This window comes from Lontra canadensis, unplaced genomic scaffold, assembly GCF_010015895.1.
Source record: "Lontra canadensis isolate GAN:19392208 unplaced genomic scaffold, GSC_riverotter_1.0 scaffold5, whole genome shotgun sequence".
Classification (NCBI taxonomy): domain Eukaryota; kingdom Metazoa; phylum Chordata; class Mammalia; order Carnivora; family Mustelidae; genus Lontra; species Lontra canadensis.
This window is the reverse complement of record NW_022630999.1, coordinates 35382676-35521330: the sequence shown is the minus strand read 5'-3', so window position 1 is coordinate 35521330 and position 138655 is coordinate 35382676. Positions and strand designations below refer to the sequence as shown.

The 138655-nt window shown below is 42.8% G+C and overlaps 3 protein-coding genes and 1 non-coding gene across 6 annotated transcripts in view; 2 read left to right on the top strand and 2 right to left on the bottom strand.

The window, feature by feature from the left end:
* The first annotated feature begins 19522 nt into the window (after positions 1–19522).
* Positions 19523–78602, top strand: UBTD2 (ubiquitin domain containing 2). 3 transcript variants are annotated; one of them, XM_032851815.1, is made up of 4 exons: positions 19526–19979; positions 29491–29664; positions 62615–62851; positions 78007–78602. In XM_032851815.1, the coding sequence occupies exons 3-4, from the start codon at positions 62677–62679 to the stop codon at positions 78402–78404; spliced, it is 573 nt and encodes a 190-aa protein (XP_032707706.1). In that variant the 5' UTR covers positions 19526–19979; positions 29491–29664; positions 62615–62676; the 3' UTR covers positions 78405–78602. The 3 variants fall into 3 exon arrangements, with proteins under 3 accessions (XP_032707704.1, XP_032707706.1, XP_032707705.1); XM_032851813.1 differs by lacking the exon at positions 29491–29664 and having other exon boundaries at positions 19523–19979; XM_032851814.1 differs by lacking the exons at positions 19526–19979; positions 29491–29664 and adding an exon at positions 37758–37854.
* Positions 56874–56977, bottom strand: LOC116864458. The gene has a single exon (XR_004382016.1). It is a non-coding gene; the product is annotated as a U6 spliceosomal RNA (small nuclear RNA).
* A 6291-nt stretch (positions 78603–84893) lies between the features above and the next one.
* Positions 84894–90797, bottom strand: EFCAB9 (EF-hand calcium binding domain 9). Its single transcript, XM_032851261.1, has 4 exons — positions 90621–90797; positions 87390–87538; positions 86192–86368; positions 84894–85345 (listed from the first exon to the last, which is right to left on the bottom strand). The coding sequence occupies exons 1-4, from the start codon at positions 90766–90768 to the stop codon at positions 85166–85168; spliced, it is 654 nt and encodes a 217-aa protein (XP_032707152.1). The 5' UTR covers positions 90769–90797; the 3' UTR covers positions 84894–85165.
* Positions 90798–98991: 8194 nt separating this feature from the next.
* STK10 (serine/threonine kinase 10) overlaps positions 98992–138655 on the top strand; it is a 116621-nt gene continuing 76957 nt past the window's right edge. Inside the window, exons 1-2 of the mRNA XM_032851803.1 lie at positions 98992–99242; positions 121760–121924. Of these exons, the coding sequence (XP_032707694.1) occupies positions 99087–99242; positions 121760–121924 (321 nt within the window). The 5' untranslated portion in view covers positions 98992–99086. The remainder of the gene's footprint in view (positions 99243–121759; positions 121925–138655) is intronic.

The window sequence follows — 138655 nt, the reverse complement described above, 5'->3', positions numbered from 1 at the left end:
AATAATATTCCATTGTATTTATATGCCACATTTTCTCTATCCATTCTATTTTTTAAAAAAGATTTTATTTATTTATTTGAGAGGAAAAGCAAGAGACAGCACATGTGGAGGGAGAGGGGCAGAGGAGGAGGGAGAAGCAGACTCCCCACTGATCAGAGAGGCCGATCCTGGGCTTAATCCCAGGATCCTGGGATCATGACCTGAGCTGAAGGCAGACGTTTAACTGACTGAGCCACCCAGATGCCCCTATTAAGTCAAACTTGGTTCTCTTCTCTTGGTTCTTAGCCCATGGAATTGGAAGTACTAACCTGGGACCCCAATTTACTTGCTAACAGAACTCAGTTGTTGAGGCCAACATTCAGATAATCTAGACTATGCTTCTCCATCGTTTAAAAAAATCATCAAAGTGAAAATGAAAAATTTAAGCATTCTCTTGGAGAAGTTTTATACCTGAGTGAAGAAACCTGGTTTTCCTACTTAATGCTAACCTGTCCCTAACCGTGCCAGCCCCTAGGGATGAGCACACAGTTGGACAGTCTTTGTGCCACCAACCTTTCCACTCCTCATGAACACCCTCCGCATGGAGAAGGGTATACAGAAGCTGTGTGTGTGTTCTGGAGATTATGTGGAAAGTGCTGGGACTTCCTTTCACAACTGGGGCTGACTCCCCAAAAGCACACCACAACACTGTATTCAAAGATAACCGAAGCTGCTTCTGGAATTTCATTTTTACCCAAAAATTGGTGATAGGAAAAAAAAAAAGTTGGGATTAGAGATTTAAGCACCTTAATCAGTCAGTTATTTTACATATTTTCATATTAAAACAAACAAGGATACGTTATGCAGTAGAATATAAAAACTGCCTGCATTTTTAAGATAAAATTGCAGACTTCAAAGAAACACAGGCTTCAGTGGGCTGCTTTGGGCCAGGCCCCGGGCCGCAATCCCCTTGCGGGAACTTAAGTAAGTAAAGTTTGAGAAACCAAATGATTCATCGCTCCTGCCACTGGCAAGTAGGGCAAAGCCAATTAGGAGACTCCTTCCAGGTATACTCTTCTCACTGGGTTCATTATCAATCAAAACCAGACACCCCATGGAGGATGAGCCATAGAGATTCTCAGAAATACACCTGTGATAGTGCTCTGGAGTGTGGGCAGAAAGGGCTTATTTGTCAAAGCAAATACTTCTGAGAACCTCTGCTTTTAAAAACTCTTCACTGGGGTGCCTGGGTGGCTCAGTGAGTTAAAGCCTTTGCCTTCGGCTCAGGTCATGATCCCAGGATCCTGGGATCGAGCCCCGCATCGGGCTCTCTGCTCCACGGGGAGCCTGCTTCCTCCCGTCTCTCTCTCTGTTTGCCTCGCTGCCTACCTGTGATCTGTCTGTTAAATAAATAAATAAAATCTTTAAAAAGATAAATAAATAAATAAAAAATAAAAAAATAAAAACTCTTCATTCTTCTGGTCACATGGTAGGGAGCACTACTCAGTTCTCTCTGTACTTCATTACCTTAAGAAAATACTGGGTAAGTTTTCAGCTAAGGGGTACAAGTTTGGGGTGGGGATGGGGTGGGAAGAGAACTCCTGAGTTCCCGAATATTCAGAATCAGGACTAGGGACTCATACAAGACCAAGGTTGGATGTTCATGTCCTACATCCCCACCCCCTGTCCCTTCCTACCCACAAACATACATAAATGCAATGAACAGGACAAGGGCTCGCCCCCTCTGCACTTAGCACTCATCATTGAAAGCTGGATGTTCTAACATCAACCAAAGTGTCCCTTCTATGTGGCCTGAAAAGACAGGGGCCCAGGTGTTGGCTAACAAGTGGCTCTGGCAACAGGGAGAAGAGAAACCAAGCCACCCCTTGCAAATGCTTGCTTTCAGCCTATGGCAGCCATGTGTCCCCTTCAGAATCAGAGTCTGCCCCTTGCCTCCAACGGCAGGTCAATAACATTAGCCAAGAACACACCATGGGTTGTGTGGTTCCCTTGCCATCCACATCAATGGAGAGCCCAGTGTGCCCATGGTGAAATTCCTTCACACGCCTCCTCTCTGCCTCTAACAGAGAACTTCAAGGAGCAGAAATGCTTTGGCTTGAGGTAGCTGAGCCTAGGTGCTGTACAAGACTGTCCTGAAAGCTCCATTTTCATGCATAAAAGCACAGGAGCAAGCAACCTAATCCTGGGCCTTCCATGGGCCAGACCTGGTGCTGGGAGCTGGGCACAGAGAAATGAACAAGCAGATTCTAGCCGGAAAGACTGACCTATAGACAACTGCAGGGAACTCTGGAGAGAACTATAAGAGAGCTTCTGGACAATATGTCTGAGGGGCACAGAATGGGAAAGGAAACCCGCCTGGGGGTAAAAAAAATTACGAAAAGCTATCTGAAAAGCCAAAAATAGGGGACTCAATAGGTGAGGGCCGTGTTTCCAAAACGTGAGCTGAATACACACTCACAAATGGTACTATGTCCACATCCCACCTCTACCAGCATTTACTTAATTTTACTTTAAATTGATCAACTCAAAGTTAAATATGTTTCTTTGAAGGGACGCTTTACACTGGGACATAAACAGAAGGTAACTCTAAAAGTAAACACAACGAAAGCCAAACAGTGTCACTGAATCCCAACTAGGTCTAGTTAGTTACCTATTCACAGTTCTGACACTGAGGCCTGCGTGCTCTCTCTTTTGCTCTCACTCTCTGCTAACAGGACATCAGCACATATTAAGGAGGTGTTAGAGACAAGCTAACACCAAAGTGAGATTATATACTTAATTGAAACAAAAGAATGGCATGAGTACTGAAAGTGGTAACTTGCAGACAGTAATTCCCATCATTTCATGCATAGTAAAGTACCACTCCAAATTGCCTTTCTCACACTTTAAAATATACTGGATTAATTTTAATGTTTTCATTAGGTTAGGTCTAGGGGCCACAGGACAATTTAACCAGAACACAGACTTGAGGAGATGGGGGAAATGTGAAAGGGTAGACCTAGCACGGTGGAAGCTGGCAGCGGGAACAGTGTGTACATTTTCATAATTGCTAAGTGTAATTTGAACAGGACCACCCTCATCTGATCTTCCTTTTCTGGATCTAATTACACTCAATGAGGTCCATGGTAGAAATCATTTTTATTTTAATTGGAAGTCTTTGATCCTCTCTTCATAACACTACTGAAGCATAATAAGATTTTTTAAAACTCCCTTTATGTGGAAGGAAACAAAAGAGAGAATTCTTTGTAGGGAATGTTGCTGTAACACTTACCATATTGCACGGTAATCCCGTGTTTATGCGTCTGTCTCCCCGGCCAGACTGGGATCCTTCCGGGCAGGGATGTCCTGTTACTTTTCTCTGTCTCCGGAGTATTTGGGGGGAAGACTTGGACATTCTAGCCCTCAGTGTCTGCTGAGTGAATTGGCCCCACAGGTAGAATGGTGGGGCGGGAAGAAAAGACCCAAATACTCCAGTATGCTTCTGACCAATGTTTTCTTAATGAGAAGCAATGTAGCGTGGTAATTAATTCGTTTAGACCTGAATTCTTGCCCGTTAAAGATATTAGCAGGGTTGGTGTAAGTATTAAATGAGCTAATAGATGTAATTAAAGTAGTTCTGGTACACAGTAAACAACTGATGGTAGCTATCGTTGTTACTGTTGTAATTCATATAATTACACACGCATGCACACACACACACACACACACACACCAACCGTCAAGTGCTTTTACAGAGCAGACATTGGGACTCTTAGCTGCCCACAATCTACTTTGATTTCTTCAAGTAGTACCACCCTAATCTTCCGCCCGGGAACCAATTTTCCCCCTACTCTCCATCCACGTGATTTGGGTGCGGCGGGTCTGAGGCCAAGAATGAGCACGTGACCCAGATCTGGTCAATCCGGAGAGACCAATCTCCTGGCTACAACTGGCTCAGTTATGGGCACATGACCCAGGCCAAGCCAATGAGACTCGATCTTTGCGGAGATTTTGAGAAGAGGAACTCGTATATACTGGGTTTACTAAACTGGCAGAATTTAGCCTCCAGATGCTGGCGACCGCGCTTTGCAGCTTCACGTGCAGAGCTTACCTGAGAATGAAGCCGGAAGCGAAGAAAAGCAGAGAGCCGAAAGGGGTAGAGAAAGAGACTGACTGGGTTTTTGGTTTTGTTTTTTTGTTTTGCTTAGGTTGGTTTGAGTTTCTGTCCGTGGTCTCAGAAGAGTCTGCATATACATAACTTATCAGGGAGAATGTGTGTATCTTCAATCACTTTTTTGCTTCAGGCTTATTAAGAGATTGAATTTCACCAATTTGGTTCACCAAACGGGCACTGTGAGGGGTGTGGGAGAGCAGGGAACATAAACATTAATAAGACTCCCTGCTTTCAAGGTTCACGTCTACAAGGGAATACAAACTTTACAGTCCTACCATTAATACATGTTGTAACTGAGAGGCTACGAGAGTGTCCTAGAAGAACGGGAAACAGAGGAAGACAAGTTCTGCCATAGGACTTTCTGGAAGAGAAGGGAGTATGGGCACTTTACCATAAAACAATTGGAAGACATTTAACAGTGTTCTCTTGCCTGGGTTCTGGTAGCCATTCACAGGATGCCTATTTCAATTAGCTTTTAATCACCCATAGCTAGCATATTCCTTTAACGAGGGCCTCATGTTACCTTCAGGAATGAAGTGCTTTATGCCTGCTCTGAATGTGGACCCACCTGCCTTGTGATACCTAGAAGCCTCCTTCTGAGAGCAGTCCAGGTACAGCGAGGGGGAGGTGTTTGATGAGGAATTACTGAACAGTAACCCTAACCCTCACATGCTTATTTATGGACAGAGCATGTAACTCAGTTAGGGCTCTGTCCTCTTGTGGTCAGGGGGTGTGTGATTTCAGCTAGGGGGTTATGAGGTAGTGGTACTGTGTTCCCTACTGCTTGCTTTTGAATGTAGAAAAAACACCAAGCTCTGCTACCCCCAGCTCCCCCGACCAAAGCTCAGATACACAAAATGCCTCTTGTAGCTCTGCTGCTTCTCTTACTCCTCACCTGCCCAGGACAGTCTAAGCCCTTTAAGTTGGCATGCAAGGAAGGTTCTTCCCAAGTGTGCCAGGGATTGCTTGAGGAGCTTGGGAGACAAAAACAAATCATACCTGTTCCTCCTCTTGAGCAAGAGAAACCCCACTCAAACAGATTTACAGGGAACGAAATGTACAGGGGAATAAAATTAAAATGTATTGGCTAACAGAACTGAAAGTTCTAGGGAGTAAATTTAGGCATCACTGGATCCAGGTCAGATGATTTTCAGGATTCAGTTTTTTCTTCTCTTCTCCGCTGTATTTCCCTCTATGTTGGCTTCCTTCTTGGATAGACTCTCCCCTATTGGGAAGTGGTCCCAATTTTTCTCTTAATGGGGACTCCAAGCAGTTCCAAGTTGACTTCATCCTACAGGCATGTTCAGAAAAAAAAAAAGGAGATTCTTTCTTCTATGAAACAGTTGTTGAAAAAAAAGCCCTGGATCTATGACTATTCTAGACTATGGTTGTCTCCCAAAGTGAATCATATAAATCATATTTATAAATCAATCATGGGTTTGGAATACACTGATTGGCTCAAGTCTGTGTGTCAGGACCACCCCGGAGTAGGGGATGGAATGAACTCCATGAGAACCATATGGATTGAGTCATGAGTGGGGGAAATTGGGTCTTCAAAGGGAATTCCGTGCACTGGGGGAAGGATGAATGAATACTGAGCAAGCACAAAGTCCACAAACTAAAATCTAACCCTCCTTCAGCTGTCGCAATAAGTCTGTTGTCTCTATAATACAGTATTCTGTATGGGGGTCCAAAAAACTATTGGAGGGCAAGACTTTGTGGAGTCTCTTCAACATAGAACACTGCGGTTTTCAGGATTAGTAGAGTTATCCAGAGAAAAGAACATCTGCTTATTTGCAGGCTTGAGAAAGAGAAGCCATAAAGTAAGAGAAACATTCCTTAGGAAAACCCAGCTCCATCTGCTTGAATTATTTGCTTAACCAGCAACTTTCTGAACTGGGTCTCTTGAAAGGTCCCACCTGCAACCCTAGGAGACTCTGGCACAAATAAGCAATAGTTGTCTTTCCAGACATAGATGAATGTGTGGCGTTCCACTGTAGGCATCTATTCCTTGTCATGTCCCTATGCTTTCTTCCTTGATGAAAAGACAAAAGTCAGGTACTTAAACTAGGGAAGCCTCCACAAGTAGTGATGATGTGTCATTAAAGCAGGCCGAAGCAATCAGCCTCTCTCTTTGCTACTTGTTAGCTGCCACGTTGCCCTTTTCAGAGGTGAAATCATAGGAAAAAGCAATATTTTCATCCCTACTAATTAGCATCCTGGCTTGCTATACTTTAACAAGTATTTTTCTAACTAGTGACCATGTATTCATGTTGGCCACCTGTGAAAGTTTAAATTATTTTTGGCCCCAAGTGTCCACCCCTCCCTGTACCTACTCCTTTCGCCTGGGGTTTTTCGCTTTCTCTCACTAGGGACAGAGTGGACTTCTCCACCCCTAGACTCTAGGCTTGGCCATGTAACTTGCCTTGGCCAATGGGATGTTGGCAGATGTGCCACAAGCCGAGACCTCAACCTGTGTTTGGGCAGTTGGCTGTGCCTTCCTGCACCACTGCCTTAGCCATGAGAAGAACATACCCTGTTTAATGCATGGCTCCAAGGGCAATGACCCACGTCTGAGGCTGGTCTTGACTCAACCCTCCACCTGGAACAAAGTCCAGTTGACCCTGACTGATATTAGCCAGCCTCTACGGAACTGAAGACCTATGGGAATGCACAACTTACTTGGAAATAATTTCAAACATATCAAAAAATTGCAAGAATAGTCCAAAGAACATCTTTATCTGGATATGCTAGTCATTAACATGTTGTCCCATCTGCTTTGTCATTTGCTTTCCTTCTATATAATTTTTTTCTGAAATATTTGTATCATACATATATTCTGATACATCTGTATCATACCTTTTTATCCCTAAATCCATCAGTGTGATTTCCTTAAGAATAAGAACATTCTCTTTCATAGCCACAGAGCAATCGTAAACTGTAGGAAATTTCACATTGCTACAATATTTCTACCTACTCTACCATTCATATTCCAATTTTATCAATTGAGTCAATAATGTCCTCTATATAGAATCATGTGTCTTTAGTTTTCTATAACCTGCAACAGTTTTTTACCTGTTCTTGGACTGTAATAACGTTGACATTTTAAAAAATACAATCTCTCGGGGCGCCTGGGTGGCTCAGTGGGTTAAAGCCTCTGCCTTCGGCTCAGGTCATGGTCTCAGGGTCCTGGGATCGAGCCCCACATTGGGCTCTCTGCTCAGCAGGGAGCCTGCTTCCTCCTCTCTCTCTGCCTGCCTCTCTGCCTACTTGTAATCTCTGTCAAATAAATAAAATCTTAAAAAAAAAATAAAAATACAATCTCTCCCTTCTTTTTATTATAGAATGTCTTTCTTTTGTGTTTAGTACTTTCTCGTAATTCCGTTCAGGCTCTACGTCTCCAGTTAGAGTACCATAGAAGTGATCTTGTCATTCTCAGACAATCCCATGTGGAGGCACATGATGTCCATTTAATCAGTTGGTCGAAGTATTGTGTGATTTTTTTTTTTTACTTCTGTATCATTACTGTTTCTCCACTTGCAATGAGTAAGCAATCGGGGTGATATTTTTAAGACAGTGCAAATGTCCAGCTCTTTATCAAATTTTTCTGCACATATTTAGAATCCATTGATGATTTTTACCTGAACCAATCTTTGCTGTTGTCTTAGCTCAGGCTGCTATAACAAATACCAGATACATTTCTTTCTCATGGTTCTGGAGGCTGGATGTCTGAGATTGGGCGCAGGCATGGTCAGGTTCCAGTGAAGATGCACTTCCTGGTTTGCAGATGGCTATCTTCTCTTTGTATCCTCAGCTTACAGAGACGGAGAGAGGGCTACCTCTCTTCCTCTTCTAATAAGGACACTAGCCCCGTCATGGGGACTTCACTTGCATGATCTAGTTACTTCCCAACAGTCCTACTTCAAAAGACCATTACCTTGGAGCTCTGACATATGAATTTGGGGGGTACACAAACACTCATCCATTGCTACCATTGCACTTGAACCCTCATGACTTCCCAGCTCCAACACTTCCTTCATATTCACCAGTCAGTACTCCGCATTCTATTATAAGCAAGAGCCCACTCTGTGTCTCATCTCTTTATCTATTTCTTGTGTGTATATATTAATGGATTTCTGTTATCTTCAAGGATTTATAATTCATTATTGTCTTGAATTATTTTGGTGCTCCAATTGTCCTAGACTTGGCCAATGACAGCCCCTTCAGGCTGACTGTTGTGTTCTTGTGACATGTCTCCGTCATTCCTTTTTTGGCACTTTTTAATCTTGTGGCAAAACAAAATGTTTTGAGCTCACTTTGTACTTTTCCTCCTTCAGCCCTGGAACACCCCATTTCTGCAAGGAGTCCTGCTTCCTGGTAGTGTGGAATGGTATTAGAGCCAAAGATCTGTGTATGAGACATGCTAATAACTATTTTGCTTCTAGCCACATACACATACATAATCACATGCACACAAACTTATAAAACATCTTATATGCATACACATATAAACATACATATGTAAACATATGTGATGGTTAACTTTATGTGTCAGTTTGACTGGTCACAGGATGACCAAATTAAACATTCTTTCTTTTTTTGTTAAGATTTTATTTATTTATTTGACAGAGACACAGCAAGAGAGAGAACACAAGCAGGGGGAGTGCAAGCAGGAGTGGGAGAAGCAGGGTTCCCGCCAAGCAGGGGCCCGATGTGGGGCTCAATCCTAGGACGCTGGGATCAGGACCTGAGTTGAAGGCAGACGCTTAATGACTGAGCCATCCAGGCACCCCAGTTTCTGGGGGTGTCTGTGAAGGGTGTATCTGGATGTGATTAACATTTAAATCAGTGGACTCAGTGATGGAGATGACCGTCTCCAGTGTGGGCAGACACCATAAAATCCACTGACAGCCTCAATAGCACAAAAGGCAGTGGAAGGAGGAATTTGCCCCTTTTGTCGCCTCACTGGGACAGCTCGTCTCACTTCTCTGGCCTTCAGGCTGGGATTTACACCATCAGTGCTTCTGTGTTCCAGGCTTTTGAACTTGAACTGAGTTATACCACCAGCTTTCCTGAGTCTCCATCTTACCATAGATCAAGGGACTTCTCAGCCTCCATAATCACATGAGCCAATTCTTTATAATGATTATATGTAGATATAGGCAGATAATCACATATCAAATGGTTTTTTTTTTTTCCTGGAGAACCATGAATAGTACAAAATACATGTATACAGATTCTTTTTTTAAGATTTTATTTATTATTTATTTGGGAGAGAGTGAACAAGAGAGAGCACACAAGCTGGGGGTGGCAGTATGGGGGCGGGGCTGAGGGAAAGGGAGAAGCAGACTCCCCATTGAGCAGAGAGCTCGAATCAGAGCTCAATCCCAGGACCCCAAGATGCTTAACCAACTGAGCCACCCAGGCACCCCTACACATTCTTCTTCTTTTTTTTTTTTTTTTAAGATTTTATTTCTTTATTTGACAGAGATTACAAGTAGGCAGAGAAGCAGTCAGTGAACGACAGGAGGAAGCAGGCTCCCCGCTGAGCAGAGAGCCTGATGCGGGGCTCCATCCCAGGATCCTGGGCCACCCAGGCGCCCCCAACACACATTCTTATACCTATTTTAGAAATCGTGATCTTGTACCGACACTTTCAATTCTATTCTGTTCCCCCCATCCTGATTTTATCTCTCTTTATCCACAATGAGAACAATGGCTCCAACAATATCAAAATATCTACTCATTTGCTCAATAATATAAGACAGTTTCTGGGGCACCTGGGTGGCTCAGTGGGTTAAAGCCTCTGCCTTCGGCTCAGGTCATGATCCCAGGGTCCTGGGATCAAGCCCCACATCGGGCTCCCTGCTCTGCGGGGAGTCTGCTTCCTCCTCTCTCTCTGCCTGCCTCTCTGCCTACTTGTGATCTCTGTCAAATAAATAAATAAAATATTTTTAAAAAATAATATAAGACCGTTTCTGAATTATTTTGCTCATATCAGTATTCAAATCAAATCTAATAAAAAAAGAACTCAGGATTTGTTTGCAATTTCTTCCACAACCCCAACCTTGACCAAAACTGAGGACAAATACACAAATGGTGTATACATGTCACCTGAATCAGTTCTTCTCTTCCTTTTTGTGTGATTTTATTATTCATTGGAAATGCTACTGAGTTCATTTGTTTTGGTTTGCTTTCAGTTTTAGGTGTTTGTGGCCTCCTCATTCTTGTTGACTTAATGTCATTCTTTGAGTATATAAAACATTAATTTGCTTCCCAAAGAAAAACCACACAAAAAGAATAAAGAAAGTCACTCTTTCCATATTCCTGCTACTTCATTCCCCATGCCCAGTATATTCTAAAGATTTTATTTATTTATTTATTTTGTGAGAGAGAAAGCACAAGTAGGCAGACAGGCGGTAGAGGCAGAGAGAGAAGCAGGCTCCCCGCTGAGCAAGGACCTCCATGTAGTGCTCCATCCCGGGACCCTGGGATCACAACCTGAGCTGAAGGCAGCCACTTAACCGACTGAGCCACCCAGGCATCCCAGCCCAGTGTATTCTAGAGAGCGAACTTCCCTCCTTTCTGTTGTGTTGTCTCTGTGGGGTTTTTTTTGTTTTGTTTTGTTTTAGTAAAGATAACCAGATATATGTCCTTTTTCTTATGTATCCTCTTTCTATATATGCATTTTGCTTTTCCCACTGAACAGTGTTGTTTGGAAAGCACTCCATATCAGTACACAAGATTGTTCTCATTCTTTTTTGCAGCCGCTGGGAACCCACTGTATGTTTCATAGTTTATTCTACTTATCTCCTATGTGTAGACATTTAGATCATTTTACGTATTTTGCGGTTACTAATAATGTGGCAATGGTAAACTTTCCGTGCACGTATTTCACCATTTTTTCTCTTGCTTATTTTATTGTAAGAATACAGTAGGCATTACATAAAAAATATTTGTTAATAGACTGCTTATGTTATCAGTAAGTCTTGTTGTCAACAGTAGGCTATTAGTAGTTAAGTTTGGGGGAAGTCAAAAGTTATAAGTGGATTTTTGACAACATAGGGATCAGCGCCTTTAACTCCCATGCTGTTCAAGGGTCGACTGTATATCATAATATTCACCCATGTAAAAGAACTCAACATTTAATAGTAGCTTTAAAGAGTTGTGTAATCATCATCATAATCTGACTTTCGGATGCTTTCATCACCCCCAAAAAGAAAACTCATGTCCGTTAGAAGTCACGTCTCCCCTCCCCCAAGCCTTAGGCAACCACTAATCTACTATCTGTCTCTAGAGATTTACCTATTCTATACATTTCAAATAAAGGAATCCTACAATGGGTGGTCTTTTTGACTGGCTTTTTTCACTTAGGGTATCTTCAAGGTTCATTCATGTTGTAGTATACAGCATATGTTTCTTTTATATGGCTGTATAATCTACTGATATATGGCTATATCATGTCTTATTTATTCCTTCATCAATTCATGGACATTTAAGTTCTTTCTACTGTGGGTTATTATGAATAAAGTTGCTGTGAACATTCATGTAGAAGTTTTCATGTGGATGCGTCTTTTCAGTTGTCTTGAGTATATACCTAGGAGAGGAATTGTTGGGTCATATGATAATAATATGTTCAACTTTTTGAGGAACTACCAGAATTTTCCAAAGAACCTGCACCATTTTGCATTGCTACAACAATGTATGAGGGTTCAGTTTCTCCAGATCCTTACCAATACTTGTTACTCTCTGTCTTTTTCATTTTAGCCAGTCTAGTAGATGTGAAATGGTATCTCATTGTGGTTTTGATTTGTATTTCTCTAACAACTAATGACATTCGGTCATTTTTCCTGTGCTGTTGGCCCCCCATATGTCGTCTTTGGAGAAATTTCTATTCAAGTTAAATCTATTCAAGTGTGAAATCTTTAACATCTTTATTGTGTTTTTGTTACTGAGTTGTAGTATTTATATATTGTGGATATTAAACCTTTATCACATATATATTTGCACATATTTTCTCCCATCTGTGTATTGTCCTTTCACTTTCTTGATGATGTTGTTTTCAGCACAAAGTTTCAGTTTCAACCCAAAAAAAGCCGCTTTCTTGCCATTAGACAAGATGTCATGCAGTCTGTGACAGTTTCTAACTAAGTGGTTGTAGGGGACTTGCACTTACAGGTACACCTCTTCCAGCAGGGGTGTTTTGCCTTCCAAAATCTGCAAAGGCTGGTGTAAAGTCTGGTCCTTCAGGCAAAATCCAAGGATCCACAGTTCACACTGGCAATTTGGGTTGGTTGATTTTGTCAAGAACCACATCACTGGTGGGAGGTTTCTGTACACAGGCGGATATGAACTTCTGGAAGTCCAGCAAAAACTCCCGGTCATACTGCTTCTTGCCTTCAGTATCAGCAAACTTCCAGGAATCTGTTTTGAATTAAAATGTCACCCCTTCACCAGAACTAGAAATCTGGTGTATCTGTTTTTTTCTCTTTTGGTTTGTGCTTTTGGCTTTATACTTAAATCATTGTCTCACCCTGGATTATAAGGATTCACACTTATATTTTCTTCTGAGAGTTTTGTGGTTTTAGCTCTTGCATTTAGGTCTGGTTCATTTTTAATTTAATTTTTATATATGATGTGAGGCAGAAGCCTAACTTCATTCTTTTGCATGTGGATATCCATTTGTCCTAGAACCATTCCTTGAGAAGACTATTCTTTCCCCATGATGTTATTTTGGCACCTTTGTGGAAAATCAATTAACCACACACAAAAAAAAGGTTTATTTCTTAACACACAATTCTAAAGTTCATTTTATTTCTTTTATTATGATTGTTAAACATATTTTCACATGTATAATGGTCATTTTGGTATCTTGTGTGTGGATCAGTTGTGTGGTCATGTCTTTTGCCAAATTTTCCATAGGATGTCTTTTTGTCTTCTTTCCTCAGATTCTTAGAAGTTCTTTGTGTATTAGAGATATTCCTCCTCTATCTGTGATGTAAATTACAAATATTTTCTGCTTGTTGGTTATTTATCTTTTAACTTTGCTTGTGGTGGTTTTGGTCAAGTAAATGTTTTTATTTTTATGTAGTCAAATGAATCATTTTTCAGATATTACATCTTGATTTTAAGACACAGTTGTAAAGCCTTTCCTTATATTCAGATTATAGAAAACTTCACCCATGTTTTCATCTAGTCCTTGTCTGGTCAACTGGTTTCATCTTTTATGTTTAAAACTCTGTTTTATCTTCATTGTTGCTATTGTAAATAGTTCTTTTTACTACAGTGTTATCCACTAGTTGATTATCGTGTGTACGATAACTATTAAATGGCACGTGGGTGGCTTAGTCAGTTAAGTGTCTGGCTCTTGGTTACGGCTCAGGTCATGGTCTCGGGGTCATGAAATGCAGTCCCATGTCAGGACTCCATGTTCAGTGTGGAGTCTGCTTGAGATTTTCTCTCCATCCCCTTCTGCTCCTCTCCCCAGTCATGGACATGTGTTCTCTCTCTAAAATAAATAAATAAATAATAAATAAATACAGAAATAAAATCTTTTTTTAAAAAAGAAAGCTATTAATTTTTATATGTTGATTTTATATACTATACCTTGCAGAATTCTTGTACTGCTTGAGATAGTGTTACTGATTCTCTAGCTTTATTTTATTTTATCTACTGTTTTCTAGTTATTATTTCCTGCTTTCTTCTTTATTATGTTCTTCCTTGTGGTTTCTTTCTCTTTTTTATAGTATTTATTTAATTGAGAGAGAGTGCACGGGGGGGGGTGAGGAGCAGTGGGAGAGCAAGAGAGAAACTCAAGCAGACTCTGGCTGAGTGTGGAGCCTTACACATGGCTTGATTTCACAACCCTGAGATCATGACCTGATCTGAAAACCAAGTCAGATGTTCAATCAGCTGCACCACCCAGGCACCCCTTCCTAGTGGTTTCTTTTATTCTTTCTCTAACTTAAACTGGACATTTAATTAATTTTAATTTAATTCAATTTACTTAATTTTATCAATGTAGGCTTTAGGAATATGAATTTTTCTTGGAATATATGTCTTGCGTATATCCCATAGACTCTGATATGCAGCAATTCTGTAATTTCAGTAATTCCCTTAGACTCGATCATTGTTAAATATAAGGTTTTTACATTTTCAGGTAGAAAATTGTGCCAGTTATTAAATTATTGTGTCTCAGATCCAAATTCACTCTTCATTGCCTGCTCTGTGAAAATGGATATGGGCCCATTAAATACTGTGCCTTTGTCTGTTGGCCCATGTTTGGCTTTGACAGTAGAGGGCACTGGAGAGACACTTCAGGAAGAATTCCCATCCGCTCACTCAGTAGGCTTCCTCAGTTTGGGTGGCTTCTCCAGGGCCCAGCTTCTGAGATATGTGAGCCTGTCCCTTGTCTAGTTCCTGCAGTGCAGAGAGCTTCTCTAAGGCAACTCCTTCAGGATACATGGCCCCATATGGGACATAGTGCTTTCTTACAAACAAACAAACAAACAATCCCGACCTTAGGGAAAAAAAAAGACTAATGGGATAGAATTGAGTATAGAAATAAACTGATACATTTATGGTTAATTGGTTTTCAACAGGAATGCCAAGACAATTCAATGGGGAATAGAATGGTCTTTTCAACAAATGGTGGAATACTGGAAATCCACATGCAAAAGAATGAAATTGGACCCCTACCTCACACCATACTAAAAAATTAACTCAAAGTGGGTTTAAGGACCTAAATGTCAGAGCTAAAACTATCAAACTCTTCGGGGAAAAGAGGTGTAGATCTTCATGACTTTATGTTAGTGGTTTCTTAGACATGAGCCCCAAAGCATAAGTAACCAAAGAAAAAATTGGAAAAATGAACTTTATGCAAATTAAAAACTGTCATGCTTTAAAGGACACTACCAGGAGAAAATATTTGCAAATCATATATCTGCTAAGGGATTTGTAGTCAGAATATAGAATGAACATTTAAAACTCAATATAAAGAGACAATACTATTTTAAAATGTGCAAAGTGAGTAAACATTTTTCCAAAAACTGGTATACAAATGGTCAGTAAGTACATAAAAAGGCATTCAACATTATTAGTCATTAGAAAATACAAGTCAAAACTATAATAAGATACCCTACATATCAAAAACAGCGGTATCGGGACACCTGGGTGGCTCAGTTGGTTAAACAGCTGCCTTCGGCTCAGGTCATGATCCAGCGTCCTGGGATCGAGTCCCACATCGGGATCCTTGTTCTGTGGGGAGCCTGCTTCTCCCTCTGCCTCTGGCTGCCACTCTGTCTGCCTATGCTCGCTCGCTCTCTCTCTCTCTCTCTCTCTCTGACAAATAAATAAATAAAATCTTAAAAAAAAAAACAGCGGTATCATTTCACATTTCCTTATAAATTGCTGGTGGGAATGTAAAATGGTATAGACATTTTGTAAAATACTTTGTCAACTCCTCAGAAAGTTAAACATAGAGTTACCATAGGCCCAAAAAATTCCACTCATAGGTATATATCCAGAATAATTGAAAACATATGTCCAGACAAAAACTTGTATGGGAATGTTCACAACAGCTTTATTCATAGTACCCCCAAAACAGAAACAACCTAAATGCTCATCAACTGATAAATGCAATGTGCTATATCCGCACAATAGAAAATTAATCAGCCAGAAATAAGAATGAAGTACCGATACATTAAAACATTAAACAATATGGATGAACCTTGAAAACATTATGCTACGTAAATGAAATCAGCCACGAGAGACCTAATATGATTCCATTTATATGTAATGTCCAGAATAGACAAAATATAGAGACAATAAGTTGATTAGTGTTGCCTGGACTGGGGCTTTTAGTTGGGAGCAAATGGGGAGTGACTGCTAATAGGTATGGGGTTTCTTTCTGAGGTGATGAAAATATTCTAAAACTGATTGTAAATATACTAAAACCCATTGAACTGTACACTTTATTTTTATTTTAATCAAGGTATAATTGTCATATAACAATCTGTTAGTTTCAGGTGTACAACATAGTTATTCTATATTTGTATATATTGCAAAATTATCACAATAAGTCTAATTGACATCCATCACCATACATGGTTATAAAATTTTTTTTCCTGTAATGAAAAGTTTCAAGATTTTGGGGTGCCTGGGTGGCTCAGTCATTGGGTATCTGCCTTCTTCTCAGGTCATGATCCCAGAGTCCTGGGATCAAGCCCTGTGTCGGGCTCCCTGCTGGGCAGGAGGCCTACCTCTCCTCCTCCAACTACCCCCCACCACCCTGCTTATGTTTCCTCTCTCACTGTCTCTCTCTCTTTTTCTGTCAAATAGATAAATAAAATCTTAAAAAAAAAAAACAACTTTCTAGATTTATTCCCTCAGCAACTTTCAAATATGCAATGTAGTATTCACTATAGTCATTGTGCTGTACATTACAACCCCATGACTTATTTCATAACTGGAAGTTTGTACATTTTGACCCCTTCACTTATTCTTCTGCCATGCCCCCTCCTCCCCCCCACACACACACCTCTGGCAACCACCAATCATTCTCTGTATCTATGGGCTTGGAGTGGTTTTGTCTTTATTGTTGTTTTAAGTCCCACTTAAAAGTGAGATCATAAGGTATTTCTCTTTCTCTGTTTGACTTATTTCACTTAGGATAATGTCCTCAGGGTCCATCCATGTTGTCACAATGGCAAGAGTTCATTCTTTTTCATGGCTGAATAATACTCCATTGTGTGAATATGTGTATCTATCTATCTCTCACATTTTCTTTATCCATTCATCTACTGATGGGCACTTGTTTCCACGTCTTGGCTCTTGTAAATAATGCTGCATACATTTTTTTAAGTTAATGTTTTCATTTCTTTTATTTTTAAAGATTTATTTGTTTGAAAGAGAGAGCAAACACAGAGGGAGAGGGAGAAGAAGATTCCCCGCTGAGCAAGGAGCCCAATACAGGGCCCAGTCCCATGACCCCGGAGATCATGACCGGAGCTGAAGGCAGATGCTTAACCGACTGAGCCACCCAGGTGTTCCAAATGTTTTCATTTTCTTTGGATAAATACCCAGAATTGGAATTGTTGGATCATATGGTAGTTCTGTTTTTAACTTTTTGAGGAACCTCCATACTGTTGTCCATAGTGGCTATACCAATTTGAATTATGCACTTTAAATTGGTGAGATATATGGTATATGAATTCTATTTTATAAAAAATAGAGAAACACATACATACACACATACACGGGTGCACAAAGAAGACACTGTTATCTATAGAAGGTCTTAAGTGGATTGAGCCATGCATTAAGTTTAAATAGGTGATGTTAGACATGAAGTAGAGGAGAGTTAATAAAGAGCCCCCACAGAGTTTAGAGCATTGTTACTGGCCCAGTTTTACAGGTGAGGAAATTGAGCTGTATAGAAATTCAAGGTCATGTAGCTAGTATAGAATGGAAGCCAGATTCCAACCCAGGAAGTTGATAGCAGAGCTGGGGCCCTTAATTGCCACATGACTCTCTCTCCTGGGGATTTGTGATTCTGTCCTAAGATAGAAGCAAGGTAGAGAATACTCATAACTGAAAATCTCCCAGTGACATGGCTCTCTCTTCCTAGGGCAACTCCTTAGTGCTCATCAGAAACACTCATCACTTGGATGCCTATCATCTGTCTAATAGGCATTGTGAAAGTCTTGGTTTCTGCAGTTTCTAGAGCAAAATTCAGGACAAAGCAATCCTTTGAAGATATCAACATGCAGCTTCTCTCCTTCAGGGAAGTGATGAAGTGATGTCTCCCTGCCAATGTGAAGACTCAGCTGAGAATGATCAGATAGAAGAGGGCTTTGTGACACAGTACCTGAATGTCAGAGCAGCCTCTGAAAACTCATAAAAACATGATTGTATAGAAGCTTTTTTGAATTTTCATGACTAGCCAGGACAATACTAATTTGTCAGTATAAATTTCATATAGCAGATTTCTATTTCTCACTAGACATTTCTGTGTATTTATGTAAGCATAAGATTTGGTTTGTCAAACCCTCAGTTGTATCTGATTATCAAATAAATACAAGGACAGAAATCTTTCTCTGCCTTTTGAACTGTTTCTGTGAACGAGATACCCATGTGTGGGATAATGCCAAGTCAAAAGGTATGAACATTTTTAAGGTTCTTGATCCTTGTTTCCAAATTACTTTGCAAAAAGATTGAACCAATTTACACTCCCACCAGCAGTGTATGAAAATACATTTAAATGCAAATTCCAAGCTGCAGAATCTCTTTCTTAGGTATTTCACTTAAAATTTTTTTAATGCTAAGCAAAAGCCGACCCAGGATGTTAAAAAAAGAAAGTCTGATATAAAAATGGAGCAGATAGTTAAAACAGTTTGGGCAGAAATAAGCTTTATAAAGGCCCAAGCCGGCTGATAAAAATTTTAAGGCATCATTGCAGAACACAATTCTGAAGGGACCATTAACAATTTGGCTTAGATTAGGATAGCGACCGCCAAGAATGTCGGGCGTGGTCCATGTACTAAATTCCAGTTTAGAAAAAGCAGGGTATTTTATTTTTTTAATACTTCATTTTGTTCTAAAGACGATTTAAGATACCTAAAGGGAGGATCTTGAGAAGTAGCATTGTATTTGAATAATCAGTCCCGTGAAGATGAAATGAACCCACGCCCTCAGAACTACGGTCCGCGCTTATCTCTCCATGGAATGCCTCGCCTCTGTAATCCGAGTCCAGCTTGCAACCACAATGACCGCCTCTACGTCTAATAATGGGGCACAGTGATTTGGGAGGGGGGCTTGGGAGCGGGGCAGGCAAGGGGAAGCCCAGACTCCGCGTACCCAACCACTGAATTCTACACGTTCTGGGATCTCAGCCTTCAGGCAGGTCCTCCTACCCACCTCCGCCAGTTATTTGGGAACCAGCCCCGTCCCCGCCTGCAAGGCTTCTTTGACTACTTCTCAGTGCCCACTCCGACCCGCTTCCACGAGAAAGAGAAAGGGCTGACGCCCGAGGAGGAGCCACAAACTCGATTTCACCCCTCTCCGCTTCTCCTTCCTCACTTTTGTTCCTCCTTTCCTGCTGGCTCTCCCTTCTTCCCCTTCTTTTCTTCTTTGCCTATCCCTCCTCGCCTCCTCTCCCTGCCTCTTCCCCCGGACGGATCCCCGCTTCGCCTCCGCTCCTCGAGCTCGGAGATCCCCTCCCCTCTCCTCCCCACCGCCCAAGCTCTCCGCTCGCGGCCCCATCCCGCAGCCAATCATCGCGCGGCCTCCCGCGGCCCCGCCCCCGCAGGCCGTTCCGGGCGGGCCCGGCGGAGCCCAGGCCGCGGGTGCGGAGGGCGGCGCCGCGGGGCGGGGGCTGATGGGGTCTGGCGGACGGGCGGCGCCGGTGCGGGGCTCGCCTGGACGCGGGAGTGCGGAGGTGTGAGGGGCGAGGCGGGCGCTGCGGCCCGCCCGGGATGGGCCAGCCCTGGCCTGGCGGGGCCGAGCCGGAGGCGAGGGCGGCGCGCGGGCCAGGCCTGCTGGGCGGGCGGCCGGGGGACTGAGGTAGAAGTGGGCGCGGAGGAAGGGGCCGAGCCAAGGCGGTGGGTGGAGCGGCGAGGGGGGCGGAGGCTGGGCCGCGGCGGGCGAGAGAAGCGCCGCGCCTGTCCGGGGCTCGGTGGCGGCGGCGGCGCCTGAGGAGGCAGAGGAGGCGGCGGGCCGGACGAGCGCCCGGAGGTGGCGGACGAGGCGCCGGGGGCCCCCATGGGCGGGTGTGTGGGCGCCCAGCACGACTCCTCGGGCAGCCTCAACGAGAACTCGGAGGGCACCGGAGGTAGGTGAGCGCCAGGGGGCAGCCTCGGCCCCCCATTGTTCCCGGCCAGGCCCGGCCACCTGTCCCGGCTCCTGCGGGCCCGCGGCCCGCGCGGCCGGGGCCCCCGCGCCCCTTTGTCATCCCCTCCTCCACGTCACTCCCCGCGCTCCGCTTCCGGCCGCCCCGCGGGCCGCGGGGTCGCCCCCTGCCCTCCCGGTCCCTGAGGAAAGTCCTTCGCACGCCCGGGATGTAGCCCTCGGCCTCTAGACCCCACCGCCTCGGCTCGGGAAACTCCGACTAGAAACTGCCTTTCTTGGCCACCTCACTCCCTCCCCAGCCCGTTTAATTATTCAGGAACAGGATGGCGGCGGTGGGGTTGCAGAAAAGAGAATTGATGGGGGGGGGTTGGGGAGGGGAGCCTAATGCATTCCCTCCGACGGGCCCCGCCACATCTCTCCGCACCCTTCCTCGTTCAGCAGAGTTGGCTGGTCTCAGCTTTCCTGAGTTTCAGATGACAGCTGCCCTGGTTGGTTCCAGTTTGGCCATTTAAACCTGCAAGTTTCTGGAGCTTGGCTGGGGAAGTCTCAAGTGGCCACACGCATTATTTTAAGGAGGGGTTGGGAAACAGTCCGCCCGAGGAAAACGTGGCTTCTAGCTACAGCATGCGGGTGCTGGGCCAGTTTGCTGTCGGGGTGGGCTAGTCAAATTCCTATCCGCCTTACGTAAAGGAAAATATGTAGGATAAAAGCACAAATACGAGAGTCCGACTTAGCTTCGTAGGATCAGTACTTTAAAAGTTTTCTAACACGGAACGCACTTCTGATTTCTTGTAAATGGTTTGCTGAGGCTAGCTTTTTTATTCAGGCGGCATTGTAGTATAGCGGTGTAATAAGAAAATTAATTCTACCTTTACTTAAATGATCGTTGCCTGAGTCCACTCTGTAGCTTGTGTAGAGGGCAGAATGTTTTAGTGAAAGAAGAAACAGCTAGGAATAGCAAAGATGACTGTGTTGGTTTTGTTCCAACCTTCTGTTAGATGTCTCAGAATGTGGGGCGTATTTATAAGTTCCTAAACTAAGTCGTTTGGGGATGAGAGGGTCTACAACTTTTTCTTATACTAGCTTTAGACCAGTTGCTTGCCCTCTCACTTGAGCTCCACTTATAAACTGTGTATACCTAACATTTGGCTGATGAATTTCCTGAATTACATGATATTTTGCCATGCCACCTCATTAAAATCTGTGGGTTTCCTGTATGATTAAATCCTGGGCAGATAGTTTAAGAGTTCAGTGAAGTGTGTCTTGAAAAAAACTTGTACGTGCAAATGGTATTTAACAGTGCATTTCATGTCATAGCATTATTTGGTGGCACATTAACAGTGAGATCCTCAGTGATAACAAAGCAGGAGATAAAAAGGGTATGATTTAAAAAAAATTTTTTTTAAGATTTTATTTATTTATTTGAGAGAGAGACAGAGAGAGAGAGCATGAGCGAGGAGAAGGTCAGAGAGAGAAGTAGGCTCCCCGTGGAGCTGGGAGCCCGATGCGGGACTCGATCCTGGGACTCCAGGATCATGACCTGAGCCGAAGGCAGTCGTCCAACCAACTGAGCCACCCAGGCGTCCCAAAAAGGGTATGATTTTAAAACAGCTCTGGGGTAAGATCAGATTGGGGGGCGTTCACAGTGATTCTGCCTGCAAGTGAGGTGATCACTAATGGTACTAAAATATATTAGTACATGCTATAGGTAGTATTTAGTTTCAATTAAATTTAATTTTTTTGCACTCAGAATTTTTAATAAACATCTTTTCCTTCTTGCTAATGAACTTGAGCCAATTTCGTTAAGCCTTTTGGTAACCTGACTTATGACCAGCCAGGCATTATTAGCATGGGTCTTTAAAAGCATGAAGTCTTAGCTTCTGGTAATTTATTGCCAGTGGTGTCTAGTTAGATAGCCCTAGTATCAGTTTCCTTGAGAACTGAGTTCTCTGGACTTTAAGCTGTGCTGTACCTTTCCAAAGTAAAGTTTAGAAAAAAGAAACACCAACTATCAAAACCTCCTTATTTTCTCCTGAAGAGGAAGTGTGGGCCTCATGTAACTGGGATGGAGGAAGGAGCTGTGTGGGATAAAAGGATTGTTTCTGGAATTTAATTGTGGAAGCCTTTATTCGTCATTATTGTCATGATAGTTAAGAGTTAATTGTGGTTTAAAGGAATTAGCTCAGGTGAGTGTTTCAGGTTAACACATTAAATAGTTTTTGCTTATATTAGTAGGTTTTTGTTGAGAAGAGAAAAACTATTTTTCCTAAGGGTGTTGGCACAGATCATTCGCTTTTCAAACATAATGGTTCATAGTTTTAATCAGGATGTTTGGGTTATGAAAAATTCTTTTATCAACATGAAGTAAAAATAAAGTCTTCTGATGCTTTTCATGACCTTTTTAATTACATTCACAATGTTATTGAATGTAATGTGGAATCTCACCATTTTAGATTGACTTGACTCTTGAGGATTAGCTAGTCTTAGTAAAAAAAAAAAAATGACCTTTTTAAAAACCTTTTTGGCTGTTTGAGATACTGTACTTTCCCTTTCCCTCTGGATCTAAGTCTCTTATGTATGCAAGTTAATTGTGGTACATGAGAAAAACTTCCTTACTTGGTGATTTACTTCTTTGAAGGAATTTGGGAAATTTTTGCAAAAGACCTTAGGATACGGAAATTGCTTAATTTACATTTTAAGATTTGTGTTACATGTTATTTTGGAATCATTTGTAGTATTTTCCTCTGGCATACTTTGCCTAGAATTGTTTGTGAGTTTTTTAAATGCCTAATTTTCATCAAGACAACTATATTATATACATTATATGCAATTATTTAGCAGTTCACTCCAAGCTTCCATGCTCCTAGAACATTTTTTAACAGCATATTCTGTGTGGTTCTCTGCCTTATTATAGTGATACTGTGATGCTGGGGTTGGAACTGAGGGCCTTTAGACAAGGCTTTATGTTAGTCCATGGCATTGGCTAATGAATTAAATCTCATGATTTTAAAAACAAATACGTGACAGGGCACCTGAGTGGCTCAGTCGTTAAGCTTCTGCCTTCAGCTCAGGTCATGATTCCAGGGTGCTGGGATTGGGCTCTCTGCTCAGTGGGAAGCCTGCTTCTCCCTCTCCCACTCCCTCTGCTTCTGTTCCCTGTCTTGCTGTGTCTCTCTATGTCAAATAAATAAATAAAATCTTAAATAAATAAATTAAAAAAATATATATATATATGTGGGGAAAACAGTAAAATGAGATTAGTTGAAGGGAGCTAACGAGCTTTTTTTTTTTTGTTGTTCACCTCTTTAATGAACACAATAATGTACAAAGTAGGTTCTTACTTTCTGGGTTTGTCATTTATTCTTAGGTTCAGTAATATCCCAAGAGGACTAACCCTTGGTGGTCATAAGTTTCCAGGTTTACAGCAGGATAACTGACTGCTGTGCATTCATTTCTTTATTTCAGAATGTCATGAGAATATCATGGAATTTTTTTGGGTATTCATTTATAGCAACCTTATAGTCTACCTACTTGATTAATGGTGGTTTTTGAGTAATATTAACTACCACTTACCCAGTATTTGTTATGTAAGAAGTGTTGTGCTAAGTGATTATTTTCTCATTTAGTCTTCAACAACTCTGGGAGTTGGATAATATCTCTATTTTATGGATGGATTGAAGCTGGGAGAAATTAAATAACTTGCTTAACATCACATAGCTTACAAATAGTCAGAAACTTGAACTCAGAGCTGTACTAAAAAATTTCTCTTTTTTTCCGGTTTCATTTTTTAGCTTGTGATACAGTACATACAAAATTTGCCGTTTTAACCATTTTTAAGTGTATAATTCAGTGGCATTAAGTGTATAATTCAGTATGCAACCATCACCACTGTGTATTTCCAAAATTTTTCATCTCTCCCAGCAGAAACTCTGGATCCATTAAGCAATACTGCTGCTCCTCTTTCCCAACCCCTGTTAACTTCTAAATCTAGGTTTTGTCTCTATGAATTTATCAAGTCTAGATATTTCATATAAGTGGAATAATACAATATTTATTCTTTTGTTTGTGGTATATTTCACTTAGCATAATGTCTGGGTTCATCCCGTGGTAGTAAATAACAGTACCTCATTCTTTTTATGGCTGAATAATATTCCATTGTATGTATATACCACATTTTGTTTATCCATTCTACTATTGATGGCCATTTGTTTATTATAAGTGGCTATGAACTTCGGTGTACAAAGAGCTGTTTGAGTCCCTGTTTTTGAGTCTTTTGGTTATAATACACCTAAGAGTGGAATTGCTAGGTTATATGGTAATTCTTGCTAGGTTAAATGGTTTACCTTTTGGAGGAACTGCCAGACTTTACCACAGTAGCTGCATTGTTTTACATTCTAGCAGCAACATTACAAGTGTTTTAGTTTCTCCATATGTTCACCCACACTAATATCCCATTTTTTTTTAAAGATTTTATTTATTTATTTGACAGAGAGAGATCACAAGTAGACAGAGAGGCAGGCAGAGAGAGAGAGGGAAGCAGGCTCCCTACTGAGCAGAGAGCCTGACGCGGGACTCCATCCCAGGACCCTGAGATCATGACCTGAGCCGAAGGCAGCAGCTCAACCCACTGAGCCACCCAGGCGCCCTAATCTCCCATTTTTAAAATTATAGCCATTGTAGTTGGTATGAAGTGCTATCTCACTGTGGTTTTGGTTTGCATTTCCCTAATGACTAGTAATGTTGAGCATCTTTTAACGTGCTTCTTGGACATTTGTTTATCTTCTTTGGAGAAACGTCTGTTTAAGCCCTGTGGCTATTTTTTAATTGTGTTATTTTGGGTTTTTGTTATTGTTGGTTGTGGGAGATCTTTATATATTCTGTACATTAAATCCATATCACAGGGATGATTTGCAAATATTTTCTCCCATTTTTGGGTTGTCTTTTTACTTTTTCCCCCCCAGGGGGCATCTAGGTGGCTCACTCAGTTAAGCATCTGACTCTCATGATTTCAGGGTTATGAGATCGAGTCCTGCATCTGGCTCTGCCCTTGGCAGAGTCTGCTTGTCCCTCTGCCTCTGCCACTCCTGCTGCTCCCCTCTTCCCCTGTCTTTATACTCTCTTGATGATGTCCTTTGATACATAAAAGTTTTTAATTTTAATGGAGTCCAATTTATTTTTTCTTTTGCTGCCTGGGCTTCTAGTTTTTTTTTGTTTTTTTTTTTTTAAGATTTTATTTATTTATTTGACAGACAGAGATCACAAGTAGGCAGAGAGGCAGGCAGAGAGAGAGGGAGGGAAGCAGGCTCCCTGCTGAGCAGAGAGCCCAATGTGGGGCTTGATCCCAGGACCCTGAGATCATGACCTGAGCCGAAAGCAGAGGCTTTAACCCACTGAGCCACCCAGGCGCCCCTGGGCTTCTAGTTTTTGTTTTAAATGTATTTAATTCTTCACTGATGGAGAAAGAATAAATCTATAACCAATAATTCACAGTCTAACTTAACTAACAATTTGCTTTCTTAACTATGAATAGAAAGCTGTTTTAAGTTTCTTTTCTGTATATGGTGATAAGGTTGATTAGCAATGAAATGCTTTTTAGAAAGTTGATGAAAGTAATCCATAAACCTACTTCAACTTCTTAATCAAGAGGGGATTGTTATATTTTCTGCACAAGCATTTTACAATCAACAGGCATTGAATACCCACAATATGTTGCTCTTGTTCCAAAAAAAGGAATCATGATCTTATTTCTTGAGTATATCAAAATCCTTTTTTTAAGGAAAGCATAATAAAATATGCATACATGAAATAACTATAAAACACTATGTAAACAGATAAATATACCATAGGATAAACTGTGCAAGTCCTGAGGGAATAAAAGAAAGTAGTGATCTGAGCTGCCTAAAGATATGGTCCCTGGACCAGCAGCTTTGCAGGAACCTGGGAGTATGTTAGAAGTACAGAATCTCAGGCCCCACCCATGACCTAATAAATCAGAATCTGCATTTTTAACAAGATTTTCAAATGGTTCCTATGCATATTAAAGTTGGAGAAGCACTGGTACAGGATTGCTTATAGTGAAAAGAGACTAAAGGGAGGAACCCAATAGGAAAAAAAATGGCATGAGTTGGTAATTTATTGGATATAAGAATACATAAAAGAAAATAAAGTACACACAGTCCCCTGACTTATAATGGCTCACCTTACAATTTTTCTGTCTTAGAATTTTATGATGGTACAAAGTGATACATACACATTCAGTAGAAACCATACTTCACGGTTTAAATTTAGATCTTTGTGGCTGGTGATAGGTGGTATGAGAGTCTCTTGTGATACTGGGCAGTGGCAGCAAGCTGCAGCTCCCAGTCAGCTATGTGGTCATAAGGGTTAGCAACCAATAGACTTACTATTCTGTTTTTCAGTATAGCATTCAATAAATTTTATGATATTCGACACTTCATTATAAAATAAGCTTTATGTTAAATGATTTTGCCTGACTATAGGCTAATGTAAGTGTTCTGTGCACATTTAAGGTAGGCTAGGCTAAGCTTTGATGTTCTATAGGTTAGTTGTATTAAATGTAATTTCTTTTTTATTTTTGAAGATTTTTATGAGACAGAGTGAGTGAGCAAAAGAGGGAGAAACACTCCCTGCTGAGCAGGGATCCTGATGCGGTTCTGGATCCCAGGACTCTTGAGATCATGACCTGAGCGGAAGGCAGAGGCTTTAATCCACTGAGCCACCCAGGCACCCCTTAAATGCATTTTCAACTTAGGATTCATAGTTTTCAATTTATGATGGGTGTATTGGGATGTAACTTGTTATCAGTCGAGGAGATCTGTAATCCCGTATTTGTGAATCTGGATAACCAGGAATATTGAGATGGCCTGGCAGATTTGGGGAATAAGAAAGAGCTATCTTGGGCAATCTGTAGTTTGCCTTTCAGTATGTTAAGGTTTAGCTGACAGAATTTTTAAGTTGGGACATCGTGTTGGATGGTACAGAAGTTTAGGTATGGAACTCCTAGATGTTCAGGTTATGAATGTGGATTTTGGAGTCAGCTGGGGGAGGTTGACTGAGGTATAAAAATAAATGCTACTTATAAGTAAGTAAAAAAGGGAGGAAAGTGCTAAGAATTGAGTCATCAAAATTTCACAGAAGATGGAGAAATGAGGTGATTACCTCTAATCAGGGCGTGACCATAGTAGTAGATGGTCAGTATACTAAATTTTGTTGAATTATTGGGAAACAGGAAATCAGTCCTGTCATCTGCCTTTGAAGTTTATAGATCTGATTATATTTGAACACACCATTCTTACAATTTCAGAAAATAACTTGGTTTGTTAACTTCTCATTCTGGTGTGGTGTTTGGAGAATTCTACCTGTAGTTTATTACAACCAAACTCAAGATAGACTTCTTGAGCATTCAACCCCAGAATATTCCAGTAGCTCTTTTTTTTTTTTTTTTAAGATTTTATTTATTTATTTGGTATACAGAGATCACGAGCAGGCATAGAGGCAGGCAGAGAGAGGGGGAAGCAGACTCGCTGCCAAGCAGAGAGCCCGATGTGGGGCTTGATTCCAGGACCCCAGGATCATGACCCAAGGCGAAGGCAAGAGGCTTTAACCCACTGAGCCACCCATGCACCCCTCCAGTAGCTCTTTTGAGGTTAGTGTATGTTAGAACAAACACATTTCTCTACAAAACCTTGTTTCTTTCTTCACCAAGAATATCATTATCTCCTCTTTATGTATTTTCAGTGTTCCATACTACACATCATCTAACGAGGTGGTTTACTGAATTTTCTTATGCTTCTACTCTTAGGGCTGAGTCTATAATTAAAAAATGAGGCAGAATTGAGCATGAGGAGGACTGAAGATTTAGTCTGTAACAGTGGAAGTAAAAATTTTTCATATTTTCAGCGTTGGTAGCTCTGAGGTTTTTATAAGCAGAGTGCATAAAATTTTATACCAATTGGAGAGAGATGTACTATGAAATAGGAGGTATTTCCTTTTTTTTTTTTTTTAAGATTTACTTGAGAGAGAAAGAAACGGGAAAGTGGGGGAGAGAGAGAGAGAAACTCTAGCAGACTCCTTGATGAGCAGGGATCCCGATGTGGGGCTCAATCCCATGACCTTGAGATCATGACCTGAGTTGAAATCCGAAATTCTGACACTTAACTGATTGAGTCACCCAAGCACCCCAGAAGGCATTTACTTGATGTAAAGTAGAAGGTGCTTGATTTTACCAGGAGGAGTATATCTGTGGGGAAAGACCTAAAGGAAAATAAGGCAGCAAGAAGCTATAGGTTGGAAATACAGTGGAATTCTGGGTAGGTAAGTTTGGTAGGTTATGAGAACTTAATTTAGGTCAGGGGTGCTACAGTTGGAAGATACTAAGATATGGAGAATACTCTTTGGGATGAGATTTAAGCACTTGAATTTATATTAAAAATTGACATGGGATGTTGTAGCCCCTACCGAATAAGCTACCTTCTATTGGGCTAGTCCCCTTTTGTTCTCAATTTTCTAGCATATAAAGGGTTGATGTTTCTTCCCAGTCAGTATTGTCTTGGAATTTATGTTGGAATGGCATTTTTTAAAGATTCTTGCTATGGATATTAAATGGACTCTTTTTTCACCTCTGACTGTATTTAGGAATCATTTGCTAGTGCTGTATGCTGTGAATAGAATCTTTAAAATCTTTAAGCCATTAGAAATGATGAGGATCATCATTCTTCTGATTTTTTGATAGCCCTAGTCTCTAACACCTATCTTTTATCTGATTTTTTATTGTAAATGAAAAGCTTTGGCAGCATCTTGCTAGTAGTACTATACTTAGGTGAGTCTTCTGATAAGAATGATTATTGAGGGGACACCTGGGTGGCTCAGTGGGTTAAAGCCTCTGCCTTCGGCTCAGGTCATGATCTCGGGGTCCTGGGATCGGGCCCTGCATCGGGCTCTCTGCTCGCTGGGGAGCCTGCTTCCCTTCCTCTCTCTGCCTGCCTCTCTGCCTTCTTGTGATCTCTCTTTCTCTCTTTCTGTCAAATAAATAAATAAATAAATAAATAAAATCTTTTTTAAAAAAGTGATTATTGAGTGTTAATCACTTATAATAAGGAACTTGTACTGTTATATTAATAAATCAATTATCTCTCTTGTGGTTTTTTACCAAAACACATTCTTCTCTTGTTTCTTTTTTTTTTTAAAGATTTTATTTATTTGACAGAGATCACAAGTAGGCAGAAGGCAGGTAGAGAGAGAGAGAGCAAGCGCGAGCTGAGCAGAGAGCCCGGTGCGGGGCTCAATCCCAGGACCCTAAGATCATGACCTGAGCCAAAGGCAGAGGCTTTAATCCACTGAGCCACCCAGGTGCCCCATCTTCGCTTGTTTCAAGAAAGCATTAGGTTGACTTCATTTAGCAACATGATCATATTAATTGGGCATGATGATCAATTTGCTGATTTAGTGATTTTCTTCATTTTTCCTTACTGCAGACCACCTGAATGGTTTATCTTCATTTGGTGGACCATTGCACCAGATTCTTCCCGCCGCCCCTCACCATCCCTACCCAGCTTTCTGCTTCTGCTTATCGGGCATACTAGGCTACCAACAAGCTCCTCATGATTCACTGGTAGTTCAAGGACCATAGGTTGAGACTTTACTAACGCGTATGTACTTAAAGATGCATGTGTGTTGGCCAAGAACAATCAGCATGTTTTCACCTTGCACCAGCTACTTTGACTTGCAGTCAGTAAGAATCAAGTTTGTTTTTGAATATATTCCATATATTGAGCTTAGAGGTTAAATATTGCCGAGTATACTTTGGGCATTATAATGCCATTTTTTGCATGTTTTCAGTAAAACTTTTAGGCAGTTCCATTATAGCTGTGTTTTCAGAAGTGGAATTTCTGTTGAAGTTAGATGTCTAAAGAAAAAAAAATCTTAATGTGTCGGAGTCATTTTAAGTGAATTTTACTTGAGTGTGAGTGAGGTCTTGATATACATTTGTTGAAGACTTGACTAAATAATGAGTTAGTGATTTTTGGACTTTTCTGATCAAGTCCTCACAGGAAACCCTTTAGATAATTTTTTGCGTTTACTGTAATTGGCTCCTAGGTATAAGCAAAAGCAGACCTATTTGGATCAGTTCAGATAGTTTCTGTGCTTTGGACTATGTGACTTTATATCAAAGGGGCAGATCTGGACTCAGATCACTCAGTTACGCTTTATGATAAACTATCACTTTTAATTCAGGGCAAACACTGTTTTTTAGGTGAGTTGATGATCATTCCTGAAACTTTTAAAAATAGCCAGCTTCCATTATTTCTAATTGCCAGCACTTGAAGCTAACTATAAACAGAGATACAAATAAGGCCTGCTCTATGATATCAAGTGGATTATAGTCTAATGGAGGAATCACATGTTTAATTAGGAAAAGTTTTAAAAGCTTCGATACAATGAAAAAGTATTATGGAAATTCAGGGAGTAGTGGGGAGCAGAGTCAGAAAACTTCACTGAAGAAGTAGTATAAGTAGTTGGGTCTTGAAAGAGAAGGAGCTGGAAGAAAAGCAGAAGGTCATCTTGTATGCAGAGGAAATTACTTGTATAGAAATATGAGAAAACATGGCATCTGGGGGGACTGGCAAGAAGTTTGTGGATGGGGTAGGTGAAATGTGAAGTATTAAGTTATGTTACCAGATTTTTTGAAGGCAGAATTGCCACAATTAATAGACCAAGTTGGGAGACAGTATATAGGTGATACTATTTAAGTGGTTTTTTGTTTTGTTTTTGTTTTTGTTTTGGTGCATCTAACAAACTCTTTCCCATTTAATGCTGCATTCTGAGGTTATTTTATATAAAATTCTGATGTACTAAGTTGTTACAATCTTTAACAGATTTTTATTCTTTTGCAGTTTTTAATCATATTGTCACGTATTAAGTGTAAGAAATGTATTTAACTTTTTTTTACATGCATGAGGGGTGCCTGGCTGGCTCGGTCGCAAGAGCATCCAACACTTGATCTTGGGATCATGAGTTCGAGCCCCACGTTGGGTGTAAATATTACTTTTAAAAAAAACACACATACAGCTTTTTTATTGTATGTATGTGTTTGTCTCAGATCAGTTTTTGTCTCTTGTGTCCTAGTTTTCTGCCACATGGAAAGAGTTTGTGCTAAGATTGTGCAGACCTGCATCAGTTTTAATGTCTTGAGAAAAGGCCTGCATTAGCTGTGGTACTTTGGGCTCAGTTTCTTACATGGTTGAAAGAGGAAAATGGATTAAATCATTGTCAAGATTATATCTAATTCTTCTTTTAAACATTTTTAATGACAATTTTCAGGCATATTGAAAAATTGAAAGTCTCTAACACAACGAACCTTTGAATACCCATCAGTTGTGTATGTGTGTATAAATATTTGCTTAACTGAGAGTACAGACATCCTGACACTTCAACATGCAAATACCATTATCACTGCTAAGATCTAGTCCTTAATCAGAATCCACCAATTATCCTCAGAATGTCTTGTATTTATAGCTATTTTTTAAAATTGTATTTGTTATTTATTTGAGAGAGAGGGAGCACGAGCAGACGGAAGGAGAGGGAGAAGCAGCTCCCCACTTATGACCTGAGCCAAAGGCAGTTGCTTAACAAACTGAGACATACAGGTGCCTCTTTTATAGTTTTTTTTTTTTTCCAAATTAGGACATATTCAGAATTTAGACATTGCATTTGTTTTTGTCTCTAATCTTTTTACATCTTGAACAGCTCCTCCTCTTTTCTTCCCTGTAACACTGATTTTTTTTTTTTTTTGAAGAGTATTGTAGAGGGGTGCCTACACCCAGTGCTCATTACATCACATGCCCTTCTTAATGCCCATCACCCCATTATCCCCCAACCCCACTCCCTCCAGCAACCCTCAGTTTGTTCCCTATGATTTAGGGTCTCTTGAGGCACTTGGGTGGCTCAGATGATTAAGCCTCTGTCTTTGGCTCAGGTTGTGATCTCCGGGTCCTGGGGTCAAGCCCCACATCGGGCTCCTGGCTCAGCAGGGAGTCTGTGGCTCCCTCTGTCTCTTCCCCCTTGTTCGTGCTCTCTGTCTCTCAAATGAAGAAATAAAATCTTTTAAAAAAAGAACCTCTTATGGTTTGTCTCCCTCTCTGATTTTGTCTTATTTTATCTTTCCCTCCCTTCCTCTATGCTACTGTTTGTTTTGTTTCTTAAATTCCATAAGAGTGAAATCATGATAATTGTCTTTCTCTGATTGACTTATTTCACTTAGCATAATACCCTCCAGTTCCATCCTCTTTGTTGCAAATGGCAAATTTCACTTTTTTGATAGCCAAGTAATGTTCCATTGTATATATATCACTTTATCCATTCATCTGTCAATGGACATCTTTCCATAAACAATGGGGTGCAGGTGCCCCTTCGGATCGCTACCTTTATATCTTTGTGTTAAATACCTATTAGTGCAATTGCTGGGTCATAGGGTAGCTCTATTTTTAGCTTTTTGAGGAACCTCATTCCAGAGTGGCTGTACCAGCTTGCATTCCCATCAGCAGTGTAAGAGGGTTCCCCTTTCTCCGCATCCTTGCCAACATCTGTTGTTTTCTAACTTGTTAATTTTAGCCATTCTGACTGGTGTGAGGTGGTATCTCATTGTGGTTTTGATTTGTATTTCCCTGATGCCGAGTGATGTTGAGCATTTTTTTCATGTGTCTCTTGGCCATTTGTATGTCTGGAGAAATGTCTCTTCATGTCTTCTCACCATTTCTTGGATTACTTGTTCTTTTTGAAGTTTTGAGTTTGTAAGTTCTTTATAGATTTTGTGGACATTAGTCCTTTACCTGTTAGGACATTTATAAATATCTTCTCCAATTCCATAGGTTGTCTTTTTGTTTTGTTGATTGTTTTCTTTGTTGTGCAAAGTTCTGTATCTTGAAGTCCCAATAGTTCATTATTGCCTTTGTTTCCCTTGCCTTTGGAGACATGTTTGGCCAGAAATTGTTGCGACTGAGGTCAAAGAGGTTGCTGCCTGTTCTCTAGGATTTTGATGGGATTCCTCTCTCACTTTTAGATTTTTCATCCATTTGAGTATGGTGTAAGGAAATGGTCCAGTTTCATTCTTCTGCATATGACCGTCCAATTTTCCCAACACCATTTGTTGAAGAGACTATCTTTTTTCCATTGGATATTCTTTCCTGCTTTGTCAAAGATTAGTTGGCCGTAGATTTGAGGGTCCATATCTGGGTTCTCTATAATTGTATATATTTAAACTTAACAGTGTCATGATTTGATATACATATACATTATGGAACTGTTATCAAAATCAAGATAGATAATGGACACATTCATTACCTCACATAGTTAACTTTGTGGCGAGTGGGGTAAGAAAGCTTAAGATCTATTCTCAGCAACATTCAAGGCTACAATACCCTGTTACTAATTATAGTCGCCATGTTGTACATTATTAGGTCTTCAGAGCTTATTCCTCTTATAACTGCAAGTTTGTACCCTTTGTATCCCTTTCTCCCATTTTTATAAAAATCTATCATTGTAATTTTTCAGCATTACTTATCTTCTCAGAATGTAAGCTACATTGGATATGGTACAGACTTCATAATACTTGAGCCTTCATAATACCTTAGCCTCAATTAACAGTTGTGTGAAATAAATCTATAAGTTTGTAAGGTGTTAGGGAGAAAGTAAAATTCTCCTAATAGAAGCCTTACTTAATTCTAGAACAAGAACTTTGTTAAATAGGACCATGTAGTGTAATGAAAATTCTAATTCCACCTCTATCTCTCTGTATCTATGACCATAAGTAAGTCACTTGATTTCCTCATTTCTTAGATTTTTTTTCTCAACTGTAAAATGAGCATGTTGGATGAGATCAGTGTATTCAAACGTTTTTAACAGTTGAATGCTTTTTTAGATATACCTTACATCGAACACAAATGTGTCAGCCTCAGTATTTCATTTTCTTTTGATTGTACAGTCACTAAAAAATAAAAGTAAATTATTTAGAGTCTTATAAAGTTCTGTAAGAGATTTTTTTGAAGTTCAAATCACTATCAACTGTACTCAAAAACTAAATTATGTTATATGTTTAAAAAAATTTTTTTTAAAATATTTGATTTATTTATTTGACAGAGACACAGCAAGAGAGGGAACAGAATCAGGGGAAGTGAGAGAGGGAGAAGCAGGCTTCCCGCTGAGCAGGGAGCCCAATGTGGGGCTTGATCCCAGGACCCTGGGATTGTGACCTGAGCCTAAGGCAGATGCTTAACGAATGAGCCACCCAGGTGCCCCGACTTGTTATATTTTTGCTGAGCATTTTTTAGTTACTCTTTGTAATGAGAAAATATACTAAGCAGGTGCACCTGAGCTTATTGTGACAATTAGTGGAGCCAGATATGCAAGGTGCTCTATTAGTGTGTTCACTGGTTCAGTGTTACATGAGTGGACATGTATGTCCCTGTAGTAATAAAAGGCACTGTGTAGAGCTCTGGTTTTCCCAGTCAGTGACACATTTCAAGAAGTTCCCTAAGTTTCATATGTGCATAGGGATGATAAGAGAAACTTCATTCCACTGTCTCCATGATCAATTTCATGATGAACATGTTTCATGATGGCGTGTATGTTTGAAATTTTACATTTGATGGGTGGGTGCTTGTTATTATTATTCTTATAACAAATGGGGCATCTGGGTGGCTCAGTTGGTTAAAGCATGTGACTCTTGGTTTCATGATCTTCAGAGTCTTGGGATTGAGCTTCCTATAAACCCCATGTCGGGCTCCCTACTCACTGGGGAGTCTCTTTCTCCTCCCTCTGCTGCTCCCTCCGCTCAGTGCACTCTCTCTCTTTCTCTCTGAAAAAAACTTCCTTAAAAAAGATTGATTTATTTATTTCAAAGAGAGTAAGAGAGAGCACCGAGCGGAGTGGGAAGGAGCAGAGGGAGAGTGAGAAGCAGGTGCCTCACTGAGCTGGGAGCTTGATGGGGGGCTGGATCCGAGGACCCCGAGATCATGACCCAAGCTGAAGGCAGATGCTTAACCAACCACCAGGCTATCCCATAAGTAAAAACATCTTAAAATATATACATATTTATATATTTTACATATAATTTGAATTCTGTTTGTAGAACTCTAAAGCATCAGGTGTTTTGTTCCCTTGAGTTCCTTGAAACCAGTTTTTAAAATTAGGTGACTAGGGACACCTCGGTGGCTCAGTCAGTTGGGCGTCTGCCTTCAGCTCAGGTCATGATCTCAGGGTCCTGGTATCGAGTCCTACATCAGGCTCCTCACTCAGCGGGGAGTCTGCTTCTCCCTCTCCCTCTGCTCTACTTCCTCCCCACAGCTCATACTCTCTCTCTTTCTCAAATAAATAAATAAAATCTTTAAAAAAAAAATTAGGTGACTAGGTCCTAGAAAAAATTTTTAGCACATAATTTCAATCAGTTTTTCTCTACTCTGAGAATAGGTATACTGCTGAGGGCATTGTACTAGATATTTGAAGTTTCAAACAATTACTGAAAAAATAATACAGTATTAAGTTTACACAATTTAGAGAAGTAAAATGCTACCCAAATTAATTTTAACACTGAGAGAGCTTGAAAAACAAACAAAGGAAAGGTAAAACATTAAAAATAGTGAAGGTAGGGGTACCTGGCTGGCTAAGTCAGTAGAGCATGTGACTCTTGGTCTTGGAATCATGAGTTCCAGCCCCACAGTGGGCGTAGAACTTACTTAAAAAATAGTGAAGGGAATCAATAAGGTGAAGACTGTTGTGTCTGTATTACTAATTGCAGTCTGGTTATATAGATCTGGAAGTTTGATTTGTCTTCGCCAGGAATGAAAAGGGTAGGGACAAGTCTTCCGGTGATCTTTCTCTTCCAGAGCAACTTTTGGCTTCATAATACACTTTGTAAGTGAAGCTGTTTCATTATTTAAGATGTGGACTTTACCTCTCAGCCCATTTAAAGCTGGAAATCCACCTTAGCACTGTTAGGCCTACTCCTCTGACACAGCTTCACTTTTCTCCTTCCTCTCTTGGGCATGAAATATTTCAACTCTTTGCCTACAGTTCGAAATATTTCAACTCTTTGCCTACAGTTAGGGCACGCTTGTGTTACGTTTAAACTTCGAAAGGTCAGGGAGGAAGTGCTTAACGGAAAAGGAGTTGACAAATGAGAACTTGTGTTTGAAAGATATGACTATGGATTATGAAGGAAGAACCAGAATCAGATGAGATACTAGTAGGTGAGGTCTGGTGTCTGTCATATGGTAGTCCAACATTCTGGACTAGATGGAGATGAAACATAGAAGGAATGTCATTGGAAGAGCTTTGCACCTAGTCAGCAGAACGTGGCTTCTTTTCTTTTCAGGGGCTTTGACCTATTTACTTGGAATGTAAAAGTGCTTTTTTATTATAGTTCTTAAAAATAGTGTGGCCCCCTCCCTTTGTTGAGAAATTGCTTTTAGAAATTATTTATTTCCTTGTTTATTTCCTGTCTTACCTCACCACATTGTAAGCTCTGGGAAGTCAGGGAGGTCTTGTCTGATTTTTTCCTTATTGTATCCTTAGAATCTAGTATAATTCATGATATGTATGCATATGTGTATGCATTAAATAGTTCCTGATGGGCTAAGTAAGTGAAATAATGAATACATAGTTGTGACTGTTTTATCACTTGGAAAATGAAAAGTTTACCACTTGGCTTTAATTATTTAATTTGATTTTTGAATGAAATTATTTTACTCGTTCCTTAGTTGTACTAAAACCCATTATCTTTAGGGATTCCTCACAATAATTAACTCTGGGATAGATTCTTTTTTGCCCATTTGATGAAAGGAGGCAGTAATCTAATTTGCTTATTAAGGTCTCCCTGCTTATTTTGTGTTTATTTGTGTGTTATTTTCTTCTGTCATCCTTAGTAAACCTAGTCATGATTTGAATTGCTTTGCATATGAAAAGAGTTAATTATATTTATTGCCCACTCAGCCCAGTAGAATTGTTAGGCTGCCCTTGAGCTGAATCTGTACTTACATTGAATGCAGCAGAAATTCAGTTTTCACATACAGCCTCTAAAGTATTATATTAATGGGGAGTAATGAAGGCACCCTTTATGAGTTCTCTGAATTTAGGGGTTTTTGTTTGTTTTGTTGGTTATTTTCAGCAGACATTTTGGGGGATGTTGGAGGAGGGCAAAATTTAGGGACAAGTTGTAGGATGAAACTGATCTTTGAAGTACTTAAAGATTAAGTGTACTTTGGGGGTCTAAACCATACTTTTCCATATAAAAAGTATAAGAAGCTTATGTTTGGGGAAATCCATTTAATTGTGCAAGTACAATGTTATAACGTGTAACTTTTGTAAGACATGCCTTGTGTTATAAGATATTTACTAATGCAATTATGTTTCATACTTTCATCCTATTTTTATTTATCAAAATCTTCCTTCCTTGGTATGTTATTTGCACAACAAACTGAGTATACCTGTGTAACATACTTAAACTGGTATGTAATATCTCAACAGGGCCTAGTGAGTGGCATGTAAGTAACAGATTTACATAAGAAATACTTGTTGAATGAGATCTTAAAGTCATTAAAATAATGGCTTTTCGGTGTTTAAGGCTCACAAATATAATTAACAAATATGTGAGAAGAGCCTTGACTATAATATATAATCTTTGTTACAATTTTTTATTTTAAAAAAATCTTCATATTTTCTTGATTCTTACCAGAACCCTTTGACTTTAAGGAAAGATTATGTTAATATCGCTGTTTCACAGAGGAGGAACCTCAGGCACAGAGAAGTTTTGATCTGAATAAGGAGTAAAAGGAGTATCCCAAACTGTAAGCTCCATCTTCTGTTTTTTAATTCAGTATCATCTCCACAGATGATGAGGAGTTTGGGTTGACTTTTCTTTCCTTGCAGCAGAAGTATGTGTGTTTTTCCTTTGTGGCAATAAACATAGTTGAGTTGAAGTTAATGGAATGTGTTTCTTAAGGACTCTTATGTTCACTCTTGTGTCCAAAATAGAGATGGTAGCAGTAAAAAATGAGGTGGGTAATTGTCTTCAATCTTAGTCAATAAATTATATTGTTTTCACAAGGTAGAAATTCTGAACTAAGATCTTAGTTATCCAAAATTTGATTAAATGGAAAAAAGTGTTAATCTCATTCATCTTTTGTGCCCCTCTTTTTCACTTTCACCTGTACCTCCTAATAGAGACTGAATGTTTTCAGCTTAAAATTCAGTTTATGCAAACTTGAATTTAGCAGTTGAGCTGTGTGGGGAAACAAGTTTCCTTAAGGTTCTTGAAGTACAAGAAAAGAAGGATTTGTCTAATCTGAAGAAAGCTTAATAAAGTTTTTCTAGGCCTATGCTCTGAAATCACCCTTAGTATAGAGTATTAGAAAATCTGTCTCAGATCATAAAGTGGTGATCGCCCCAAGGGGTGAGTTGAAGGAGATTACATGAAAGTTCTTTCTGATTATTATATCTAGCACTTAAAGGATGGGGATTGGAACCCAGAAGTGAACGAGTATTTGTATTTAAATTGTCAACATATGAACATTTGGAACCACCTTCTGGTTTTATAGTTGATAAAGGGAACAGAGACCATCTATCTCCTGAATGTGACTTGCTCAGAACTGGGAGGGCAAACCTATGCTGGTCTCTTAATATAGTTTCATTATGGTAGCTTATGCTCTTTGGCAGTCACCAATATATTTCTGCCTTGAACTTTAGTTACCCTGGAAATAATAATTTTAACTTGGTGATTAAAAAGCTTTTGGGCCTTTATTCATTGTTGTATTGCCAAAAATTAACACATAGGGCCTATTGAACACATCCTTCTATGAATTTGGATTTTGCTGCTCTGGGTTTGTGATGGTTGCATGATGTCGTGGATGCCTGTCTCTTACTAAATGACTCAAGTTGTTTATATGTCCTTTAACGTCTCATAATTTTGAACTGAAAAATTGAGATGTGTGTGCCACCACATAGAAATAGGACATAATGAAAGCTAACTTGAGAAACAATAAAATGATACCCAGTACTTCTGGAATGAACATTGAATGAGATACTTCAGCTGTAACAAGAGAATGTGGAGAGTTGTTTATCTGTTACTGAAGCAAGCTACCCTTGGAAGCAAAGAGACTGTCTTTTTGTATTGGACCTGTCATGGAGTAGGAAATAGGTTCTTGTGTTTGCATTTTTGTTTTCTGTATACCAATACTGAAGATTCTGACTTGAAATTACAATGTAACTGTATAGGGCAAAGAAATGACTAAAAAACATTTAACTTTTTTTTCTGTAATGGTTGATGCTTAAGCATTTTAAGATGGGAATAATAAATATCCTCATTTTAAGGATAAATTTCCTCATTTTAAGGTGCATTTCAGTGGTAAAGATAATTTTTTTCAGTTTGGAATAAGCATGAATACTAAAAGCCTAAATACTAAAAGTGTGAGAAGTTCTACCATTTATTAAAGAGGGAGGAAAAAGAAATTTCCTGATGAGACATTGAGGGAGATTAAAGAAAATTAGGATGTAGAATAAAATTCAGTTTCTACTGAGAAATAGTTCTGCTTTAATAATAGGTAGTATCAAACACATTGGCAAGTTATTTTTGTACTGAAGTCTTGGGGGAAATGCTATACAATTTTAATGAGTAGGAAAGTGTTGACTAATGATGTCTTTGCATTTATTCCTGATACTGTCTAAAAGCTACTTACAGCATTGCTAAACCGGTCAGAAGTTCAGACTGGAACATTTGTAAGATTGCTTTCTAGTTAAGAAAGGAGAGTAATTGAAGCTTTTTATTCCTATATGTGACATGTTCATTTTATATATACAGTATATATAAAAATATAGACATACACAAAATATATATTATGTATGTATTATTTTTTGGGTATTCATTATATATGGTCTCTTATGTGAGAACTTATTTAGGACTAATCTTTTCTTACTGTATATATTTATTGTCATTTAAAAAACTTAAAAATAACTTTTTAGTAAAAAAAAATTTATATTTTTAAATTAAAAAAATTTTTTTTAGATTTTATTCATTAATTTGACAGAGAGAAGTAGAGCATAAGCAGGGGGAGCAGTAGAGGGAAAGGGAGAAGCAGACTCCCCTCTGAGCAAGGAGCCTAACACAGGGCTTGATCCCAGGACCCTGGGATCATGACCCAAGCCAAAGGAGATGTCCAACCCACTGAGCCACCCAATTGCCCTGTAAAAAATTTTTTAAAAGTTAAGGAGCGTATTTAAGAAAAAGTAAATCATTGGGGCGCCTGGGTGGCTCAGTGGGTTAAAGCCTCTGCCTTCGGCTCAGGTCATGATCCCAGGGTCCTGGGATCGAGCCCCATATCGGGCTCTCTGCTCGGCAGGGAGCCCGCTTCCTCCTCTCTCTCTCTCTGCCTGCCTTTCTGCCTACTTGTGATCTCTATCGGTCAAATAAATAAATAAAATCTTTAAAAAAAAAAAAAAGAAAAAGTAAATCACATTTATCCTTCCACCTAACAAACATTTTGGTGTGCATTCTTTCATACTCATGTTGTATACTGTATGTATAAAAAAAGCAAAAATCATACATTAAGAGAAATGTACATTTTGAAGTCACTGTAGCTATGCTTCTAGAGCAGTTAGGCTTCGAGAGTTTGACTTTACTTAAGTTCTGGGATATAATGGAAATGTCATTGTTAGCTTTTCATTTTGGGAGAGATTATCAGTATTTTTTCTAAAATTAACCTGGCTCTCTGTTTTGAAAGTTAAGAATTAGTAGAGTCACCACAATGAAGTGAGAGATGTACTTCTTGGGACTTAATCTGAAGAAATGCAATGTAAACTAGAGCAAAGGAAAAACCTTGCTATAATTGAGCAAGTTTCCCAAGGCATTTTTGTGTGCAGTTTGTGACAGTATGTATTCCTTATGACATTACTTCCTTCAGAACAGTGCACTTAAATAAGCTAAAAGTAAAGCTTGGTGTTTTGTAATATTAATAGCCATAGATGCAATTTTAAAGAATTAAGTGACATTCAAGATCTGTCTTTCTTCCTGTGACTCTAACCCCAAGGTGGTACAGTTTCTAGTAGTTTCTGTTGATTGTTTGCATTAAATATCACTTTCTGATAACTTGGTGGAGAGATTTTGATGATTGAGTCCTAGTTCTGCTTTACAGATTTTGTTGCAAAATCTTGTACAAGCCAAAATACCATTATGTTCTATGAGTCTATTGAACATACTCTTTGATTCTGACCTGTTGTTGAAAGTAAGAGGGCTTTGACTGCACTTAGAAGCCCATTAAAAGAAAAGGACTTGGCAAATGAGTATAATTCAAGTAAAGTGCATTTACCCACATTTTGGCCAATTTCTCAAGCAAAGGAAACTTTTCAGATTGAAAATGGAGACCCCCTTGAGTAGAGTCTTACGGATCACTGGTGGCTTAGGAAACACTTTGTACTTTTCTTGGCAGCCGCTCGGGACGGCATCGATGTGTTTCGGTAACTGGTGTGCGCTGTCTGGGAGGTAGCGTGCAGCTTGGTCACTGAGACCCATGCCGACATGCTGTGCCGGCCTAAGCACTGGTTCACACCTTCATCACAGATTGTTGTGACCTGACAGATTGGTTATCATGTTGATTTACTTTGGAAGGGTAGGTGAACGTTGAGCAATCCAGTAACTCTTAAAGCGATGAGACAGTAAAGGCCTGGTGGCTAAGAGTATGAACCTTGGAGTCAGTCTCTGTTTGATCCCAGCTGTAACATTTAGCTTTATGATCTTTGGGAGATTTTTCTTTGTATTAATTTAACAGACATTTAGGTATTGTTTTTTTATATATGCGTGGCAATGTTCTAATTGTGTCTGAGAAATATTACCCCATTAAATCTTTGTAACAATCCAATTAAACTTATTATTGTCATCTCCCTTATCCTCCTCCCCACTTAGATATTTTGGCTTTTAAGTTTTCTTCCTCATTTTAAGACAGAGATTATACTGGAGTTGAGAGCGTTCAGTAGGACAGTATATAGATAGCACTCTTCACAGTGGCTGGGCCATAGTAGCATTCTCTGTTGACCTACTATTTCTGAAAAAAAGCAGTATTTTGTGGCAGACTGCTTCTTTCTATACCTGTGATGCTACAATCAGAGTGATAGGGGTCATTGCCTGCAGGTACTTCTAAATCCTTACAGGAATATTCTTGCAAATTCCTGAAGAATTTTGAGGTGGTCAGGGAAAGTCTTAAAAAATCTAATTCCATCCAGACACAGCCTGCACCATTATAGGGCCCTGGGTCTTTGCAGCCTTAGTGAGATCTCGGTTAATAACATGGTTGCTCTCCCAAATCCAAATCTATACCCAAGGGATTGTCAAAAGGTCACAGGTCTTTTTTGTTTGTTTTACTTTACTTTAAAATATGTCAGACTTAAAGAAAGTTGCAAAAGTGGTAGAAGGAAGTTCTGTATGCCCTTCATTCAGATTTTCCCAAATGTTACATTTTATCACATCTGCTTTATAATCTTTCTTTATATATATGTCCATATGTTTAAATACTTACATTTTCTTGAACCATTTGATAAGTTGCAGACAGACAGGAAAACTTTTTACCCCAAAATACTTCAGTTAATGTATAGTTCCTAAGAGCAAATACATTCTCTATATAACCACCATACAATTATCAAAACCAGGACATTAATATTGATATAATGCTAATATTTGCTCTGTGGACTTCAGGCAATTTCATCATTGCCTTCACTGATATTCAAAGAAAATCTCCCAGGATCATGCATTTTGTTTAGTTGTCTATTTTAGTCTACTTTAATCTGGAGCTCTTCTGGAGATTTTTCAATCTTTCATGATTTTGTTATTTTGAAACATACGGATACAGGCCAGTTATTTTGTGGTCTTCATTATTTAAATTTTTCTGATGTTTCATCAAGCTTGGCTTCCTCATGATTATGTAGTTGGGGCAAGAATACCACAGAGATTGTGTCCTTCCCAGTGCATGATGTCAGGAGTCACATAATGTCTGTTTTCCCATTATTGGTGAAGTTAATTTTGATCAGTTACGGTTCCAGCTAAGTTTCTTCACTGTAAAGTTAATAACATTTTTCCTGTGGAAATAATAAGTATCTAGTAGGAAGCTTGAGTTTATGTAAATATTTTGTTTCTTATCCAATAGATAACTCTTATATCCATTGATAATTGTTGCCTCAAATAATTATGGTGGTTGTCAAATGGTGATTTTTTAAAATGTCACTTTTATAATTATTAATAATTTTATATATTTTAAAAAATATATTTGAGAGAGAGTGAGAGAGAGCTCATAAGCAGGGGCAGAGGGAGAAGCAGGGAGACTGATGTGGGGCTCGATCCCAGGACCCTGGGATCATGACCTGAGCCAAAGGCAGTGGCTTAACCCACCTAGCCACCCAGGCACCCCTAGAATTTATTTTCTCTCTCTCTCTTTTTTTTTAAGATTTTATTTATTTATTTGACAGACAGAGATCACAAGTAGGCAGAGAGAGGAGGAAACAGGCTCCCCGATGAGCAGAGAGCCCGAGGTTGGGGCTCGATCCCAGGACCCTGAGACCATGACCGAGCTGAAGGCAGAGGCTTTAACCCACTGAACCACCCAGGCGTCCCCTTTCCTGCTCTCTTTAAGCAATAGTAAGAGTTTCTTAGTTCTTACCTTGTCATCTTCTTGATCTTAGGGGGAAAGCTTTCAGTGTTTATTGAGTGTGATGTTAGCTGTGGGTTTTTTTGTGAAGACCCTTTACCATTTTGTGGAAGCGCCCTTCGGTTCTTAGCTTTTTGAGTGTTTTTATCGTGAAAGAATAATGGGTTTTATCAGGTAACTCTTTTTTATTCATAGAGATGATTGCATGTTTTTTTCTTCATTCTTTAATGTGGCATATTAATTACACTGATCTTCCTTTTTTTAAAAATAAAGATTTTATTTATTTATTTATATGACAGAGAGACAACGAGAGAGGGAACACAAGAAGGGAAGCAGGGGGACTGGGAGAGGGAGAAGCAGGCTTCCTGCTGAGCAGGGAGCCTGATGCAGGGTTCATGCAGGGTCGATGCTGGGCTCATGCAGAACTCGATCCCAAGACCATGGTATCATGACGTGAGCCCAAGGCAGACGCTTAATGACTGAGCCACCCAGGTGCCCCAGTTACGTGGATTTTCTTATGTTGAACGAGTTGCGCTACTGGGACAATTCTACTTGATCGTGTGGTATTTAGCATCTTTTAAATATGCTGTTGGATTCAGTTTGCCAATATTATGTTGAGAATTTCTGCATTTATCCTCTTAAGGCATATTGGCCTATTGTTTTGGGGGGTGTTTTTTTGTTTTATTTTTTGTTTTGGGGTTTTGTTTTGTTTTGTTTGTTTTGCAGCTGTCTTTGGCTTTGGTTAGGGTAATGCTGGCCTCATAGAATGAGTTAGGAAGTGTTCTCTACTCGTCTATTTTTTGAAAGCATTTGAAAAGGATTGGTGTTAATTCTTTAAATGTTTAGTAGAATTCACCAGTGAAGGCTTCTGGTCTTGGGCTTTTCTCTATTGGGAGGTTTTTGATTACTGATTCCATCTTTTGTTATAGGTCTCTTATTGTTGTTGTTGTTGTTGTTGTTTTTCTTCCTCCACCACCTCCTCCTTTTCTTTTTCTTCTTTTTGAATTTTTTTTTTTTTTTCAGTAATCTCTACACCTAGTGTGGAGCTCAGACTCACAACCCCAAGATCAAGAGTTGTATGATCCACTGACTGAGTCAGCCAGGTGCCCCTCTTTCTCCTTAAGTCAGTTTTGATAATCTGTTTCTGGGAACTTGTCTGTTTCACCTAGGTTATTTAATTTGTTGTTGTACAACTAATTGTTTATAGTATTCCAGTATTATAATCCTTTTTATTTCTGTAAGGTAGTGATAATAACTGTACTTTTGTTTGTGATTTTAGTTATTTGTGTCTTCTTTCTTGTTCTTAGTTGAGCTAAAAGTTTTATTTTGTTGATCTTTTCAAAGGACTAACTTTTGGCTTTATTGAATCTCCTTTGTTTCTCTGTTCTCTATTTTATCTTTGCTCTTATCTTTACATTATCTACCTTCTGCTAGCTTTGCTCTTCTTTTTTTAGTTCCTTAGAGTATATAGTTAGGTTATTGATTGAGATCTTTCCCTCTGAGCATTGCTTTTCTGTATCCCATGAGTTTTTGTATTTTGTGTTTTTGTTTTCATTTATCTTTTCTCATTTCCTTGTGATTTTTTATTTGATCCATTTGATATGACTGTATTGTTTAATTTCCATATATTTATGACTTTTCCAGTTTTCCTTCTTACTGGGTTCTATCTTCATTCCATTTTGGTCAGAGAATATATGTTGTATGATTTCAGTCTTAAGTTTATTGAGACTTGTTTTGTGGCCTAACTTAGTAGTCTATCCTAGCAAATTTCCATGTGCACTTAAGAAGACCGTGTATTTTACTATTTTACTATTGTTGGGTAGAATGTTCTATACATCTATCTATAAGGTTTAGTTCGTTTATAGTATTGTTCAGGTCTTCTGTTTCTTTATTGATGTTCTGTCTAGATATCCTATCCATTATTGAAAATGGAGTATTCTGCTTTCTAACTATTGTAAAACTTTCTCCCTTCACTTCTGTCTGTATTTCCTTCATATATTCTGGGACTCTATTGTTAAGTGCCTATATGTTTATAATTGTTGTATCTTCCTGATGGATTGACCTATTTATTATAAAATGTCCTTCTTTGTCTTTAGTAAAAAAGTTTGTGTTAAAGCCGCTCCAGCTCTCTTTTGGTGACTGTTTGCATGATACAACTTTTTCAATTTTTTTGCTTTCAACTTAAGTGTGTTTTTCAATCTAAAGTGTCTGTTAGGGACAGCATATGGTTGGATGATGGTTATGGTTTTTTTGTCCATTCTGTAATTTTCAACATCTTTTTTTAAGATTGAAAAAAAATTCTTAAGTAATCTGTGTACCCAGTGTGGGGTGAACCTACAGCCCCAAGATCAAGAGTTGCATCCTCTATTGACTGAGCCAGCCAGGCACCCCGGTAAATTTCAGCATTTAATTAGAATGCCTAATATTTATATTTTATATTATTACTAGTAAGATAGGACTTACACCTGCCATTTTGCTTTTTTTTTTTTTTTTGCTACATGTCTTATTTCTTTTTTCTTCTATTAATGCTTTATTTTGTGTTAAATAGATATTTGCTAGCGTATCATTTTACTTCCCTTGTCATTTCTTTCACTATGTATTTTTGAATCATTTTCTAGTGGTTGCTCTGGAGATTATAATTAACATCTTAATTTTTAGCAATCTAGTTCTAATTGAAAGCAATCTAATTTCAGTAGCATATAAAAACTTTAATGTAACCCCTTCCCTTCCCTCTTTGTGCTATTATTGATATATAAATTACATCTTTATACACTGTATATATTGTATGTTCATCAGCACAGATTTATGATTATTGCTTTATACAGTTGTCTTTTAAATCAGATAGGAGGGGCGCCTGGGTGACTCAGTTGGTTAAATATCCAACTCTTGATCTTAGCTGAAGTCTTGATCTCAAGCTCAAGAGTTCAAGCCCTCCATTGGGCTTCTTGCTGGCTGTGGGCCCTAATTAAAAGAAAAAAATCAAATAGGAGAAATAATTTCAAGTCAAAAATACATATTTCTTCATGTATATTCAAGTACTGTCAAGTATCACTTTATTTCAGCCTGAAGAACTTCCTGGTATTTTTTGCAGAGCTAGTCTGCGAGCAACAGATCCTCTCAGTTTTTGTTTATCTAGGAATGCTTTACTTTCTCTCATAATTTTCAAAATATACCATTTGCTGGGTATAGAATTCTTAGTTGACGCACTCTTCGTTATTTTGAATTTGCCATCTGACTCCCTTCAGTCCTTCATGGCTGCTGCTAAGAAATCAGCTGTTGAACTTTTTTGAGAATGTCTTGTATGTAATGAGTTCCTTCCTGTTCTTTCAAGATCTCTTTATATTTGGTTGTTGTCAGTTTAATTATGATATGTCTAGTTAGGGATTTCTGAGTTTGTTGATCTACTTGCTATGTAGATTGATGTTTTTCATCAGATATAAGTTTTGTGACACTTTTTTTCCCCAATACTATTTCTAACTTTTTCTCTACCTTCTAGGACTCATGTTATGTGTATGTATATTGGTAATCTTAATTGGTTGCCATTGTCAAGATCTCTTGAGGCTTTGTTCATTTTCCTTCCTTTTTTTTAATGTTTCTCAGACTAGATCATCTCAATGGACCTATCTTCATGTTCATTGACTCTTCCTCCTTCCTGCTCAAATCTGCTATTGAGTCTCTCTAGTGAATTTTTCATTTGTTATTGCACTTTTCAACTCCATGATTTTAAAAATAATTTCTATCTCTTGGTGGGTAGAGGAAGCAAAATGGGTAAACAAAAGTGGGAGATACAGGCTTCCAGTTATGGAATGAATAAGTCACAAGAATAAAAGGCACAGCAAAGGGAATATATTCAGCTGATATTGTGGAATACTGTCAGTGATATTGTAATAGCAAGCATTCTGTGATGACAGATGGTAGCTACACTTGTGGTGAGCATAGCATAACAAATAGAGATATTGAATCACTATTGTACACCTGAAACTAGTGTAACATTGTGTCTCAACTATACTCATATTTAAAAGATAATACTTTCTATCTTTTTTTTTTAAGATTTTATTTATTTATTTGACAGAGATCATGAGTAGGCAGAGAGGCAGACAGAGAGAGAGGAAGGGAAGCAGTCTCCCCGCTGAGCAGAGAGCCCGACGCAGGGCTTGATCCCAGGAACCTGGGATCATGACCTGAGCCGAAGGCAGAGGCTTTAACCCGCTGAGCCACCCAGGCGCCCCAACTTTCTATCTCTTTATTAAGAGTTCTCAGGGGTGCCTAAATGGCTCAGTCAGTAGAGCATATGACTCTTGATCTTAGGGTCATGAGTTTGAGCCTCACGTTAAGTATGAAGCCTACTTTATAAAAAGCAAAGACTTAGTTCTCATTCTTTTAGTTCTTTACACATGGTTTCCTTTAGTGCGTTGAACATATTTAAGATAGCTGACTTAAACTGTAGTAAGTCCAAAGTCTGGACTTTCTCACTGAGTTTCTGTTATCTGCTTTCCTTCCTCCTTGTGTGTGGGCCATACTTTCCTTGCATGACTCAACTTTTTGGTTAAAACCTGAACATTTACAACCCTTCAAATCAGAGTCTTCTCCTTCAGGGTTTGTTATTGTTGTTGCTTTCTCCTTTTTTTTTTTTTTTTAACTGACTTTACTGAACTAATTCTGTAAAGTTTTTGTTCTTTATTAGGTGTGGTCCCTGAAGTCTCTGCTAGTTAGCTTAGTGATGAGCTAATGATTGGATATATTTCCTTAAAAGTGCAGAACCAGTAACTCTCTCATTCTTTGCTACATGGCTCTGTGTTCATATTGGGACTCATCTTTAAAATTCATCTAGTTTACTGCTGTGCCTTAGCTCTTACTTCCTGCTGTTATGGAGTCTTAGTGTCAGAAGTGAGACCTTAGCACATTCTTGGTCTTTCCTGAACATGTACACAGCCCTAGATATGCACAGTCCTATGCCTGTGCAGCCTTTTAGATTCCTAGAAGTATGTAGAGTTTTTCTGGACATCGCATTCCCCAGCTTTGAACAGTTTTTCTTGCTTGACCCAAATGTTTCACTACCTCTTGGAGGTGCAGTGTTAAACGATTTCTGCTTATTGTTTTTGACAAATGCCCCCAGGAAAAGACTGCTTATTCTGGGAGAACTGTAAGTTAGGTAAAATAAAGACAGGCTCTATGAGTAGTATTTCCTAGAGAACTTCCACATAGGCCAAAAAATGAAAGGTTTTTCATTTTGTTTTGTTTTGTTTTGTTTTGTTTTGTTTTTGCAAATGGGGCTCTTAAAGATCTCCAACCCTGTTCTGACCCTGACCCCTCTTGTGCCTGTGGTGCTGGTGGCTTTTACTATGATTGCTGTTTGTTGGTTTTCAAGGTTACCTTGGAGCTGGGAAAAGGGGGATTGGTCAAGGGCATGTTAAAATACCATAAAACTCATGGTTTTTGCCAGAATAGCACTTTTTTCTTTTCTTTCCTTTCCTTTTTTTTTTTTTTTTTAAAGATTTTATTTATTTGACAGAGAGAGAGAGATCACAAGTAGGCAGAGGCAGGCAGAGAGGGAGGGGGAAGCAGGCTCCCAGCCGAGCAGAGAGCCCGATGCGGGGCTTGACCCCAGGACCCTGAGATCATGACCTGAGCGGAAGGCAGAGGCTTAACCCACTGAGCCACCCTGGTGCCCCCACACTTTTTCTTAAATAAGAAAGAGTACATGCTCCCTGGGTTATAAGAGGTCTTTGGTTAATTGCCAGAGTTCTGAAGTTTATTTTGACAATATTCTCATTGTACTTGTAGAGATTTTCAGAAATCCTTACTCTACCTTTCTTGGTGATAGCACTCAATTATTTTGTAAGGAGAGTTGAATAATAATTTAAAATATCTTTTATATTTATCCATGTAGTTAACCATTTTTGGTGATCCCCATTCCTTTGTATAGATTCAGATTTCCATCTGTTACCGTTTTCTTTCTGCCTAAAGGACTGTATAACATTTCCTGTGATGCAGGTATGCAGGTGATAAATTCTTTCAGTTTTTATATGCCTGATAAGGTCTTTATTTCATCTTTGCATCTATGTTTATGAGACATACTTGTTTGTAGTTTTTTTTTTTAATTTGTCTTATTTTGTTACCAGTGCTATTGTGGCCCCATAGATTGAATTGGGGAGTATTCCTTTCTCTTTTGTTATCTGAAAGGAAGAGTAAGTACATCATTACATCTTTATATTGATAGAATTCAATAATCCCATCTGGGCCTGGAGTATTCTTTTTTGGGAAGTTTGTAAAGACAAACTTAATGTCTTCTACAGAGGTAGTCAAGTTAATTAACCCTTTTCTCCTCAGTGAACGTTACTTTATTATCCCTTGAAAATCTGCTGGATCTTCAGTGATGTTCCCTTGGTCATTCCTGATGTTGATAATCTTTTTTTTTTTTTTTTTTTTTTAAGATTTTTGAGAGACAGCTAGAGCACAAGTTGGAGGAGGGGCAGAGGGACAGAGGGAAGCAGACTCCCCACTGAGCATGAAGCCCAATGTAGGGATTCCATCCGAGGACTCTGAGATCCTGCCTGAGCCACCCAGGTGCCTGATATTGAGCATTTTTGTCTTTTTTTTTCTTGGTCAGTCTGGCTAGAAGTTTATCAGTTTATTGACTTTTTTTTTAAGGCTTTTGCCATTATAATTTTTCTCTTTTTTCTGTTTTCAATTTCTTTGGTTTCTGCTTTTTATTACTTTCTTTATTAAACTTTGAGTTTAATTTGTTCTCTTAGCATTTTAAAGTAGAAGCTTACATGGTTAATTTGAGACTTTCTAATAGAAGCATTTTAATGCTATAAATTTTTTCTAAGCAGTGCTTTTTGGAAGCATCTTAAAATTTTGATATATTTTCATTTTCATTCCATTCAAAGTTTTGTTTTGTTTTTTTTTTTAGATTGTATTTATTTACTTGACAGAGAAACGGCAAGAGAGGGAACACAAGCAGGGGGAATGGGAGAGGGAGAAGCTGGCATCACACCGAGCAGGGAGCCGGATGTGGGGCTCCATCTGAGGACCCTGGGATCATGACCCAGGCTGAAGGCAGACACCTAACAACTGAGCCACCCAGGCGCCCCACTCAAACGTATTTTTTTTTTCAAGATTTTATTGATTTATTTGACAGAGAATACAAGCAGAGGGAGCTGTAGGCAGAGGGAGAAGCAGACTCCCTGATAAGCAAGGAGCCCAATGCAGAACTTGATCCAAGGACCCTGGGATCATGACCTTACCCGAAAGCAGACACTTAACTGACTGAGCCACCCATGTGCCCCTCAAAGTATTTTCGGACTTCTCTTTTACCCATGACTTATTTGGATGTTTTGTATTATTTAATCTCTAATAATTATAGGATTTTTCCAAATAACTTTATGTAATCAGTTTCTAATTTAATTCCATTTAGGATTGTAAAGCATATTTAAGTCATTTCTGTTCACTTAGGTTTTTTTCTTTAAGATTTTATTTATTTGACAGAGATCACAAGAAGGCAGAGAGGCAGGCAGAGAGAGGGAGAAGGAGGCTCCCCGCTGAGCAGACAGCCTGATACGGGACTCTATCCCAGGACCCTGAGATCATGACCTGAGCTGAAGACAGAGGCTTAACCCACTGAGCCACCCAGGCGCCCCCTTGTCTTAGGTTTTGTAGTGCCTCTCTTGTTGTGAATGGTATATGTGCCCTTGATACAAATATATATATTTTCCTTGTTGGGTGTAATGTCTTAGCAACGTCATTAATGTCAAGTTGATTAATAATGTTTTTGCTGTCTTCTGTATTATTGATTTTTTGTCTTCTTATTCTATTAGTTACTTGATTGAAGAATGTTGAGATACCCAAGTATAACTGTGGGATAAAGGTCTTATTTCGCCTTTAGTTCAGATTTTCTTCGTATACTTTGAAGTCCTATTGTGTTGGTTTTTTTTTAATATTTTATTTATTTATTTGACAGACAGAGATCACAAGTAGGCAGAGAGGCAGGCAGAGAGAGAAAAGGGGAAGCAGGCTCCCTGCAGAGCAGAGAGCCCGATGCAGGGCTCGATCTCAGGGTCCTGAGATCATGACCTGAGCCAAAGGCAGAGGCTCAATCCACCGAGCCACCCAAGCACCCCTATTGTATTCAAATCTTAATTGCTTCTCAGTGTTTGGGTTTTCTTCCCAAAAAATTATTGTGAAAATATTCAAAGATGAAAAAAGTAGTAAAACAAACACTTGTGTACCCTTGTAGATTTAGTAGTTAACATTTTGCTCTATTTACATTTTTCTCTCTCTTAAAGATTTTATTTATTCATTTATTTTACAAAGAGTGTGTGTGTGTGTGTGCATGAGCAGGAGAGGGGCAGTGGTAGAGGTAGAGATTCTCAGACTCTGTGCCAAGTACGGAGCACCCCCACTCAGGGCTCAGTTTCACAACCTTGAGGTTTTTCCTTTATCCTTTGTATTTCCTGTAAGTAAGAAGTTCAGATTTGAAGCTTAATTAGATTCAATTAAACATTTTGGGTAAGAATATTACATCTTTGTTTTTTATACTTCATACTACAGTGCATCAAGAGGTTAAGTCTAGCTGTTTGGTTCAAGTAATGAGTGTCAGATATCTACAGTGTAATTTTTCCTCTGTGATCCTCTGACGGCTTGTTTGTTCTGTTACCCAGGATGTTTTAATATATCTATTGATGATCCTTACGCTAATCAATTTTGGGGTTGTAAAGAATGATTCTTTTAAACATGTCATTCTTCCTTTATTACTGGCATTCTTCAGTAAGAAAGAGCCTTTCTTGGGTTGCCTGGGTGGCTCAGTGGGTTAAAGCCTCTGCCTTCGGCTCAGGTCATGATCCCAGGGTCCTGGGATCGAGCCCCGAGTCGGGCTCTCTGCTCAGTGGGGAGCCTGCTTCCTCCTCTCTCTCTCTGCCTGCCTCTCTGCCTACTTGTGATCTCTCTCTCTCTGTCAAATAAATAAAATTTTTTTAAAAATTTCTAAAAGAAAGAGCCTTTCTTCTCTCATCTCCCCCTTTTAGTAGTAGTAAAGATTCATGAATTTTACTTATTCAATATATTAAAGTCAATTCTAGTCATTATTTTTTATGCTCCAAAATTGATGCAGGTGTTGTCTCCTTCAGACTGTCTCCTTTGTGCTTTTGAGGTGATCTCATTTGTCATTCGAACACTTTCTTGTTCTCTCAGCCAACTACATGTCCCAGGCTTGCTTTTAATTTTTCCAGCCCTAATCAGAGCACTAGCCATTTCTCCAAATGCCCTAGGACCTTTTAGTTGGGTGTGGTATTTAGAACTAAAATCTGGGAGTGAGGTATGTTTATTACTACTGGGTTATTTATTTCTAAGCCCTTTTAGTCAACAGAGCTATAAAATACTTTTTAAATTATGAGTTTATATTGATATGTACAATTCAAAATTAACCTAATTTTTTTCTTTTTATTTTATATGTTTTTATTTTTATTAAAAATTTCAGTTCCTGGGGGCACCTGGGTGGCTCAGAGGGCTAAGCCTCTGCCTTCGGCTCAGATCATGATCCCAGGGTCCTGGGATCGAGCCCTGCATCGGGTTCTCTGCTCAGCAGGGAGTCTGCTCCCCCCTCTCTTTCTCTGCTGCCTCTCTGCCTACTTGTGATCTCTGTCAAATAAATAAATAAAATCTTTAAAAAAAATTTTTTTTCAGTTCCTGGAGCACCTGGGTGGCTCAGTTGGTTAAGCATCTGCTTTCAGCTCAGGTCATGGTCTTAGGGTCCTGGGATGGAGCCCACATCAGGCTCCCTGCTTAGAGGGGACCCTAATTCTCCTTTCCTTCTGTCCACCCACCCCCAACCCCTCTGCCACTTGTGCTCTCTCTCTCTCAAATAAATAAAATCTTCTTAAATTTCAGTTCCTGAGGTGCCTGGGTGGCTCAGTCGGCCAAGAATCTGCTTTCGGCTCAGGTCGTGATCCCAGTGTCCTGGGATCGAGCCCCGCATCGGGCTCTCTATGTTCTGCAGGGAGCCTGCTTCTCCCACTCCCTCTGCTCGCCACTCTGCCTCCTTGTGCTCTCTCTTTCTGTTAAATAAGTTTTTAAAAAATTCAGTTCCTATTGATATTAATATAATTCTTTACTTTATCCTACAGTAAATATCCAGTGTTGCAGAATTATAGTAATTAGTATTGTACATGAATTCTTAGCACTTAAACCTGCTGAGTGAAGTTAAAGATGTCTTTTGTAGTTGATTTTTTGTTCCTTAAAATTTATCCCACTAAAGATGAATAATCAGAGTATCATGTTCAAAACTGACTTGAAATTATTTTCTTTATATGGTTATGTTAACATTTGATATATACTTACATTCATTTATTTCTGTGTTTAGTGTTAGAGTTTGGTTTTTTAGTTTGATTTTGTTCTGAATATGTAAAACATTTACAATTTTCCAAAAGTCAAATCTGTATAAAAAGCTATACTCAGAAGTCTTGCTCCCATCCATCCCTTCTATCCCACAGCCCTTGTAGATAACTGTTTTCATTAATTTCTGGTTTATCCTTGTAGTGTGTGTGCATTTGTTTTTGTTTTTTACAAAACCAAATATATGGAGAGAGGTAGTTGTTTCTCCTATTTCCTTAAACAAAATGTATCACTATATATGTACTGTTCTGTCTCATTTATTTGACTTGATTATTCTGGAAATTTCTCCCAATTTGAGTTTCTGCAGTTCTCCTTTATTCTTTACAGTTGCATTATATTTCATCATATGGTTGTACTGTATATATCCATTGGATTGCTTTTAATACAAATAAGCCTGCAGGAAATAACTTTTCATATTTACATGGAATATATCTTTTTTTTTTTTTTTAAGATTTTACTTATTTATTTATTTGAGAGAGAGAGAGAGAGACCACGAGTTGGTGGTTGGGGCAAAGGGAGATGGAGAAGCGGACTCCTGGTTGAGCGGAGAGCCCAACTTGGAGCTCTGTCCGAGGACCCTGGGATCATGACCTGAGCCAAAGGCAGATGCTTAAACAACTGAGCTACCCAGGCACCCCTATATGGCGTATATCATGAAAGGAGAATCCTAAAGTTGGGATTGCTGACTCAATGATTGGATGAATTAAGTGATTATATTAGATGTTGCCAAATTCCCCCTTCACTGGGAATCCTTTGGATAATAATCCTATGGTATCTTAGACTCCTACCTCAAATGTAAGAGAGTATCTTATTTCTCCACAACTTACCAGTGTCAGATTCGTGAGTTGTTGCCTAAGAGCAAAAAAGGGAATTCCAGCATAGTTTTCACTTGCTTTTCTCTTATGGGGGAGATTGGAAATTGTTTCATATGTCACTTAACCTTTTCCGTTTTGAACTGGATATTCACATCTGTTGCCCATTTTTCTGTTACAGAGTTTTTGTTTTTTATCTTCTCCATTTTTAGTTTTGTATACCAGGGAGATTAACCCCTTATGATGTAAGTTACAGGTACTTTCTCCAAGCTTGTCATTTGTATTTTGACTCCTCCTGCCCCGACATGAAAATTAAGTCTTTTCTTATTGTTTCTGGAAAAGCATTTACTATTCCTTTATTACAGAGAAATTTATATTTTCTTGTAGTGCATACATTGTTTCAGTTTTTACATTTAGACCTTTGATTCATTAATGTAGAATTTATTATGGTGTACAGTTTAAAGTATTGACCCAAATTTATCTTTTTCCCAGAGACTATCCAGTTCCAACATTGTTACTTAAATTGCCCATTTTTTTCAACAGTCTAAGATAAAAATCTCTCATATACTAAATATCCATGTATGTGGATTTTTTCTGAACTTCATTATATTCTAAATGTTCATATGCCTTATATATTTTTAACTGTAGTGGTTTTATGTTTTAATATTTGTAGTATTTAATATGTATTTAATATTTGTAGGGCTAGCTCCCTTGTTGTGCTTCTTTCTCAGGATTCTCCTAGCTGTTCTTGCCCATTTGTTTTTACATATTAGAATCAACTCATCCATCTTCAGAAAGTTTTTTATTTTTTTTAATTAAAAAAATGTTTTAAGATTATATTTATTTATTTAACAGAGACAGACCATGAGAGCAGGAACACAAGCAGGGGGAGTGGGAGAGGGAAAGCAGGCTTACCACCCAGCAGAGAGTCCAACATGGGGCTCAATCCCAGGACCCTGGGATCATGACCCAAGCCAAAGTCAGATGCTTAATGACTGAGCCACCCAGGCACCCCTAGTTTTTAAAAATTTTTAAAATTTATTTATTTATTTGAGACAGAGTGAGAGGGGAACACGCAGGAGGAGTGGGAAAGGGAGAAGCAGGCTTTCCATTGAGCAGGGAACCCCATGTAGGGCTGAATCCCAGACCCTGGGATCATGACCCAAGCCGAAGACAGATGCTTAACTGACTGAGCCACCCAGGTGCACCCCCAGAAAGCTTTTTTTTTTTTTTTAATTATTTTCATTGGAAACATGCTAAATGTAGATATTCACTTGGAAAGAATTGGCAACTTAGACATGTTAATGTCCAACTACAAAAGATGTCTTCATCTTGTTCAAGTCTAGTCTACTTTTGGGACTTGTAGGAGTTTAAAAAATATATCCTGAAAATAGGTGTTACATTCCAGGTATTATATCTTTTTTGTCACTGTTATACGTGGGACCTTTTTTTCCATTGAATCTTCTAGCTGGGCATTTTATATATATAAGGCTTCCGTTTTATATCCCATTACCATATTGATTTTTTTAAATCATTCAATTTTAGCACTTTCTTGTATTTTCTAGTCATACTATCATATCATCTGCAATTAAAGATGGTTTTACTTCTTCCCTTCTGGTTCTCACACTTCTGATTGTTCTGACTGATTGTGCTGGCTAACATTTTCAAAACAAGGTTAAATAGTTGTGGGGATGGTGGACATCCTTACCTTTTGTGTGCTTCCCATCCCTTGAACAACCTGTAAATTAACAGAAGTAAAGGTCCCTGCAATGCAAGGAATGCGATTCTATATAAAACCATTGCCCAAATCAGTAGAATGAAACATCTGAAAATTTCATATACTGCTTAGAAGGTACAGTGGGCTCCTGTTAAGTGACCATATTCTTAGTTCCAACTTTGTGTAATTTCAGGCTTCAAAATGAAGTTGGGTTTTTTTGGATGCATTTGTTGGATTTAACTGTATGCTTTTGTAACTTTTTAAATATGGACTGCTTCACAAATTTGCATGCCATCCTTGCACAGGGGCCATGCTAATCCCTGTAGCATTCCAGTTTTAGTATATGTGCTGCCAAAACAAGCATGCTTGTGTAACATTTTTAATGAGATTCGCCCATCCTTGGACATATAGTGTTGTAGGTTGGCTTTCCCTCTTGCCTGTTTGTATGCTCAGGCCATTGGTAATTAGATTTATACTCTGAAAAACAGGCCAGGAAATCATTATGTTTATATTTTCCCCCTCAATAAAGCTAACTCAGACAGCATTAGAAATTATATATATGTGTCTTTAAAATTCTATTTTAACTGCTTAATTTTTATAAACTGTAGGATGGGAGCATAGTCAATGTTCTTGTTTCTATTTTTTTATAAAATAGTAGCATAAAAAACTGTGTATTTAACCTAGATAAGTATACATACATATCTTTAGTGCCTAATCTGTTACAGGTGCTGAGTACTTCTAGGCTGAAGCTGACAGACCAGAAATCTGCATTACCTCCTCCCTTGTTAATAGGATTGCTCTTTATGTACCTGGGTGGCTCAGTCAGTTAAACATCTGCCTTTGGTTCAGATCATGATCCCAGGGTCCTAGGATTGAGCCCTGCATTGGGCTCCCTGCTTAGCGGACAGCCTGCTTCTCCCTCTTCTCTGCAGCTCCACTTGCTTGTGCTGTCTCTCTCTGTGTCAAATAAATAAAATCTTAAGTCCAACTCTTTGGATTAAAAAAAAAAAAAGGATTCCTCTTTAGTGAGCATGGTATCTCTGAAGAAATGAATTAGGTGGTAGATTAGATAGGTTGAGGATCTGGTGCTGCTCAATTAGCTTTTCCTTTGTCCCATCAGAGACATTTCGTTAGTCCTAACAAAGCCTGTGAAAGATGAATGAGTGCTACTAGAAAAACAACACATGCTTTATTTTGAATGAAGCTTGTAATTGATTTGATATGTAAAAGAAAACGCATTTCTCAGCCCCAATAATACATGGAGTGCTATAATGGAAAAAGAGCTCTGGACTTTTAATCTAGTCATCTGGGTTATAGTCCTGGCTCTTTCTAATCTTGAGCAAGTCATTTATCCATGTTAGGCCTTCCTTACCTTCCTGTTAAATAGTAAGGTTGGCTGGTACCATCTAAGATCTCTTCCACATCTAAATTCTCAGATTTTAGAGAAGTTCTGGGTATGGTTTTGACTTTTAGCATGTTGATGCTCTTAGTTTAGACATTTTAATCCCTGTATCCCTATTTTTATTTTGGCAGTATGTTACTTTAGGTAAAGGGAATATATGTAGTATGTATGTGTTTGTATATTGCATTCTGAATTTACATGAGAATAAAATACAAATAGAGTTTTAGGCCAGCACCATCTGTTGTGGAAGAGTTCTGTGGGATCTATTCATAACTCTTGGGAGTGACAAAAATTTCCCTTTCATTTTCATGATCTTCATACTCTAATCAATCTAAATATAGGAACATTATCCCAATCCTGTTCCTTGCTGCTTTCAAATTTTCAGAATTCTGTGCAACCACGTTTGGTCCTTCGATGGTGAGCTCTGTTCCCTTAGGCTGTTGTCTTAGTGAAATGGAATGCTCTGGTTTTTCAGTCTGTTACAGCTATTATTATGTGAGTCATATCTTGATATTTACCTTACTTATACATTATGGGTTCTCCTTTAGTCACGTGAAGAGTCCCAGTCTTAAATTAGGGAACCAGAAGGCAGGAAACCAAAAGAGAGGAACCAAAAGCAGGAAAACAACTATAAACATACTTCATTTTCGAGATCAGTGGGGGTTTTTTGTTTGTTTTTAAGATTTTATTTTATTTGTTTGACAGAGAGAGAGAGGGAGATAGCATAAGCCAGGGGGAGAGGCAGAGGGAGAAGCAGATTACTGGCTGAGCAGAGAGCCCAACACAGGGCTCAACACACGAACCCTGTGATCATGACCTGAGCTGAAGGCAGACGCTCAATCATCTGAGCCACGCAGGCGCCCCATTTTTTTTATCAGAATGTCAAAGTGAATTCTAAGCAAATTCATTCACTTGTGGAGTAAAAGATAACGTCTAAGATTATGTTGCATATTTGAATCTGAAAAGCAAACTTTTCTTGGGTTTTCTGCATGTTAAAACTATTTATTTGTCAGAAAGGGATTAAGTGCTAACCATTTTTAAGGACAGTTAAAATAAATGTAAATGACAGTAGATTAATGTGAGTAAGAGTTTTCTGAGATGTGAGTTTTTTGTAAATGTTTTAGCAAAATAACTGGATTAGTGGGGGAAAGAAGGGTATTTTCCGAAATAATAAAATTAGGTTTCATTATTAATCTTTTGCTATATGTTAAACCATGGAATAAAAAAACTTAGTGTGGTTGGTTGCCTGCAATTTAAAGATTTAAAACTGAAATTTGGGGAATAAGAACTGTTTCCTGTCTTTAAATCCATTGTTAGAGCATAATGCTATGCTTAGTCCCAGACATAAGAACGGTGCTGAGCATCTTTCTTGGTTTCAGCGGCCAGAGGATATATGAAACAGACAAATCTGAAAGTTTCAGAGCATAAGATATAATCTAATGAGTACACACAGTTTACGTCTTTTTCTTTATAACTGAGCATGGTTGACTTGGTGCAAAAAAAAAACATAGCTTCTTAGCTGCTAGGCTGATTTCTATGTCCAGGTATTTTCAGAAATTTAGGTTTATGATATCAGCTAAAATCAAAGCACAACATTTGGTGACCAATTCCTAGAAAATATACTCATATGCATAGGATGTGCATGACAATCATAGAACAGTTCTTTTTAAAATTAAGGAAGGTACTTGTATTTTAAATTCTCAGAATGAGAATTCTCAGAATGAGCCACGTGGGCACCCCCTAAAATGAGGCTTTTAATTTCATATTTTGTAATGAAAATTCTGCACTGCTCAGCGGTTTCACTAAAATATGTTGTAAACACTTCAGTATTTTAGTATGGATGTTCAGTAGAGTTTCTCTGGTATGTGTGTTTGTGATAAAGAGAAAAGTAGAGACTGAGACACAAAAGGAAGCTTGCTTGATGTCACAAAAATTTATTTTGTCTTATCTACTACTACATAAAGTAGTGACTTTGGAACTTTTCAGCATATAGATTTGAGATGGATTTGGAATGATTATCCTTAAGCATAATGTATCATCTGTCCTTTTTATGGGACTTTGCTCTTATACCTTTTGTAGGTGAGAGAGGTAAAATAAAGCTACCTCATATTCGTAAGGAAGGGGCTTTTACTTTTTCCAAAGTATTTTCTTACCTTTATTTTTTTAAAGATTTTATCCATTTATATGAGTGAGAGAGAGTAGGAGCAGGGGGAGGGACAGAGGGAGAGGGAGAAGCGGACTCCTCACCGAGTGCAGAGCCCCACCGTTGTAGACAACAACAATGACTACAACTACAACAACTACTCAGGGCTTGATCTCAGGACCCTGAGATCTTGACCTTAGCCAAAGTCAGGCACGTAATCCATGAAGCTACCCAGATGCCCCTATTTTCTACCTTTGTTATGAGATTGTTTTTCTGTCAGGTCCCTCTGAGGGCCTCTTTCGGTTTCTTAGGTTTAAGTACTGAGATTGTAGAGGTTTTGTTGTTTTTGCCTTTGCTTTGTGAATTTCTCACAATTAGAGAATTACAACAGGTATCTCTCAGGTACATTTAATGTATTTGAGGTTAGACAGTTCTCTGGAACTACTCAGGAAAACCTGAAACTTTATTCAAATAGGTATCTTATTTGAATATTGAATAGATAACTTTGTGTAATAGGTACTCATTTGAATGTTAAATAGATACCTATTCAACTAGTTATTTACCTATTGTGCTCTGTCTTCTACTCCCTGTTCAGTAAACTAATATTGAGCGTCATCCCTAGGCTATTACTGACTTATCTAAAAGTTAATATAGCAGAAAATAAATATGCATTTCATTTTGCCTTGTTAGTAGAACCAGTAGGGGGTGGATTGTGATTATCTGACATATTCTGAACACCTTTTAGAGAATAATGTGCTGTGTAGATTTATTTATTATTTAGAAAATACAAGGGAAAGTCATTAGTATAGATCGAGTTTCTCACATTTGAATTAAACTTGTTACACACATCTGTAGTGTTCCCCTTAGTGGATGTCCAGTACATATTTGTTAATTAAGGATACTTGGGTCCTCTTTCTGGCTCTGCTATTAAATAGACCGTTTTCCTGCTTTGCTATCCGTATCCTTTTAGAATTCAGCTGGTTGCCATTTCACTAGGATAACTTACAGGGCCAAAAAGTGCAGGGACTCAAAACACTGGATGTTTGAAGGGAAAAATAGCTGGCAGTGGCATAGTGTGCCACTCTGAAGGTAGAGGATGAGACCTGCTGTGTGCTGCTTTGAGATAAAATGGCCAGATTAGGTGGAAAGAGCATGGCTGAATCCAACTGTCACTCCAGATACACTTTGCAGCATTAGTTTGTTCTGTCATTGGCAGCATAGCATTCTGTAGGGGATAGAGATTGCCCAGGAACTGGAGTAATTGTATTTATTTCTATTATGAATAGCCCAAATTTCATTTGGCTCTGGGCCAGTAAGGGAGTGGTTAATTTCATGGCTTCTTTAGAACCATTTTGAGAGTAATTTCTTTTAAATTAGTATTCTTTCTGCAGTTAAATATAGAACATTGAATTTTGACACACACCCTCTCCTTCCCACCACTCTGTCATTTATTTCCCACCCACTCTTACCCAAGACTCCCATCAAGCTTCACTTTTCTTTTTACTGATTTTTCCATCTATCAAACTATTTCTTGTCTCTGGCACCGTATAAGATTAAGAATGGCTCTCTACGTTGGTGTGGAATCAGTGATGATAGGCCAGGTAAGTATCTGGGTAAAAGAAGCTGCATCAGCCTTGTTCTAGCCCTACCACTATGTAGCATTCCCTAAGGAGCTCTGCTGCCTTTTACAGCAAATGAGGAGTGGACTCCTGCCCCCCTTTTTTTCTTCTCCTCTAGGTTTGAAACTATAGTAGGATGTTGTAGTTCTTCTGTTTCTTGTGGTTAGAACTTCTCCCATAGTCCAGTATGAAGGATCACCTGTTCAGTCCTATTTTCTCTGAAGAGTGAAGCACTGATTTCTGACCTTCTGTCTCACCCTTTTCAAAATTAGCTCCTATATAGGTTTCAGAAAGAGGCATTTACAGTTCCTTGACTGAAGTCCAAAGTGGGTGCTCCTGTGATCAGGTTTCCTCAGGGAGCTGCTGGTTTGACTATTCCTTTGGACACTGCAGAGCAGTCTTTCCCCTGCTAAGGATTTCAAAGTTCCCACTTTCTGGTTTTATATGTCCAGAGTCCTGAGATTCAAGCTAATGTTACTTGATTTTTCCTAGTATCTTACCTTTTTTATGGCATCCTTTGTCTTTTCAAAATCCTGCCATTATTGTCTGATGAAATACTTAATGCTATTTTTCTAAGTAATTATTAAAGTCATCCTTTGGAGAAGGCATTGGGAGTTGAAAAGAGTTGTCCCTGGACCTTTTAGATAGAGCCATCTAATGTCTCCATTTGCTCTTGTAGTTCCAAAATAGGGAAAATTTCAAAATGCAAGAATTAATTATGAGGCAGACTTCTAGCTATAATTTTGAGGAATGAATCAAAGAGGAATGACCAGATCACTTTTAATACATCATTTATAAATTTTGGTCTTGATGTCAATTTTTTATTTTTCTTCTCAGTCGCCTTAGGTCGTAACCAGCCTTTGAAAAAGGAGAAACCCAAATGGAAAAGCGATTATCCCATGACAGATGGACAACTGCGCAGCAAGAGGGACGAATTTTGGGACACCGCACCAGCTTTTGAAGGCCGTAAAGAGATTTGGGATGCCTTGAAGGCTGCTGCACATGCTTTTGAGAGCAATGATCATGAACTGGCACAAGCAATCATTGATGGTGCAAACATAACATTACCACATGGTAGGTTTGGTGGTTTTCAAGGGTAACAGGGAACATACTCAGCTCCTTTCCAATAACACGAAACCAAATGCAAAGAATTCCTTTTTCTTGCTGTGCTTTTTTTTTTTTTTTTAAAGAGGGACATTCCTCTTCGTTTCTTTGTATGTCTTTTAGCTGGAGAAAGATTTACTTTGTGTGCTTGTTTTTCATTTTTTAATTTTTTAAGTAAGCGCTGCACCCAACATGGGGCTTGAACCCACAACCCCAAGATCAAGAGTTGCATGCTCGGGGCACCTGGGTGGCTCAGTGGTTAAGCCTCTGCCTTCGGCTCAGGTCATGATCTCGGGGTCCTGGGATCGAGCCCCGCATCGGGCTCTCTGCTCAGCAGGGAGCCTGCTTCCCCCCTCTCTCTCTGTCTGCCTCTCTGACTACTTGTGATCTCTGTAAAATAAATGAATAAAATCTTTAAAAAAAAAAAAAAAAAGAGTTGCATGCTCCACCAATTGAGCCAGCCAGGTGTCCCTCTATTTTTTACGCTTTTTAAGTATTTTTAATCTCAAGAAAGTGAACACTTGATAACCTGTATTTTCCAACTTCCAACTCAGAAACTTGCTAGTTCTTCATCAAGGGCCCTCTATCCCCTGTCCCAATCTTCTAGAGCTTCTACTGCACTCATTTCCTGTGGGCACTAGAGAAGTCTCACATTTAGATTTCAGAAGCCATAGAGACTCAGTGGGTTTTCCTTTAGTCATTGTACTTTCTCATCAAGCCTATTTTTAGCATAATGAGCAAACTCAAACTTAGAAGTCACATGTTCTGAAGGACAGTTTTCTATGATTGTGACCCTGAGCATTATTAAGAACCTCTCTCTATTTTGCTTAGGAATGTGACTCTAAGGAACATGATTAGTTTTGAGTGTTTCCAGGGACACATGTCTGCTGGACCCATACATATCCTCTTGCTTGGTCTCCTTGATTAGAAACACTTCAAAATTTTTCATGGTGTACTGAGATTTAAGTGTTAATTTTATATTATATTCTTTGCTCTTTTGATAATTGTACTTTTTAGTTTTTCAAATTAATATTTTTCCAAGTTGTCTCTTTAGCCCCTTGTGTAATCACCTGCATTCCTTTGCATTGTTTTCTCTTCCTTTATACCTTCATTTTTTCTCTTTCAATCTCTCTTTGTCTGTATTTTCAGAACACAGCTTTTCCCTGTTTAATTATCTGCTTTATGTCCTTTAACTCCTTTTCTCCCTCCCTCCCTCCTTCTCTCTCTTCTTTCTTTCTTTTTTGGTTTTATTTATTTAGCTAACTCCACACCTGATGTGGGGCTCGAACTTACAACCCAGAGATCAAGAGCCTTATGTTTGTTCCAACTGAGCCAGCCAGGCTCCCCGACTCCTTTTCAAATAAAGATATTTAACTTAGTATCCTTCCTAGGTTTCCAAATCTCTGTTAATTTTCTGAATTAACTGTGCTTTCAAGAAACTTTTAAAAATACATATTCCATAGCTTTTCTGTTCTTTATTATGAAAGCCTATTAGTATAGGCTTGGGTTAATAATATTTATTGAGTACCCACTGTTTATAGATGACTTTTTCTGCACAGGTGTGAAAATGATGCCTCCTATATTTGAAAAAATGTGTAGTTAAATGCCATTTAGTATGACTCTTGAAAATCAGCACTCTTTAGTGCTGATTTTCAAGGATAGTCTTTGAATTCTTTACCTCATGTGATTAGGGGTGTACCTCATCTTGTTCCATTACTTCTTTTAGATCTATATTTTGTCTTCATCTACTACCTTTATATAAATAAAGGAAAGAGCCGTCCTTTACAGATTTTTTATCATCCTTCTCTTTTTAATGCTTATATCCCATATTTTTAAAGCAGTATTTATTTTGTGTTTGTACAGGTTTGCAAGCTGAGAGTAGGGGTGGGGAGTGAGAAAGAATTAATTTATTTGTGATTGTCTTAATTTAGAAGCCTGAGATCTAGAATCTTAGAATTTCTTTGACTTCCTTACATTATACTTAGAGTTACCTGTAGGAATGTCTGATTGTGTTCTATAAATTATGACCTTGGGGCACCTGGGTGGCTCAGTCATTAAGCGTCTGCCTTTGGTTCAGGTCATGATCCCAGGGTCCTGGGATCAGGCCTCACGTTGGGCTCCCTACCCAGCGGGAAGCCTGTTTCTCCCTCTCCCACTTCCCCTGCTTGTGTTCCCTCTCTCACTGCTCTCTCTCTCTCTCTCTCTGTCAAATAAATAAATAAATCTTTTAGAAAAAATTATGGCCTTGTTTACAAGTTCATGGAGGCAAAGTAACTGTTTTATGTAAGGCAGGGGTATATGTATATTTTATTGGGTATGGGCAAATACTTAAGTCCCTTGTTTTTGCTTACCTATGTGAACTGCCAAGAAAAGTAATGTTGTTGGCAGCCTCACCAGCCAATAGATTAGAGAGAATTATTCTTGGAAATTTGATAGGATGACTTTCTACTTCCTACATTTAAGGAGTATTTTCTGCTTTAGCATGAAGAAATCAAATTGATGTCTCCTGTTCAAAGCTCTATAATAACTTTCTGGGTATTACTGTCATTGCTACCTTTGATTGAATTCCCTTGTTCATATTTGAACTTAATAGCATTTTTTGGATGGACTTTAGAATTGTGTTCACTCATGTACTCTAACTCACCATGAGTTTATAACTTAGCTATTTAGCTACATGCTTTTATCTAGACCTAATCAGTGGTGTTACTAAAATGTTTTCCACCTTTTTGGTGTAGTTATATATTTGAAATTTTACTTTGGACACACTTTGCTGTGTTAGACCCTAAACATCCTATAATTCATATTTTAAATTTAAAATATTGCATAGGCTTTAGCTCAGGCTTTAGTATCAGACCTAGCCTTCCTTTCTGCCTCTACTGTATTATTCATGGCTGTGCAACTTTGGGCAAATCACTTCTTTTCTGTAAGCTTCAATGCTGCCATCTATAAAATATGGATTATAACTACCTATGTTATAGGATGGTTATATTGATTAAATGTGATATTAACACATATAAATTTCTAACCATCGGCCAAAAAGTGATAAATAGTAGTGCGAATGAACTGCTTTTCTTGAACTCTGGCATTAACAGGTAAATTCCTGTACCAAATTCTTTAATACAATTTGGTCATTTTTATGGATATATTATCTACTGATACCATCTTTCTCTGGCTTTTGGGGGACTCTGCCCATGGGCAAATGCCTAATTGAATTTTGAGATTGTATTGATTCCATAGCAACATTAGTAACAGATTTATTAATTGGACACCAAAACATTGATGACGTAGTTTAGCATCATTCCTATTTAGGCCCATCTCTATTCTTTCATCTACATCTGTGTACCCCTAAAAGTATTGAACTGATCTTAGATTGACAATCTGAAGAGATCCTAGGGCATACATTCCTTTCTAAGCTTCCTTCAGTCAGGTCTTGCCTTGTTTTCATCTCATCCTGTTTTCTCTTCCCGTGATCTTATTATCCCAACCCATTCATATTATCTTCCCAATATAAATATTATAAAAAATTTCTTAAAGTTTGATAACTATATGGAAATGTCTTTGTAAATGTTATTTGTATAGGTCTTGCCTGTTATTTTAGATTGTATGTGCAAAGTAAACAAAGTAAACATTACCAGTGTTATGTGCACAAAAATTATGTATTTGTCAGTGACCTTTTTTCTGTATAGTTATAATTACCTTATTTCCTGAGTTATTTTTCAGAGAAACAACCAAAACACCTCCCATCACCCAATGCCCATGCCTCATATTTCCTCCTTTGTTTCTTTTTCATATAGTGATTCCATGAATAATTCTGTTCTTGTCTCAACTCCAGCCTGTAGGTCGTGTTCATTATATTTGTCTTGTCCAAGCACCAGATAATTCTGTGCTTTTTAATTATCTTTCTTTATTAATATCAGCAATGTCTTTAGTTCATTATTCTCAAATGGCAATAGAGAGCGTTAGAAGATGGTATCATAACTATCGGGGAATTTTAAATGAGCGCATGTATTTTCACTCTGGAAATTGTGACTCAGATTGAGGATATATGTGGACAAGTGTATTGTGGAAAAATCTCCCTGGATGATTCTGGTATCCAGTACCTCTTTCCACAGTCTCCCCATCCCATAAGCAGTTTATTTTTCATGATTTACACATTTTTTCTCATGGTCCTAAATTTCTTAAAAAGAGTATCTCCTTTTTCTTTCTTTTTTTTTTTTTTAAATGAAATAAGTTTATGTGGTTTTTTTTTTATAGATTTTTATTTATTTATTTGGCAGAAATCACAAGTAGGCAGAGAGAGAGGAGGAAGCAGGCTCCCCGCTGAGCAGAGAGCCCGATGCGGGGATCGATCCCAGGACCCTGGGATCATGACCTGAGCCGAAGGCAGAGGCTCCAACCCATTGAGCCACCCAGGTGCCCCAAGTATCTCCTTTTTCTAATTGACTACTATTTTGCCATTACCTAAAAATCCTAAAAACATTCCTAATACAGTACTTTGCTAATGAAACTAAGTCATAGATTAAGTGGTTTACCCAAATTAGCATAAACAGAGGGTTTGTATTTATGTATGTATATATGTATGTATGGATGGATGTATTTTTAAAGCTTTTATTTATTTGAGATAGAAAGAGCATGAGAGGGGAGAGGGTCAGGGAGAAGCAGACTCCCCCCTGAGCAGGTGGTCCGATGGGGGACTGGATCCTGGGACTCCAGGATCATGACCTGAGCTGAAGGCAGTTGGTTAACCAACTGAGCCACCCAGGTACCCTTTTCTGTTTTTTTTAAAGGTGGGGGGCACTTGGCTGGCTCAGTAGGTAGAGCATGACTCTTGATCTCAGGGCTGTGAGTTCAAGTCCCAATTTGGGTAAAAAAAAAAAAGGAAAGGTGGTTATTATTTTCATTTTTCAGAGCTTGGCCCATAGTCACTATTCAGTAATTTTCAGTGAAAGCTTGTTCAGAAACAATACTTGTTTCATAAAGATGAGAGGATTTAATGCTTTTTAGAATTATTATATAGAAGATTAAAAAGGATTTTTAAAATTGGCTATTCCCTCTTTCCCTGCTTTCTAATTTTCTAGAAAGGTGGTGGTTTATTTCTTCAGCATCTACAATTACTGTGTTTTCCATCTCCCTCCCAATTCAAATGTAAAAGCTCCCCTCTTAACCTTTCTTGTCTAGGAGTAGCTCCTCACCATTATTCAAACACTTTTCCGTTTCTTACAGACTTAACTCCAACTTTACTCTTATTATTTCTTGTGGCTAAGCATTACCAGGTGTTCAGTTAGGCTTTTGAAGGTCCATTTCTTTTGTCCTTTTTCATGCTTAGGGATATAGAAAGTAGGAAAGGGTAATTCTTTAAAAACTTTTTTTAATCACCTTCAAAATATAGAAGGAAAAAGAGTTGCCCAGAATTTTGTTTTCCTTTTTCCTGGTCTTACCTCAAAATACATCAAATGTGAATAAATTGAACTTTGTGTAATGTGATTAAGTCTTTAAAAATCAAGGCACTTAGGGGAGCCTGGGTGGCTCAGTTGGTTGAGCATCTGACTCTTGACTTCAATTCAGCTCAAGTCTTGGTTGTGGGATTGAGCCCCATATCAGGCTTCATGCTCAGTGCAGAGTCTGCTAGGGGTTCCCTCTTCCTCTGCCCCTTGCCCTTCTTTTGCACACATTCTCTCTCTTCCCCCAGTCTCTAAAATAAACTTTGAAAAATCTTATTAAAGTTTTTTTTAAAAGGCACTCATAAATAATATAAATAGAGCAATTCTATGTTAGGGAGCCAACATGATGAAAAGAACACCTAGACTGAGAACCAGGAATAATAAAATACTCATAATTCATGTTTTGAAGTGGTGTTATGTAATCCTCATGCCTGTAATAATCACCTACAATAGTCCCTTTTATAAAGGGCTGAGAAGGAGGAGTGCCTGGGTAGCACAGTCAGTTAAGTGTGTGACTCTTGGTTTCAGCTCAGGTCATGATCTCAGGGTCCTGGGTTGACCCCCAGGTTGGGCTCCATGCTCAGTGTAGAGTCTGCTTGAGACTATCTCTCTCTCTAAAATAAATTCAAAATATTTTTAATAAATAAGTAAATAAATAGATGAGAAAACTGAAATACAAAATTGTTACATTCTTTTTCCAAGTGTTAAGTATGGAATTGGAATTGGGATTTGAATTCAAGTACTGGATTTAACAGTAACAAAGCAACTGAAAGACAAAGTCATTTCATTTCTTTTTTTTTATAGGAATACACAAGTAATCTTCATGGTTAATTCCATTTTTAGTCCCTCCCACACTGTACAGAATATTCTAAAACTATACTTGGGACACCTGACCTGTCAGTGGAACTGGTGACTCTTCTTCTTCCTTTTTTTTTTTTTTTTTTTAAAAGACTTTATTTATTTGAGAGACAGAGCAAGCAAGGGGTGGGGCAAAGGGAGAGGACCAAGCAGACTACATGCAGAGTGCAGAGCCTGATGCGAGACTTGATCCTAGGACCTGGAGATCATGACTTGGGCTGAAGGCAGACGCTCGACCAACTGAACCACCCAGGCACCCCGAACCTGCGACTCTTGATCTTGTTGTGGATTCAAGCCCCATGTTGGGTGTAGAGATTACTTGAAAATAAAATCTTAAGAAACAAAAACAAAAAACCTACATACTTGTTAATACTAAAGAGAAACAAGTAGATTTTCTAAGACATGGATAGGCAGGAAATGCATATATGTAGACCTCGTTTCTGTTTACCTTAAATGTGATAGAGGCCCATTAAAAAGCAGGCCATGTATTCTGGTTCCTTTAAAGGTCCCTGTAAGAATTTGTCATTTAATAAACTTAATTGATAAATTTGTCATGAACTATAAGGCTTAGGAATGAAAGCATGAAGATATTACATGTACGTGGGAGATAGAGGATTTTATCCAGACTGTTGTGTTAGAAATGAAACAGCATTTATATAGGATCTGGTAAATGACTAACCATAAATTAATAGTATATTAATATGTGAATTAATAGTTTCCATTCTCTGTCAAAGAAACAAAAATTATTTGGAGTTGTAAAATGTAAATTTATCCACTCCTCTGTTGCTGTCACTAAACCCCCCAACCTTTTTTTTTTTTTTTTTTTCCATTTAAAGCAACAAAGGCCCTGAAATAGCTGAGGTGGGAGATTGTCCTTGTGTCAATAGACCTCTCTAAAGATCATTGTCCCCTTAGAAATGTGACAAAATGTTACACAAGCTTTTTTTTTTTCTCCAAAAGATTGATTTATTTGAGAGAGAGAGAGTCCTCACTCCAGTGAGTTGGGGGTTGGGGCAGAGGGAGAGAATCTTAAGCAGACTTGGGGCTAGATCTCAGGACCCATGACATTATGACCCACGAGATCATGACATGAGCCAAAACCAAGAGTTGGAGACTTAACCAACTGCATCACCCAGGCACCCCTTTACAAGCTCTTTTTTTTTTTTTTTTTTTGAAAGATTCTATTTATTTCTTTGAGAGAGAGAGGGAGTGCAGATACGAGCAGAGGGAGGGGCAGAGGGAGAAGCAGACTCTCCACTAAGCATGGAGCCCAGTTGAACCCACTGGGCTTGATCCCAGGACCTGAGATCAAGACCTGAGCCAAAGTCAGACACTTAACCAACTGAGCCACCCAGGCACCCCCCTACACAAGTACTTAATCACTGTTTAACCGTCTTAGTGGCTTGAGCAATACACACTAAGCCACCTTTCACCTGTGCTTGCTGTAAGACCTGATAGACTTGGTGCTTTTGAATGCCACAGTCTTAAGAGCTACCTTGGTAGGATGAGAGCTAAAACTGCTCTTAAAGCCTGACTGTCAGATATAAGCTTAATATAATTCCCAACAAAATGTTTGCATGAGAGAGACTGTCATTAGTTAGTCCTGAAAGACTGTTCATATCCTAATGAAAGGTAATTGTGATGGCCCTTTTGACATTACTGTGATTCAGGTTTATAGAGGATCCCATGAGGCCTAAAGCAGCGAACTCAGATTTTATAAGTTTGATCCTTTGTATATTGCTATTGGTGAGCTCTCTCCCATAAGTCTGCTTCTGAGGTTTAAAACTTAGGGGGCCCCTGGGTGGCTTGGTTGAGGGTCTGCCTTCGACTCAGGTCATGATCTTGGGGACCTGTGATTGAGCCCCTCATTGGGCTCCTTGCTGGGCAGGAGAGCCTGCTTCTCCCTCTGCCTCTGCCTGCTGCTCCCCCTACTTGTGCTCTCTTTCTCTCTGTCAAATGAATAAATAAAATCTTAAAAAAAAAAAACAACGTGAGAAGGGAACTAACATTATTGTTTTCAGTGGGTTTGTAATATGTATTAGGCAATTTTGCGTATGTTTTATTTAATCCTTGCAACAACTTTATGAGGTAGATACTATAGTCCTTGAGGAAACAGACTGAATATGTCCAAAATTAGGGTCTAAATTAAAATTTGAGTGTGATCCACTCCAAAGCTGCTACTCCTTGCATCAGATTCACTGCTTCTCTAGTCTTCTGTCCCTCCATCAGGCTTGACAGTGGGCTTCCCAAATCATAAGACTAATCTACTGTTTTGTTCTTTTATAGTCTTTCTGTTATATCACTGCTTTTGTCCAACTCAATTATGTACTTAGGCTTTCCTTGCCATAGGAGGTCACATTTGTTGAAAAAGTCAGAGTTTGTGCCTTGTGGGTCAGTTAGGAAAGAGATGTCAAAAAAAAAAAAGGAAAAAGAAAAGTCGGCGATAAAGACAGTATTTCCACAGGCTTTGGAAGAGACACCCAGTGTAACAAAAGCCTTGCAGTTCCAGGACATCACCCACTTAATTAATTTTGGAAGGGCAGTTTTCTATATCAGATTGCCAGTGTATTTTAAATATTAATCTGTTGAGGTATACTGAAATATGCCAACAGCACATATTTTTAAAGTGTACAGTTTGATTAGCTTTGGCATGTATATACCTGTGAAACCATCATCACAAGATAACATTTCATTTCTCCAAAAGTTTCCTAATGTAGAAGTTGATTTTTAACTTTTACAAATTTGTCCATGTAGCTGTACAAGTCTCAAGTGGCAAAAATGTTAAGACTGATTGCAGTCTTAGAGGAGTGAGCATAGAGGGATAAGTGGGGAGGCCTTTGAATGCTTTAAAAAACATCTTTTTTTAACCTGAAAGATTGAGAAAGAGTTCCTGGTACTTAGTAAAGCTATTCTTATTTTTCGGCATATAAGGTAGTTTTATCTTTATAATTTTCTTGTGAAATATTTTGATGCCTAATTAAAAATAGCCATAGAAAACCAAGTTGACCAAGGAGAAGGGAATATCTGAGGCAGTCATCTAGATAGAAGGTAAATAAAAACTTCAGCAAATTATGTATGGAATTAGAACAGAAGGTGGAGTCTTGGCAGATTTCTTAGTATCATGGGGAGATGTTAGGGCTTCCTGACCTGGGGAGGCGATGCCCTGGCAATTGTTTATCTTGGTCGCCATCTGTCTCTGCTAGGACTGTGGTAGGTTTGTGAGGAGAAGGGGAAAAAGACAATGTCTTCCACAGAGGCCGCTTGGTGACAAGTGTGAACAAGCCTGACTAGAGGTTCTTTAGAACCAGTATAGAACTACTAAATGAACTACACCCTCTGTGCCCAGGGGGCAGTCAATAAAAACCATCTAGGCGCTCCTGGGTGGCTCAGTAGTTTAAGCCTCTGGCTCTTGATTTCAGCTCAGGTCATGATATGGGGGTCGTGAGATGGAGCCTGTGTCTACTCTGTGCTGAGGATGGAGTCTGCTTGAGATTCTCTCTGTCTGCCCCATACCCACCTCGCCCCTCTGTGCATATGTTTGCATGAGCTCTCTCTAAACTAAATAATTTTTTTAAAAGAAAAAAACCTAGGGGCGCCAGAGTGGCTCAGTGGGTTAAGCCTCTGCCTTTGGCTCAGGTCATGATCTCAGAGTCCTGGGATCAAGTCCTGCATCGGGCTCTCTGCTTAGCAGGGAACCTGCTTCCTCCTCTCTCTCTCTCTCTCTCTCTCTCTCTCTCTGCTTGCCTCTCTGCTTACTTGTCATCTCTGTCAAATAAATAAAATCTTTAAAAAAAAAAAAAAGAAAAAACATCACCTTTAAAAAAAAAAAGGAAAGAAAAAGGAAGAAACTTAGAAAAATGCCTACATTATCAACTTTTTTAAAGAGAGCACATGAGGGCAGGGGGGTGGGGGTGCAGAGGGAGAGGGAGAAAGAATCTTAAGGAGGCTCCACACCTAGTGCAGCCCTGTGTGGGACTCAGTCTCACCACCCTGAGATCATGCCCTGAGCCAAAATGAGCAGTTGGAGGTTTAACCAACTAAGCCACCCAGGTGCCCCTACATTATCAACTTTTAAAGTGGTTCTTTCCCTCTTGTGTTTGAACACACAGGCTTTTAGAAAAAAACTCTCCCATCTTCTAACTCTGCCCTGTTATTCACATATTCCTCTCAAATACGGCAGATGAGATAGTGACAGTAATATGTCCGTTTTGTCACTATATTTGGTGGCCTCACAGGACTGAAACTTAGTTGCCATTTTCTTTTGCCTCATCTTCCAGTTCCTTATGTGTTGGTGGACTGTATTTAGACTGCTGACTTTTTTTTTTTTTTTTTTTAAGGCTGACTTTTTTTTTTTAAGATTTTATTTATTTCTCAGAGAGAGCGAGCACAAGCAGGGAGCGTGGCAGGTAGAGCAGGCAGAGCAGGCAGAGCGAGAAGCAAGCTTCCTCCTGAGCGAGGAAGCCTGACGCAGGGCTCGATCCCAGGACTCTGGGACCATGACCTAAGCTGAAGGCAGACACTTAACATAATGAGCCACCCGGGCATCCCTAGACCATTGGGTTCTTACTCCCTGTGATTCATGTTTGGCTTTTCACCCCTCTAATATTTGTCCTGTGCCCTCCCCCCCCCCATTCACCGTATCACTAACCCAGGAACCAAGCCCTCAGGGATCCCAGTTACTTCAGTCTGTCACTTATTGTATGTAACCCTGGACAAGTTCTTTCTCTCTGCTTCACTTTCCTCATGTGCAAAATGAGTGTTAATAGATTGACCATAAAGGGCTGTTGTGAGGATTAAATGTCAGTGTATTCGAAGTGCTCAGATCCGGAACTAGGAAGCACTCTTACATGTTTGCTTGTATGTTCAGACTTGTATGTTTGAGATTATTACTCTACAAGCTGCTTTTACCCTTTTCCTGATACACTTTTTCAGTTACCTGCCCATAATTTAGTTGAAGTATCTCACTGAACTTGAAGCAGTTAAAAACTAAGCAAAAAAGCTTCTAACCCTAAATTCTCTCACTCTCATTTCCGGTTTAGGTGATTCTTTCCTTTTTGTTTCCCATCATATAACCTATCATTTAGGTCTGATTGTCTCAGATCCATTTCTGTTGCTGTAGTCAGGCAATCATTTTGACTGATTTTTTATTCCAATCATTCTCCCTTTATGCAAATGGTAAAATAATCTCCAGGCTTTGTCTTGTTCACCTGGAACATTGCTTGGCATGTAACAGGCATTCAGTATTTGTTAGGTGAATGACTCATGTACTGTATCAGCCACCTGTAGTAGGACATCTAACCCCCCGAACCTTCTGTCAGGTTGTCACTATTGCTGTCAATCTAGTAGTTTCACATCATCGATTCTCTATTCATCTCAGCAAAACCACTTGCTATTTCCTATTTACCTTGTACTAATTCTTGTTCCCATGTTATTGCTATTTCTTGAGATGCCCTTTATTTCTATTCTGTGTCATGGCCAGAACACACTATTTCCACAGAATGACTCCTTTTTTGCTCTACCAGTGTTAGTCACTCATCTGTTGTGTAATGTCTCAGCATTTGGTTGATTTTCAGTGTATTAATTTGTACTTAAAATCTCTGGTGGGTATGCCATATCTGCTTACCTCAGTTAGAAGTTTCTGGGGATCAAGAAAAATGTTGTCTCTCTTGTAACCTTTCCTCCCCAGAGCTAGTGATGTGGCTTACACTCTTCCAGGTGTTTAGTAAATGTTTCTGCAGCAACTCTGTGGAATATGTGGAGTGGCCCTCATGAAGTCCCACAGAGGTTGTGTGTTTAGAGGTCACTATTAGCAGGGCAGTTTTGTCTTTACTAAAGAGATACGGGGCTAGTAGATGGTGGAGAATTGGGAGTATATTGTTCAAAAGAATCTGGGCCAACAGAGGAGTCATTCTGCTCTGAGTAGGTAATTCTGGGGTAATAGTCAACTGTGGGCTATATTGTAAACAAAGTTTGTTTTTATTGATAATTTATGATCCCAGATATTTAATTTGGGGAGAGAGTAACCCCTAAAAGTGTAGCTTAAAAATGTTACTAAATCCTATCTGACATCATGGTCTGGACTTTTCCTCTATTTAGGTATTCAGAGCATGTTTAGAACTCAAATTATAATTTGACAGAAGTGAGGAAAAGAGTAAATAAGCCAGAAAACTCCATGTTAAATAAAATGCAAGTTACCTTTTCCCAAAATATTAAAGTATGAGGGCCAAGCAATACGAAGTCTGGGTAGCTGATTTCCAGCATCACAGGCATGAGCACTTCCTGAGCTGGAGTAAGAAAATATGCCATCTACTGGCACCTCTTCCATGGAATTTTTATCCTCACCCATTTGAGATCTGAAAACTGAATTTCTAACTTGCTGGGCTGAAGGACAGAAGGGAACAGACTGCTTTCCAGGGAGGCGTGGCTAACTGATCTCAGGATCTTGAATGTGAGCCCCATATTGGTGGGTACAGTATACTTAAAAAAATAAATAAAATCTCTTCCTTTAGGGTATTATCTTAAAAAAAAAAAAAAGGAAGTAATGAATGAACTGGCAGATGATGACTGAAATTTTTTTTTTAGAAAGTTTTTTTTTTAGAAAGACTGCTTCAGGACCCAAAGTACCTATTAGATTGTATGTTTGTTTCAAGATTGACATACACTCATGTTGTAGCACACTCATAAAAGCTGCTCTGACATCTCTAGTTTTTCTAGAGAGGCTACAAATGTAAGCTTTCAGTCCAGACATCATTCTGCTTGCAGTTTGACTGCTTTTGTTTACAGTCCTGTTATTTTATATCTGTCATGGTACTGCAGGTGAAGAAGAATATGCAAACCTGGAAACCACTTTAGAGGTTTTCTGCCTCATTTTGCTAATTAAGAAGGGTATTTCAGGTTAAAAAGAATATCGCTCAAGGTTGCATAGCTGGTTAATAACAAGGCTGGGAGTTTCATCTTGGTCTACAAATTTCAGAGATAATGGTTTAGAATGGTGCTTCTCTAAAAGAAAGTTTTTCTAGAAGAACATTGCCAGAATGTCGCTCTTGTACTTATCAGGCTGACCATACTATCAGTGGGTCAGTGGGATATCTACCTGAGGTGTTTTCTTAATGGAGGTGATGGTCTTTAGTGAACTCTGCACGTTCTCTTTCCTGGTTCTCCTGGTGGCCAGCCCATCTGGAAGACACTAGTTGGGGTCAGACACTTGTGTAGGTTTCTTTGTCTCAGGACTAAGCTATATAAATAGTGAAGTTAGTACAACTGACTATACCCCTATTTATAAATAGCATTGGTACTTCAGCATGACGCTTGCTTGTTAGGGTACTACTGGTGATCACAACTGTGCTTAAAGTATATCTGTTTCTGCAATGTCCTAGCATTTGGATTAATTAGTGAATAGCACAGAGGCTGTACGGTATCTTTAAACACAGAGGAAAGGGGAGAGTCGTGTGTTATGCTTGGTGACTGAATTCTGACCCCAACCCATCTTATGTAATTTAGAAGACAGACGGATCGAGTCCATGCTGGACTGGTGACTGTTCCAGTCTCATTTTGGGTGCTTTGTATTTTCAGCCTATTGATAGTGACAACAAAGATCAGCTCATTAACTCATTGGTTCATTGATAATATTTCTCATTGTCCCAACCCTATATACTCATTATATATGAGTGTTTTGAATATGGTAGATGTTTTTATTTTTTATCAATCAGCTGACATTAATGTTCCAGGTTGAGCAAAGGACGTGATATGAACAACCTTGTAAGAAAGCATTCATTAAGTGTGCTTTCAAGCTTCCTAAGGAAAGTCCTGGGGATTATAATGCAGTTTATGCTTTATAAAAAAACAAAGCAGGGACGCCTGGGTGGCTCAGTTGGTTGGACAACTGCCTTCGGCCCAGGTCATGATCCCGGAGTCCCAGGATTGAGTCCCGCATCGGGCTCCCAGCTCCGCGGGGAGTCTGCTTCTCTCTCTGCCCTTCTCCTCATTCATGCTCTCTCTCACTGTCTCTCTCTCAAATAAATAAATAAAATCTTTAAAAAATAATAAATAAATAAATAAATAAACAAAGCAACAACAACAAAAAAACTCAACAGCCATTAATACCTTCTTTTAAGCCATGAATGCTTTTTACTTTTCCCTGAGCTATCTGGTTATAAACTTCATACCCCTTTCATTCTTCCTTTTTAACCCATGGCTTCTCTGTAACAGATTGACTAATTGAGGTTAAATACAACCCCTCAGTCATTTCTGTGGTGATTGTGCTAATGAGATTCATCTATGAGCCAGAAGCCAGAGGAGCTGGTAGGCTTGTCATCTACAGTTTGTGGTCCTTTTGGACGAAGGACTTTTGGCCAAGTGTGTAAGAAGTCGAGGCACTAAGGAAACTGCTCTGGAACACTGTGTTGTGGTGAATTGAGCTAGGGATCTGTTTTTTGTGGTGGTTGTTAAAGTTACTGACTCATTTCTTTAAAAAAATATCCCAATGCAATTTGAATATCCCTTAATTTGTGCAAGCATTAATAATATTAGTAAATTTGAATTTTTTTGTGCTTTCTTTTTATCATTTAATCAAAGTGTGAATGTCATATGAAATGACTTTGAAAAGGTGAGGGAAAGGAGCTGGCATCCTGGCTAAGGTAAAATTAGATAAACCCTCAAATAATTGGTTATGGACCTTGACACTGATCATTGCTAAGCAGCTGGCAATGATTGGCCTTAATATTTTTTTCTCTAAAGTGGTGAGCTGGCAAGGGGTTTGAGCATTTTGCAAAGTGTAAATAAAAATGTATTCATTTCGATGAAACTCTGTATCTTCTGTTTCTGAAGGTGCACTCACAGAGTGCTATGATGAACTGGGCAACCGATATCAGCTTCCAGTCTACTGCCTGGCACCACCAATCAACATGATAGAGGAAAAGAGCGACATAGAGACTCTGGATATTCCTGAGCCACCGCCTAATTCTGGATATGAATGTCAGCTCCGTTTGCGCCTTTCCACAGGCAAAGACCTCAAACTTGTGGTCCGCAGCACAGACACTGTATACCACATGAAGAGGAGGCTACATGCAGCAGAAGGCGTGGAACCGAGTAGCCAGCGATGGTTCTTTTCTGGCAGACCTCTTACCGACAAAATGAAGCTGGAAGAGCTGAAGATCCCAAAGGACTATGTTGTACAAGTTATAATGAGCCAGCCTTTGCAAAACCCAACACCAGTTGAGAACTGATTGGTCCTATTGGCTGGTCCCAAGATCCCGCCCGCTCCTTTTTATTGTTGTCGTTGTCATTTCCTACTCTATGGCGTGAAATTTATTTTCACTGCTCTGAATTCCGTATGAATGGATTTAGTTCTGAGGAATTACCAGTGAAAACTTCCATCTGTGATGGAGACCAACAAAAATTATTAATAAAACACAAAGAGCCAGCCTTTGAGACTCATGTAATTAGTTTCTAATTTGAAAGGCAGTTAAAAAAATAGATAACCATTTATTTTAAAACACCCAACAATGTAATGACTATATTTAAATGATTTGGACTGTAAATAGAATGTTATGTCCATGAAGAACAGCACCAAGCACCTTGTGAATACAGATTAAAATACATATATATATATATATATATATATATAAAATATGTTTGTGTGTGTGTGTATATATATATGTATATGTATTATTTTTTTTTCCCAAAAAACATCAATAACAGTTATAAAATGAGCTTTTTAAAATGGAAACTGAAAAGAGCAGTATTTGAGGTTCACTTCTATCTGGTCTGAATTCTTTGCTCAATTAATATTTAGCCATAAAAGAGTAGAGACTGGCAAATTGTGTTTCAGTATTGCTTTCCCCATCCCTGTATCTTGAGCTCCTTATTTACATTCACACTAAATTTTGATGCCTTCCAACACATTGGTGGCAGGTACCCTTCTGGAACACTAGGCAATAATTTAGTCAGTGCAGTCAGATCTCTGATTTTCAGCTGATACTCAGTTGAAAATTCTCTTGTCCCTTTGCTGCATAGATATTTTGAAATGTCTGTATAACAAAGCTGTTTTTATATCCAGGCTTAGAGGGTCACTACTATATTATACTTTAATCAATCTACCTACTCTGCTTGGGACTTTTCAGCGCATGCCCCCAAATGCACTGGGCCAGGGAATGCAAGGAATCAAGGACAGATATTCACACTATAAGATAACACAGTCAATTTTCTCTTCCTCCCAGTTTGCAGGAAGGTTTTAAGGAAAACCAGTTGTATCTGTGCCTGGGAGAACTGTGCCTATTTTCGGTCTTTTAGAGAAAATATCAACTCCTAATTCACTGGTACGTGTATGGACATCACTTAAACATCAGCAATGACACCAAATGACGAAACATTGCTTTATACGTTAACTTTCCAGTTCACTGTTACCTCTACTTGTGGTGGATGACAGTTTTCCTCTCTCGTCTTTCCTAGCAAAAAGTCAAATGAAGAGCCATCTGCAGTTTAGATGAGAGGACTGAAAAATCTGGTGAGAGCACCTGATTCTCTCGCACTATATTGGAATAAAGCTGCCAAGGGTTATATTTAATTTGGGGCCTTTGAAAAGTTAGTTCCAGAAAGAAGAGGGGGACTATCACATAATCACTGTGGCCCCAAGACTGTGATATGGCAAAGTAGAGGCAAGAAGGTACGTACACTGCTCTCAGTTGGGAAATAATCAGACCTCCACGCCTATTTGGATGTGAAGCACTATTAATTTTAATGGCAAAATGAAACTGCTAATTAGTTTAAATGTAAAGTTTAAAATGGTATTAAATTTACTATAGCCTGATTAGATATAATATCTATAATTATAACCTACCCTGTTTCTGAGAGCTTTAACTACTTCCTTTCCTTTATGCAATCATTTTAAAGATTGTGGCTATATTCAATTTAGGGTTGTTGATAATTGAATCTAAATTCAAGAGACGACAGCAATGGTAATTCCAAAGGAGTATTTTTATATTTGAAGGTGGGGCTTTGAGGGTGTTTGAACATAATGCCCCTGTCTTCAAAGAGTTTGTTACTTGTGTGCTACATGGAATAGCAACAGTTCTCAAAGTTTGACAACTGGAAAAGCGTTCAAACCTATTTTTCCTAAGTTGAATTGGGTGATATCATCAATAATCTATGGTAGCTAAGAAGGTTTTTTTTGTTTGTGTAGAATTTGAGCTCTCTAAGAATTTTGTTTTAAAGGTACATATACTTTGCATAACGATTTTCTGGGCATGTTTAACTAACCTGGGTGAGAAAACCATGGTGCTGTTTAATGTAAATAGATTGATATAAGATTGGACCAATACTTGATGTGTACAATTTTAGTATGTAGGGTTTTTGTGCTTTTTTAAAAAAAAATGTTCAATTTTTCTCTTTGTCTTGGCCTTTATTCTGGGTTTTTAATTGTTACTCTCTATATAAGAGTAAACTGCCTCATTCTAATAAAACCTCTAAAAAGGGTTTTTCTTCTTTTTAAGAACTTACTTCAATAAATAACAAGTTCATTTTCATCAGACTTAGGCTCCACTGTGCCAAACCATACATGGTTATTTATAGATATGATTTATCCTCCACATTGAAATCTTGGTCTAAAGTAGACTATTGTTTTTTTCTCTTAAGGCTCATGCCATAAATCAGAACTCATAGCTCAGTTTTCTAGAAACACTGAGCTCATTTCTTATCCATTTTGGATCAAAGTGGCAGGTTTTGGCAATTTTTTATGTAAAATAGGTAATACATATGTATGTGGGCAAATCCCAAAATACCAAAGTGAAAAGTCTCTCTCCAATCACCAGATGTAACAACTGTTAACCAGTGTTCTGGGTATCTTGAAAGATACTCCAGCCCAGCAGTTCCTCAACTTGAGAATGCATCAGAATTACCTAGAAGGCATCTGAAAGCACAGATGCTAGACTTTTCTCCCAGGGGTTCCACATTAGTAGGTCTGAGTGGGCCCCAGTAATTTAAATTCCTGAGAGCCTCCAGATGCTGCTGCAGCTGGTCCGCAGAATCACACGGTGAAAACCATTGTTCTGATGTACATTGAGTGTAATTCCCCATGCTACCCTGTTTTTTCCATAAATACATACACCATTCACCTTGATTTCTCTTTAAAACGATGAATCTTGGATCTGCCTCTTTCTTATGGTTGCACCAGTCTTGTGTTGTTTGGAGTACCAGTTATTTCAGACTTCACTTCGGTCAATTTGGCTACTTGCAATTTTGCTACTGTAAACCATGGTGCTGAGAAGTGTCCTTTTCTATAGCTACATCATTATGTCTATGTGCATCTATAGAATGCACTCTGAAGAGAGAATTGCTAGGTCAAAGAGTTATGCACAATTACCCTCCAAACAGATTTTACCAATCTGATACTATAGCAATATAATTGCTCTTATTTTCTTATATATCCTAACCAACATTTTGTTCTTCGACAATCTAAGTGAAAATCTGTGTCCTATGGTCTTACTTCATGTATTTTCTTTGTAGTTTAACATTTTAATGTATATTTTAGGCCTTTTTTTTTTTTCTGCAAATTGTGTTTGCTCATATTTCTGGTGTACTTTGGCTTTTCTCCTCTTGATTTGTGAATACTCTCTTTATTAAGGGAATTAGTCATTTTTCTATCATGTGTTACTATTTGTTTTTGGCTTTGTATAATTTACACCATGTGCAAATTTTAAGTTTTGCTTGGTTGGATTGATCAGATTTGTATTTTATGGCTTCAGGGTTTTCTTCAGAAGCTTTTACCCAGTCATAAAATTTTTTTTTCTCATTTTTTAGTATTTCTTTTATGGTTTCATTGTCTAGAGTTATTTTGGTGCAAGGAATAGAATAGCAGCCCAGATTTATTTATTTATTCCTTTGTTTTTGTACATAGTTAGCTAATCCCGCTTTTCCTGATACTGCTTATTGAATTAATTTTCATGGGTCTTTTTCCCATTGATGGAGGAAAAATCACTATTTTATGATGGCTTTTAAGACTATACTTTTTAAATGGTCTTTTCTTATTAATTGAACAAATTACCAAATATACCTGTGTCCATCTCAAATTCTCAAATGCTATTGTGATTTAGTATTTAGACTTACGGAAAAGAAAAAAGAGGAGTGGGCCGATAACCTCCCTTGCAGTAACTGGTCTCCTGCGATTTCTGTTCTCTCTCTCTGTGGGGGCTTTTCATGTGGGCAACTGCCCATTTTGGCAGGTGTCAGCAGAGTTCATTTGGCCGTTTCTAGTCTTGGTCTTTGGCATGAGGCAAGTGATGATAATACATAAGAGCTAAGGACTAGTGGAAAAGAAATGATTTCCCGTTGCTTAGCTTCCTAAAAAATTCTTCCCTTTTTATAGCTGATAGAGACTGTGGAGTGACCAGTCCTAAGGTGCAGGCCTGAAACTCTAGTGCTTTCTTCAGCCCAGCCTGCTGGTCACCCCCTCTGCAAGTGCAGCTCCTGCTTTGGCCCCTGAACATGGGCGTGCCTTGCTGACTAAGGCATTCGGGATGTAACTATGACATAGTAATGCTATAGAGTGTTATCACCTTCCAAAGAACACCTAAATGTACTTGGTCTAACTGAACTCTACCTTGAGAGCACAGTGGATTAACTCACTGTTGAAATAATGAAACTTAATTGAAACATCTACACACATACCTACAAGCACATTTTTTAAAACTTTAAATCTTATAATGTAATTGAGGAAAAGAGTCCTGAAGAAGACACTGACAGATTGTTTTTTTGTTGTTGTTGTACTTCTAGTCCCCAAAGAATGTCACTTTATCCATGCTATTGAATTTTAGTTTTTATAGTTTGTTTGGGCCCATCCGAACTAAACGCTCAGTTTCCTGAGTCCATTCTAGAACCGTGCAGTTTATGAAAATGTTCCTCCCTCCCACCTTAAATCTATCCATTTATTTTAGAGAGAGAGTAGGGGGTGGTGGCACCTAAGGGTAGAGGGAGGGAAAAAAGAATCCTCAAGCAGACTACCTGCTGAGTGTAGGACAGGAGCTCAATCCCAGGACCTGGAGCTCATGACCCCAGCCGAAGTTGGATGCTCAACTGACTGAGCCAGTCCGGCACCCCTGAAAATGTGCTTAAAAGGATCTTTTAAAATCTGATAGTTGGACCCTGATACCTTTTATAGTCACTCTGATGATTTCCAGGGAGGAAGGGAAACTCATTCCTGAAACTGGTCATTTGATGTTCATTTTCAATTAGGTTGAAATAAATGAATAAATTATTTTAAATACTAATTTAAAATGTAGTCAGAATTATAACTTATACTTATTATCTTGTACTTTCCCTTTGCCCTCATGGCCCCATTCTGAAGCAATAAAAGGAACAGTATCTTCATTGCTTTAGAGACTGTGTGTGTTAAAAAACACATATGCCATGGTTCCTTTTTGTATATCTCAGGAGTCTTGCCCTAGGAAAATAGGAAAGAGAAGCCTTTCTAAGACCTTGGTGTAGTTTCTCCTCCCACAACTATGTGTAGATCTTAGGCTGTATGCCAGCAAAAGCCATCTAGGATTCCAGAAAAGAGGCAGAAACGTATCCCAAGTTAAGCTTAATGGCGAGGCCCTTTGAAAGGATGATGGGTTTCCAACTGTCATTTTCCAGCCAGATAGTACTAGTCTCTGGGTTCAGTACTCTGTGTAGGCATAGTAGTGTCCACACTTGTTTGCCAGAGGATATTCTCCTCAGAGAACAACTGCACTTTCCACCACATCAGAGGAAGAGAAGAGCACGGTTCTGAGGTGCTTTGTATCTTAAATATAGCGTGTTCACAGTAATGAACATGATTTCTGTTCTTAACAAGTTTGACTTATGACAGACAATCTTAGATAAGCAGTATTCTTTTCTGTTGCACATTGACAGTGATTTTTGTGGGTGATTAGGTAACTCTTGAGCTCTGAATGCCTTATGGTCAGTCATGTTGCATAACTGATCCTTAAGAAATTCTTGGTTTATAGTAAATGAGCTCTACCTCTTTAATTGCCAAACTTGTTCCTCAGAAGTTTATGGTAGGAAGAGATGTGATATTTAGCATTATGCAGAAAGGATTTCTGAGCCAGGAAAATGCTGTCTTCAAACTTAAAGAGAATTTGCTAAAGTGGAAGTGAATTACTCAGATCACTTGCTTGGAGCATAGGCATTGGATTTGACCTTGAATTTGAATCACGGTTCTACCACTGGTACGCCATGTGTTTTGGGAAATGTTCTTAATTTATCTTCGCCTCAATTTCTTCACCTGTAAATTCTGGGTAACACCTGACTCACAGGGTTATGAGTATAAATAACTTGATGCAGTTAAAGCACCTGCCTAACCCGTAGCAAGCACTTACTGTGGGTAGTTACCACCATTACTATCACAGTACAATCAGGGAGGGAGGATTCACAAGTCCCATGCTGAAAACATTTATAAATTATTCAAGGCATTAATTACACAAAATTAAAATTATAGTAATCATTCTACCCTAATAGATTTGTACAGTTGCTTGAGTACCTAACTTTGTAATTCAGGTCCTAGATAGAACACAGCTTCCATATCCCTAAAGGGTCTGTTTCCCTTATAGGTAGGGGCACTTCACCATTTGCCAATTTCCAGTGTCTCGCATCCAGGTGATTTTAGCTTAATCATTGAGAGAATAGACAGGATTCTGAGCACATTAGATCACTAGGGACAAAGAGTGGGAAGGCATCACTGTCTTTCAGCAGTTTAGCTCCAGACGATGTTTGTAATTCTTTGGATATACTTATGAGTAGTGTTGATCTGAAAAGCAGCAGCAGAATTGAGACACATCCACAGAGAAAGTGGTTCCTTCACATTGTATTTATCATGAGGTCAATAAGTTCAAGTTAAGAACCTGCTGATCAAAGAGCACTTATTTGAAACTTTCATGTGTAAAAGCCAATGTAAAAATATCCACTTAGAGTTTCTAAATTTATTTTTAGATATGTTAACAGTTGTGATTACTTATAGTCTATTTTCAGATACATTTGTTCCAAAAAACTGTTTGAGGGTCACATTAACGTGATGTAGCTTTTTCTTTTTGAGCAGATCCTTTTTCCCTTTCTCTTTCTCTGCTTTCTGCCTCTCCTGGTATTTGTCCATGGTGAAGATAGTAAACAGCTTAAATTCCTTGTAATTAAGATGCTTTTGTTGGGGGAAAGAAAGAAAAATTATTTCAGGAAGGATTTGATACTTTGTTTCAGATGACAGCAGGATTGTAATCATTTCCCATTTAAAAACTTGGAAACTTGAAGAGGCTCAGTAATTAGGGCATAATTATAGTCTGATTGTAGTCTAGGGGCCGGGAACAGAGAGTCTTTGTGGACTCTAAAGTGACCGTGGATCACTTTCTTACTTCTGCTGCTTTCTTACTTCTAGACTGGTCTAGATGCTTCAGGCTGACACCTGAGGGTCCACTTAGTGTGATCCATCTTTTTCAATCTTAGCTCCCACTTGCTTCCCCAGCATAGACTTCCTCCTTTTTTTTTTTTTAATTAAAAAAAATTTTTTTAAGTAGGCTCTGTACCTAGTGTGAGGCTTGAACTCATAACCCTGAGATTAAGAGTCCTGTGTTCTACCAACTGAGCCAGCCAGGTGCCCCACAGACTTACTCTTTAAATAGATAGAATTCAGGGTCTTCACCAGAGTTGTTTTCTCTTAGGATTTTGCTCATGTATGTTCCCATCTGTACTTTCCTCCTTTCTACTTACTTAAATCTATAAACCCTTCCCCCAACATCAACTCCTGCCATATGTATTTCCTTCTCTAAACTTCTAAACAAAATTTTCTTCACTAAGTTTCTGTAATTATGCATCCATCTATATGATAAAACACTTAGTCCTCTCTCTTCAAAGGCCTATAAATCTCTTCAGTATTTTTCTGATCCCGGTGCCATGACACACTTCAGCAGGTTTTCCCTACCCATGTCTATAGTAGGGAGTGGGACATTATCTTTGCCTTCGGACAGAGAGGCTGCCAGATCACACTTACACGGTCACCTGTGATGTCAAAGTCATGGTAGAGCTCTCTGAGGTCCTCTTTCTTAATATTGAAGAGAAAGTTGTACATGTGGAAGTTTTCTGCACCAATTCTCAGCGCTCCGTCCAAGTCAAGCAGCTCAAAGACAGGCCGGGAATGGCGGAAGATAAATTGCTCTTCCAAGTGGTTCTGTTGAGAGAAATACATTATACAAGGAACAGTGTTGGTGCTACTTTCCAAACTTGGGCTGCTTTGGACACCTGGGTGGCTCAGTCGGTTAAGCATCTGCCTTCAGCTCAGGTGATGATCCTGGGGTCCTAGGATCCAGTCCTACAGCAGGCTCCTTGCTCTGCAGGTCTCTTGCTTCTCCCTCTGCCTCTGCCTCTCCCCTTGCTTGTGCTTTCTCTCTCTCTCTCTCTCTCTCTCTCTGTTATATGGGTAGATAAAACCTTCTAAAAGTTTCTTTAAGAATTAATTTTAAAAAGTGAACTTGGACTGTATTTACATCCATTTCCTAGGGGGCTAAAAACAAAAGGCAAAATCCTAGAAGCTCAGGGTTGAAAGGCTTCTATGGTCAATGTTTCAAGTCCTCTTCAGCTTCGTTTGAGGGGAACTTAAGCCCCCTGTTGTGATCAATTGTGCTAGAATGAACCCTTGTCACTAGAACACATTTCCTTACATTCGGTGAAAATCTACTTGTGAAATATCATGGTAAGGTGATAAGATCCTGAACACAAGTTTCCTTTACAAGGAAAGTAGATAAAGACACATTGGGAGTGTGTCTGAGGAAAGGTAGGAACCCAAAGAAGAAAGTTTCTCATCTCCATCATCCATCCCCTTTAGAAAGTTCTCTGAGAAAACTGATCACTGAGAGTGTGAGGCACTTGGGATGCCTGGTGGCTCTTTAGGAAGGACAAGGAAGGGCATGCCAAGGAGGGAAGCCGTAGGGTGAGGTCTACAGAAAGAGGATGCAGGAGGGCTGAAGATGGGCAGCAGGGCGCGTGAGGCGGGGTGGCCTGAAGATTTCTAGGTTATAGACAGACCGTTTAGGAACCACAAGTAGTTCTCTCCCCATTTTTTTCCCTTCCTGTTTTGAGGGAAAGGAAGACAACTCTGATGCAATCTTAATTCACTGCTACGTTTTCCAAGATGGTGGCGGCCGCCAAGCTCTGCCGCGTCGGCCCTGGATCCTGACTTGTTTGTTACTTGCCTGTTGGGCCAGCAAGATGCAGACCAACATGTAGAACTGGTCAAAACCGATCTCGCCCATAGCGTTCCAGTCCAGCATGTTGAACACAATCATGATCTGTGTCCGGTTCCAGCTGGTCACGTGGTGAAGGAAGTGATAGAACAGCACATCTGTTAAGGCGGGGACGTGAAGAGACCGATTATTCTGACTGTTCCAGATGCCGAACCAAAGGGAGCCCCGTAAATGGCAGCAATGCCCGAAGCTTGCTGACCCGGCGCAGTCACAATAACACATTCTGTCTCGCTTCGTTACTCTGCCTTCAAGTCCGCAAACCTTACTTGCCCTGGAGCTGTGGGACGAGGCCCCGTGCCCAGATCTGTGGAGGATGAGACAGTGGGTTGGGCTCGGTTCTTGAGCCCAGCTCAGGTGCGTGACCACGCCCACAGAGGTGTGTCCGTAACCAATAAAAGGTGCAGGGTACTCCTCGTACAGGACAGGGCTGAGTTCTCACTGGAGACTTCAGACAGCTTGGAGAAGCTGAGTCTCACCTGGGTCTTTCACTTGAGATCATGAAAACGGAGAAATTTAAAAATCACTCCTGTAAATTTTCAGTATTCCTCACGCCTATGTGAAGCACATGCATTTGGCCATGGGGGAAAGGAGCAATCTGGGAACACCTCAGGGGCTAGGTGCTTTCACCGCCGCCTTTCACTGGACCCCGACACCCCTGCAGGGAAAGTGGTATCACACCCTTTTATACTAAGCGTCAGGTCGTAACAGGTCTATTTCAGTGCTTCTGTAACTATAAGGGGCGTACCATTCACTTGAGAATCTTGTAAAAATACAGACTCTGATTCATGAAACCTGGTGTTGGACTGAGTGTACATTTCTCACAAGCTCCTCATGATGTTGCTGCTGCTGGCAGTGGACCCCACGTGGGGTGGCAGACCAGGGACTCAGATGTCCGCCTGACATAGTCTTTCCACAGTGAAGCCATGTCTTTTGCAGATTAATTCATACAGATGTATTCAATCATACAGAGAACAAATACTGTGACTTAAAAAACAGGGAAGGTTTTTGCCAGAAATTACACTCACTAATCATCTGTCTCGGGGAGTACAAGATAGAAGAAAGCAGCATGGGGACACATTTATAGGCTAGTATGTGGCTTACAGATTGTATATGCAAATCACCCATGGTAACTTTATAGAGATTTGGTAAGTGTGACTTTGTGTACATGCTATGTTGCCTGGTCTGCTAGTTACAGAACCTATCTCCTGTGTAAAATAGGACTCCAATAAATACATGAAACATCTTTGTAATGCCCCCAGGGTCCTGGGATCAAGCCCCACATGAGGCTCCTGGTCAGAGGGGAAGCTGCCTCTCCCTCTGCCTGTCGCTCCCCTGCTTGTGCTCTCTCCGTCACTCACTCTCTCAAATAAATAAAATCTATTTTAAAATAACAACAACAAAAACATCTATGTAGTTTGCTGTCGCAGCTGAATCTAGCTAAGAGGATAGCGAACCAGTCATCACAATGTCATGATTTGAGGGGCATCTGATGGTCTCCATGTCCCTTCCTTATGCCCCACTAGGTATGAACATGTGGGAACAACACATTATATACATCCACAGTGACCTTTGTGTAGTTGCTCCTTGAGAAATGTTTTGGTGTGGGACTTAGGAGCTACTTAGCAAAAACTGTTTTTAAAGCAGCGGACTCTGGCACACGCATCTCCAAAGCCTTAAGTCGCTGCCTCCTTGAAGGCAAAACTTAAGGCTGTGCCTACACTCTCTCACGGCACTATTCAGTCCCCTGGTGAGTAGAGGACAGGAGCATGACTTCACCTCTCGGGCTTTGCATCATCGCAGAGTGATCTAGTTACTAGGGAGACCAGACTTCTCGGCAAACATTCTGGTGAGACTAGGAGTGTAGGCTTTGGAGTCAGGAAGCCCTGGGTTTGTCCCAGCTTTTCTGTTTACACCCGGGTGCCTTACAGTTGCCTTATCTAGGTCCGGGCTATTGCAAAGATTTGGTGACATTGTGTGTGAATCGATATGTAAAGAGAAAAACTGAGGCATGGAATTGTGAGAAAACGAAGGTGTCTTTTCATCATTTTGTGAAGATTGCATAAGCTCTTAAAAAATCTTTATGGAGGGGCACCTGGGTGACTCAGTGGGTTAAAGCCTCTGCCTTCGGTTCAGGTCATGATCTCAGGGCCCTAGGATCGAGCTCCGAATCGGGCTTTCTGCTCCACAGGGAGCCTGCTTCCCCTTCTCTCTCTGCCTGCCTCTGCCTACTTGTGATCTCTGTCAAATAAATAAATAAAATCTTAAAAAAAAAATCTTTATGGAAGGGGCGCCTGGTGGCACAGTCGATTGAGTGTCCAACTCTTGGTTTTGGCTCCAGATCTCAGAGTCTTGTGATCAAACCCCGTGTCCAGCTCCATGCTATGCAAGGAGTCGGCTTGAGAGTCTCTCTTTCCCTCTCCCACTGCCTCTCCCCTGCTCCTTTTTGACTTCTTTCTCTCAAATAAATAAATCTTAAAAAAAAAAATCTTTATGGAAGAAATACCTTATTCATAAAAGACATTTATTTCCTTCAGATAACAATAAATGAATAGGATACTTGATTTATATCCAGTCCTTCAAAACAAAACAACCCCAAAAAAGCACAAAGTATTTTAATTGGTCCTCCATTAGTTTGTGCATTCAAAGGTAGGGTCAAGATCATCAACACTTTTTGGTCACAAATAACCAAAAATTAGCAGGGATCCTGCAGATTATTGATTCAAACCTCCCACTTGATAGACGAGAAATCTTTTGGGGGATCTTCAGGATAATGACTGAATGGGGATCCCCCAGGAATAATTAAAATAATAATTAACAGTAAGTTCTTACCATGTGGTAGACACTGTGCTAGCCATTTTCCACACATTATCTTATTTCATTTTTTTTCTAACCATGAGGTGTGCTCTATTATTAGAAGCCTCATTTATGGATGAGCAAAATGACCCTTAAATAGGAGGGTGACACGTTCTCCGAATCACGAAAGGGGAGCAAGTGTCCCCACCAGAGCCTGTGGCCTTCTCCTCCTCACTCAACTGCCCCCTGGCCTCGTCTCGGTAGGTGACTTCTCTTGCTTCATTTAGAAGATAAAATATATATTGTATATTCTGGTCCTACGAGTTTTCCTGCACATTAGTTAAAAGCCAGGTAACAACTCAGAGGAAGCCCTGCAGACACACTGACCATTCAAGGTGTTGTTGCGGTGGACGTCAAGAAGGTGAAAATACTCCAGCAAGGCCTTCACGTTCCTCACGGATAACAGGCAGTACAGCTTGTCCAGATAGAGGTACCACAGAAACGATCCTTGCTTCAGTTTCATCGTGGCCTTCATTAGGCTGAAGGTTCTGGCCACCTGGAACAGAAGAGTATTCTGCCTTGGAACTAGAATGTTGGACGCAGAGAGGTTCTGGGAGCCAAGGCCTCCCTATGATGTAATGTCATGGAAGCAGAAACTGAAATTGCTTCCTCCCAGTCCTCTGCACTTGCTGTCAGGATTTATTATCTTTTTTTTTTTTCTTTTAAGATTTATTGAGAGAGAGGGAGCATGCAAGAGCAGGGGTGGGGGAGAGGGAGAGAGACAGTCTCAAGCAGATTTCCCTGCTGAGGGCAGGGTCCAATATGGGGCTGAACCTAAATCAAGAGTCAGACGCTTGGGCGCCTGGATGGCTCTGTAGGTTAAGCCGCTGCCTTTGGCTCAGGTCGTGATCTCAGGGTCCTGGGATCGAGTCCCGCATGGGGCTCTCTGCTCAGCGGGGAGCCTGCTTCCCTCTCTCTCTCTGCCTGCCTCTCTGTCTACTTGTGATCTCTTTCTGTCAAATAAATAAATAAAATCTTAAAAAAAAAAAAAAGAGACGCTTAACCGACTGAGCCACCTTGTGCTCCATCAGGATTTGCTAAGTCTCTTGTTAACTTCATTATTCCCCTGTGACTAAAATATAACCAGTTCTAAACTGAAATCACAGACCACTTAGAAATGAGTGTGAGAACATCCTCTCCTTGCACATAAAAACCTATGCTATGTGGCCAAAGTGCTTGTCAGAGGAGTATTTATAGTCTAAATGCATTCGTTAGAAAACCAGAAAAATGGAAAAACATATGAAAAAGTACTAAAACAGCCTTTTAACAAAATCACCTACCACTACTATACCTAAAACTCAACATCATGCCTTAATGTCATTAAATATTCACTCAGCGTTCACATTTCCTTGGTTGTTTCTTTAAATTTTTAGTTACAAAAAAAAAAAAAATAAAAAAAAATAAATTTTTAGTTGCTTAAGTTAGGAAACCAAACAGATTGAAGCGTTACATTTAGACTGTTTCTTAATATCTTCAGGTTCCTCCTTTCTTTTTCTTGCAATTTATTTGTTGAATAATCCAGATTGTTGTGTAGAGGAAAACATTCTGGTTTTTGCAGATTTTATCTCCAATGTGTTAACACGTCCCTCTGTCTCCTGTATTTTCTATAAGCTTATAGTTAGAGCTAGTGTGAAAGCTGGTTTTAAGAAAAGACCAATAAAAACATAAACTTTTGGCAAGTGTGATAAGAAAAAAGATTTTTAAAATTGAGAATGAGGAAGAAACAATTATTGATATGGAAGAGATGAAAATACGTATAAGAGTATTATACACAAACTCTCTGGGTGCCTGGCTGGCTCAGTCGGCAGAGCACGTGACTCTTGATCTCCAGATTGTGGGTTTGGTCCCACAATGAGTACAGAGGTTACTGGAAAACAAAATCTTATTAAAAAAAAAGAGCTAAATTAGCTCTGTCTGATAAATATACTCTGTGAGCCACAGATCTGAGTTGGATATATTATTTGAAATTTTCTAGTAGCCATTTAAAAAAAAAAAAGTAAAAAGGGATACCTGGGTGGTTCAGTCAGTTAAGTGTCAGCCTCTTGATTTTAGCTGAGGTCTTGATCTCAGGGTCGTGAGTTCAAGCTTGGTGTTGGGCTCCATAGAGTGGAGCCTACTTTAAAAAAAGAAGAAGAAGAAAGAAAGAAAGGAAATAACTGAAATTATTATAATTTTTTAAGATTTTATTTATTTGTTTGTCTAGAGAACATGCATGGTTGGGGAGTGGGCAGAAGGAGAGGCAGAGAATCCCAAACAGACTCCGTGCCCAGCACAGAGCCCACTGAGTGGCTAGATCTCAAAATCTCATGACTCTGAGATCATGACCTGAGCTGAAACCAAGAGTAGGATGCTTACCTGAGCCACTCAATGCCCTAAAGTGAAATTAATTTTGATAACATTTAACCCCATGTCTGGAATGTTATCATTTCAATTTGTAATCAATATACGTTTTAAATTAGTTATATTACAATTCTTTTTCCAGGTTTATTGAGATATAATTGACATAAAGTATTTTGTAAGCTTAAAGTGTACAACATGTGAGGTGTCTGGCTGGGTCAGTTGGTAATGCGTATGATTCTTGATGTTAGGGTTGTGATTTCGAGTTCCATGTTGGACATACAGTTTACTTAAAAGAAAAAAAAAGTATGCAGCGTGCTTTATTATTCTTCTAGAGAATCGTAAAGAGAGGAAACTCTCCAACTCATTTTATGGTCTAACATAATCTTGATATCAACACATGGCAAGATCAGTATAAGAAAAGCAAGTTAAAAATCTCACTCGTGAACATAAAAGCAATAATTCTAAATAAAACATTAGCAAACTAAATCCATACACATAAAAACTGTGAAAAATAACACCCATAAGGGAGTTCTTCAGGCACAGAAAAATAATCCCATACGGAAACACAGAAATTCAGGAAGGAAAGAAGAGCACCAGAAATTAAAAATGTGTGAGTAAACCTAAATGAATCTTAACTGTATACAACAGTAAAAATAATGTCGTGTGAGGAATCTAGCTCCAGGTGCCTTCAGAATTCACCAAGAGCTACAAAGGAAAGATCCACTGGCACGGAGGGGAGGGAGAAGAAAACTTGCTCTATTAATAGCATTTTTCCAGTTCCAGCAGTTAGGGTGAGTGCTGCTAGCTCCTATAACAACTTCCAGAAGTTGGCCCTGGGAGGGAGGGTTTTCATTCCCCTCTCTCAACAGCACAAAGCTTTTGCTTTGAGGGCAGTTGCCTTTGCTACTTCTGAGGAAGTCGTTGAGCCCTTATACTCATCCTCTGGTGGCCATCAACCACCTCCTTTACTCCCTCATGGGCAAGAAGGGGCACTCTTCAGTCCGAGGCCCTGCCCTCAATGTCTCTCACCTGTGGGAAGGAGCTTAGGAGCACGTGTGACCACCCCTTGGACCTGGGCACTCCAGCTACAGCTATTCCACACCAATATGGCAGCCCACATTTTGCCTTTAACCCTTTGCCAAAACCTTAGCTGCTTTTCTCTCCGCCAGTTGGATGGGGGCCGCCATTTTCAGCCACATTCTGCCATGTGAACAGGGTATTGTGCCCTATCTGTCCTTGCAGGAGCTTGTTGCTTTCCAGAACTCAGGTCACTTGGTTGCCTTGGAACCTCACTTCTCTGAGATGCTCAAGAAAATTTATAATTTTGTAGATCATCCATTTTTTTCTTAGATGTGACATTCTTTATAGCTTACTATACAGTAAGAAAGCGATCTTTGTGTAAACTACCAAGACTTTTTTTTTTTATTGTAGCATAACCTAACCTATCCAAACTGATTCAGTGGTTTTTATATGCATTTCCCTGATGACTGACGATGACGTTGAGCATCTTTATATGTGCATAATTACCATCTGTACACATTCTCTATTCTGTTTCAAACCTTGACACAGACATTAATGCGAGGACAGACATTTCCTGTCTTAGATCTAGAAAGCACTTCCCCAACGAGTCATAGTCTCATTTCATGGAAAATTGTATTTAGAGACCACATCTGGGCTCTGCTTAACTTTTCAGCCTGTGAGCCTATTGGCTTTCTTTTGTATTTTTTGTCTTCCTTCCCTCTGTAGTTTAGGATTTAGGATTTAAGCTCTGTAGTTTAGGATTTGGGCAAATGTCTTGAGGGCAAAAGTCAGTATGTATGTACTCACAAGAATGGCTAGAATTAATGATGATAATGTGTTTGGAGCAATATCACTTGTGGGAATGTAAAGTGATAACGCCACTGTGTAAAATACTTGGATAGTTTCTTTTTCTTTTCTTAAAAACATTTAATTTATTTAGTTATTAGAGAGATAGCATGCACGAGCAGGGGAGGGGCAGAGGGAGATGCAAACTCCCTGCTGAGCAGGGAGCCCGGTGTGGGGCTTGATCTCAGGACCCTGAGATCATGACCTGAGCCAAAGGCAGACTCTTAACCGACTGAGCCACCCAGGCACTGCTTGGATATTTCTTATAAAGTTAATCGTATACTTAGTATAGGATCCGGCAATTGCTCTCTTAGAGGTACCCAAGAAAAATGAAAATATAGGTCTATGCAAAGACTTGTACACAAATATTCATGGCAGCTTTATTTCTAAAAACTCAAGACTGGAAACCACTCACATGTCCATTTACAGCTCAGTGGAATCACAAGTTATGGTATATCCATACAATGCACACTCCCAGCAATCAAAAGAATGGACCACAAATACACGTATCACCATGATGAATCTCCACAAACATTATGCTGAATGGAATGAGGCCAGATTTAAAAGAGCACATACTGTCTGACTCCACTTATATGGTCAGTTAGGAAAGACAATTCCAATTCCAGTGGTGAGAGGTTGCGCGGGGCCAGGAGTGTCAACGGAGATTGACTTGTGAAGAAGAAGAAGGAAGTTTCTTGGATGTTGGAAAAGTTCTGTAGCTCGACTATGGTGATGGTTTTATGGGTATCTGTATTTGTCAAAACTCAGTGAACTGTAGGCTGACACTGGGTGCATTTTTACTGAATAGTAAATTAAGCCTCAAAGTTGATTTTTGAAACTTTCAAAAATAAAACAAAAATAGTTCAGTTACATCAGTATTAAGCATTTTTGCTCAATAGAAGACACTGTTTGCAAAGTTAACTGAGGGATGATAAATCAGAAAGATATTTGCAATGTCTAAACGCAGTAAGAAACTGCAATCAAGGGACGCCTGGGTGGCTCAGTTGGTTAAGTGTCTGCCTTCAGCTCAGGTCATGATCCCAGGGTCCTGGGATCAAGTTCCACGTCGGGCTCCTTGCTCAGCAGGGAAACTGCTTCTCCCTCTGCCTGCCACTCCCCATGCTTGTGCTCTCTCTCTCTCTCTGGCAAATAAATAAATAAAATCTAAAAAAAAAAAACCCCAAAAACAACTGCAATCAAAAGTGAGACAAGGAATGGCACGTGGCTGTCTCAGTTGGTGGAGCATGGGACTCTTGATCTTGGGGTTGTGAGTTTGAGCCTCACATTGAGTGTAAAGATTACTTAAAAATAAAATCTTAAAAAAAAGTTCAGAAATAATAGTAATAAAACCAGCAAATCACTTAAGTAGTAATTAGAAAAGTTTATGTACACACCAAGTTGGTGTACACACCAAGAAGTTGGTGTACACACCAAGAAGACATTTTGCAGATCAGAAATACTCAAACTGAAACTAACAATGAGGCTTACTGTTATAAAACACTTTATATACTGAGAAAGCAGTGACTGTCTATTTCTCACAGTGATTCATTATTAGAATTTTCTTAAATGATAAGGAACTGGTCAGTGGTTACCTTATATCAACCTTGGGAAACAGTTCAAGTTTTGCTTGTGATTTCCAGAGGCATATGTAAGAAATGACCCAGGTCAAGTTAGTCTTGCAAAATAAGCTAAATTAAGCTTTGTTTGTATGACTAAAATGGTTTTGTCTGCTTGGGGAATTTTCAAGCCTGGTCTGCATTTGTTTTTTATTTTAACAGTACCTTGATTTTAAAACAAGATAAAGACAGTATAAACAAAGTATCGGCCATTTGACTTGTGAATAGATAAGAATATCCTAAATGTAAGATTTTCCAGGCAAAATATTTACTTTCCAGGATTGTAAGAAGATTTTAATCAATGAAATTCACCATGTTTTTAGGTTAGAGGAGAAAAATCATATGGCTAATATTATGATTAACTTATGTGATAAATGCATAAAATATTTTATACAGTTCTACTTTATAGTAGATGATATAACAATGATATGATAAAAAGTTATTAGCAAATATTAGGAATATCAGGAGACTTCTTTTTTTTTTTTGTACAGATCAGTTGCTACCATCCTTCCATAAACATCATACTTAGAGAAGAAACTTTAAATCCTTTTCCACTAAATGTTGGACCAAGACAGGAATTTTCATTTTCATTGTTGCTATTTAACATATAGCTAGAGATCCTAGCAAATGCTATAGGAAAGGAAAAGAAATGAGAAATGTAAGGACTGTTAGTAGAAGCTGTACAAAGCCTCATGACATCTCTTAACTTGGGGGTGTTCTCTTGTCCCTCAGCAGAGCAGGCTGGAAGTGCTGCCTTATGGAGCAGCCCTTGGCCACAGACAGATGGGGCTTGAAGGAAAAATTCCCATTTCCTTGCCTCTCAGGTGGGTTGACTCTCAAGTGTTTTGTATCCTCAGCCCCAGAATTCCCCAGAACTCCTGGCAACCTTTACTAGGGGTACCCTCTGTGCAGGCCACCACCAGCAAACCAGGGTTCTATAGTTAGCTTTTCAAACTTAGAATTACATTTCTTATTTGCACACTGCTCAGGAAGGGGTGAAAACATCTCAACATTGACATTCTCCATAGGGGTGGGGATTCCCAGAGTGTGACATTCACTGACATTTCATTTGATTATAAGGTTATAAGGTAACAACCTTTGCAGGCTGCCCACCCCTCAGCATCCTCTACTTGGAAATGTAACCTAAAAAATAAAACAGCCAGTTATTTTATCAGCAAAATGGGTTTATATGAGAATAAAAGAAAACTGCAATTCAGGACATGCAAGCTAAGACAAAACCATAGGCAAGTCCAACAACAAAGAAGAGAAACTTTGTTTTATGGAGAAGGAGGAAGTTAGGAGGAATTGTTTTAAAGGAAATTTTATTGGAGAAAAGCAAGAGTTCAGGGTGATGATGGTTTTCCACTGGCTGAGTTACCAGAGTAGTGGATTTCTTCCCAAGTTGCAATGTGCATCTTTCTCTGTTGGGCCCTGTATTGATGATGTTCCTGTTGAGTATTCTTATGCTGGAGTCTGCAATCGACAACTTTCTTGTTTGTATTTTTTTTTTTTAAGATTTTATTTATTTATTTGACAGAGAGAGAGATCACAAGTAGGCAGAGAGGCAGGCAGAGAGAGGGGGGAGCAGGCTCCCTGCTGAGCAGAGAGTCCAATGTGGGGCTGGATCCGAGGACCCTGGGACTAGGACCTGAGCCAAAGGCAGAGGCTTAACCCACTGAGCCACCCAGGCTCCCTCAATTTTCCTGTTATTGACATCAGGTGCTATGGGCTCCCCTTTCTAGCCTCTGAACTCCATTTTAGCGAGATTTCCTTTAACGATCTTCACAGAACCACCTTGTAGATTTAGGTAAAAGGATACTTGTCCTATAGAGAGTGAACAGTAGCTGGCACAGCGGCTGAGGAGTGAGTCAAACAGCCAGGATCAAGGATGATGGCAAAGAAAACTTCACTTCTTTCTGTAATGAGCTCAGTTTTAAATTGGGAAATGAAGACCAAGAAAGCTTCTAGTTAATATGCAAACTTATCTTAAGATGCATCATGAAGCACGTGATTAAACAGTCCTCAAGAAGCTCTTTCTCCCAGCCCTCTCACGCCGGCCGAGTTGTGGATCTTGGTGCGGGAGAGCCCCTGGAAGCAGGAAACGAGCCGGGAAGCCCCGGCCTCCGGGGACTGGCGGCAGCCGCAAGGGGCGCGGCATTTCGTGCACTAGGAGGCAGCACCACGCCGAGGAAACCGCACCGGATCCTCCAGCAGGATGTGCAGCCTCGGGGTGGCGGGTGCCTTCGCTCGCCGGGCGTCCCCTACCTGAAAAGTTGGTGCGAGCAAAGCGGAATTGCAGTGTAGTGGCGGGGCAGATTCATTGATTAATGCCCTTCAGCTTTTTGGCCTTCGGGGCACAATCAGTAGGCGTTCGGGAAAGCCAATTTGCTTCCCCTCTCGCTCCTACAGACCTTAAGGGAGCCGTGCGGCGCGGTTGGCCTCGCAGACCCGGGCCAGTCCCGCCAAAGGATCCCCTAAGTTCTCTTAAAGCCCTGCTGTGGCTCGCGGACGCGCGGTGCGCGGGGGACTACAGTTTCCAGAGTGCCCTGCGGCGACGGGTGGAGCCGCGGAGCGCCCGCAGCCAATTAAGGGGTCTCCGGGCGCTGCCGGGGAGCGGCAGGTGGAGCCGGGCCGTGGGTGGGCTCGGGGCCAGGTCCCGGGAACGCGTCCCGGGGCTAGCTGGCTGGGCGGGAGTGCGGCGCTAGCGGGGCGGGCAGTGGGGAGGCGGCCCCGGGGACGCGACCGAGCGGGGGCGGGGACCGTGGCCGCCTGCGCGGTTCCGGGTGCTCCCGCCGCGCGCAGCCCGGGGCGCACTTGACCGGGGTCTGGCTGCGGGGAAGGGCGGGTCTGGGGAGAACCCCCGAGCGCGGCGGCGTCCTCCAGCCCCTCCTCCTCGCGGCCGCCGGAGCCACAGCCCGAGCCCGAGCGGGAGCCGGCGCCACCTCGCCCCCCGGCTCGCGCGCCCCCAGCCATGGCTTTCGCCAATTTCCGCCGCATCCTGCGCCTGTCTACATTCGAGAAGAGAAAGTCCCGCGAATATGAGCACGTCCGCCGGGACGTGGACCCCAACGAGGTGTGGGAGATCGTGGGAGAGCTGGGCGACGGCGCCTTCGGAAAGGTTTACAAGGTAAGGGCGCTAGGGGTGGGTGGCCCTGGGCGCGTGGAGCGGCTCCGGAAGGAAGGGACGCCGGCCGGGTTCAGCCCTGGCCCCGGCTCGGGAGGACGCAGAGGGGCTGCCGGTCTTGAACTCGGGGTCCCGCGCTCCGCCCTGGGGACCCTCACTCAGCCCGGCTGGTCCCTGCGTGGTGGGCGCCCCCTCTGGGCACGGCCGCTGCCCCAGCTCGGTTCCTGAGTACTTCCTGTACCTCCGGCACCGCACTCGGCGCCGCAGGGGGAGACAAAGGGGGCGCTTATAGGACCTTGGCGTCCGAGAAGACGCAGCCGCCGGAAAACTGATTCTAGGCATACTTTTAAGACAGGCCGCACAGATGCTGTGAGAATGCAAAGGAGTGGAGACAGAGAAACTCGCCGAGTCTGGAAGGGTTGGGATCGGTGGAGTTGGGGACACACCTGAAAATGAGCCAGAGCCAGGAAAACGGGTGGCTCGAGAGTGAGGGGTTAGGCTTGGGAAGGTGGGCTTGGGCTGGGCGGGAGGAAGGGGGAGATCAGGGCCCTGTGAATATTGCCCTGCGGGGATCGGATTTGATTGTGTGTGTGTGTGAGTCACAGCTGGGGAGCTTTCCAGTGTTCAGTCACCTTTCCCTGGAGGAATAAGGGGGCAGAAAGCTTTTGTGGAGGCATGGGTGGGGCAGAGCTGATTAATTCTAGACGCGTTTGCAGCGGGTCATTGTCTGGTTGCTGCTCCTGTGAACCAATGCTGAGTTGCTGAATGGTGTTCGGGACGCAAACACAGAGGGCTTGACTCCACCCTTTCCCTGATCTTCCCCCCCCCCCGCCCCCCCGCTCCCGCCCCGGGGAACCTTTACTGAGAGAATCCCCCATGTTGAGCTGCTGTGTAAATCCAGGAGGGACCTTCGCTCCTGAGACACCGGCCCACTCTCCTTGGGGCTCCGGTAGCTTGTCCACCACTGTGACCCCAGGATTGCCGTTTTAGGAGGCTGGACCTCGGCGGGGTGGGGGGGGGGTGTCTCTAGGCCCACGTGGTCAGGACTTGCTCTCCACCTTGAAAGTGGTCTAGAACCTAGTTAGGGAGTTGTAGTCCCTGGAGGAGCGGCATTAGCATCACCTGGGAGCTCATTAGGAATGCGGAATGGCTGGTCCTACCCCAGCCCTGCTGAGTGAGAGTCTGTGTCTTAACAAGATGCTCCGGAGAGTCTAAGCACAGCAACTTTAGAGAAGTACTGCTCCTGTAGGCAGTTTTGAGGTCCCCCAGACCCCTGCGGTGCCTGTTTGTTGCCTTACCATCTCCCTTCTGAGCCCACATTTCCTGTTACAGGTTGGAATGCTCACTGGAGCAGAGGTCCTGGGGTTGGAGAAGCGGGGGGCTCTGTAATCGCTCACACCTGTGCCTTTTGGGCTGCCTTGATTGGCCGCCCTTCTCTTCTTGAGGGCTCAGCAGGTGTCTGAGGAGTAATTTCTCTACCCTTCCCAGCGTGGCATCTTGCCTTCTCCAGACACACCCTGCCCTTCCAGATGTGCCCTGACCATCATAAGGGCAGCTGGACCCTTGGTCAGCTTACTACATCTTCCTTTCTCCAGAAGGTTCAGCTGGTGTTCTTAGGGCATATTGTTGTCTCGCACTGATACTTTTTCTCCGATAGGGGCTGGCTTTCACTGGCAGTCTTGTCCTCTTTCAGTGTATCCTGGCTCCATATGGTTCATCCCCTCCCTCCCTCCCTCCCTCCCTTCCTTCCTTCCTTCCTTCATTTCATTTGCTTTTGTTTAGAGAGTGAGAGAGCAAGCATGGGAGCATTGGTGTGAGGTGAAAGGGGGGATGGTCACGGTAAAGGGAGCTGGCAGAGGGGAAGGGAGAGAATCTCAAAGAGACTGTGCTGAGCCCAGAGCCCAAACAGGGCTGAATCTTGGGACCTAAGATTATGACTTGAGCTGAAACCAAGAGTTGGTCACTGAAAACACCGAGCCACTGAGGCGCCCCTTGTTTTCTTTTAAGCCTAAATGCAGAACTTTACTTTTATGCTGGTAAGATTTCCCCTTGTCAGTTTCGCTTGTCATTTCCGCCTGCCTTAGCCCTGTAAAACTCCTCTGGTATTCTGGAGGTCTCATACAGAGGAGTGCATCTGATTCACAAGTTATTTTGTCCCCTGGTTGTCCAGGCCAAGGGGACCCTTTTTAAGAGAATCTAGTTTCCAATGCTGTGCGTTGGCTGCACCACAGCTCCCCCTGATCACCTCGGAACCTGTGATTTTCTCATAATTAAGACAAGGGAGAGCTAGAGCAAGAGAGCTGTGTGTGATGGCTGATACACCCGGACAACATATCACATCACCTTCCTGGCCTTGGGGTGTGACCCGCTCATCCAACCCAACCTCATGTTATATGTGAGGATACTGGGGCCCCCAGGGAAGGGACTAGAACCTAAGGCTCTGAGCTTCAGATTAACCGTTTCCTTAGTTACCCACGATGGAAGACCCACCGTGTATTGAAGATCCCTGTCACCCATGCGTCCTCCTCTGAAGAGCTGCTTGCTCAGCCTCTTGAAGTTCAAGTTGAATAAGGTAGTGCTTTACTAAAGACTCTTGTCGGTGACCCTAACTCCTTTCCACTTCACTGTTCCTTGGCATGGCCACCGAGGCAGCAAGGCCCAGAGTTCCATCTAGGTTTTATGGCTGGGACCGTAAAATGTTGACACAGTGCCTGGGCAGCTGGCTGGCTGTGAACTGGAGGGGTGATGGCCAGCACCATCTCTTCACTCTTTTCTCCTGGCAGCCAGCATGGGGAAGTCCTTCCCGAGGACTTCCCTGGTGTACACAGCCTTAGAAATCTCCGTTTGTCACGCGCTTGTTAGGACAGGGCTCTGCAGATTTCCTGATGAAGGTCTTGCAGAAGCTCAGAGTTGAAACATTAGCAGCCTCAAGTTCGGAGTCCCCTTTCTCCTCTTCGCCCTGATGAGCCAGTGAACTGTTGGCCTCAGGAGACAAAGAGGAAGATAGGGTTCATTGTGGGCGGCGTTAAGGTCATTCTCACCTAATCCTTATGCCCTGCAAATTGATTTCAGAAGAAAATCATTTCTAGCTCATGACTTGATACAAAGCAAATGTTACAATATATACATGTGGTTTCAAAATTCTTGTCCTATATCATTTCAGAATGCTTCTTAAAAGTCCTCTTTATTCTGAAGACAAGGTAGAAAGGGGAGGAGGGTTTGATGTCCTGTTGAGTGGAACAAAGCTGCCTCTGAGCAGGACGGGCTTTCTGTTAGAGCATCAGGGCAGGCACTCACGTGCTGAGCACACAGTGAGCAGACATCAAGAGTTGGGTTAGCAGGCTGAGATGATTTTTCTGCCTTTTTTTTTCCTCTCCTTTTTAAAGATTTTATTTTTAAGTAATCTCTACACCCAGCATGGGGTTTGAACTCACAATCCTGAGACCAGGAGTCACCTGCCTCACGGACTGAGCCAGCCAGGTGCCCCATTTTTCCGCTTCTTGAAAATTACTTTGGTTTTGATCTCATGTTACCTTTAAGCTGTTAAGAGGTGTATGATCTTGCAAAATTGGGAGTAAACAAAGAAAATTTTTTTTTTAGGTAAAGGGAAAAACATCACCCTAAGTCCCATCAATTGCTCTTGACATGTTGTTATATTTCCTTACAGACTTAATCGTTTTTTTATGGTGAAAAAAATGTTTTAATGCAGGGTTGTTATCTCACATACCTACAGTGTTTTATACCATCTTTCATTCCTGAAATGTCTTTTGGTGTTATTCTAAATGCTTCCTGCATACCTTCTGGGATGGCTCAGTGCTGCCTTGGTTTTAATCTTATTGGATATTTAACTTAAAAAAAATTTATTAGAGACAGTCTGTGGGTGGGAGGAAGGGACGGGGGAGAGGGAGATAGAGGATCTCCAGCCGACTGTGCGCTGAGCTCGGAGCCCCACACGGGACTCCGTCCTGCCACCTAAGACCACGACCCAAGCCGAAACCGAGTTGGAAGCGTAACTGACTAAGCCACTCAGGTGCCCCTAACTTTTTTCCCCCAACAAGTCACAGTTGATTAAATGCTTATGATTTATGTGCCAGGCACTGTACTAAGCATTTTACATAATGCAGTCAGTTCAGCCGTAATATAAATAATGCCTTCCCCAAAAGACCTTGATGATAAACAAAATCCGTAAGAATCACCGTCTTATAAGACACGGTGCTAAGGGTAGAGCATTGAAAAACTGCAGCAGGAGCCCACTAAAAAAAAAAAAAAAAGATAGGAACCTGAAAAAATCGGGGATGCAGTTGTACACAAGTTTATAGGTAAGAAATACAAGCATATCACAAAATCCAGCACTGTAGGATGAGAATGTCTGGCTGCTGTGGCCTTGGGGGCAGGACCCGTGGCTGCAGGGGAAGCGTCGGTGGGAGGAGGGTTATCTGAAGTCAGGCACTAAGTGGGACCCCAGACGTGGCCCTGACAGATGTTGGAGGGGCGTGCCTGTGCATCGTGGGTACTTCTTTGCCGCTCTGTTCAGCTGGGCGCAGTGTTCTGTGTTCATCTAGTGTTTCTGGTCCACAAAACTGCACCCAAGCCGACAGGAATTCAGTGCTTGGATGAAATTGTTTCGTGATGTGTCAGTGGTGTTGGGACAACATTGGCGTCTCCAAAGTGAACCTTAGAGCACAGCTGTGCATTGATGAGCAGGTCTGCTAGTGAAGTTCTTCTTGTGTTTTAAATCCTGTTTTAGGCACGACGCTCAGAAGGGAATTACTGAATTCCTACAGAAGGACGGAAGGCTTTGCCTTTCCGAGGGTGGGGATTTTTAAAAGCAATCGAGAGAAGTTGGTAGGGTCTCCCTTTCGCTCCTTGCTCTGGCCGAGGGCCAATCAGCAAGTCCTCTGGGCCCTGGGTGGGTCTGCCCTCCTTGGGGGCCTCAGGTGCCCTCCAGCCCAGAGACCCATTGTTAACCTTCACCCTTCAAGTGCCAGTTAGATACCGCTGGTTTGGACAAAGCAGAGGTCCAGTGAGGTGGGAGCCAGCTGTCAGGCCTTCCGCTCCTCTGGGCCCGGGCCCTGCTTTCACCTCCTCTCCTGCCCATAGTTCTAAGGCCTGGGTTTCTGCTTCCTCTGGGGCTGCCCAGGGCTGGGCCTCTGCGCCTCCCCTCCTCCTCCGGAAGGAGATCTGCCCCCAGGCAGTAACCTTATTTCCGCTCAGCCTGGTGTTTTAAAATAGAAGTCCGTGCTATTGTGAGTGGGTTCCTGGCTTGGTCCTAAACTCCAGTGGCCCGAGCTTCCTGGGGTGTTGCCGATCTCAGAGGGTCCACTTCAGCAGCTGATTTAATACTAGGACTGTTTCTAGCGGGCTCCAGAGCAGGCCCTGGCGACGGGAGCTCAACAACTAAGCAGATCCCCAGCCCTCACTTGCATGCGGGGTACCCTGGCCTCCCAAGGTTACCCAGACCAGGGGACACTCCCGGGGCTGCCCGCCCCACACCCTGCAGAAAACAGCCGTGCATGGTCACTCCCGGTTTCAGCTGCTGGTCAGGGCAATAGGATGGGGTGGTTAAGGGAAGGAATTTGGGGCCCAGGAGGATCTGGGTTTCAAGCAGAGCTGGGGACTTTGCACTCTTGAGCTTCAGGCTCTTATCTTTAAAAGGACAGGATAATCCGGGGGCGAGGAGGGCTAAAGGAGCCGAGGAAGTACCATCCCTTTAGCATCTGATCCCCACTCAGGAAGTGGGCAAGAAAGGAAGATACTTTGTTATTGTTGATGCTTGTGGTATCAAAAAGAGAAGGTCCTGGCTGCTTACTGCTGCTTCCCTGGGCACAAGGAAGAAATAGTGTTTATAGGGGTGCTTAGGAGGCTCAGCCGGTTAAGCAGCTGCCTTCGGCTTGGGGCATGATCCTGGGGTCCTAGGATGGAGCTAAAATCTTCAAAAAAAAAAAAAAGAAAAGAAATAATGTTTATAGTGAGACCAAACCAGTGTGAGTTTGCATTTTGGTGAGTCACAGATAAAGACAACACCAGGTGAACTTGTCACACAAGGGAAACTTGGAGCAAGTAAGGACATCATGGGATTACCTTCCACAGCTGAGAGTTCCTGGGCGAGAGAGTGAATGGGTTCCTTTCGTGGAGGGTTAGGATGAATATTTAGAAAGGGAACCTTGTCACTGTACGTAGAGGCGGGCATAGGGTCGTGCACGCACCTTAAGGAAAAACGCCTATACAGACATGGTATGTGATGTTCCGGACGCTGTGCTCCTCCTTGGGCGGACATTTTCATATTCGAACGAGGGGAAGGTTAACTGTCCGTCACTGCATGGCCCCTCTGTGGTCCGCCTGCACAGGCATGAATCAGGGGGTCAGCTCCAGCTGATCGGGGGTTCATTGTGCTGGCTGTCGTCATTGCTTGAGGGGCGGTTTCGGTTCCCATCACAGGATGCCGTGTCCACCGTGTCTTTTGCTGGAGTGAAGAGATCAGCTGGAAGGAAGAGCCTCAGGAAAAAGGAGGGACATAGGTGGGCATGTACAGGCAGCTGAACAGTAAAGGTCTGGTGTTGGGGTCCAGCTGGTGAAGGTAGCTTGTCTCACACCGGGGCTTCCCCACCTTGGTACTGTTGACATTTGGGTGGGAATTCTTTGTGGAGGGGGTGCTGACCCACACATGACGCGATGTTAGCAGTATCCTTAGCTTCTAGTCATTAGAAATATCGCCAGTGCTGGTACCTCCCCCTCTCCCCCCAGCTGTGCCAGCGGAAAATGTCTCCGGGCATCGCCACATGTCCCGTGGGGGGCAGACTTGTTCCCGCTCAGCACTCTTGCCTCTTGTAAGCGAACTGGCTTGATTCAGTTGGGCAGAGAGGATTAATTCGTGGCTATGTGACAAGTCCCTGAGTGTACGGTAAAAGACTCAGGCCTTGCCGCCAGATGGACCAGGGTCCCAATCCTGGCTGTCCCACTTTGCAGCTGTGCGAGCTCAGGCAAGTGGCTGGTCTCGAAGTCTGTTGCCTCGTGTGTAGGGTGGCGGCTGAGACTAGCGCTCACCCCACATGAAGGGCACAGCATGTGGCTCCTGGGAGGTCCATGTGGCCAGCATCCTCCTCTGCTGTGGGGTGCACAGGGTGTGGGGAGGAGGAGAGGGTTCTGCTGGATTGAGTGAGCTGTAGCAGCACACAGGCAGGGCTTGTGGGGAAAGGGGAAGGCTGCCACCAGGCAGGCAGCTGGGGTTCAGCAAGCTGGAGAGAAGCCTGGCCCGGGAGGGAGGCCATGTAGTGAGGCCTGAGGTTGCCAGTCAGTGGCCTGGGAGGCTGGGACAGCCTGTGGACTGATTTGTGTCGCTTCCCACGGTGGCTGAACCAAATCTGAAGATCTGGCTAGCATTATGAACTCCTTTTTCACATAAAAGCCCCCCTTCCCTCTGGCTACCACCAGTGTATTCTCTGTATTTAAGAGTCTGTTTTTGGTTGGTTGGTTGTTTTGTTTTCTGGATTCCACATATAAATGAAATCACATGGCATTTGTCCTTCTCAGACTGACTTCACCTAGCATGATACCCATGAGGCCCATCCATGTTGTCTCACGTGGCAAGATCTCAGTCTTTTTTATGGCTAATAGTAATACATAACACCGCGTCTTTATCTGTTCATCGATTAGCGGACCCGTGAATTGCTTCCTGGTATCTGGGCTGTTGTGAATAACGCTGTGGTAGACATAGGGGAGCAGAGGTCTTTTTGAATGAGTGTTTTTGCTTTCTTTGGGTAAATACCTAGTATTGGAAATACTGGGTTGTGTGGTATCACTATTTTTCTCGATTTTTTTTTTTTTTAAGATTTTTTTATTTATTTAGAGAGAGTGTGTGCAGGGTTGGGGGTGGGGGGACAGGGCAGAGGGAGAGGGAGAGAATCTCAAGTGGACTCCCTGTTGAGCACGAAGCCCATCATGGGGCTCCATCTCTGAACCCTGAGGTCATGACCTGAGCCGAAATCAAGAGTTGGACACTTAACCGACTGAGCCACTCAGGCGCCCTGCTATCTCTGTTTGTAATTGCTTGAGGGACCTCCATACTCTTCTCCACAGTGGGCCGCACTGATTTACATTCTCACCAGCAGTGCGCGCCGTGTCCTCACCAATACTTGTTGATTCTGGTGTATTTCATGCAGGACATTCTGACCGGTGTGAGGTGGTATCTCTTTGTGGTTTTGATTTGCATTTCCCTGATGATGAGTGATGACGAGCATGTTTTCATGTGTCTTTTGGCCACCTGTTTAATAGTTTATTTAACCTAATATATCCAAAGTATCATGTGCAGCATATAATAATCAATATAGAATAAAAAAATAGATTTTTAAAAAAATTTTTATGTTTAAGTAATCTCTACAACCAACGTGCGGCTTGAACTCACAACCCCGAGATCTGGAGTTGCACGCTCTACTGATAGTGCTGGCCAGGCGCCCTGGAAGAGATATTTAATATTCTTATTCCATACTAAGTCTTTGAAATGGGTTTGTGTTTTGTGTTTATGGCACGTCTCAGTGTGGACTAGACTGTTTCAGGTGCCCCAGATGACCTGTGGCCTCTGTGCTGCCCTGTGCAAATCTAGCCTCTGCTGCTCGCCCCCACCTTGGGCCCTCCTCCTGGCCCCTTCTGTACATATCTGTTGCCTCCTCGAGTCCGGTGGTCAGTGGACTTGGGAGCTGGGCGTGGCTGGAGGGGCTGGCCAGGGCAGCGTCAGATCAAGAATACTGTTTGGGGCCAAGTCAAGAAGACCTTGAATGCCAAGCCAAGGAATTTGGTTGTGATGGTTTTGAGCTCAGCTAATGTCCTGCTTGCCCTGAGTCCCCAGGGCCTGACCAGGTCGGCCTTGTGCGGGGAGCTCTTTTTGGAGGGTCACCAGAGTGGGGGAGTGAGGGAATTCCAGAGCCAGGTTTCCTGGCTGCCCAAGGCCAGGATGGCCACTGATGAGTGAAGGGTGGGACAGCATGGCCCACCCCAGTGACAACAGCAGGTTGGGGTAGGAGGGAAGGCCAGAGCTGTGGTCAGGCCCCCATCAAAGCCGAGGGAGAGGAAGTAACTGATGGAAGGCAACCAACCCAAGAACAAGATTTTTGTACGTGGGTGGGAGGCAGGGAAGATTCTAGAGAGATGGTCTTTAGAGGGATGGTCGTGAGGAGGAGGCAAGAAAGCAGAGAGGGTGAGAAGGGAAGGAAAACTCCTATTTGCCAGGGATCAGAGATGGCACGGGAACTTGGATGAGTTTCTGGAGTCAAAGTCTGTCTCTCTATCTCTTGTGGGTTGTGGGATCCTGAGAAAAGTACTTAAGCATGCCCCTGTGTCTTTAGCTGCAAAGTGGCACTGGGAATGGGACCACATCATAGGGGGATTGGAAGGTGAAACAACCCATGGAAACCACTTGGCTCAGGACCTTGGAAAAGCCAAAATAAGCGTTAGCCATTAGAGTGATTAACTGAGCACCTACTGTGTGTCAGGCACTGTGGGTTCCAAGGTGAGCAAAATGAGCGTTAAGTTGCTCTTATGTGTTCATCATTTATGCTTCTGCTAGCCCCCTGAAAGGCAGATGCTAGCATCCTCACTCCACACCCGATGAAACAGGCCCAGAGAGGCACACTGGTTGATTTGCGTAGGCTCACACAGCTTTTCCATGGCAAGGCTGGCACTTGACCCTAGAAGTCTCTGGCTAGGAGTTTGTGCCTTTTCTCTTGTACAGTATGGAGGGAAAGACAAAGAGGGTGAGGAGAGGACGCAGGTCCCTTCAGAGTGGTGTGTCCCTGTGGCCTTGGTGTTTCTACGCCCTTCTTCCTAGGACTGCCTCAGCCTCAGCTGGGTCTGAGCCCCCGAGATGGTGGCAGGAACCTCTCACACAGAGGAAGTGGTGACGGGTGTAGGCAGGGCTCCGGCTTACAGAGGAAGTGGCAGGGGAAGTGGGTGAGTGTCTCGGTGGGGAAGCTGGGTGCTCCTGGCCTCCTGCTGGAGCTCTGGGGGGTGTGGCCTGGCTTATGCCACAGCATCCTAAGGCTTGGGGTGCTTCCTCCTCCCTTCCCCTTTCTTCCCGTCCCTTCTCCCTCCCTCCACTGCACTCACCCTCCTCTTCACTCACTTTTTTCCATCCTCCCCTTTCTCTCTACTTTCCCCTTCGCTACATTTTTTTTCTTCCTTTCCCCATAGCTTGCTTGTTTTGTTTTCTTATTAACAGGCAATACCAGAGCCAGAATTCAGGCCCTGAGACTCAAGAGGTTTAACCACATGCTGGTAACTGAAGAGTTAACTCTAGATAGCCTCTGTATGGAGGGTGGGAGAATGGGGCCACTGAGAGGACTTTTCTATCTCAGGACCTTTGTGCTAGCTGTTCTCTCTGCCTCCCACTCTTCCTACTGCTCTGCACAGCCAGGGCTCCTGCTCATCCTCTGGATCTCAATTCACATGTCCCCTCTCAGAGAGGGCTGCCCTAACCACCCCTCCCTGACCAAGGTGATAGCTCTGTGCTGATTTCTTTCAGAGCTCTGGTCACAGACTAGGTTTCTTTTGTGTGTCTACTCGTTTATTTTCTTTCCTCTCTGAAAGATGTAAGGTCCTATGTTTATGGGTAACATAGTAAATGCTCATGGTAGATGCTTAGTTAATTTCTGCTGAAGGAGTGAACAACGAATGAGTAGATGCCAGCCCCACTTTCCTTCCTCTGTGGGCAGGCCCAGCACTGTGATTATGAGCTTAGGCAAGGTTATCAGTGCCGAGCTTTCTCCTAGTCTCCCTGCCTACTTGCTGTGTGACCTTGGGAAAGTCACCTCACCTCTGTGAGCCTCAGTATCTTGAGCAGTAACATGAAGGATCATAACAGTGCTTCCCTGAGACAACTTGGGAAGATTGAGTCATGGCCAGACCTTCCTATAGTGCTCATAACGGAGGGAACAGGGTTGGTGGCTGTCATCATGCTGATGATTCTTTCTGGTGATGGACCAGACTGGCTTCCTGAGGGTGGGCATGCAGAGTTCCTGGAGGCCCCTGGTTGGCGCCCCCCATGTTTGTCATGCTGGAGGCCACTACTTGCATAGAAGTTGGTGTGATGGGTCCCTGGGGGTGAGCCTGGAGCATATTTCTCTCTCGCCATGTTATGATGATGAACATGATTCAGTGATAAAGAGGCTCCAAGTTCACGGTCTCCGTTCTGTGCCTGCCCGTGGCCAGTCAGCCGGGGGTGGCTGAGGCCACTGTGGTCGGTGGGAGAGCAGCATTTGTACCCTGAAGGGCGCGCCTGCCTTTGCCCTCCTTCCTGGAAAGCTCCAGCCTGTTTTGTCTGGAAGCCCAGGCCCAATTCTTGGCCTCAGAGGCTGTTGCCACCATCAAAGCTGGCTTTGTCACCCTGAGGCAATGACCCCATCAGAGCTGGCCAGCTTCCCTGGTTGGCCTTGAGAGTCCTTCTACCTTTTTTGTGTGTCCTGGGCCCAGCTCATTTTCAAGCCTCCTTCTTCCTCAAGTGCCCTCCACCCCACCCCCACTCTGAGGTGACAGGAAACCTCCTGGTGCTCCTGTTGACCAAGGAGGGGAGACGGGTGCCTGCATCCCAGAACCAGAGCCAGCTGTGCGCTGAGCCTCTGCTGTGGCCAGCACAGCCCTCCTCAGAAGACCCGAGGAGCACCCCATGCCCCCCGCTGGAGCCCCGCCTCTGAGGCTCCGCACCTGGTGGCGCCTTCCCCTCACAAGACCCGGCTCGCCCGTTTTCTCTACTGTATGACTCGGGGCAGGTGATGTTGCCTCAGTTTCCTCTTCTGCAAGATGGGGATCAGTGGAACAGCGCGTAGCTCTGGGAGGCATTGCCGTGGAAGAGTGTTCTGTGATCCAAAGGGCTGTTTGTGACCTCTAGTTAAATGCTATGACAGTCATTGGCGACAGCGCAGAAGGGTACTTACTGTGCAGTGAAACGCCTGATGGGTGTGTGCAGTTTAATCCCACTTTTATGAAGTTGGGAATCAGGTACTTGTGGCGAGCGAGAGAACACTGAGCACATGTTTCTGGGGAGCTCACTACGGCCTGCTTGGTTTTAAGCATCTTTCACACCTTAACTCACTGAACGCTCCCCGCAGCCTGGGAGGCAGCAACTACCAACATCTTTATTGGATGAAGGTAGAGAGGGAGGGACAGAGACAACGTAAGTCCCCTGGGGTCACACAGCTGGGAAGTGTGAAGGCGGGTACAGCCCCGCCATGGCACACAGGAAGTGCTCCAAAATGCCTCAGGTGTACCACGCAGTGATTCAGTAATCCTGTGAGATACTCCTCCCTCACGGCGATAGGTGTGGTCACCATCCGTCACCAAAAGTTATTATGGTATTACTGACCATGTTCCCTCTAGTGTATTTTTATCTTCATGACTTATGTATTTGATAACTGGACGTCTGTACCTTTTTTTCTTTTTAAAGATTTTATTTATTTATTTGACAGAGAGAAGGGGAGAACATAAGCAGGGAGGAGGGGCAGGCAGAGGGAGAGAGAGAAGGAGAATCCCCAGGAGCAAGGAGCCTGATGTGGGACTCGATCCCAGGACCCTGGGATCATGACCTGAGCCGAAGGCAGACTTTTAACTGACTGAGACCCCAGGCACCCGAAGTTTGTACTTCATAATCCCCTTTATTTCACATTCCTCCTGCCTCTGGCAACCACCAGCTCTTGGTATTTAAGACTCTGTTTGTTTGTTTGTTTGTTCATTTGTTTGTTTTTTAGATTCCACATTTAAGTGAAATTATAGGGTATTTGTCTTCCTGTTTCCCTCCTGTCACTTAGCAGAATACCTTCTAGGTCCACTCAAGGGATTATGGGTGCTTTGTCTTCTTTGTAATATATCTTGAAGACTCTCTTTCATGAGTGTGTGTTGCTTGTAAAATAATAAAAGACAGCACGGAAAGTACTGTTGATTGAAAACATAGAGCCGTTTTCACCTCTGAGGTTTGGAACCGCCTGGAAAGTGGGGCTGGTAAGTGCACATGTTCCCCAAGGCTGTGGTCAGGATGGAGTGAGGTGAGCCTTGTACGGTGTGTGGGTGGTGCGGGTCGCAGAGGAGGCCCTGGCTGAAGCTTCTTCCTTCTTCTCTCCCTCCTCTAGGCTGTTGACCCCATGCTGCCCTCCTGCTGTGACTCAGCTCCCATTCCTCTCTGGGCCCTCCTCCAGCTAGAGGGAGCTCCGGAGAGGTGGGAGCAGTGGCCCTCTATCACCTTCTCACCTCTCCTTTATCAGCAGTAGGTGGGGTTGGATCCCCATCACTTTTGAAGAGCTGAAATCCGAAGGCTCCCACATCCCTGGCCAAGTTGGACAGGTTGCCTGGGTTTTTGGTCAAGGCCGTGGCTTGGTATTCTTGGGGCCAATCCTGTTGGGTCTTGGTTTTTTTATTTGCTAGCCCAGAAGGATTTGGAGGATCAGCATTTCCCTGCTGTGCCGGGATGGCTCGCCAGGCTTCACTTCCCTGAGAGAGAAGGTATTAAATGACCGGCTTTGGAAGCCATGCCGCTTCTCTGCTTTGTGCCTGGCAATCTTTGCCATCCTTAAGTGTCTCTTGTTCTGAAACTTGGCCGTCTTATTTGTTGCAAGCTGAAACTTGGCCCAGCGATTATTGATAGGGAAGTGCTTTCTCTGCACTTGGCAGGACTCATTAACTGTGTATATCCTGCCCAGTCAAAGGCTTTGGCTTCTCCGAGGTAGAGAGGAGACAGCATTCAAAACCAGAGACCAGCTAGAGATTCAGGAATATAAATATGTTGACAGGAAAATGGACTTCTCGTCACTTTCTTTCCTGTCCTTACATGAAGGGCATCATTTCTTTCTGTTTGCGCACAGATACGCACACCAATCCATCCATGTATTATTTTAAAATAACCAGTGTATACTCTGCCTGAACATAATAATAGCAGATATATTGGTAAACAAGGCAAACGTGCTTTTAGGCTTTTGAAAATCAAAAATACACAGTCCTAAGCGAGGACTAAGAGAAAATGAAGGCCACTGTCCCAGGTCACCCAGCTAGGAAGCGCTGTCAGGACTTGACACAGGCCCAGCTTTTCCCTCAGAAGCTCCTGAGAGGAAATACTCCAGGGGCTCCCACCCAGTTTCCACGCCTCCCAGTCCTCCTTCCCCAGCTCTTCCCTCACGATTAACTCACGGTGGCTTCTAAACTTTGTTCCGTGTCTCTGGAATTGTCCACATGGCTGTCAGAAAATGACAGCGTGGTTTCTTGCCTTCCCAAAAGGCACTTAGCTGGTAAGTAGTGAAGTTGGAATTTGAACCTATGTCCTGTGCTGTTTCCATTCCATAAATCAGTTTGTGGAAATATGCCCGTTTCTAGTTTGGACAAAGATGGGGACATGGGTGAGATGCAGTAGGTTAGGTTCCTGTAGAAATAGCTTTCTCAGCTACATTATTGAGGGAAAGAGAGAGTCTGGTATTCGTGGAAGCCAACAACAAGGTAGGCTCAAGTGCCTTTTGGGGGAAAAAGAAGACTTAATGATTGTTTACTGCTTAGGCCTATTTTTCATTACTTGATTCCTCCCTCCTATCTATCTGTTCTCCCATCTACCCATTCATGCTCCTGCTTGCTCACTCTCCCATGTGTCCATCTGTCCATCCTTCCACACGCCCATCCTTCCATACCTCACTCCCTTCCATTCACCCATCTGTTCATCCATCCACCCACCCTCCCATGTTCCCATCTACCCACTGGCTATTTCGGGCCAGGTTAGGGTCTGTGGGGTAGACTAAAATGAATCAGACATGGGCTTAACCATTCAGAGCTCAAAACCAAGTTAGAGAATCTTTGAACACAGATGACTGGGGCACCAGGAGGTCTGTGGAGAAAGGCCTAGTAAGGTGTGAATTAGTAGTTGGGGAGCTGGGGTTCCGAGAGCGCTTCAGGGAATAGGCTGTGGTTGAGTTAGACTTTGTGGGGTAAGCACAGTATGGGGAAGGTGCTCCAGGTGGAGGAAAGAGCCAAAGGAAAGGCATGAAAGTAGGAGGCAGAAGGGCACTGGCCACAGCAAGGGGTGTGTACGGGATGGAGTGGGATCCTGGAAAAGTAGATGGGCCAAGTCACCAGGGCGCTGTGTGCCAGGCCAGGGTGTCCATGCTTTGTGTCAGGCAGCAGGGAGCCGTTGACATTTGCCCAACGAAGGTTTCTGCTTGAAGGCCGTGAGGGAAGAGCTGGGGAAGGAGGACTGGCACACCTGGAAACTGGGTGGGAACCCCTGGAGGTATTTCCTTTCAGGGGCTTCTGAGGGAAAAGCTGGGCCCTCGTCAAGTCCTGACAGCGCTTCCTGGCTGGGTAACCTGGGGCAGTGGCCTTCATTTTCTCTTAATATGAGCAGATAGTGGTACTTCTGCATACCTCATGGACCCATCCTGGAGACAAGTGAGGTGCTGCTTATCTGCCCTCCAGAGACCATAGGCGGCCTTGGGAGGCCGCCATCTTCCTGAGGCCCATGAGACCTGAGCCTCTGGGAGGCTAGGCTGTGGCGCACAGCTCCACTCCTCAACGGACTCGTGCCTGCCAGCCAGGAGCATTAGCGGTGTCTGAAACTGAGGCCACTTTGGCTGCCTATCCTGTCTCTATGTCTGCTGCCCTCAGAATACCCTGCTTGCATTTACGTTGGGTCCTTCCCCTGCATGGGGCCGGTCCTGCTGTGACCTTCCAGGGCCAGATTTCCTCCCGTGGGAATAGAGTCGAAGCCTTTCCTGTGATGGGTCACAAACCTCACTGTCCAAAGAGAAAATGTTTTCGGGCAAGGATGCCACAGCTGTATACTGTGGGACGCAGACCAAGCCCCTCCTCAGTTCCAGGGGCCTGAACTGTATTTGACATGGACATCCGGAATCTAGAGGCTGGGGAAAATAGAAAGCTTTTGCCTGGTCTGCTCCATTCTTTGGCTCTGACCCCCACCCCCAGGCTGCTCATCTGACAAGCCGGCTGGGAGCCTTCCCTCACGCCTGCTGCCCAGCCAGGTTGCTAGGAGACCTCCCGACTGATCACCACCTGAGCTGCTTCTACCCACTCTTGGCCCTTGAGACCTTTGTTTCTTCCTAGAAGAAGAAACAATGTGTTTCTGAGGCTGGGTCTGGAACATGGGAGTGAGTTTTAGATGCCCCCTCATCTTTGGGAGAAGGTATTTTCTGCCAGGTGCAGCCTTATATGCAAAGCTGCCTGCTAGAACTTTCTGCCGTGATGGGAACGTACTGTTTCTGCTCTATTCAGTGTGGCATCCACGTGTGACCGGTAACTGCCATATTGGACAGACGAGGGTGCCCATCCCTGGATATATTCAAGACAAGGTCAAGATAAAGGGGTCACTTCTGGGCACCATTCCCAGTCTGTCCTTGCTGGGACCCCTATGGATAATTGTCAGATGTCACTGAGTCAAATTAATTTTCATAAACCAGTTGTATTCCTTATGCTCTGTTTCCAGGTCCTCCTTATTTGTAGATGCCCAGAATGTTCCTGAAGTTCTAGCTTAGCTATACTTTTATTACCCTGCCTTGTTGACTATTAAGGCTTACTTATTTTCTCTCATTACTGTATTGTCTTCTTATTTACCATTTTAAAGCGTTGCTTAATAGCTCACTGAGTTAGCCATTGTCTTACTGTTGAACATTTAGGTCATTTGCATTTTCTTGCCATCATTATGGACTCCTATGAACATGATCCTAGTACCCTTCTTTTGTTGTCTTTATTTGAATAATTTCCCGGCCTTAAATTCTTAGGGATGAGGGAGAAGAGGCTTTAAAAACCTGTTGCCAATTTTTGTCTCTGGAGGATTGAGTCTGTTTTTGTCAGTAATGAGCAGACCCATTTTACCACCTGTTTTGTCACCCACGCTAGATGTTCCCATTATTCCTCGTTCCTGGTAATTTAATAAATATACATCTCTACGTTTTTGGAGGAAAACTCTTCTGGCTGAAGAATCCCCTGGTTTCTGTTGCTTGTGGCCCATTAGTAACCATGTTTTCTACTTGGGTCTTTGTATCCTGGATTATCAGCTAGGTCCTCTGAGCGGCCTCAGTGAACGTCGGTTGGTAGGTCTTGGTGACCCTTTTGAAGGTGGCCTTTGTTACACGTGTGTTGTGTGGTGAGGTGCCTCCATGGATACGTGTTCTCTCCTGGAATACCCCCAGATATGACAAACTTACTTACTCTTTGGTGGCAAATGACAGAAGTCCAGAAGGGAGTTTATTGGCTCATGTAACTGAAAAGTCTAAGGGCAGACCCGGTCTTCAGGAACAGCTAGCTCCAGGAGTCCACAGACCTCATTATCTGCCCATCTCTACTTGTGGGCCCTGTTTCCTTTGTCAGGACCTCATCGTCAGTCACGGTCTCAGAAGGATTGGCCACATAGGCTATAAGACTCTCCAGCCTTTCTTTCTACCTGTTTAGCAACCCCAAAGAAAGAAAAAAAGCCACTTTCCTGATAACTTAAGCAAAACACCAAAAAACCCCAGAATAACTCAGAACTACCCAGATATAACCCTGTTGGCCTGCCTTGGGTCACTTGTGCAAGTGTGAACCACTAGCTATGGCTGAGAGGGCCGGCAGTGAGTGGCTGGGCCTGGGCTGTGCACTGGGACCCGATGGGCTGAGCTTCTTATGAACCCCTTGCACTGAGAGAGAGAGGCCGCTGCCAAAGGAAGAGAGTTGTGAATCCGCAAGGGGGATAAGGCAGCTGCCCCAGATTGGACCTTGGTCACTGCATTCACTTGTATGAACTGTTTCATCATCTGCAAGGAGACAGGGCAGTTGGGGTGTAGGAGTGGTGGTTAATGTTCTTTCTGATCTCTGAGTTCTGTGATACCAGCTCTTCCCTGGAGGAGGAGGGAGTCACACAGTGATTAGCTTGCAGCCGGGAGGGAAAGGGATGGGCCTGGGGGTGGTCCCCACCAGCTGCTGCTTTGCGGTTGACTTTTAGGAAGCCCCAGCCCCTGACTGGACTTCCCGGGGCCCCATGGGTGGGGCAGGGCTCCCTGCTGGGAGAGTTGTCCCCACCTCCTCCAGGCTGGGCCCCGAGAGCTTCACAAGGGGGAAGATTGTTCCATAGAGGTGCCCAGGCCAGTAAACACAAGTGGCCACTGTGTGTCTGCTGTCAAGGGAGTGGGCTGAGGCGTTAGTCACTGCCAGTCAGCAGTGGAAGGCTGGGCAGGGACTCCTCCATCCTTTGCTGGACCCCAGCCTTGCCTCCGCCAGTGGGAGAGATGGACGTCAGAGGCCACAGGCTGCCACTTGTTCTTTATGTGACTCCTTGCTTGTCAACTCCCACAGGTGCCCCATTCGCTTGGACCACCCCTAGCTTTCTAAGACCCACCCACTCTCCAAGATGCCCTCACATCTGACTGCAGAGGGAGTTTGGGCATCATTTCCTCACCCTTCTACTGTATTCGAGGGAAACTGAGGCCCAGGCAGAACCTTTTCAGAATCTGACCTTGGGCAAAGAGGTCAGCACGTGGATGCTGAAGCCGCATGGACCTGAATTCAACTCCCGGCCCTATTATTTACCTGCTGTATGTCCTCAAGCAAGTAACTTCACCCCTCTGAGCATCAGTTTTCTTCTATGTAAAACGAGGCTCTTAAAAGTACCTCCTTGGTGTAAAAAATAATCCTGGGGATCAAACTGCGTCCTCTTGTGCCCTCTCTAGCCCTTGTTGTTTCGGCTAGTTTTGTTTTCAAGCTCTGCTTGCAAGCACATGTCCCTGAAGCTCCAGTCCTGCTGTCTCAGTGTTGGAGGCGGGCACGAAACGGGGTTTGGGGCAGCCTCAGCCACCTCCGCTACTGTTGTGAGCTTGCATCTCATTGGCTAATGTGGTCACAATCTTGTTCTGATGGACCAGGACGAGTCACCCACCCACTTCTAGAGTTGAAAGTGGACTCTGCTCCATTGCATTTTGGGGACTGGGAAGGTCGGTGGATTAGCTCCACTGAAGAAAAATCAGGAAGGGTGAATTATGTCATAGGAGGGCAGTGATTCCTACCACCAGTGCTGCCTCATTCACTAGAAAAGTGTCTGCCCTGTAACATGAGCTCAGTATATAATGGTTGAATGGATGAAGGGGTGGGGCGTGGAGAAGTTGATTCCTGGGAGTCTAGTGTAGTGAAGAGTGTAGTGTAGTGTAGTGGTTAGACCACCACCACAGCTCACAATCTTGGGTGGGTCCTGATACCCCTTTGAGTCTTCATCTGCTAATCTGGGAAATGGGCATGATGGCTAACACCTGCCTTAATGGCTTATGGGTGGATTAAATTTTGGTACTTTTAGTACCCAGTAGCTGCCAAGCACGTTGTTGGTTGTGGTCTTCATTTACTTTAGCAACGGGAGATGGAGCAGGGTGCTCATCGAGAGGGACTGGTTGGGAAGAGATTTGGGATTTAGGCTCTCTGAGCAAGACGGGCTTGCATTTGAATCTGCTTTTCCCCCTTACTTGCTGTGAGACCTGAGGCCTATCATGGTGCCTCTCAAAATCTCAGTTTTCTCATCTGTAAGTAGGGAATACTAATCCTTATCTCGAAGGGCTAGATGGAGGATGAAGTGAGAAATTCCATTTAAGGGCCGTCCTGGCACCCAGTGAGTGCTCAGGCAATGTTAGCTGTGTTTATCATCAACCTTATTACGTTTTCTGACATTGGGGTAAGCAGCTTGCTGCTGCCTCAACCAGGCTTTTAAGGAATTTAATTTTGGCCAAGTCACTTTAGGCACCATGACTGCTGCCAACTAACCCCTTTCTGGCAGGCTCTGTTCTCTGTAATCTGAGCGAGGTGCAGGGCAGTGGGTGTCCCTTGGTGTTGACACTGGCGCCCAGCTGGGGGCCCGGCCCTGTGCTCATTGCCACCTTTCAGGGGACGGGCAAGGTCTTGTGCACTCATGGGAAACAGTCCCTGCCTGGGCCTCCCCCACTTCCGGGGGAGAAAATACTGTTTTGAGGAAACCCAGGAAGAGGTGACATGCAGCCTCTTTTTACCGCCTTTCAGGAGTGAAAGGTGAATGATTGGGGGTGGAGGTGGCTCATGCCCAGCTCAGCTCTCTCCTGTGCTGCTCTGGCTGGGACTCAGGAGAGCATGGTCAAGGTAGTCACCGTGCTCACCCGGCCCCAGCTCTGGCCATCCCGCTGAGCTCTCCACCTTCTTCTCGGTCCAGGAGCCGAGCAGGCCTTCCCTCTTCTGCGTTTAGAGGGATGGAGCACGCGTGTTGTGCAATGTGTAAGGGTACTTTGATGGCCTTCTTAGGGACACTCAAAAATCAGCATTACCGGAAATGAAAGGGCAGGTACACAATCAGGTGAGAGAGAGAGAGAGAACACGAGAGCACAAGCACCCAATGGCTGAATTCATGAATTCCTCAGGTGTTTTCAACAAGCCTTTAAAACCAAGTTTAGGGGAGAGGCCCCCACTCTACTCTGGTAGGGCGGGTGAGCAGGTGAGTTCCAGGACCTGGACTGACTCCAGGGAATGGTCCCATGTGAAATTACCTCCCCCGCACCCCAGGCCTCATGTGGAAGGGACCATGTGGGGGACGGGTGGGCCTGCCAAAGAGTGCAGACCTGGCAGCAAGGGTCCAGACCAGCCCTGTCTCCCAAGTTGCTGGGGATGCTGCTTCCATCTCCTCATCTGCGCCTGAGACAGTCACAGCACCGGCACCGCCCGGTGGTTAAGGAGATAAGTGAGTTAGCCCGTGCTGAACTGTAGTCCTGTGACCTTGATCAGTGGGAGACCATTGTTGTCACTGCGTGGGGGCCTGGGGACTTTGTAGCTCAGTTAACAGAAACAGTTACTTCAACTGAGAATACATTTACAAATGAGTTAAAAAAAAAAAAAAAGGCCCGCTGGCATCACTCCCTTCCGGAAGTTTCTCTGATGAGGATCGACACCCCCTCTCAGTTCCCCTCCCCCGAAGAGCATGCTGTCCAGTCACTGGCAGTCGAGGGGTGGGTCTCCAATGGGACCTTGAGGCCAGGAGCAAGGGTGCTGTGTCTTGGCTTGACTGACTGAGCCACCCAGGCACCCCAGCTCGGTCAGTGCCCGGAGGGTGCCCTGTGCAGGGCTGGCCTGGGAGCGCCTGTAGGTGTCTGTTGGCACTGGTCTTAGAAGCTTCTGAGTTCTGGAGATGATAGTGTAATAGTGGAAAGTGTACAGAGTCTTAGAAATGAGAGGAATCAGATTCAAAGTCCAGTGCCACAACCCCAGCTCCAGCCATGTCCGGCCTCTGAACCTGTAGAGTGGGGACACTGAGGTGCTGGGTGCCGTGGTGTCATGGGAGGCGATGTAAAGTCCCATTGTCTTTCACGGGGTGCTAGGCGTGTGGGAGCAGCTGGGATATCACCATTTGTGGTGCCTCAGGTTGCAGAGTTGTTCTCTGAGGCCAGCGGCATCTGATGCTGTCCCCAGGAAGGTCGCACAGTGGAGAGTGACCGGGCTGCTCACAGAGTCCAGAGCAGCTTGGTCCTCCGTGCTCTCCCACAGATGGTGAGTCAGAGGCTCCAGACGAATGGCTGGCTTTCAGGGCCCGTGTCGTAGGAAAGTGTGCTCCCTCATGCAACGCAGCGTGGAGTGCTCCCAGCTGCAGCCCTTGGGGCTCATGGGGCCTCCTGAGCGCACGTGGGCTCTGCTCCCTTTTCCTGGACACCGGTTCCTCGTGGCTGGAGTTGCTTGCATGTGGTTATTTCTCCCTAGTTCTCAGTTCTTAAGAGTGTGGTAAAATATGCATAACATAAAACTGACCGTTTTTAGGGTGCTTGGGTGGCTCAGTTGGTTAAGCGTCTGCCTTTGGCTGAGGTTGTGATGCCAAGGTCCTGGGATCAAGTCCTGTGATGGGCTTCCTGCTCAGCAGGGAGCCTGCTTCTCCTTCTCCTGCTCCCCCTGCTTGTGCTCTCTCTTTCTCTCTGTCAAATAAATAAAATCTTTAAAAAAAAAAAAAAAAAAGAGGGTGTCCTATCACTTTATTGTTCAGTGACTGGGATCTCTTACTGAGCAACTCAACAGTCTTTCCATGTTGGTATTTGTAGAGCTATGCCATTCTTGTATTTTTACTTATGCCACAGGATGGGTATGTTGTACTTTAAAAAATATAATTGGGGTGCCTGGGTGGCTCAGTCAGTTAAGAGTCTGCCTTGGGTTCAGGTCATGAGCTTAGGGTCCTGGGATTGAGCCCCACATCGGGCTCCCTGCTTATCCCTCTCCCTCTGACTGCTGCTCCCCCTGCTTGGGCTCTCCCGTCTCTGTCAAATAAATAAAACCTTAAAAAAATAAAAAAAAACATGATTACTAAATGCCGAACATCGTCTCTCCTGCATGCCCTCTGCACTGACAAAATAAGCCGCACTGGCCATTGTCAAGAGCAGCGGATCTCCTGCTCTGACCTCACAGTCCCCATAGTCCCCCACCGTGTGGACCCCTAGCCTCTGTGGACACACTCCACGGGCCTCTCTAGGATGGCTTCCCGGGTTTGGTTTCTTGCCGTGCAGGCCTCATTGACCTTCTCTGTCTCCACTTTGCAGGCCAAGAACAAGGAGACAGGTGCTTTGGCTGCTGCCAAGGTAATTGAGACCAAGAGTGAGGAGGAGCTGGAGGACTACACCGTGGAGATCGACATCCTGGCCACCTGTGACCACCCCTACATTGTCAAGCTCCTGGGAGCCTACTACTACGATGGGAAGCTGTGGGTAAGGGCCACCTGCTATCCCTTCTGGGTCCCTGTGGCGTGGTAGGCCAAGCTAGCCTGGTTCAGAGGCCCTTCGTTCTTTCTGTGTCTGCTTTGAGGGCAAGGTCTGGGATGAGAAGAAGGTGAAGCAGAGGGGCTGGAGGTCCCCCCCTCCTTCCCTTCCTGCAGAGTCTCCCCACTTTTGGGGGGAGTGGGGACACTGGTTTAGAGCAGGAAAGAATTCTAAAGTTCTGCTGCCAGGCCTCAAATCCCAACTCTGGCCCTTACAAGTTAGAGAGCCCTAGGCAAGTTCTTAACCTCTTTGCCTCAGTTTTTCAACTGTAAGATGGGGGTAATAATGGTACCTAGCTCATATGGTTATTACAGGGATTAAAGAACTTAATTCATGGTCAGTGTTTAGAAGTGTACCTTGCAGGTGTAAGAGTTCGGTGACTATTGGCTCTTTTATTATTTGTAACAGTGGCATTGTTATTAGCTGTGGGTGCTGCGTGGGGATTCTTTTCAGTGGTGGTGCTAAGGAAGGGGGGTCCCTTAACAGCCCCTGTTTTCCATCAGCAGCCTGAGTGTGATGTGCACAGTGCAGCTTTGAGCCCCACCTTCCAAACCCAGGATCACCCCAAGCTTCTCTAGGGTAATCCTGCAGTGCTCTCGGGTCTGCCCCGGGCACACCCGCCCCACACAATACCTGTCCCGTGGACCCTTGTCTGGTGTGAATGCCTCTCAGTTTATAAAACCTAGACTTCTAGAACACAGGTGTTTCTTCGGACTCCTTTTCAGCAAGTGTTTTCTAGGTAAAGCAACATATCTGTGTCCCCAAAGTTCAGCGCAACATTTGTCACAGAATCACTGTGCAGGACAAGTGTCGAGTGAATTGTGGATACAGTTGCACATGTAGGCATTTTGCACATGCTTCAGAAGCACGTGTAGGTGTTTTACAAAGGGATCCGAGGGGCAGCAGGCCTGGGTGTCTGCAGGGGTGTGGCAGCTGGGAGAGCCGGTCCAGGTCCGTGGTGCTGCACACAGCGACCAGGTTACTTATGACTGGGTAGTCAGCAGGGGGGTGTTGGAAGCTCGACTGCCTATCATGGTAGTTCATGAAGTTCAGAGAGAGCGTGACTATGCTTTAGTTACATTTTAGGAAATTAATTGGAAGTTAGGAGGTGACAAGTGGTGCTTTGTAATTTTAAAATAAGGGGAGGGGGCACCTGGGTGGCTCAGTAGGTTAAGTGTCTGCCTTCAGCTCAGGTCATGATTCCAGGGTGCTGGGATCGAGCCCTACATCGGGCTGCCTGCTCAGCGGGGAGCCTGCTTCTCCCTCTCCCACTCCCTCTGCTTGTGTTCTTGCTCTCGCTGTGTCTCTGTCTGTCAAGTAAATAAATAAAATCTTAAAAAAAAAGGGGCGGGGGCTTATTTATTTATTATTATTTATTTATCCCAGGTTTGTTTTATTTATTTGTTTATTATTTATTTATCCCAGGTTTTATTTACTTATTTCTGTTTGCACAGGATGCCTGATTTTTAGGAAGAAGCCACTGATGCTTGATGGGGAAAACTGAGTTGTTTCATTTGTGAAAAGAATCCTGCTGTTTAAGAAAACCAAAGGAGGGATGCCTGGGTGGCTCAGTTGGTTGGGCATCTACCTTCGGCTCAGGTCATGATCCCAGAGTCCTGGGATCGAGTCCCACATCGAGCTCCTTGCCCAGCGGGGAACCTGCTTCTCACTCTGCATGTTCTGCCTGCAGCTTTCTGTGCTCCTGCTCTCTCTGACCAATAAATAAATAAAAAATCTTTAAAAAAAAAAAAAAAAAAAAGAAAGAAAGAAAGAAAAGAAAAGAAAACCAAAGGAGAGTTTAGAAACTCCCATCAGAGTTGATCCCTCTCATTTGACGGAGCTGAAGGAAGCCACTGTCTGAGGGCGGTGAGAATGTGACCCCCGCTCCAGCCCGCCCAGTGGTCTGTCCATGGACTCTGCCTCCCCTTCCAGTCCTGGATAGAAGCCAACTTTCCTTTGCCTCTCTGAGTGTCTCCTTGGGGCGCCTCCTGGATGTCACCGGGGGTTTAAAACCATCCCCAGACAGCCAGCTGCAGATTCCAAACCCTTCCTCATCTACAGTCTCTAGGTGTCTCAGGGGGTGCTGAGCAGGATGGAGACCCAGGCACAGAGAGGACACGCCCTCTAGCTTGTGGTCACACCTGTGCCTACGTGTTTCCTCTGTCCTGATTCACTGAGCTGCTTTTTAAAAGCTTTCTCTTTTAAAAATTAAACAAATATTATATATATAGTTACCAGAGAAAAATGAGAGTATACAGAAAAAGAAGATTAAAACCATTCAAATTTTTGTACCAGAGATAACCATACCTAAAAAATATTTTTCTAAGCTTTTAAAAAATATATATACACAAACATACTCATACCCTCAGGTTTTTAAGTTTTATTTTTTAATTTTTTAAAAGATTATTTATTTATTCATTTGGTAGAGATCACAAGTAGGCAGAGAGGCAGGCGGGGGGGTGCGGAGCAGAGAGCTCAGCAGAGAGCCTGATGTGGGGCTTGATCCCAGAGCCCTGAGATTATGACCTGAGCTGAAGGCAGAAGCTTAACCCACTGAGCCACCCAGGCGCCCCCCCAACAGGTTTTTTAAAAAGAATTGACCCCATACTTACGACTTTACCTTTAACTCTTTTTACTTATGTCTTATTTATTTATTTATGAAATACTTTTATTTATTTGTTTGACAGAGAGTGAGCACAAGCAGAGGGAGCAGAGGGAAGAGGGAGAAGCAGGATCCCTATTGAGCAGGGAGCCCGATGTGGGACTCAAACCAAGGACGCTGGGATCATGACCTGAGCTGCAGGCAGCTGCTTAATCGGCTGAGCCACCCAGGCATCCCTTATTTATTTATTTATTTTTTTAAAGTAATCTCTACACCCAACATGGGGCTTGAACTTTCCACCCTGAGATCAAGAGTTGTGTGCTCTACCAACTGAGCCAGCCAGACACTCCATTTACTTAAGGTCTGTTGAGAACCACTTTTCATGTGAGTTTGGGAAACACCTGCATATTCATATTTGATTATTTGGTAGAATTCCATCTTCTGACTGTGCCTTTCTCCGTTGTTAGGTATGTACGCTGCTTCCTTTTTTTTCCTGTTAGAAACAAAGTTGTGATGGACCTCTTTGAATTTTTGTATGCTTGTCTGTGAACCTCTTTAGGAATATTTTTAAGCATCTGTAGTGTCCGTTGCTGAACTAGCGTCACAGGGCCACTTTTCATATTTACCAGGCATTTTCCCATCTACCTGTCCACCTACCAAACCCAGCCAACATTATCTGCTTATCTGTCCATCCATCCTCCTGTCCATCCATATAATCTTTCTTGAACTGCTGATCGTGGACTCATTACGAAAACCATCTTTTATATGTCTGTCCCCAGTATTGATTGTGGCCCGGTATCAAGTTCTTGACTTCCCCAGATCCAAGGATAATACTAAGCACGCTAACATTTACTGAGGGCTTACTGTGAGCGAGGCCTTTTACAGCTGTGAGTTTTACTGCGATTATGTCATTTGCTTTTCATTCTATGAGGTAGTTGCTTTTTCCCCATTTTACAGATGAAAATAAGAAACAAAGAGGTTAAGTAAGTTCCCACCCAAGGCCACGCAGCTAGAAAGTGACAGGGTTGGAAATCAGGTAGAAAAGAAGGACAGTTTGTAACTGGGCTGTGACTGTCATGAGGTTGTTTAAATAGATACATGAGAATGTTCTGACCCAAAGTTGCCTTTAGGCTGGTGCTTTCTTACCCAGGGCCACTGCTGTGGCTGGAACCATTTCTCATCGCCGTCTTCTGTAGCTGCCCCTTACTGCCTGCATTTGTTATTTTGTAGCCCTTAAAGGTGCCATGTCCTCATTTTTGAAGATTTGCGTTTTAGACGTTTTGAAATCAAGGCAGAAGTTGCTGGAATGAGGTGGAGGATGGGGAAAGGGTTTCCTGTAGAAGGGTTAGCATGGGCAGTGGTGCAGAGGCGTGAAATTTGTGGCTTTTGGAGAATGGGTGGTCTAGGATCAAGGGCAGCATGTGGAAAGACGAGGGCTGTAAGTAATTAGAGCCCGTGTTGTGTGCAGGGCTTCCAATGCCAATGTGAAGAATCTGAACTTAACATTTATTGTATTTTATTTGTTTATTTTTAAATAAAGTTTTAATTTATTTGAGAAAGAGAGCAAGTGCATGAACAGGGGAAGAGGGAGAGGGAGAAACAGACTCCCCTGCTGAGCTGGGAGCCTTTGCTGGGCTCAATCCCAGGACTCTGGGATCATGACCTAAGCCAAAGGCAAAAGCTTAACTGACTGAGCCAACTGGGCATTCCCAGCACTTAACTTTTTAGATCAGTGGTTCTCAAAGTAGCGCCCTCAGACCAGCAGCAGCAGTGACCCCTGGGACCTTGTGAGAAATGCTAAGTATCAGGTCCCAACCCAGATAGACTTGCTGAATCAGAAACTCTGGGTGGGGCCCAGCAGTCTGTTTTAAGGAGACTTTTATTTTTTTTAAAGATTTTATTAATTTATTTGACAGAGATCGATCACAGGTAGGCAGAGCATCAGGCAGAGAGAGAGGAGGAAGCAGCCTCCCCTCTGAGCAGCAAGCCCATTGCGGGGCTCGATCCCAGGACCCTGAGATCATGACCTGAGCTGAAGGCAGAGGCTTAACCCACTGAGCCACCTAGGCACCCCTTAAGGAGCCTTTTAGGCAACTCAAGTGCTTGTTAAGCTTTGAGAACTGTTTCATGTAAGGGGGACTCTGTGGTAGTTTTCCAGAGGGAAGATATATTTTGTGTTTTAGAAAGAAATCAGGTTTGAGGGGACAAGAGTAAAAGCTTTGAGGTCAACCAGAAAGCAGTAAGAAAAGGATGTGAGATGGGAACATTACTGGGTCAGCAAAAGCTGCAAAAGGGACACTTGAGCTGTATCTGGAAGGATGCGTGGGAGTTCTCCAGAGGGCCAGGAGAAGGGAGAGCAGTTTGAAGAGAGAGACAGCATGCACAAAAGTAGGGGAGGAAGAAGTCTTGTTCTGAGATACAGGGTTGGAAGCGGTACTGACTTCTTCTTTTTTTTTTTTTTTTTTTTTTTTTTTGAAGATTTTATTTATTTATTTGACAGACAGAGATCACAAGTAGGCAGAGAGGCAGGCAGAGAAAGAGGAGGAAGCAGGCTCCCTGCTGAGCAGAGAGCCTGATGCGGGGCTCGATCCCAGGACCCTGAGATCATGACCTGAACCGAAAGCAGAGGCTTTAACCCACTGAGCCACCCAGGTACCCCTGGTACTGACTTCTTGGTGTTTCCTTCTGTGTGATGGGTCTTGGAGCCAGGCCTCCTGTGTGGCGCCAGGAGCCATCTTTGTCATGGTGGTGTCTTTGACAAAACCTGTCCTGGACCTGGGTCTGCTCTCAGGGCTTGGGCTCAGGCATGAGAAACCAGCTCTTACCCAGCTGCCCTGAACCCTGTCCCCAGCCATGGCATCCAGGGAGAGACCTTCCCCCTGACTGGGTCAGTGGACATTCACCAAACCACCTCACCTACAATCTGACAAGATGAGCTCGTTTTCTTCCAGGATTTGTAATCTTAGCAAAATCCTGCCGTGGTTTCTTAAGCCTACTTCTGCGTTTGAATATCAAATGGTGCAAGTGGGGGAGAAACAATCCAGAATACTCTAGACCAACACTGTCTAGTAGACATGTAACGTAAGCCACATAGGTAATGTAAAATTTTCTATTGGTGTATTTTAAATAAAGAAACAGATGAAGTTAGTTTAAATAATACAATTTTTTAAACCTAGTATATCCAAAATATTATTTTGACATGTTAGCAATATAAAAATTATTAATGAGATATTTTACTACCTTTTTCATTTTAAGCCTTCAACTCCAGTGTGTGTTCTATACTGAGAGCACATCTCAATTCAGCAGCTAAATTTTCACCAGGAATCTATATTTAGATGTCATAAAATTTACAGTTGACAAAGTAGATGCAAAGTTGTCTCAACATTTTTAAATGTTTCCTAGTAACGGAATTGTCAGTTTTAAAATTTAAATTAATTAAAAGTGAATGAAGTCGTACATTTAGTTTTACACCAGGCACATTCCAAGTGTGGTTAGTGGGTGCTGGATTGGACAGTGTCCACAGTGCAGCTCTGGATGTAGACTCAGGGCCCCAAAATGAGTGAGGGGTCATTTAAAATGACCCCTCCCCATCAACATCCCTCCTGTCCCCACCCTCAGCCCTGAGCCAGATTTTGGTCTCTGGGAAAGTCTTGCAAGGGTTGGGTCCGTTTTTCAAGAGGCGATCCGGGAGTGGGAGCGAGTGGGATGATGGGAAATATTTAACAGTCACCTCCTGGAGGAGAACAGCCCTGGTATAGAGTGTCTGCCAATTTCCATGGTGTAAACATTCCCACTTTGGTTAATTTCAGGCTACAAACTTCGTGTCACTGACAGCTGGAAAGAGGTTTGCAGTAGAGGTAAATAATATCCAGAGTATAGGTAATAGTAGAACGTGGTAAAATGATGAGGAAAAGGATGAGTTTAGAGTGTTTGTCATCTTTGTTTTTAACACCATTCCAAAAATTACAAAGTTATGTAACTTAATTTTTAATCATGGTTGTGTTTAACAATACAAAAATTCCTGGAAATGTCACCATCAGTTTCCTAAGCCAGTGAAGGCTAGCTCTAGCACACTACTGAGCCAGACCCCAGGAGTGTTGACTAAACCACGGAAAGCTGCAGTTGGGCACCACACAGCCATCCACTCATTTGAAGATGAGGCATCTGCAGACCAGAGAGGGTCTGGGATTTACTCAAGGTCACACAGCAAATTCGTCACAAGGCCAGACATGCAGAAAAGACTACGGATGAGGGAGCTTACTCATGTTACACTGCCTTGTAAAAAGCCCTTCCCTGGCTCACCAGGATAGATTCCACACCCAGGATACAGGCTGTAGTCTGCCACCCGAGGATGCTTTCCCAGTTCTCTTCTCCAGTTCTTCTAAGCTATTGGAGGCAGTGCCTCCAGCTATTGGCTCATCCTGTACCCTCACCCTGGTCCGCCCTTCCGATGTCATGTGGGGTCAGCAAGAGCATCATGGCTTCTGTGGCCTTTTCACTTCCCCATACCTCTAGGTGGAATTTACCTTCCTTTCCTTTACTCTCTGTTCCATTTGTTCTCTCTCCTTCTACCACCCACATTTCAGCAGTTACCAGTCTTGGTGTCGCCTCTGGGAGACTGGGCCCTGCTTTCATTCTCGCCTAGGGCTGGTCCAGTGCAAAGGAAGGAATGGACGCCCGTGCTGGTCCCCCTTTAGATTGCTGTGGCTGTCTGGGGCCCATCCTGTCCTGGGGAGATTGAAACGCCACAGAGCACGTCCTGGGGCCAGCTTTGGCCATGGATTTTTTTTTTTTTTTTAAGACTTTATTTATTTGACAGACAGAGATCACAAGTAGGCAGAGAGGCAGGCAGAGAGAGGGAGGGGAAGCAGGCTCCCCGCTGAGTAGAGAGCCTGATGCGGGGCTCGATCCCAGGACCCTGAGATCATGACCTGAGCCGAAGGCAGAGGCTTAACCCACTGAGCCAACCAGGCGCCCCTGGCCATGTTTTTGAAAGAAGCAGTTCTCTTAGTGAGTGGTAGCTGGTAGGGGAGAGGGAAGGAATCTTGAATCCTTTAAAGCTTTTCCTTGTGTGGAATCAGGGGAGGTGAGGGTGGTTGGAATCCTGCTTTTCACATGGTGATGACTGTGAAGCCCCTTCTGATCCTTTCCTGACTGCAGGTCTTGCTCAGGCTCTTTCTCTTTTTTTCTTTCTTTCTTTCTAAGATTGATTGATTGATTCTAGAGAGTAAGGGGGAGAGCATGTGCAGGAGTGGGAGGGGCAGAGGGAGAGAGGAGAGAGAATCCCAAGCAGACCCTGCTCTGAGCCGGGGGCTCAATCTCACGACCCTGAGATCATGACCTGAGCCGAAACTGGAAGTCAGACACTCAGCGGACTACACTGCCCCGGCGTCCCACGGCTCAGCCTTTCTGACAGGACACAGACCCTGCTGTCTTAATCTGTTACCTGTTCACCCCCAGAACATCTGGCTCTGGCCTCTAGAAGCCTGGGTAATCTTGGGGGAATTAAGCCTGCAGTCCTGGCAGATACCGTATTCTCCATTTATTCATATAACCAAGTCTCTGCTGGATTCCTTCTTTGGGCCAAGCCCTGTCCCAGGCTCTCTGGATACGGAAATTGAGGCAGGCAGGCTGGGTCTGACCAGCCAAGGAGGTGTTTGGGCTTCATACCGGAGGAAAATCAAACTCGAGCCAGCAGGAGTTGAGGCCTGGGGACAGGGCAAGCCACCTTCTGTGTGTGGTCTGGGAGGCCTCTCTGAGGAGGTGGCATTTGAGAAGGAGCCAGTGGAGGGAGAACCAAGGTGACAGCAAGTGAGAGCGTGTGAACTGTGTTCAAAGACAGTGAGAGGCAGTGTGCCTGGGTGAGGGTGGTGGGAGACAGGAGTCGGGAAGGTGGGGGTTGTGATCTTAATGTAGGTGTCCGGAAACCCCTAGAGGCTTCAAGCAGGGCAGTGCCTTCTTCAGCCATCAGTCTGGTTGGTGTCTGAGTCCCTTCACTCCTCCGTGCCTGTCCCAAGTGTGTGTTCTCTTCCTGCCCTGCAGTGAGGGAAGGGGCTCCAGTCCTCTCGGTGCCAGTATGGTTCTTAGCTAACCTTTGGGGCTCTGTCTCTTTAGCACAAGTGGAGATGATGGTGACACAACATATCGTGTGATAAGGATTAAGTGAGGCATGCAGGTCAGGTGTGGGCAGCAGCACAGGTGTGGCACAAAGTGGGTGCTTAGTTAATGCCATTGTCCCTCTCTCCCCTCCACTCCCAGCCCTTTATTCCCATTCCCTCAATGCCTTCCAGCTCCTTCTACCACCACTTTCCTGCATCTCCCTCCCTTCTGGCTTCTCTGCCTTTTATGTGGCGAACCTTCCTGAGGCTTCGCTGTGATCATGTCCCCCCAGTAAGAAGGGTAACAAGAGGGTGGGTGACAACACCAGCAGAGCGAGGAAAGGCCTTCCTGTGCACACAGCAGGCCTGGCCATCCTGGAGACCTGGCACAGGTCATGTTCAGAAGTCCCTGTGCCCCCTGGTTTCATCTGGTCAGAAAGTTTTGCAGTAACTTAATTCGCCCAGCAGCCCCCTTGCTGAGTACCGATCAGAGCAGTGACTCCTGGTGTGGAAGGTCTGCACCATCAAGGAGTCTCCCTGGGTTTTCCCTGAGTCTGAGCTAACTGTGCTCAGTGCTGAATCTCTACGGTATTTATATGATAGCCTTGCTGGGTCGCTTCTTCCACCCCTCATTCATTCCACTTCCTCTGCAATAGTTAACCTTTTCTTTGCTTCAAGTGACTCACTTTCTAGAAATTAAATAAACTTATTTAAAAAGAAACTGTCATCTCCCTGCCCTAAATGGAAAACTAGGACCCACTTGCCATAAGCAGAAATAAACCAATTCATTAAATTCTAACGCGATCCCTTTGCCTGCCAAAGCCTTCAGCCTGGGCACTGCCAGGCTTCAGCCTTGCTAAGAGGAACTTGTCAAGTGGACCTATTCATGTTAGTACAGACTTCCCCACTCCCAAGGTGGCCCCCAGAGTAGCTCCCTGGACTCTGGTCTGTAGCAGGTTTTGGATCATTCTGTGTGTGGTGGGGGGGCGCTGCCCTGGACATTAGAATGTTTAGCAACATCCCTGTTTCTTTCCAACTAGATGCCAATAGAACCTCCCACCTCCCTGCTTAGTCTGACAACCAAAAACATCTCCAGATGTTGCCACATATCCCCAGGGTTGCGGGGGGGAGGTTTGCAGACTCACCCCCATTGAAAACTATAGGTCTTTACCATTCAGTCTTTTGCTCTTGGGGGGTGGGATAGTATCGACCGTGCCAGATAGGCTGGGAGCCACGGCCCCTCACCTGCATGTCAGCCCTTGGAGTAAGTTGCAGACGGATGACCTCAGACCAGACTGGGCCTCAAGATACTTTCTGTTTGGCATGTGAGACCTTTTTAGAAATTTATTGCTTGCATTTTGTCAGATTCTGGCCTTGAACGTTTTACAGCTGTGGCTGTCTAGGCTGCACGGCAGCAAGTGTCAGGGGCCCCACAGATAGGGATGTGATCTCTGATGAGCCTCAGACCTCACCGCTCCCTGATGCATTCCCGATGCTGAGGTCTGTTTGTCATTGCGGTGTGCCAGTGTTTAACTTCAAGTAGAACTGAGAGGAAACATTTCTTCTCTCACATCTCTCTCAAAACAGAGGAAAGTAAGGATAACCAAGAGGATCGTGTTTGTAGAAAAGTGTGTGAGAGCATGTTTTTTTCATATATGCAGCTTCCTTTGCCCCACAAGTTAGCTACTCAGGCCTGGTGGGCTCTGAAGCCAGGACTCCTGGCCTGGGGAGTCAAAAATAGGCTTGCAGGGACTCTGTGAACTTCCTGAAGTCCACGTGTGTACCGACGTGTGTTTGTGTGACCCCACAAGAGTGACTGGGGGCTTTTCAGAGTGTGGCTTCTTGTCTGAAAGTAAACATTCTGCAAAGAGGAAGTGCAGGTCCCAGGGTCACAGAGCAGGGTGTGGATGGGAGGGGCCCCCTGTCCCCACTTGTCCACATGACCCTATGACCACATTTCACTGGCCAGGGTTTCTGTGGCTTGTCGCCTTGGGCTAGGAGGGCAACTGTTGGTCACTTACAGAGATTACATATCTGGCCTTAAAGAATCCAGAGCTATGAAGAGAAGGTGATGGTAGAAAGTGGCTAGCAGCTCTGTGTACATCTAGAAAGTGTGGCAGGAGCGCGGGGCTGATGTCAGGATACTGAGATCTTCCTGGATCTGAGACCCAGTTGCTGTGTGACTGTAACCGAGCACCATCCCCTGTCTTTGCCCCTGCTTCCTCGTCCACAACTCGAGGGACTTGGAAGGGTTGATCTCGAGATATTTCCACCAAAGTTGGCTCATTTCAGGAGGCCTGCAGCTTCTTGGGTGAGAGTGGGAATCAAGAAGTGGGGGAGGGGTGATGAGAAGGACAAGTCCACAAAAGCTGGGTTCTTTCATGATGCTCTCAGCTGAATTGTCACAAATCTATGGTTTAGAGACGGGGTCCCCTCCATTTTACAGAAGTGAAGACCGAGGGTCAGAGAGAGAGAGTGACTTGTCTTGATTCACAGCCAGGTTCCAAACCAGATCATCCGGGCCCTAAAACCTTGTTTCCTCCCTGGTTGCCAGCCCTGGGCACCCCTAGGAACAGTCCAAAGAATGCTATGTGTGACCTCCTACCATCTACCTGGGGAGCCCACTGTCTGGCAGAATATTGCTTGTCAGTGCATGGTGGAGAAGGGTCCTGTGGCCACGGGGTCCACCCAGCTTCTACCTCAGGCCTCGCTGGTCCTCCTGGCACTGCTGGCATCCCCTGGCTGGGCACAGGTGCAGTCCTGTAGTTGGACAGGCAGCAGTGACCTGGGGCTGCCTGGAATCCTGCTGGTGGCATGGCCTGCGTGGGTGTGTGTGACATTCAGAGGAGCCAGGGTGACTCTGGTCTAGGGATTTGCCCATCACGTTCCCCAAGCATGTCACCATGGGTTTTGTTGACTATCTGACCCTGTCAGCTGGCTGTCATCCCTTCCTCAGCCCTCCTGTACCCGTCACATCCCTTTAGTCCATCAGGCATGGGTTTGGGGGTCACCCAGACCTGGGTTGGAATCTGACAGCCCCCTGTCCTGCTGTGTGACCCAGGACAGGTCTTCTCATGCTTCAGAGCCTTAGTTTCCTCATTTGGACACAGGGTGATGGCACTGACCTCACAGTGCTTTGTTCAGAGTTAGAAACCCAGCGTGTCCCAGCTGGCGGAGAGTAGAAGCCCCGTGCTAGGCACTTAGCTAACAGGTCAGAGGTGTCGTTTAAGGTCTGGATGGGCAGATAAGTGTGTAAATCAGGCCCGCAGGCTGTTTTGAGGAGGCTTTTCCAATTTTTTGAAATAGCATGAGCCTTTATAAATTGACATTTTTCACTTAAGAATCCAGGCACCTGTCTTGACTGGAAGGGTCGGCAGCTCTGGCTCCATGGGGCTGTATGTCTGCGCGGCATCTGGGAGCTGGCTGAGTGTAGCCCCCCGGAGATGGGCACCTGCTCCCCTGTCTGCCTCTGTTCCCCCCCGCCCCCCAGTCCTGGGTAGCATTTGTGCCCTGCTGGGCCCCGAAGGGAACAGATCATTCCAGTCCTGGGTGTGTGGGGGGTCGTGGGGCTCTCTCCTGTCTTCCTAGTGGGGCCCCTCCCATTCCATCTCTGTCAGGAGACTTCAGGCTCATGTTGTCACTGAGGGGAACTCGAACATTTCTAGTTGCTGCAGAGTCTGGGAGACTCCATCATGGTCACTCCTGTCTGTGTCTTCTGTTCCCACAACCACAACCTCCTGTGACGGTATGAGACCTCGCCAAGTCAGCGGGGCAGCCGACATTCCTTCACACATTCATGCCCTGGCTTGTGGATCCCTGCCTGCCTCCTTCCCGTGCCTCCCCGCACCCCCCCAGCACATGTCTATGGACCATCTCAAATGCCACAGATGTTTAACAAATTTGGTTGAAAATGGTGTCACCTACCCGGCAGGCATTGCCTGTGATCCTGTTTACTCCATGACTTTACCTTCCCAGAGGGCAGGTTCATGGCCCTGGCTCCTTCCTCTCTGTCTCTGCAAGGGTCCTGGCACAGCTGGGAATGAGAGCTGGGCAGACAGATGGTGAGATGGATCGAAAATGTGTTTGCAGACACACACCTTCCCATGTCTTTCTCCCCAGGGACTGCAAGTTCAGTTTGCATCTGCCCCAGAGTCTGGTTCTAAGCCTGAACTTGGCCTTTGCTGAAAGGTGGGGTGGTGAGGATAGTGGGATGGCAGTGACTATCCAAATGATGACCATGACTGTCGTTTGTCACGTTTTGGCTAGGTGCCGGGCCTATGTTTGTTATTCTTACACGTGCGATCTCATTTAATCTCCCCGGTCCGTGTCAGGGTAGGAATGAGTTGCCCCATTTTTTAGATAAGGAAATGGAGGCTTGTCATCACCCGGTAGCAGCCTTTGGACTTGGGCTTAGGGGACTTTGGTCCTGAAGCCAATGCTCCTGATCTCTGGGCTGGACAGCACCAGAAGGGGTGAGGCACTCTCGGATTCCAGTCACCTCGGTAGCACCCCAGAGCTGCCCAGGGACTTGGGCCAGCATATTAGGACACGGCCCCACCTCTGGGATTGTGGCAAAGGGGCCCTAGAATGTACTAGACAGGCTCAGAAGCTTGTCAGATAATCGCTTCTCCCCTCTGCCTTGGCAGAACTGCCCCTCTACCCGCCCCACCCCACCCCAGGCCCCAAGGTCACCCCCTGTGCTCCGAGTGCCCTTCCTGCCCATTGAGGTCACTCGGTTCACATGGTTCCTTCCGCGGGCTTTCTGTGGACGTGGCAGGCGCAGCTGGGGGTGGAGGAAGGAGGCCCCGCATTCCAGGGAGGCCTTGTGGGCGTGGGCTGCCCCACTCAATGGCCACATTGTTTGGCTTGGAGCTCAGAGGTGCAGAGGTTTGGGGACTCCACCTACAGGGACAAGGCTGCTGAGAAGCTAGAGACATTTTTGTGTCGACTGTTTAGTGTTTGGTGGCTGTTCCGTGGCCTTCTTTCCATAGACTTCTGTTGAGGAACCAGAAGCCTTTTGCCTTGTGCGCTGATGGGGTGTCCCCCTGCCCAGGGGCTGGGAGGCCTGGATGATGTGCTACCTGTCTGTTTCCCCAGAAAGAAAGAAGCCCAGAGAGGCAAAGGGCTTGCTCTAGGCTCCACGCTTCAGCCGCCTTTGTGTCTTGGAGTCAGACAGACTGGCTTTATGTCCTGATTCTGTCCCTTATGTGCTGAGCGGCTTTGGGGAAGCCCCTTTCCTCACCAAACCTCAGCTTCCCAAACTGCAGAAGGATGAGTAAAACTGCTCCCAGTAAAGGAATGCTTAGCACGGTCCAGTATGCATTAGGTGCTCACTTATGGCAGCCATCAGCTCTCCGATCTTGGTTGGGGGGTGGGGGGGTGGGGGAGGGGGCAAAATTGGGAGCTTCCATCTGGCTTGCTTTGCGGAATCCTGGTGTCTGCTGTGTTTGTCAACCTTTGGCTGTTCTGCCCTGATTTCTGGGCATCTTAAGGCCGCTGAAATGTTTCACTTATAATCATTCATTCATGTACCCAGTGAACACTTTCTGATCATATGCGAGCTTGAGGCTTTGCTAATATGGACGGACTTTTATAGGTATAAACTACTTATTCCGTGGTAAAGGGACTTTAGTTCCTCCCTTTGAGCCCTACAATGCCCGTGTTGCAAATGACTTACAGCTGTTCAAAGCTTCATTTTCCAGGTGTGGAAACTGAGGACTAGAGCAGGAAAGGGGTTCTGCCAGCCCCACCGAAGGACAGTAGCAGAACTGGGACTGTGTCCAGACCTCCCGGCTCTGGCTTATTTAACTTTAGTTCCAGAAATGTTGCCAGCATTTATTTATTGAGCACCTTGGGTGTACTCAGTGCTCTTTATTGGCTTCAGGGAAGGCTGGGGAGGTAAGGGTGCCCCGGCACAGAGCAGAGTGCTGATGCCTTGTCTCTGGCTTGTGCGTGCCTCAGTTGCCCTGCAGGGACCACTGGGCTATGGTGGTGCCCCCCAATCCTGCTGCTCGGCCCTATGGCCTGGGCTGTAAAAGTTAATGTCTAAACTCTGTGGGTGGTCCAAGCTTTCTCTTATCTGGGCTGGGACATCCCAGCTCCCTTATCTCCCAGTGAGCAAGCTCCCTTGGTATGTGTGAACTGACCGCTGGGGCCCAGTGGGGCCCAGTGAAGGCTGGAGCCTGGGGAGAGAGGGGGCCTTCCCCTACCCACCCAGGGGTTGGGACTCAAGCTTTCTGTGGCTTCTTCCTTGAGGCATGAGAAGGGGGATGGGGTCACTAGGTCTGGCAGATGAGCTGGGGAGATGAACAAAGCCCAGACTTGGCACCCAGATCGTCCCAGTTCAGGTCCTGGCTCTACCACTACTCATTTCGTCCATTCACAACCTTGAGAGGTATGGCGGGTTCTCCCTGGCTGGGAAGGGACCCGCTGTGCCATCACAAAAGCTTCTGTGGACTCAGCAGTCCCTTTCCGGTATGGATTGTTGGGGCCTCTCCTGCAGCCTCCCTGTCTTCTCTTTACTCAGAACTGGGTTTAATTCCATTCAGTGTTGACACAATAAAAAAATCTAGGGGCGCCTGGGTGGCTCAGTGGGTTAAGCCTCTGCCTTCGGCTCAGGTCATGATCTCAGGGTCCTGGGATCGAGCCCCACATCGGGCTCTCTGCTCAGCAGGGAGCCTGCTTCCTCCTCTCTCTCTTTTTGCTTTTATTAAAAAAAGAAAACAAAAAACCCCTTAATCAGAGAGACCTTAATCTCTCTGAGCCTCAGTTTCCCCATATGTAAAATTGGGAATAAAATATCACTAACTGCTAATAACAGTTGGTAACACTTACTGAGCATAGACTTACTGTGTGCTGGGTCATGTTTTCAGATAATCCATGCAAAGCATGTGACACAGGGCCTGGCACGGAATAAGACCTTGATTCCAGTGAAATGTCATGGCTGGGGAAACTGAGGCTGACCCCAGGTCCCTGACCTGGCAGGCACTCAACCTGTTGAGGTTGAGGGGACTGAGTGAGCCTGTGTAGGTCAAACGGCTGCATACCCGGCATTTTCTTGGTGTGTTACTTCCAAGGGCAGAAATCACCTTGTTGTTGATGTTTGGCCCCGAAAGGCAGATCTGGTAGAGAGGTGAGATTTTTTATTCTGGCTTCATTGGTCTTAAGGAGTCGTGAGTTGATTGATTTGCACAGCTCTGAAGAAGCTGGTGCCGTGAGCATCCCCAGGCTGGAAAAGGAGGCGATACCTTCTGAACTGAGCTGTGCAGCTGAGCGGTGCTTGGTGCTCCCTTCCCCGAGACCCCCTGCCGGGTGGACTCATCTCCGAGATGCGGAGGTTTGGTTTTCTGAATGAGAACTCCGGGAGCACAGGGGCTGTTTTTCACTGCCATAGCCCCAGGAGCTAACATAGTATAGGGACAGGGTAGGTGGGTGCCTGATGAATCCATGGGTGAGTGAATCAATGAAGGCGTGAGTGACGGGAGAGGTGATGTGACCCGCCAAGATCATGTAACGAGGCCGTGACCCTTACGCTGTTCCATGACAGCTGCTTAATCTAAACCGATGGGGAGCAAACACAGGTTTCCAGTTTCCTTTGGTCTTCAGCCAGAGAAGAAGCCAGCAGCTGCTGGCTGTCCACCATCGGGCACCCTCTGAGCACGGGTATGGGCTTGAGTCTCCAGGGAAACAAAGCTCATGGGTGGGGAGGAGGGAGACTGGTGACGGTGAGGGAACTCCTTTTTTTTAAGTGTTTTTTTTTTTTTTTAATTTATTTGACAGAGAGAGATCACAAGTAGGCAGAGAGACAGGCAGAGAGAGGGAGAGGAGGAAGCAGGCTCCCTGCTGAGCAGAAAGCCCCATGCGGGGCTCAATTCCAGGACCCTGGGATCATGACCTGAGCCAAAGGCAGAGGCTTTAACCCACTGAGCCACCCAGATGCCCCGAGGGAACTCCTCTTGAGAAGAGGGCCGGGAAAGAGCA

What these genes read in the sequence shown, in the direction of transcription:
- UBTD2 (XM_032851813.1), top strand. Translation starts at nt 19,910, where the DNA reads ATGGGCGGGTGTGTGGGCGCCCAGCACGACTCCTCGGGCAGCCTCAAC. An exon ending in GAACTCGGAGGGCACCGGAG is followed by an intron (nt 19,980 to 62,614) that starts GTAGGTGAGCGC and finishes TTTTCTTCTCAG; the next exon opens with TCGCCTTAGGTCGTAACCAG. An exon ending in AAACATAACATTACCACATG is followed by an intron (nt 62,852 to 78,006) that starts GTAGGTTTGGTG and finishes CTGTTTCTGAAG; the next exon opens with GTGCACTCACAGAGTGCTAT.
- EFCAB9 (XM_032851261.1), bottom strand. Translation starts at nt 90,768, where the DNA reads ATGAAGGCCACGATGAAACTGAAGCAAGGATCGTTTCTGTGGTACCTC. An exon ending in CCGCAACAACACCTTGAATG is followed by an intron (nt 87,539 to 90,620) that starts GTCAGTGTGTCT and finishes CCGCCTTAACAG; the next exon opens with ATGTGCTGTTCTATCACTTC. An exon ending in GCATCTTGCTGGCCCAACAG is followed by an intron (nt 86,369 to 87,389) that starts GCAAGTAACAAA and finishes TTCTCTCAACAG; the next exon opens with AACCACTTGGAAGAGCAATT.